The sequence below is a fragment of the Manihot esculenta genome, chromosome 12 (genome assembly GCF_001659605.2).
Source record: "Manihot esculenta cultivar AM560-2 chromosome 12, M.esculenta_v8, whole genome shotgun sequence".
Lineage (NCBI taxonomy): Eukaryota > Viridiplantae > Streptophyta > Magnoliopsida > Malpighiales > Euphorbiaceae > Manihot > Manihot esculenta.
In genome coordinates, this window is record NC_035172.2 from 973,903 (window position 1) to 1,114,757 (window position 140,855).

The 140,855-nt window shown below is 33.0% G+C and overlaps 15 protein-coding genes and 1 non-coding gene across 33 annotated transcripts; 7 read left to right on the forward strand and 9 right to left on the reverse strand.

Annotated features, from left to right (window-relative positions):
* The first annotated feature begins 11,330 nt into the window (after positions 1-11,330).
* Positions 11,331-19,486, forward strand: LOC110628679 (calmodulin-binding transcription activator 4). 3 transcript variants are annotated; one of them, XM_021775471.2, is made up of 14 exons: positions 11,331-11,459; positions 11,557-11,773; positions 11,956-12,081; positions 12,185-12,300; positions 12,921-13,009; positions 13,284-13,329; positions 13,747-14,239; positions 14,878-14,996; positions 15,224-15,311; positions 15,407-15,630; positions 16,409-17,088; positions 17,695-18,277; positions 18,481-18,783; positions 19,096-19,486. In XM_021775471.2, exons 2-14 carry the CDS (start codon positions 11,761-11,763, stop codon positions 19,174-19,176), a joined length of 2,961 nt encoding a protein of 986 aa, XP_021631163.1. In that variant the 5' UTR covers positions 11,331-11,459; positions 11,557-11,760; the 3' UTR covers positions 19,177-19,486. The 3 variants fall into 3 exon arrangements, with proteins under 3 accessions (XP_021631163.1, XP_043804636.1, XP_021631162.1); XM_043948701.1 differs by lacking the exons at positions 11,331-11,459; positions 19,096-19,486 and adding an exon at positions 18,880-19,079 and having other exon boundaries at positions 11,468-11,773; XM_021775470.2 differs by lacking the exon at positions 11,331-11,459 and having other exon boundaries at positions 11,470-11,773.
* An 875-nt stretch (positions 19,487-20,361) lies between these two features.
* LOC110628681 (nuclear transport factor 2B) lies at positions 20,362-22,127 on the reverse strand. The gene is made up of 2 exons (XM_021775473.2): positions 21,689-22,127; positions 20,362-20,708 (listed from the first exon to the last, which is right to left on the reverse strand). Exons 1-2 carry the CDS (start codon positions 21,983-21,985, stop codon positions 20,634-20,636), a joined length of 372 nt encoding a protein of 123 aa, XP_021631165.1. The 5' UTR covers positions 21,986-22,127; the 3' UTR covers positions 20,362-20,633.
* An 863-nt stretch (positions 22,128-22,990) lies between these two features.
* On the reverse strand, positions 22,991-23,072 carry TRNAS-UGA. The gene has a single exon. It is a non-coding gene; the product is annotated as a tRNA-Ser (tRNA).
* A 557-nt stretch (positions 23,073-23,629) lies between these two features.
* On the reverse strand, positions 23,630-31,161 carry LOC110628678 (histidine kinase 3). Of its 2 annotated transcripts, XM_021775469.2 has the most exons (11): positions 29,775-31,160; positions 29,091-29,372; positions 28,616-28,785; positions 28,077-28,289; positions 27,637-27,823; positions 27,505-27,556; positions 27,153-27,382; positions 26,823-26,921; positions 25,436-26,556; positions 24,318-24,670; positions 23,630-24,185 (listed from the first exon to the last, which is right to left on the reverse strand). In XM_021775469.2, the coding sequence occupies exons 1-10, from the start codon at positions 30,240-30,242 to the stop codon at positions 24,406-24,408; spliced, it is 3,087 nt and encodes a 1,028-aa protein (XP_021631161.1). In that variant the 5' UTR covers positions 30,243-31,160; the 3' UTR covers positions 23,630-24,185; positions 24,318-24,405. The 2 variants fall into 2 exon arrangements, with proteins under 2 accessions (XP_021631161.1, XP_043804635.1); XM_043948700.1 differs by lacking the exon at positions 29,091-29,372 and having other exon boundaries at positions 29,775-31,161.
* Positions 31,162-40,158: 8,997 nt separating this feature from the next.
* Positions 40,159-41,507, forward strand: LOC122721334 (stress-associated endoplasmic reticulum protein 2-like). Its single transcript, XM_043948619.1, has 3 exons — positions 40,159-40,320; positions 40,647-40,803; positions 41,338-41,507. Exons 1-3 carry the CDS (start codon positions 40,318-40,320, stop codon positions 41,382-41,384), a joined length of 207 nt encoding a protein of 68 aa, XP_043804554.1. The 5' UTR covers positions 40,159-40,317; the 3' UTR covers positions 41,385-41,507.
* An 18,004-nt stretch (positions 41,508-59,511) lies between these two features.
* LOC110628571 (F-box only protein 6) lies at positions 59,512-63,960 on the reverse strand. Of its 2 annotated transcripts, XM_021775310.2 has the most exons (3): positions 63,725-63,740; positions 63,164-63,242; positions 59,512-60,970 (listed from the first exon to the last, which is right to left on the reverse strand). In XM_021775310.2, exon 3 carries the CDS (start codon positions 60,952-60,954, stop codon positions 59,725-59,727), a length of 1,230 nt encoding a protein of 409 aa, XP_021631002.1. In that variant the 5' UTR covers positions 60,955-60,970; positions 63,164-63,242; positions 63,725-63,740; the 3' UTR covers positions 59,512-59,724. The 2 variants fall into 2 exon arrangements, with proteins under 2 accessions (XP_021631002.1, XP_021631001.1); XM_021775309.2 differs by lacking the exon at positions 63,164-63,242 and having other exon boundaries at positions 63,725-63,960.
* A 4,732-nt stretch (positions 63,961-68,692) lies between these two features.
* On the forward strand, positions 68,693-71,417 carry LOC110628924 (4-coumarate--CoA ligase-like 1). Its single transcript, XM_021775759.2, has 6 exons — positions 68,693-69,260; positions 69,343-69,924; positions 70,145-70,343; positions 70,433-70,578; positions 70,922-70,989; positions 71,079-71,417. The coding sequence occupies exons 1-6, from the start codon at positions 68,841-68,843 to the stop codon at positions 71,329-71,331; spliced, it is 1,668 nt and encodes a 555-aa protein (XP_021631451.1). The 5' UTR covers positions 68,693-68,840; the 3' UTR covers positions 71,332-71,417.
* A 5,275-nt stretch (positions 71,418-76,692) lies between these two features.
* Positions 76,693-82,235, forward strand: LOC110628311 (squamosa promoter-binding-like protein 2). 4 transcript variants are annotated; one of them, XR_006347882.1, is made up of 8 exons: positions 76,693-77,017; positions 77,640-77,764; positions 78,176-78,350; positions 78,545-79,294; positions 79,491-79,627; positions 80,058-80,327; positions 81,204-81,612; positions 81,989-82,235. XR_006347882.1 is itself a non-coding variant. In XM_043948550.1 (7 exons), exons 4-7 carry the CDS (start codon positions 78,579-78,581, stop codon positions 81,545-81,547), a joined length of 1,467 nt encoding a protein of 488 aa, XP_043804485.1. In that variant the 5' UTR covers positions 76,693-77,017; positions 77,640-77,764; positions 78,176-78,350; positions 78,545-78,578; the 3' UTR covers positions 81,548-81,930. The 4 variants fall into 4 exon arrangements, 1 of the variants encoding a protein (XP_043804485.1); XR_006347880.1 differs by having other exon boundaries at positions 76,695-77,017; positions 81,204-81,601; XM_043948550.1 differs by lacking the exon at positions 81,989-82,235 and having other exon boundaries at positions 81,204-81,930.
* Positions 82,236-85,677: 3,442 nt separating this feature from the next.
* On the reverse strand, positions 85,678-89,352 carry LOC110628560 (ranBP2-type zinc finger protein At1g67325). The gene is made up of 10 exons (XM_021775289.2): positions 89,193-89,352; positions 88,882-88,927; positions 88,501-88,616; positions 87,643-87,916; positions 87,430-87,500; positions 86,972-87,023; positions 86,773-86,882; positions 86,505-86,529; positions 86,282-86,433; positions 85,678-86,025 (listed from the first exon to the last, which is right to left on the reverse strand). The coding sequence occupies exons 1-10, from the start codon at positions 89,199-89,201 to the stop codon at positions 86,023-86,025; spliced, it is 858 nt and encodes a 285-aa protein (XP_021630981.1). The 5' UTR covers positions 89,202-89,352; the 3' UTR covers positions 85,678-86,022.
* Positions 89,353-92,325: 2,973 nt separating this feature from the next.
* Positions 92,326-97,284, forward strand: LOC110628107 (YTH domain-containing protein ECT4). Of its 6 annotated transcripts, none has more exons than XM_021774604.2 (8): positions 92,328-92,690; positions 93,047-93,133; positions 93,236-93,353; positions 94,025-94,101; positions 94,210-94,710; positions 94,867-95,394; positions 95,911-96,123; positions 96,736-97,284. In XM_021774604.2, the coding sequence occupies exons 2-8, from the start codon at positions 93,119-93,121 to the stop codon at positions 97,090-97,092; spliced, it is 1,809 nt and encodes a 602-aa protein (XP_021630296.1). In that variant the 5' UTR covers positions 92,328-92,690; positions 93,047-93,118; the 3' UTR covers positions 97,093-97,284. The 6 variants fall into 6 exon arrangements, with proteins under 6 accessions (XP_021630298.1, XP_021630296.1, XP_021630297.1 ...); XM_021774605.2 differs by having other exon boundaries at positions 93,061-93,133; XM_021774603.2 differs by having other exon boundaries at positions 92,328-92,681.
* Positions 97,285-97,520: 236 nt separating this feature from the next.
* LOC110628109 (non-specific lipid transfer protein GPI-anchored 1) lies at positions 97,521-98,537 on the reverse strand. Its single transcript, XM_021774607.2, has 2 exons — positions 98,064-98,537; positions 97,521-97,898 (listed from the first exon to the last, which is right to left on the reverse strand). Exons 1-2 carry the CDS (start codon positions 98,416-98,418, stop codon positions 97,681-97,683), a joined length of 573 nt encoding a protein of 190 aa, XP_021630299.1. The 5' UTR covers positions 98,419-98,537; the 3' UTR covers positions 97,521-97,680.
* Positions 98,538-101,534: 2,997 nt separating this feature from the next.
* LOC110627859 (probable methyltransferase At1g27930) lies at positions 101,535-103,075 on the forward strand. The gene has a single exon (XM_021774232.2). It carries the CDS (start codon positions 101,776-101,778, stop codon positions 102,637-102,639), a length of 864 nt encoding a protein of 287 aa, XP_021629924.1. The 5' UTR covers positions 101,535-101,775; the 3' UTR covers positions 102,640-103,075.
* Positions 103,076-104,945: 1,870 nt separating this feature from the next.
* Positions 104,946-109,707, reverse strand: LOC110628720. 5 transcript variants are annotated; one of them, XM_043949100.1, is made up of 4 exons: positions 109,508-109,707; positions 109,296-109,378; positions 106,266-106,358; positions 104,946-106,127 (listed from the first exon to the last, which is right to left on the reverse strand). In XM_043949100.1, the coding sequence occupies exons 3-4, from the start codon at positions 106,353-106,355 to the stop codon at positions 105,186-105,188; spliced, it is 1,032 nt and encodes a 343-aa protein (XP_043805035.1). In that variant the 5' UTR covers positions 106,356-106,358; positions 109,296-109,378; positions 109,508-109,707; the 3' UTR covers positions 104,946-105,185. The 5 variants fall into 5 exon arrangements, with proteins under 5 accessions (XP_043805035.1, XP_043805032.1, XP_043805033.1 ...); XM_043949097.1 differs by adding an exon at positions 106,463-106,633 and having other exon boundaries at positions 109,296-109,707; XM_043949098.1 differs by adding an exon at positions 106,447-106,633 and having other exon boundaries at positions 109,296-109,707.
* A 137-nt stretch (positions 109,708-109,844) lies between these two features.
* Positions 109,845-112,499, reverse strand: LOC110628721. 2 transcript variants are annotated; one of them, XM_021775515.2, is made up of 5 exons: positions 112,181-112,492; positions 111,987-112,090; positions 111,582-111,695; positions 110,469-110,552; positions 109,845-110,121 (listed from the first exon to the last, which is right to left on the reverse strand). In XM_021775515.2, exons 1-5 carry the CDS (start codon positions 112,473-112,475, stop codon positions 110,065-110,067), a joined length of 654 nt encoding a protein of 217 aa, XP_021631207.1. In that variant the 5' UTR covers positions 112,476-112,492; the 3' UTR covers positions 109,845-110,064. The 2 variants fall into 2 exon arrangements, with proteins under 2 accessions (XP_021631207.1, XP_021631208.1); XM_021775516.2 differs by lacking the exons at positions 109,845-110,121; positions 110,469-110,552 and adding an exon at positions 110,981-111,031 and having other exon boundaries at positions 112,181-112,499.
* A 5,566-nt stretch (positions 112,500-118,065) lies between these two features.
* LOC110628525 lies at positions 118,066-118,783 on the forward strand. Its single transcript, XM_021775225.2, has one exon. The coding sequence runs from the start codon at positions 118,284-118,286 to the stop codon at positions 118,575-118,577; it is 294 nt and encodes a 97-aa protein (XP_021630917.1). The 5' UTR covers positions 118,066-118,283; the 3' UTR covers positions 118,578-118,783.
* Positions 118,784-120,268: 1,485 nt separating this feature from the next.
* On the reverse strand, positions 120,269-121,772 carry LOC110627425 (chlorophyll a-b binding protein, chloroplastic). Its single transcript, XM_021773724.2, has 5 exons — positions 121,621-121,772; positions 121,288-121,470; positions 121,154-121,191; positions 120,547-121,061; positions 120,269-120,460 (listed from the first exon to the last, which is right to left on the reverse strand). Exons 1-5 carry the CDS (start codon positions 121,674-121,676, stop codon positions 120,443-120,445), a joined length of 810 nt encoding a protein of 269 aa, XP_021629416.1. The 5' UTR covers positions 121,677-121,772; the 3' UTR covers positions 120,269-120,442.
* Positions 121,773-140,855: the final 19,083 nt, after the last annotated feature.

Below are 140,855 nucleotides of genomic sequence, written 5' to 3' on the forward strand. Positions count from 1 at the left end.
GGTTTATGATTTGTGCTTTGTGCTGGTTTTTCATGATAGTTTGGGCAAATCAGCTCATAGGGAGTTACACTAACTTTTTATTTGCATGTATTTGTATTTTTATTTCCCTTGACCATAGAAAATTTAAGGATTCAGTTCAAGAGAAAAAACTCCCTAAGTGAAGGTAACATACTGTGAATGATTCAATTTAGGCTTAAAGGGGTGGCAAATCAATGGGGTCATGAGATAAGGAAGCTCTTTTAACCTTGTTATCTATGTTGAGTAGAGCAATTAGCTAAGACAAAATTCTGTGTGTGTGTGCAAGAAGTGTGAAAAAAAAAATAAATTCTGGTGTGTGCAAAAAGGGGTAAGAACAATGCAAAAAAGAAACAAAAAGAAACAAATAGAAAAAAAAAAGAAACAAAAAGAAACAAATAGAAAAAAAAAGATGATGGAATCAACGCAAATCAATGCAAAAATAACCTAACAATACCCCCACACCTATGACAAACATTGTCCTCAATGTGTAAGCATATATATAAAAAATTAAGAAGAAAAGGGAAAAAGACTTCCTGGCCTGTGGGTGATTTGGCCAGTGACTTGGGCAAATCACTGGTCAAATCACTGTCTGTCACGGTGCTGGGCAGAAAATAGTCTACCAACAGGTCCAGCAGGTGCTCCATGTGCTGCATCCTGTCTCTGATTCTGGTGAGATGAGCCTCCACCGAATGGTCTTGAGGTGCCTTTTATGTCCTCCAAGGTCCACCCAATTGCTTTTTTGTGCTTCTTTAACACATCAAGGAGCTTTTCTTCTTCCTCTTGGCTGAGCTGGTTGGAAATAATTACTGGAAGTGTATTTTCAGCCCCCAAGTAGGCATATTTGAGGTGGCTAGGCAAGGGTTTCAGATCTGGTGCTTTCTCTGTCTGCTGGTTTTCTGTCTGCTTGCTGTCTGATTTGCCCAGTGATTTGGGCAAATCACTGGTCAAATCACTTCCTGTTAAGTCTGTCTGCTCACTGATTTGGGCAGATTGTATGGGTGATTTGGGCAGATCGCTGGGCAAATCACCTGTAACCAGCTGTGAACAGTACTCCATCTGGTCTGCCTTGGTGTTGCTGTCCACTTCTTCTCTCCTGCAAAGACCTTCATAAAGTAAGTTTTCTTGACCAAAATCAAAAATTTCTTGACTTAAATCATCAATTATATCAAGGCCATAAACAGGAGAAACATCATTGGGGAATTTCATGGCATCATAAACATTAAATTTTATAATTTCCCCTTCAAACTCTATGGTCAATGTGCCATCATGCACATCAATTTTTGTTCTTTCTGTGCTCAAGAATGGTCTCCCAAGTAAGATATTAGAGGTGGTGTTGCTCTTATCTTCCTCCATGTCAATGACATAGAAATCAGCTGGGAAGACTAGTTGGTCCACTTGCACTAACACATCTTCAAGCACTCCTTTAGGGTAGACAATGGATTGGTCAGCCAATTGGATCATAATGCTGGTGCCCTTGAGCGTACCTGCATTCAACAAGTTAAAGATGGAAAGTGGTATAACATTGATTGATGCCCCAAGGTCACATATGGCCTTCTTAATCCCCACATTGCCTATTTTGCATGAAATGGCAAACATTCCTCTATCCTTACATTTGGTTGGAAGCTTCCTTTGAATGACAGCTGAGACACACTCCCCCACACTTACCTTTTCACGTTCAGCAAGTTTCCTTCGGTTGGTGCATAGTTCTTTGAGAAATTTAGCATACCTTGGTATTTGCTTGACAGCATCAAGTAGGGGAATGTTGATTTCCACCTTGCGAAATGTCTCAAGTATTTCTTTCTCCTCTTTTTCTTTTTGGGACCTTGCAAATCTCTTTGGAAAGGGAGGAGGTACCTTGAATTTCTCTGTTGGTTGCTGTTTCTGCCCTTGACTGAATTCTGCCTGATTTGTTGATTTGGGCAAATTGCCTGGTGATTTGAGCAAATTACTGCTGGGCAGCTCAGTCTGCCTAGCGATTGGGTCAGTGATTTGGGCAAATCGACTGCCCTGATCACTTTCTGGCAGATTTTTTTCAATGGCCTGTTTTTGCAATTTTTCAGCCCTACTGTCTTGCAACTCTTTTCCACTCCTCAATGTGATGGCACTAACATTTTGTCTTGGATTTATCTCAGTTTGGGAGGGTAGCTTCCCTTGAGACTCATATTTGCTCATTGAAGAGGCCATTTGACTCACTTGTTTCTCAAGACTTTGCACAGTATTTGCTAAATTTTTCACAATCTCTTCAAGAGGTGCATTGGGGTTCTGAGGTGCAGCTTGAGCTTGATTCCTTTGCTGGTAGCTTGGATATTGATTTCCCCTTGCATAGCTGAAATTTGGATGGTCCCTCCAACCTGGATTATATTGCAGATCTCTTTGGTAGTCATGGTAGTGGTCTGTCCTAGCATAGCCATAGCTCAGATTGTCTCCCCAACCTGTATTGTATGTGCCAAGGTAGGGATTATGTCTTGGCTGTCCATAGAATCCTTCAAATGCATGTGCTTGTTGAAGTTGTTGAACTTGTCGAGCTTGACCATAATTTCTCACAATAGAGGTTAGTTCAGAAATTTGAGAAGAGAGAAAAGACATACTTACCGTAGCCATGCTTGTAAGGTCTTGGCAGTGTGTTCAATTTTTGGATCGTAAAGAAGAGCTTCTTTACGATCAGCCCTGGTCACAAAAGGAAAATACGTTAGTTTAAATCAATTCCCCGGCAACGGCGCCAATTTTTGATAAGCGGTTGTCGAAGCCGTAAAAAATAAACCTATTAACAATCAACAATAAACTTGTAGATAGTGGCAATAGGGTCGAACCACAGGGAATTGACACCAATGATTTCCTAATAATGACTAGGTCAAGTAAATAACAAGTAATTAAAAGAGGGGGGTTTTGAGTTTGAATGGATTAACAGCTAATTAACAATAGAAAGCAAATAATTTAAAGATGAGTAAATCAATAAGAGAAAAACTTCTAGTTGAAGTATGGATCTATTTCAGATTGTTTAGAATTGATCATTGATTCTTTAATACTCCTATTTATCTCAATAAATTAGTTTAGGATGTGGAAGACGCTTCTCACAATCCAAATTCCTCCTTAGTTCTAGTTTGATTAGGAAACGTTCGCTAATCAAACAATAGTTAACAAGTTGCCAAGGAACGTCCTTGGGGCCTTTGACATCGAACAACTGTTAACTGCATTAAGACTTAGAGAAACCTAATTCTAACCTTGCCAACCGCGTGGTCGAGTTTAGATCATGCAACTTGATTAAATTTGTGTTCAAATAATATAAGCAATTACGGACTTAAATTATTCAAACAATTGTTACTCAAGCAATTAAAAGCAATAGGCCTAAATTGATTCTAAAAGCAAAGCAACAATTATAGAAAGATCAAATTGCATAAATATTGAAAATAAATAGAAGTTTAACAATGGAGATTTAAATCTCCCAATTCATCACAAATCTGAATTTTCCAACTTCAACTAGAAAGGAAAGTGTTTAGCCACTCATGGTGGACAAAATCACAAAAGAAAAAAAAAAGAAAGAAGAGATTGCTGCGTTTCTGGAGAGTTTCTAAAGCTGAGAGATGATCAGAAGATGCTCCTTGCTGGTTTGGAGGTTGCTCTTTTATAGCTGAAGAATTTCATCCTTCTAGGGTTTTGAAATCCCTTTTTAATTTGGCTTGTGATTCCTCTTTTGATGTTGAATTTAATTGCAACTGGAATTCCTTAAGTGAGAAACTCTTTCGTGGCTCTTGGAATTGTTTTGGTAGTGATTGAGTTGGATTTGGACTTCTGAAAACTCAAAATTCGGTTTCCTGAACAATTTCCCGCTCTGCTGTATTTTCTGCTGTCATTGTGATCGGGGCAGTGATTTGGGCAAATCACTGGTCCAATCACTTTCTGCAAGTCTGTGCTATCTCTGCTAGTGATCTGGGCAGTTTCTGCGAGTGATTTGGGCAAATCACTGGTCCAATCACTTTTGCTGTCATTTTCTGTACTTTTTCTCCAACTTTTCAATTTCTTCCTTTTCTACAAAACCATAACAAAAACACAATTTAAGCTAGAAAAATGTGTAAATAAATAGTAAATAATATATTAAAAACATGGTTAAATTATGCTTGATCAATTTTGATGTGCATACTCATTATAAATGTTTTAATTAACTTTATATTTTTATTTTTTGACACGACAAAGTGATATAGTTTTTCTTCCTTTTTCTCTTTTCAATTTATGAAAAAGAGGAAGAGAGGAGGAGAGAAAAATAAAAAGTAAAGAGAAGGAAATAACAGCGAAGAGACAAAATATAATATGAGGGAAGCATGATCGTGCTTTTCAATCTTTGTGGTCAGGCTTTTTTTTTTTTTTTTCCTTTGGTTGTTGAGGCTTCAAAGTGTTGTTTATTTGGGATGGGCTCCTTTGTCCTTGAGAGCATAATTAAAGAACTTCCAGTTTTTCTGCAATTGATACACACTATCATTTTTTATTAACACTCAATTTATAGATAATTATAGATTTGACTCAATCAATTTGTTGATGAGTCGGGAGTTAGAATTCTTATAAACTATAATTATATATAACTATGTTTGACTAATAAAAAAATTTCTATAGAAAAGAAATATACAACAGTTATTTGATCTATAGAAGGATTGCATTAGATATGGCTAACCAGACTGCTTATCGCTCCCCTACAAACTAATGGGAGGAACAACCTTCAGTTTGAATTTCAAATCTAAAAACTGATTCTTGGACAGTGGTTTGATTAGTATATCGACCAACTCATCTGTTGTTGAGATGTGAGAAACACAAAAGTTCTTCTTGTGAACTTGATCACAAACAAAGTGAAAGTCAAGTTCAAGATGTTTGGAATGGGCATGGAAGATAGGATTGGCTGCAAGATATATAGCTAAAACATTATCACACCAAAGGCGTGGAATGGAGGGAACTGGTTGCTTAAGTTCACGAAGAAGGCACTGTGACCAAGATACTTCGAATGCTGTTGTTGCCAATGCACAATATTCAGAATCAGTACTAGAGCGAGCAACAATTTGTTATTTTTTAGAACACCAAGAAATTAAATTGACTCCATGAAAGATAAACATAATCTGAAGTGCTTTTGCGATTGATTTGATCGCCTCCCCAATCTACATCAAAGAAAGCAAATAGAGATGGAAAATTATATGAACGTAGTAAAGACCATGATCAACTGTACCACGGAGATACCGAAGAATCCGTTTAACTGCCTGCCAATGATTTACAAATAACGAATGCATAAACTGTGATGTCTTATTTACCACCATTGTAATATGAGGATGTGTATTGAAGCATGCCCAACACTTCTCGATATAATTTGAGGTCTTTAAAATTGTGTGAAAAGTCCTTATACAATAGAGTTAAGGGAGAAGAAGGCGTGTTCACAGAAGTAGCTTCGTGCATATTGACACGGCTTAGAAGTTTCCATATGTATTTAGACTGTAAGAGATGAAGTCCTGTAGGTGAAGAGGAGACTTCGATACCCAAGAAATAACAGAGTGGGCTTAAGTCCTTGAAAGCTACTTCGTTGCTTAGTTGTCCAATGATATTGCTAAGAAGATTTAAATTTGTTCCTGTCAAAATTAAATCATCGACATATACCAAGCAATAAACAATATTCAATATTCAAACTAGAGGAGTAAATAAATAAGGAGCCATCAGCTTTTGACTCTTTGAAACTAATCTTTTGCAAGGCATTTGTAAGATAAAAATATCAAACACGAGGAGTCTGTTTTAACCCTTCAAAGCACATACAAAGTCAGGCTTGTTACGGTCAAAGAAGCCTTGAGGTTGTTCCATAAATACTGATTCTTCAAGAGTTTCATGCAAAAAAGCCTTGGATGCATCAAGTTGCCGAATAGGCCAGGCAAAATTCATTGAAATGGACAATAGTTGCATACTTAATAACTGGGCTAAAGGTTTCTATATAATCCACTCCTGGGCGTTGATAAAAACCTTTAGCGACTAATCTCGCTTTGTAACGATCAATGGATCTATCTTGTTTACTATTGATACAAAATATCCATTTGCACCCAATTACATTCGAGGCCTGTGATTGCGATACTAAATCCCAAGTACCATTGGCCATTAGTGTATCAATTTCTTCAGACATAGCTAGTCGCCAAATTGAATGTTTGACCGCTTCATGATACATGGATGTGGTAGGGAAAGTTGTTGTAGCTTGATAAGTTTTAGGCTTGAGACTTCCTGCTCTTGATCGGTAACCATTATGTATTGGTTGGGATGATTTGTTGGTTGGTGTATGTGAATGGATGTAGAAGCAGTAGGTGGTAAAGTTGGAATATTATAGTTCGATAGATGGTGGGTAGATGTGTAGTAGGGATATGGATAATAGAAGATGAGTTGGGAACAAAATGGCTAACTGTAGCGCTCGAAACATTTTGAGTGGGTTCACTTACAGTAGGTGAGAATGGTAGAATAATATGGCAATTCGTATTGTTGGGAACATAGGAGATTAGCATAACAAGTAACAAAATTGATGGTAAAAGTAGTGGTGAACCAAGGACAGAAGACTGATCATCACTTTCTTTGAATGGAAAAACTTGCTCATCGAACAAAATGTGATGTGAGAAGAATATTTTATTTGTAGACAAAGAGAAATATTTATAACCTTTATGTAAAAGACTATAACCAAGAAAAATGCACTTTGTGAAATGTGGTTCAAGCTTATTTTTTGTATATGGATGCAATTAAGGATAACAGCAACAACCGAAAACACGAAAGAAATTATATTACAGGTTACATTGAAAAAATCATTTGGTAAGGTGATTTGTGATTAAGGTTTAGAGTGAGAAGTCTATTTATTGTGTAAATAGTAGCAATAAATGCATGATCCCAAAATTTTGGGGATACCGATGCATGAAATAAGTAAGTTCAGCCAGTTTTGGTTATGTGACGGTGTTTTCTTTTCGCACATCCATTTTATTCAGGTGTGTATGGACAAGAACTTCTTTGTATAATTTCATATTCGACCAAATATTTTTTGTAGTGCTTTGTATTCCCCATCCCAGTCTGATTGGAATTGTTTAATGATTTTATCAAAAAAAATTTCAACAATAGCCCGAAACTTAACAAAACAAGTAAAGGCATCAGATTTTTTATGAATAAAATAGATCCAAGTGTACTTAGTTTAATGATAAAAAAAAAAAGAATACATAATATAAACAACCATAAGAAGAAGGAATGGGTGCAGGACCCCATAAATCATAACATATTAATCCTAATGGTTCTTTTGCAATAAAGGAAGAATAAGAAAAAGCCAGCTTGTATGATTTGCTGATACAACAGGTTTCACACAATGATTTGTTCTTATTATTAGAAGCAAATAAATTATTTAACAATAAAACTTTATTAACAGTTCTAGAACAGGTATGACCTAATTGAGTATGCCTAGTGGATAATAAGACTGAATTGCAAGATAGAGGAATAAGATAAAAAAACTAAGAATAAAAGTCATCTTTAACTCATCCCCTGTGGAGTAGCTGCTTTGTTCGAAAGTCTTTTATTAAAAAGAAATTTGAAAAAAATTCCAATGAGATATCATTAGAGATAGAAAATTGATGAACAGACAATAAATTGGTGCTAGAATTTAGAACATGCAAAATATTGTCTAATAAAAAATTATGAGAATTGAGAGAGATATGATTAGAACCAACATTAGAATAGTAAGCTTTTACCATTTGTGAGGGCTGCTTCATCAGTTTCAAAGTATTCCAAATGAATTCTCAGGTTTTTCAATTCAAATGTCAAATGATAAGTCGCTCCATTGTCCACAATCCAACGTTTATTTGCTGCAGTGAGTGATGAAATATAGTTGCTAACAAATTTGGAATTATAGTAGTTATATTTGGGGCTGGGACATTGGTTTGAGGTATGACCTTATCCTCCACAGTTAAACTTTAATATGTTGTGATACTATAGAGAACCCACAAATTTTCTATAATTGATGCACATAATATGATTTCTATTAATATTCAATTTATAGATAATTACAAATTTGACCCAATTAATTTCTTGATGAGTTAAAGTTAGAATCCCTATAAATTAGGATTATACACAACAATGTTTGAGTAATAAAAAATTTCTATGGAAAATAAAAATACAACAATAATTTGATCCATAAAAAAATTACACCAAATGCAGTTAACCAATATGCTTATCAATAATGAGCTAAATATTGATAATAGTGTCGTTGCTTCAACTTCAGCATATACTCAAGTGAGATGTATAGTTTTTTTCTTGTTGTAATAGATTTGGAGTTATTATTGACAAAGTCCTTTCGGAGGAGATACTAGGCTCCTTGTCCAGACTATGGTTTTCTATTGTTGGAGGTGATGGTTTTCTATTGCTGTCCCATAACTACCGTAGACTAAAAATGCGACTCTTTAATGGTTGAACCTTAATTGTCTTACCGGTGCTTATGAGTCTTCTGAAAGTCGTTGTCGTCTTTGTTTTATTTGATGTTTGGACTTCCTATTCCCGGTCAATTGGTTCAAAAGTTACTTTTAGATTTCCAAAACTCTTCATGGGCTTGGGTTGGATGTGTTGCTTTGGGCTCCTTACTTTATGGATTGTGTTTTTAATTTATCTTGTATATTATCCTTGATGGCTTTATTATGAAGTTTGGTAGGTTTTTTAATGCAATTTGTTTTACATCATAAAAAAATATAATTAGATATGGATGATGAGATGAGGATTAAGGATTCTTTTTTTAAAGAAAAAACATTTTCTACATTTTACATCATTTGAAACATTCAATAAAATCTGTTTTATTGATAAATATTTTCATAATTAAACAGAAAAATAATTTATTTTAAAATAAAATATTTTTTTACTTTCAGAAAATTAAATTATTTTTTAACCGTTAATATCTTTTTTAACTTTTCATATGTGAATTTTTATTATGATATTGACGACATAAGTCTAAAGTATTTTTTTATAAAATATAAACCTTTTATTAAAAGAAATATATATATAATTTAAAATATTTCTATTATTTTAATATTTGTGGTAACTAAAATTTACTAAATTTAATCTTAAAACGTTTAATAATTTTCAATTAATAAATATATAAAGATCAGGTTCAATAGAGATGATAAACAGATTCGTAGACTGTTGATGCAGAAACTTCGCATCGTACCTCCAACGTCGGGGAAGCATCAAATACAGCAGAACCCACGTGCTTTCAAATGGCATCCAATTTAATTTTTTATGTACTATTAATTAATTTCCTCACCCACCTTCTTCTTATTTTTCCTGTGTAATAATTGAGAGGCGATATATTTAATAAACAGTGACAAAACAAATCCTTACATAATCTAAAATAAATTTAAATTTTTTATTATTTTTAAATAAAGTATTGATATATTTTACTTATTATATTTTTTTTATATCAAAATTAATTTATTAACAGAAAAAGGACAAAGATTTAGAGAAAAACTCAGTTTTAAAAATACATATCAAATATTATATTAAAGAAAAATGATCTATTAACGTTCTAATCCACCCAAGAGCTGGAATATGAGGGAGTAGCTTCCATCATCGGTGAGCTGTTGTAGTGTCGGAGAACACTGCTAGGACTAAGAATCACATGGAGCACAAAGGAAAGACAATATTATCTGGTACATTATTACTCCATGCATTCCACGAAAACTGCTAAAAAACTCCAAAGTTGCACATACACCAACAAATCGACTTTCATTGATAGCCTTTGAAGACTAGACCAATCTACAAACAACTTTTATTAATGTTTCCAAAGTAATTAATATTTTCTATGCAAATAATTAAAAATATTACGTAGATATTAAAAAATTATTTGATTTTTTGAAATTTAAAACTCTAACTTTATTGAAGTATTACAAAAAAAACGATGTTTATATCTACAATAAATAAATAAAACACAATCCAAGACTCTTTTAATCTACAAACTAAATTTATCAAACGATATATTTATAACCTACTCAAGAAAAGAGATGGAAGGAAATTCATTTTTCATAAAGGAGAAATGGCTTCTCTCTTGCTTGGATGGATAAGAGACTATCAATAAACTGTAGTTACAAAAAGACAAAATTAATTCTCAAAAACTAGAAATAATATCTTAAAAAAATTAGAGATAAAAAAAGAAAAAGACCACAATGCCTAAATAGGATCCCATGTGTTCCTCCATTTTCTATAATATTGACATTTGAGGAACCCAAGAAAAAAAAAGACTTTTTATTAGCACGTGCTGTTTTTCATGTCTTTTAATATTTCAACCTAATCTTGCAAGTCAAATTCCACTGCCATAAAATTCTTTTTCTCTGTCACCTACTAACAAGATTTAAATTAAAATTACTATAATTTTAATCAAACTGTTTAGTGGTATATAAATTTATACGTACTTATTAATTGCTGGTGTGAATTTTAAAATATTAATCTATAAACACGCCTTTAAAAGACTTCAATTTAATGCTTATATCATATTATACACATAAATCGATTTTTTTAATTTTATTATCTATCTTTATTACAAAATAAAACTGATAGATTACAACTATTAAATTAAAATTAAAATTATTATAATTTTATTATATAAATTTATTCATGTGAAATTTTAAAAAATTAGTTTTTTAAAACTTAGATTAGAGATTTTAAAGACTTACAAGTCACAATTAACAAAGTACAAGCACTTTCAAATCAACTTAAACTATAAGTATTTGTTTAATTAGTCAATTCGATTTATCTCTTAGTGATTTGAGTTTATTTTTATTTTCATTTTTAAATATTAATTAATAAAAAAATTAAATTTAAAAAATAAACATAAAAATAAAAATAATACCTAAAAACAGATCAAATAGTTACAGGAAATAAATGAAGTTCATCATTTCGGACCAAAACCACTGGAGGCCAAAAATTACGTAGAACTAAACTCATAACTTCCTCCCCGTCCGCCGTTGATGTCGTTAAAAGACTTATCACAATAATACCCTCGAGCCCTTCTGCTTTCTGAACCTGGAGAAAATGTAATTTTTGCTTATTGTTTTCATCTTTATATTGGTTGGTCGCCATTTAAATTAGCCGTTGATTGCCTACTCCGTACCCAAATCTAACGGTGCACACTTCGAATTCAAGAAAACTGTCACACTGACATTGTTTAAATCAACCAAATGCAGGCCAGCCTTTACTTTGACCAGTACCACTACAGTCAATGTGACCGACACAGGGATATTTTAGTAATCTAACGTGCCCCATTCAAGCTTTTGAAGCACAGACCAATACTTTTATGCCACGTCATAACATCAACATATATCCATTGTTACTTTCAAGCAGCAGATATTAACCCATGATATTTCTCAGACTCGCCACTCGCCCACCCCCTTCTTCGTCCTCTGTCGGGTTTTTATGAAGTCCAAATCGTACGGTGTCGTAGTCAATAAAATTAATATAAACTTCCTCTCTCTTTATCTGACTTCTAATCCTTTTTTAATTCTCTTCAATTTTGATTCGGTACAGAATTACTCTGCTACCTCTCGTGTCGGATCATGCTTAGCTCCGGCCATGACCTCTATGGCGTCCGCCGGTAGCGGCTTCTCTTTGTTTCGTGCTTTATCATAGATTTGCCGATATTTGAAATGAACGAGTGCCTCCAGTTCTCGTATGAGTTCTAGCTGCAGTCTAATGAAGTGAAGTGATTTCTCTGCAACATCTTAATCAAATATGTCGCAATCAGGTAAGCACCTGAATTAAGCATGGATGTAAAGTTCCACCGCTGCTTTGTCCAATTTTTCTTTTAGAAATTTCGTTCAGATCTTTGAAGAGTTGACCTTATAGTGGTTTTTTACTCTGTACTTGATTTTTTTTTTTTTTGAAAAAAATTGAATTGCTATATAGCTGTTTTTTGTGCCTTTTCAGGGTATGATATCAATGTTCTGTTTCAAGAAGCTCAAGCACGATGGTTGAAACCTGCGGAAGTGCTCTATATATTGCAAAACCATGACAAGTACCAGCTCACTCAGGAGCCACCTCAAAAGCCAACTAGTAATTTCTTATTCTTTTCATATCTAATTGACACAATTCATTTTGATGGTTTTCTAGGTTAGTGAAATTATCTATTAGTCTTACTTACTGGGTTTTCCAACAGGTGGGTCTTTATTTCTTTTCAATAAAAGGGTCCTTCGTTTCTTTCGCAAAGATGGTCATAATTGGCGTAAAAAAAAGGATGGAAGAACTGTTGGGGAAGCACATGAACGACTCAAGGTTTGTAATTGATGCCTATGCAGTTATTCTTTATCCAATGAGAAGCCTAAAGCTTGAGATGATTGATAATATGATATATCTGCCCGTTCCCTGTTGCCTCAGTTGGTTTCATTTTGTTGATTGCTTCAGTTCTGGGAAATCACTTTATTCACCATATTATAGCATGTTGTGCAGAGTTGCTGTAGTTACTAAATTTATTTATAGTTTGATAATTTAAAAGTTGTAGCTACAGTCTGGTGGCATACTCATTTGATTAAGGTCAATTTATTTGTCTGAATAATATTCAAGATCCTTTTGCAATTTGTACTATTAGTAATTGGGAGATCAATTGATATATTGGTTTTGCAGTTATCTGCAGCTTGATGATGCAATTGCAAAGTGAACCAAATAGTTTAGAAAAACAAAGAAAAAGAAAACAGCCATAAATACTGTGTGTTGCATGGTTACATGGAAAATTCTCTGATTTAGCTTGAAACTACGAGATAAATGAGCTTATATTTGTTGATTTCTTGCACTAGGTTTAGTGGCTTTTCATGTGAAAAGTATTCTATTTCATGCATTTGGTGTGTGTTTTGGGGTTGATGGATTTTTATCTATTGACAATTGATTTGCATTAGTAGGTTGGAAATGTTGAGGCTTTAAATTGTTATTATGCACATGGAGAGCAAAACTCAAATTTTCAGAGACGTAGCTACTGGATGCTGGACTCGTGAGTATAACTATATTCATTGGTGTTCTTGATTTTCAACACCTTATAAGTTAGCTGACGTGCTATGATTTTAGGGAATTTCTTACTTATTTGATGAAATTCTGAGCAAGGTGGAAATTTAAGTGTATGCAGATAAAAAGGGGGGGGGGGGGGGAAGAGGCTATATTAAATTATCCACCCACTCCATTATAATAATTCTTACTTTGTGGCAAACAAGATAAATTGATGATAATGTCATGGGCTGTATTTGCTCATGCTTTGCTTTTCTTGGCAGGGCGTACGAGCATATTGTTCTTGTTCATTATAGAGAGATTGGTGAGGTACGTTTCTATTATCAGAAAGTGAAAAGCAATAACTCATGGTATTTTTTTTACCATAGTATACATCCTTCAACAGCTGCAGTGATAGCCTAAGGAGCCAGGATATGTTGACTTTACTGCATTGGCTATTGAACTCTGATCTAATTCTGTTACAAAGAAAAAAAAGTCCCTGAAATTTCGCCACCCATGCACAAACTTTCAGGATTTGAATCTACTGCCACCTTTGGATGAATTTCCTCACAACCTAGATTTTTTTGTTGGAGACATCATTCACTTCTACTCTGCCTTGCTTTTATATGATACCTTTTTCTTTCTAACAAAGAAATTTGATTCATTTCAACATTTGGTATATCACCTAATACTGCACAGGTTCATTTTCAAGTCAATGTGCTCACATGGTTACATTAATTCATACAGGGAAAGTCCACTCCTGGACCTGCTGCACAGTTATCACCAGGGTTTTCTTCCTCTTTCAGCCCAAGTCAAACATCTTATACTACTCAGAATCCAGATTCTACCTCTGCAATTACTGATAAATATGACCCATACCGGAATTCATCTAGTCCAAGTTCCATAGAAGTCAGTTCGGAGATGGTTACCAAGGAAAATGGATTAGACGCTACAACAGAATTTACTAGTTATAGAAAGGATGAGGTTAGTCAATATTTGAGAAGACTGGAGGAGCAGTTGAGTCTGACCGAGGACAGCATCAAAGAAATTGATCCATTATGCAGTGAGGAAAGAGCCACAGATAATACAGAACTTCTGGAATATGAAAAGCAAATCCCCAAGGAGGATAACTCTGCAAATTTGTTATTTAGACCAGAATATTTTGTGAATAATCAATCTTATGGTGGACATGCTGGAATGCAGCTGCAGACTAACAATCTTGTGCACCTTCAGGATGCAGGTTTGTGGTTAGGTCATGTATATGAGATTGAACTAGTTTAACTGGGTTCATTCTCAACCTGTTCTGCTAGTTTCTTAACTGCATGTGTTTATATTATATAATTTTATCATACCATGTTTAAACGGAAAAGGGAAACAATTTTAAATAAGCGACAAATCATTTTTTTTAATATATCTTATTGTTTTCTTATATTGGAAATGCAACCAAGTTTTTTAGGTATTCTAAGAATCTATTGATTATGGATTGAGAGGTTGTTCGCCTTCAAGGAAATTACTGCATAACTTGGAGTAAAATTGAGTCAAGCTACTACTATTTATGTTGTTTTCAAACATTAATGATCTATTTATTTTAACATGACCCTTGTGGGGTACATGGGGACTAATCAATCGGCAACCCTAAAACTTTGAGATCTTAGCTGGAAACAACAGAATTTTTTCGCCTAAAGTTTTGACTTTTGAGTAGTTCACTTGTTATTTATAGCTGGTAAAAGGTAGTGTTTGCAAGTACAACAGGCATATCAGGGATCTATTTGCTCATGTATTCGTTTTTATTAGATATTTTCTTTGTGCATATATAAATAAAATAAAACAAAATGGGAGGAAGCAAGAGAGAGTTACTAATGGCTTTGTTTTCTGTAGGTGATAGTGGCAAATATGATCAATCGTATCTAGACAAGTATGCAGATGGGAATAATGAATCTGTGTCTTGGAATGAAGTGTTGGACCCCAGTAAAGCTTCATCCGGTGCGGAGTACCAGGTGAAATATTTAAACACTATTTGCATTTATGATGGTTACATGGTTGTGATATGCCTTGTGGCATACTGTTCTATTATGAGTTAAATTCTTATATTCAAAATCAAGTTGTACATTTGGATTTGGAATACACCATGTAAATTATGTTGACCCTTGTACATTAATTCAAAATTCTGAGAGTGAATTTCCACATTTCTTTTATGATGGTGATTTAGTAATATCTACAACAGGAAAAGCCCCAGCCTTCTTTAAGGGGACCAGCTGAAGAGCATGAATATTCTGGTTGGCTAAATTTCAATGGAACTAATGCCAGAAATTGTACGATTTCTTCTGCTCTTTTTGATAATTGGCATTGTAACTTTCAGTATCCAGTGAACTCTTAATAAGCTTTGACAATCTTAATATATTGTCAGCTTCCCTATTGCTGCATCAAGAAGTTGAAAATTTTGAAATTCCTGCTTACGCTCCTGTTATTGGAAGTCATGAAACCAATCCAGACTACTATTCAATGCTATACGACCCAGGCCAGCTTGGAGTGCCAATTGAAGCAGATTCAAGTTTGACTGTTGCACAACAGCAGAAATTTATTATCTGGGAAATATCCCCAGACTGGGGTTTTACCTCTGAGGCTACAAAGGTAGGCTTCATCCAATTCCATTTACTCCATGCATTTTCCAAATTTTGCTCCATTCAATGAGAAAATGGTAATATTCCAATAATGGATTTATTGTGTGGTTTAAAGACTCTACAATAACTCATTGTGTAAGCATTTATTGGAAATGGGGATACTTTTGAAGTGTGCTTAATAGAGTTCTAATTGATAACACTACTACTTCTGCAGCTCTGTGATACTTTTCTTTTCCATCTATAGTTTTTTGGATTCAACAAAGTTAAAAGTTATGAGTAAATACAAATGGCCAAAAAGGATGCAATGGGGTATTCTTAAATAGTTGAATATAGCACTTTAGTTGGTAATCCTCCTGGCTGACTAAATGTACATTTAAGGTGGGAACTGCACCAGCATATATTGAATTGAAGTGCTATCAAACTCAGGGTCATTATTCAACTGCACCCTATTCTGTGATTGATCCAGCCAGAGAGTCAAGTCCACCTCATGATGTCTTTATATGTTTGAGAATTCAGCATACAAAGACAATATTGGCTTTATTTATAGATAGCATAAAACTGTCTGCTGAGGATAGTTCCTTAGTTTAACCGTGCTGAATAAGTTGCCTAATGAAGTTCCTATAAATAAACGTACTCGGTGCACTGGCCTATGGATTTTATCACTTAGATACCAGTATATTTCACTTCTTCAGGATTTTCTTAAAATAATATTCTTATGCATCTTTTGTTTAGTTGCGATTCCCTTTAGAAGGAAATTGCAAAGTTTGAAGCCTAGATTCTTGATGTAGGTAATTGTTGTTGGATCTTTTCTATGTGACCCATCACAATCAGCATGGACATGCATGTTCGGTGATACCGAGGTTCCAACTGAAATCATTCAAGAAGGTGTTCTCCGCTGTCAAGCACCTCCCCATCTTCCAGGAAAGGTCACTTTCTGCATTACTTCTGGCAATCGGGAGTCTTGCAGTGAGGTCAGAGAATTTGAGTATCGAGCTAAGAGTAGTTGTCCTCATTGCAGCTTATCCAAAACAGAAGTTGCTAAGAGTCCAGAAGAGTTGTTGTTACTTGTCAGATTTGTGCAGTTTCTTCTTTCTGATCCCTCTTTGCAGAAAGAAGACAGCATAGAAACAGGAATTCAGCTAATGAGAAAATTAAAAACTGGTGATGATTCATGGGGAAGTATCATTGAGGCTCTCTTAGTTGGTAATGGAACTTCAACAGGCACTGTTGATTGGCTTCTTCAACAGCTTCTAAAAGACAAATTGCAGCAGTGGCTTTCTTCCAAGTTTCAAGAAAGACAAGATCAACCTAGCTGTACCTTGTCCAAGAAAGAGCAGGGGATCATACACATGGTTGCGGGGTTGGGTTTTGAGTGGGCCTTGAGCCCAATTCTCAGTCATGGAGTCAGTATAGACTTCCGTGACATTAATGGATGGACTGCTCTTCATTGGGCTGCTCGTTTTGGAAGGTAAACTAAGCATCTAGTGTGTTTCCATAATTTTTCATTTGTTTATTTTGTAGTTCGTTAATGCTGTAATAGAAGAATAGGTTACAACCATCAAGGCAGGGTGAGAGCAACTATGCTTCTAGGTTTTGGTGCTGAACAAATGATTATCCACAGCTATTTTTGGGGTTGTATATATAAAAGAGAGGGTGAGAGAGAATGAACCAAAGAGCTTATTCTTCTGTCTTTCAATATGATTAATAAATTAAAGCAAAAAATGGTTATGATCAGCGGCTAAATTATGACATTGAATTAGAGAGATATGCAAGAACCTGAGTTATCTTTGCAATTGTTCTGGGCAATAGTTCTTCTTCCCTCTTTATGGGTTTCTACTTCAGGGGATTTTAAAGATGTGCCTTTAGCTGGTATCAGAGAAGTGAAGGGTGTTAATTCATTAAGTTTTCTTTCTCTGTCTCTCTTGTTTTGGGTATTTTTTCTGGTTTCTTTGAGGAAGATATCTTATCCTCTCATCTGTGTTTCTCACCTTGACTTGGAATTAATTAAATCTTACGCAAGATTTTTAGTAGATGCAACAGGTTTTTTGAGCAGTGTACGTGGTTTGTGTCGCAGGGAAAAAATGGTAGCAGCGCTTATAGCTTTGGGTGCATCAGCTGGGGCTGTCACAGATCCCACATCACAGGATCCAATAGGCAAAACTCCAGCATCTATTGCTGCTAACAGTGGTCACAAGGGTCTTGCAGGTTATCTGTCAGAGGTGGCACTCACGAGCCATCTTTCATCCCTTACAATAGAAGAAAGTGAGCTTTCTAAAGGATCTGCTGAGGTCGAAGCTGAGAGAACTGTAGATGCCATCTCAAAGGGGAGTTTTGCTGTCAGTGAAGATCAGGTTTCACTTAAAGATACTTTGGCTGCTGTTAGAAATGCAGCTCAAGCTGCTGCACGTATACAATCTGCTTTCAGAGCACATTCATTCAGAAAGCGGCAAGAGAGAGAAGCTGCTACCTCTGCTTATAGTATAGATGAGTATGGTGTCAATTCCAGTGATATACAAGGACTTTCAGCGATGTCAAAACTGGCATTTCGCAATGCACGTGATTACAATTCAGCTGCTTTATCTATTCAGAAGAAATATAGAGGATGGAAAGGTCGCAAGGATTTTCTAGCATTTCGACAGAAAGTTGTGAAGATACAGGTACTATATTTGTCCATTGTAACTGTCTGCTTTCTATATAATTGTAAAAGGTTCAAAATGTGTTAAAATGGATTTGCTTCTAGCTTCACTATATATGCATTTAGACATAAACTATCATCTTTCATATCAATGAACCATTGACCAAACAACACATAATTTTGAGGGATAGAGTACACTGGATTAAACACTTATTGTTTCGTCAGGCGCATGTGAGAGGTTATCAAGTAAGGAAGCACTATAAGGTAATATGCTGGGCTGTTGGAATTCTGGATAAGGTTGTGCTGAGGTGGAGACGTAAAGGAGCTGGTTTGCGAGGTTTCCGGAATGAGGCAGAGCCTAATGACAATGATGATGAAAGCGAAGATGAAGATATTCTCAAGGTATTCCGCAAACAAAAAGTTGATGTTGCTATCGGTGAGTCTGTCTCGCGTGTGCTGTCAATGGTTGATTCTCCGGAGGCACGCCTGCAATATCATCGGATGCTTGAACGTTATCGCCAAGCTAAAGTAAGTAGATCAAAAATTTTATTGACATTGATTAATTTGAGAAATGTACTGCGATCTTATCAAAGCCCCTTCTCTGAGCTGATGTTGGTTCTGCAGTTTATGGAAGTAACAAGAAGCCATATCATTAAATTACTTGCTACACTTTTTATCTGCCAAATACCAAGTAGCTCCATCTAGTTATGACAATTATCATGGGAGAGAATCTGGCTCCCTGAATGATTATGGAAAATGATATGATTTACCTTTTCTAGATGTTGTGGATCAGTTTTGAATGATCAGTGGGAGTAATGAGTTATTAAACTATTCTGACAGGCTGAACTAGGCGAAACGAGTGAAGCAGCAGCAACTTCTCTTGCTGACATGGAAAATGATGATATGTACCATTTCCAGTAGGAGCAGCTTCTAACTAGCTAACTTAATTTTATTCCCTTGACCAATCTTAACTTGGCTGGTAGTGGGTTCTGGATTCAGTTTGTTTATAATGGCCTGCATTCAAAGTTAGTTGTATGTGATTAGGAATGATTTGCACATATTCCCATATCAGTGTTGTAGTTACTGCTTGTAGTTGTATAAATTGTTGGGTTTACTGCTTCTAGTCAATGCACCGTTTTGTGCAAGGATATTTTCAGTCAAGTCTGTAGTTTGGTCTACAATATGTCTTGCTTCTTGCATATTAGTTCGAAAAGATATTTTTATGCTTCAAGTGACCTTTGATAAGAGAGTGATAGAGAGGCAGAGACGAATAGTGATGTTATATTCCCTTTTAGTCTATTGAGTTTATCATTAGTTTTAGTCGCTCATTATGTTATAGATTTACAATGGAGAAAATTATTATTATTATTGTTACTATCTTCCAAGGCAGAAAGCAACTTGTTGCAAATGATTAGACATCAATATACATCTAAAACTGTATTTTAAATAAGAAAAAAGAAGCAATGGTCATATAATTAAAATACAAAAGGATTAAAAGAGAACTTTGGGGTTTTCAAATTTGTGCATTAGATATTTATTTGATACTGGTGAGTTCCGTTAACCCCTTCGGAAAAAATAAGTTTTTATTAGTCCTACTTGGTGTAGATCCAATAGCAGACAGAAAACTTGAGCTTTTCTGCAGTAGTTAAATTTTAAAAATAAATAAATTTACGTTTCAGCAATTCCATGGCTACACATGAAAAATACTGAACAGCAAATAATTATCCTTGAACTAGATATCTGAAATTATAAAGTAACCTAACCATATACTACTAAAAAAGATTTGATAGTTTTTAAGAAATTTAAGCCATGTTCTGCAATATATTCACTTTCCAATCATGCATTTAGGCTTCCTTATCGGTCAGTGCAAGTAGCAAGATGATATGCAACGCTAAACAAAACATAGTTGCTGCATTCATTAGAAATTTGCATTCAATTTCTTATGAAACAAGACTTAAAAATACAACCATGACCCTCGCAAGATTCATGAATGACACACGGAATGGGGGGGAGAGGGAACTACACTCCCTAACCAACAATGGTAGCCTATCGAGTCTTGATCATACACCGCCCAATATCAATACAACAACTAGCAAGATGCAAATCTTCCTGAAATGACAAATACAATAAACTTTTGAAACTTTAATCAATAATAAAGTTGTGAAACTTTGAACACTCGATTTTTAAACTAAATAGTCCAGGAGCATCTTTTACCAATCCAACCAAATGAAACATCTCTGAATTTTCAAGACAACAAGGTGGCACAATGCAACATTGAACATAACCAACCAAAAATCACAATAAACTGTCTAAAACCAGACTGGGTTGAGCAAAGGGACATTCGAACCACAAAGACTTTTGAGTGGTTGATCTTCTCTTCATGCATAGTTCAACCGGAAAATGTCATTCAACACATAAAAGCTCCCTTGTGGTGTTGGAATCAAATGGAACATCTGAGAAGCATGACAATGAAATTGTTAGGAAAATAATCACCTCGTTTAAAGTCCCAGAAAAGCAGATGAATAATAACTATTTATAAAAATAAATAGAAGGTTAAAAAAATATAAATGCCAGAGAAGTCCCAGCAAAGCAGACTAGTTTCTAGATAAATGGTAAAATATTAAAACATTGATCATGCAAAATCACCATTAAAACCCAATCATCTTTTCAAAAAAGTAGATTTAATACTATTAAACCATAATATTTCTCGCAATACAGGACATTTCATCATTTAAACATGATGCAATTCTTTTGGTTTATTTTATCAAAATCATTGATTCATTTCATTTTCACTTTTACAACAGTTGCATTGCGCAGCAACATGGAATGCCAGAAACAATCTTTTGTACTGCCAAACAAATTTCAAGCAACATTTGAGAACAAAAATCCTTCCGTAAAAGTTATCCTTACCGTTCCAGGAAACACAGCAAATGCATCAAACGGCGTTACAGAATTACTTAATTAAGGTTGCATTGGTAAATTTATGTCATCTTTAACTGATGCCGCAAGCTTGGACTCGAGTAAAATGCATACCAGATTCTGAAAGATTTTATTTCACCAACAATTAATTAAACTCTATAAATTACCAAACTTTATCAGAGTACTGAGAACTGCCAAGATCCAATATCCTAGATCTATTAAAAGAGAAAAAAAAAAAAAAGAGCTATTTGAGCGAACACAACGTTATTTCAATAGAAATATTAAAAGGACATAAAGACACCAAATTCACAAATTCAAATTCAACTTCAACGAGATCCATATTTCCACATCCAAAACCCTCCACGAGCAGGCATCAATAAGCAATCATGATTCTATGATCGATTAAAAACAGATCAATCCAAAACACAACTCGAATCCTCAAAAACCCTACAAACTCCACCAACATCAAATCAAATAAAATCCAATACATATATCTATTTATTAATCTCTCTACCTGACTAAACTTGAGGGCATGTTGTTCACCAGTGAGCTGAAGGTTACCAGAAACAAAGACAAGCATACCACCGGCAGGGCCTGATGGCTGGCAGTCGACGGTGGTGATGCTGTGCTGGCACTGCTGGAAAGGAAGGCTAATGAGCTTGGAGACGATATTTTGGGAGCCCTGGATCTTCTGACCCTCGAAGGTGAGCATGGATCCCTCCTGATAGAGGTTAGCTAATCCGGCCCGGTTCGCATCGAAAGTGGTATAGTAGTGCTCAACAAATGCCTTAGCCACGGAGTCTGGTTCCATCTAGAATTCGGATTCTGAGAATTTGATTTTGCCCTTTTAATCCCTCGTTTGGCTGCTCTCCCTTGGCTTCGCCGCTTGCAAGTTACGCTACCTTGGCGTAGAGAGAGTGAGAGCAGAGAGAGAGAGAGAGAGAGAGAGAGAGGAGGAGATGGCAGGCTTCTTATTTATATGATCCAACGGTCAGGATTCAATGTTGAAAAATATTGCAACGGGTTAGGTTTTGCTGACTAGGTTTAATGCATAATTTATGTATTTCCTACCTTTTTTTATTATTATTTTTGAAATTTATAACCCGGCCAACAAATATCACAATACACTCAATTTGGAGACTTTAGATATAAAACCACTACAAATAGAGTTGGAAGGCTCAAACATTATAAATATATTGCATATTTTTTTTAAAAAAAAATTAAAAATAACAAAAATGCTTTAATAAAAAAACATTCAAACATCACCTCTACGATTTCAAGAAGACTTTATAAGCACAAGCATCTTTTCCCACCAAACTAAGAGAAAATCTTGGAATAAAGACTATTAGAGTAGATCTACCATGACAATAGCCAAAGTGGATCTTTATTATTGTTCACTATAACAGGCTTGGATATAATAAAATTCAGATTTTAAAACTTGCAAGAAAACAAAGCACCAAAAACGACACAAGTAGAAAATTAAAAAATTTCTTATCGAAACTCTTTATTATTATAAGACTAAAAAAAAGTTAGAGGAGTTTTTCTCCATTTGAGAAAATAGAAAAAGAACGATAAACATGATAGACAATAAACTTAAAATAAAAAAAAAAAAGATCTCATAGAAAATTCTTCCTTTAATCAAATAAAGAGAATAATTTGTTTTGCTCTGTCTAATGTTATTCTAAGAAGTGAGTGATGAACATTTTCCCTTTTGTATTTTTAATAAATTTCTACATTTAAGTTATTTAAAACGAAGCTGCCTAATTAAATAGATGAATTTGATTTTTATCAAAAATAAGAAAGGGTTATTAAAAATCGTCGACAGCAGGGTTCGAACCTGCGCGGGCGAAACCCAACAGATTTCAAGTCTGTCTCCTTAACCACTCGGACATATCGACTTGTTGTTTGTCTTTTGCCTTTAAAAAATATTGATATTATTAAATATAGATTTCAGGATAAGGCTTTTCATTTCTGTTCTTTTGGCACCTGAGTTGTATCAAAATGAATAGATTGATATGACCGGCTCTTAAAACTCGATATTAATTTTAGTGATTTCAATTGATAAAATTAAAATACAAGGTTTAAATCATTTTGACATATATATTAAGCGAATTTATTTTCAAAGGAATTTTAGTAATTTTTTAAGTAATTAATGAAAATTTGCTTCATTTAAACAGAGTCAAAATACTGTAAATAAATTATTGAGTTCTCAAAGTTAAGGAATATATATATCAATTCGACACAACTCAAGGGTAAAATAGTAATTTGCTCTAAAATTTTCCATACTTTGATTGTATAAACTCTTGAATATAAGATAAGCGTGAAGTTCAAACTTCTTTTCCGAAAAAGTAGAAGCATCAACAAGCACTTCTATTGACAGCTTTCAGTTCAAAGAAAGTAGCATATGGTGGATAAAATTAGCCTGTATCCAATGCAAAGCGTGCATATAATGTTCTAACCAGAGAAAAACCATGAGATGGGATTACTGAGATTTGATACACTGTCACTCTCTATTGCATCAATTCTTGGTACAAAATGATGAAGAAATGAGATATTATGATTACATCAATATCTTATTAATTCTACAATATTAATACGCATGATGTGTTCTCTTCCTCTGCCAAGAAGCTTGTCTTCCCTCTTTTCACCTGAATCTACCACCTACGCTACAAATGGATAATCCTCGAAGAAAGAAATTTTTGGAGCATCATGAATTTATTTCTGCAAGGACAAGATGATGATATTCCATTGCTTCTATGATACACTCAAATGTCAGGATTCCTCCATCCATTCGAAACAGGTATATATTATCGAATTCGATATCCTATCCTAAAAGCTTTGCGTCTGCACAAGTCTCACACAACCAATCCTAACTGACAGCTAGCAAATGAGATCAACTTTACTAGGAAACATGAACCAGCTTCACCGTGTGGTTCTCGAAACAATCAATGAAACTCGAGAGCTATCCATCATGGCTTTTATATACACTCAGCAATAAAACAAATGTGTTCCTGGGGAAATGTCAAGAACCAAGTAATCAATGAGCAACACGTCCCAGGAACAGGTGCAAGTGTAACTACTAGAAACATTATTTGAGCAAAGACTAAGATGTAACTACTAGTTTAGGTTAGTCGAATACTTACTCTTGGGAGAAAAACTTAACCAATTCAAGTAAACACGTCCCAGGAACCGTGGGCGCTCACATCATGTGAATTTCAATATAAGCCTCCTCTATAAGATCACATTGGAAGTTGACTGAAAAAATCGTGAAACCTCCCTGTATAGTTGTTCAGCTTCAAAAGGTTTAGAAACATATCCATCCATTCCACACTTTAGGCATTCCTCATGTGTAGCTTGAATTACATCTGCAGTCATTGCTAAGATGGGAACTTTCCAATTTGGAAAATTTTCATAGGCTTCAGCTGATGCATCTCCATTCTGAATAGAATTGTTGAAATTGTCTTCTTTATCCCGAATTTTCCTTGTAGCTTCAAAACTGAAGGGAAGGACATTATATAGGTTTAAAACTAGTTCCGAAATAATTGACAAGTAAACTAAGCATAATCAATGGAGGTACGTATCCAGCTGGGAAGTATTATACTTATTTGTCTATTTCTTTTTTCTTATGGAAAAGCAGTTTACTGAGTGTGATACAAAACGTACAAACAATGCCCTTGTTCACATATATCAAAGATTAAGAACATAATAATGACGTATGTATAGGGGTCACAATTTTAGATATTATCCACAAACATGACACAAAAATAGAGGCTTACGCATATTCATGTTCATGCTGAGCAGCTTGATTCATTAACCCATTTTGACTTTAAAATTTTTAGTTAAGATACTGATAGCTAAATATTGAAATATCAAATGTTTGTTTGATGTTAGGTTCCATGCTTTCATATAATATTAAATTTATGCAAATTTAAAATTGATGTGTAAATTTAGCGTAATATGTTAAATTATGTCAAAATATTTTAAATGGGTTAGGTTAAAGTTAAATCATGTTAAATAGGTTGGGTCACGTCCAATTAATCCAACAGGATTTAATATTAATTGTGCCATGCCGTGTCCCGTATAATAAAATGGTTATGTCACGTTTAGATCCTTAACTAGATTCATTTACCGTTTCTGGTTCTTGTTCACCCTTATTCTGCTAGTCATGTCACAACCCACCAACTGAAACCCCCTACATATATCTCTAACACTGACAAAAATAAGGCAGAATAAAATGACCAGAAAAACATGTTGCACATACCCATCCATTTCCGGCATCTGGATATCCATGAAGCAAGCATCAAACTGGTGGGGTGGAGTAAGCAATGTGATTGCCTTTTCTCCACTCTCTGCACAGACCACATCAGCTCCGTACTTTTTCAAAGCACCAGAAGCTACTTTGAGGTTTACAGCATTGTCATCTACAATAAGAATTTTTCTCCCAAGAAGAAGGTTGGAGAGATCCCCGTTGCGTGGATTCCCCTTGTTCCCAACACCCATTGCTCGTTGCAATGATGCAGCCAGCATACTTGCCCTAAGGGGCTTCATGATGGCACTAGGAGTATAAACACCAGAAGTTGCAGCGTCCGATTTGGAAGAACTGATAGAATTAGCCAGAAGGAATAGTTTTGGAGAAACACCATGATCAATTTTCCTTGTATTATTGATGAATAGAGCTGAAACACTTGAATCCCTATCCCAAACTTCCCGTTCAATAAGAACCATGTTGACAACAGCATTCCCGTTGCTTATGCTACAGAAAGCTTGATTTAAATCAGAAACCACTTCAACATGAATTCCAAGCCGCTGAATATGATATCTTGAAACCTTGGCCCTTTCAGGCCTTGGATCCACAACTAATGCTGTCATGCCTTGAAATTCTGAAAAGATAGCGTTAGACTGGTTGCTGAATTTGCGACTCTTGTAGTCATGAGAACTGGAGCAGCCATTGCCAAAAACAGCAGTAAATGTAAAGGTCGTCCCGATCTTGGGTATGCTTACAAACCCAATTTCCCCATTCATGAGGCCAACCAAACATTTGCTTATACTTAGGCCAATCCCTGTGCCTCCATATTTTCGGGAAGTGGATGGGCCAACCTGCATAAAAGGAGTGAAAATGCGAGATTGGGCTTCAAGAGGGATCCCTTCTCCTGTATCCTCAACAGAAACAATTAGATTGACAAGGTCAGGAGAGGATGCCAAAAGAGTACGACTAGACCCATCCTGACTGAAAGTCCTAAATCCTGCCCAGCTGCGGCGTCTATCTGCAATGGGAAAACCACTCAAGGTATTCCTTGATGATGATTCTGTCTCCACATCTATGAAGTCAATCACCTCCTCCACAAGATGGACGGTGACAAAGATGTGCCCTTGATGCGTGAACTGTGGAAAAAAAAAAAAAACAAGCCTAAGACCATAGGAATGTGCAGAACAAACTCCAAAGCTAAGAATTGAAAGTTGAAATTTTATCACTAATCAAATGGCAAAAGTAAAGATCAAATATGCTAGCATGACTGCATGACATAAAATGTTTTCTCCTAAATCTCTATAGTGGAGGTAGACGTAATGCAAGTTTTGCAGCAGTCAGCACCCAATTTATTTTATAAGTTAATCATAGAGGATCAATCCAGAATTAGCTAGATACTTACTTTTATTGAGTTTCCCATGAGATTGGTTATGATTTGCCGGAACCTCCCTGGATCACCAATTAGCATTTCAGGAACATTATCAGAGATGTAAACAGCCAACTGTGCTTCCCACCAATTTGATCATGCCAATATTAAAATTTAGATATTAGATACTGAAATGAAGGTATAGGAGAAAATATATTTGGAGGAGAGGGAGAGTGGGATGAAAAGAAAAGAACATAATGCTAAGAGGACAAACTATTACACACTGCATATGTAGAGCCTCTGATAAAATGGTTACCATAAGCAAAATATAAATCGAATAGTTTCACCAGTTAAAAGATATGTCACCTCTATTCCTTTTCCTTGAGACTTGTCAGAAAAGAGCGGTAGTACGTCATCTAAAATTGCCCGTAGATTGAACCGCACATCCTCAAGCTCAAGCTTACCTGATTCAATTTTTGCTTGATCTAAAACCTCATTGATTAATGAGACAAGAGCTTTTCCACTGGCTTGTGCAATTCCGACATAATCTTGTTGAGTTACATCTAGATCCGTATCCATAAGCATATGTAACATTCCTGGAGAAAATTTAACAGATTTACATTATCATGGCTCAATGAACTTTACTGCTACTTATTCTTGGCATATGCCAGACGACACACATGATTTTTGAAGAGTAAAGAACAATTTTACAACTCACCCAGAACACCATTCATTGGGGTTCTGATCTCATGAGAAACTGTAGCAAGAAACTGTAGGAAGTTGAAAATTGGATTAGGCTTTCATGCTACCTACACAAAATCCTACCAAGTAAATTAAAAACATTAAATACCTGAGATTTTGCTATATCAGCTGCCTCAGCTAGTTTTTTAAGCTCCATCATTTCATGATAATCGTCTTCAACTTTGGCAATCCGATTTACAGTTGCATGGAAAATATGCCCAATAAGCAATGCTATCACAAGGACCCCAAACGAAGTTGTTATTGCTAACCATTGCCATGGTGGCTTTTGTTTGAATCTGCATTAAGTAAAAACCTAATTTATGCCCCAATTTCACATAATATTCAAGTTAAAACCTTGTATTTAGCGCATCCCAGATAGAACATTTTTCTGTATCTTTGATATGCAACACCCAATGCTGCATGGAAATTTGGACTAGCCATATGAATTACTTGATTTTCATTGTATCTTGTTGAGGTATAGCCATTACAGTAAACCAGAGAGGAATTTGAACTCAGAAAATTGAATGAAAGAGAGAGTTTGTGTATTACTTGCAATGCATCTCATGCATTCTATGGGGATCTCCAAAATTAAGAGAGCTAACATGTTGCAATTCGTCATCTGATACATTTGAGCCATACATGCTGATGGGGTGAGATTGATTAGTAGTGTCATACACATCCACTAGGATAGTTTGTTTACTTGCAAGCTGTTGCAGTAGCTTTTCAACAAGCGATTCAATATCAAAGACTCCTCCAAGATACCTGCTTGACAGTTGCAGGAACACTGTAAGAGCTCCTCCTTAAATAATTGTTATACAAAATCTACTTTCCAGTTTTTTCATCAAAGCATCACTTGAAGTATATCTTGACACCACAACAAGAAAAAATCATTTTACTTGTTCTCATGGCTCTATATTAATATTAATTTTTCTTCCCAATGGGACTAGTTATAGGATTTTAAAGCATTGCTGTTCCTACTAGTTTCTGAGTTTGCATTTCTAAGGCAGGAAGGAACACCTACATAGCCTGTATTCAAAACCATATAAAGTTTTTTCCTATTAAATTTACAATTGATGGCAAAATCATACCCATCAGTCGCTTTAATCCTCTCATTTGGAGTTGCATTTGAGGGGATATCTCCCTTGTAAACAGCAAATGTCAATATAACTCCAAGGCGGTTAGTTTTCAGCAACCTAAAAGGAGCAGTTAGAACCCCTGTTCCTGATTCTCTAGCACGCAACACATTTTCACGGTCTTCCTGCAGAAATAGATATAAGCAGAATAAGATCAATGCCAACTACTCTACTCTCTCAGATAAACAATGCAACTTTCAAAATGAAAGAAATGAGCATTCCAACTTATGAAGCAGTGAACAAAATCTTTTAGCACTTTAGTCTAAATTATTAAGCTCTTATAAAAAAGGAATGTGAGATTATCACCGCAATATTGGATTTAAATTGCACTGCCCCATGTAGTAACTGATAGTACAAATTTCAGTCAAATCTACAAGTGCAGCTTAGGTATTGAACACAAGAAACATCCAGAACAAACAAAGGAGCTTACTTTTCCAGACAGCATATCAAGAGAAACCACATGTGAAATGGTATCCTGTGCAAAGATGACAGGGGCATATTCTTCTTGGATTGGGGATGGCTCCAATAATTCTGGGGTATAGTCATCTTTATGAACTGGATTTTGTTCCAGGGTATCCATCCTCTTAATTGTCCAGCCTTGTTGTTTCTCAAATTGTTCCCTTTCAGAGTGGAGCACCCTTACAGCATATGCCACACCACTTGTGAGGGGCCTCTCAAAAGCAGTTCTTTCTGTATACCTTGCAAAAGTCCTCTATAAATTCTGAAAGTTAGTTTGTGTTTTTGACTTGACAATAGTGATCATATACAAAAGAACCCAGATCTGCTTCTGACTAAGCTTTAATTCCAAAATGGAAACCACAAGCAAATTCTGCATATTTAAGATTTTGAACTAATTTCCTGTTTAAGTAAAACCTGGAAGAAACTGAATTTTCCACTGGAATTATAGAATTGCAGGCAGGTGCATGATTAATTACCTTATCTAATTGAATGAGCTAATGGATCAAGTCTAGTTTGCAAATTAAAATACAGACATAAAGTTCACATTCCAGAGAAGAAAAATACAAAATAGTCTGGCAAGTAAGGATTGCATATGGAAAATTATTATTCTAGCGGACTTAGAAACCAGCTAAGATATGAAAGGAGATCTAGTAACCTGATCAATAGCAGAAGGGTTCTTGCCATGGTGAAAGGTTGAGATCAAAATGGACATAGCCTGCACATGGTTCATGCTCACATTAAACTGATCCTGTAGCATCCTGGCCCTCTCATCACACATGCTTGCAAGGGTCTCTTTCCTTTTCTCCGCCGCTTGTGAGCTCATGTACCATAAGATCCATAAAGAGACCATGATCCAGCCAATTACCCATGCCACCAAGAGCCTTCTCCACCATGTTTTTCTAACTCTCTTTGACCCAATATACTGGTAGTAGTGATGATGCATTTTGCAACTATTCGCTTCCCAGAACATGAGCCACATCTTGCCACCATCACCGAGCAAACCAGTCTTGGTCTCATCATTGACGAACCAGTTCATGGAAATTACTGACAAAATCCAGCAACATAACATCCAAAGTAGATTCACCACCTTTAAACCAAACCCAAATACATGGAGCAAACTCATCCAAATCAGTTGCCAAGGCAAGCTACCAAGAAACAGTTCCAAGCTGAAGCGGCTCTTACTGTTAATTCCAGGTAGAAAACATGGGAAAAGGGGCAGTGTGGTGGGAGAGAGAAAGAGAGAGAGAGAGCCGCTACCAAATCTACAGAAGCTGTCTCGCAAAACCCAAAGTGAAGAATAGTAATAGTACAAACTTAGAAGTTTAACACCAAAGAGGCACAAGGAATAAGGAGGAACAAGGTCCACCAAACTCAAAATCCACTATAAACAAGTGGAATCGAAAAGGAGAAGTGGGTATGAGAGAAGATGCTATCTTATCCACTAACAGGAGCTACAAATTCAGATTGAGCACAAGAAACAACCCAAAGATGAAGATAAGAAATTCACACACACCCACAAGAAAGAATCAAAGAATCCATAGATTCCAAGTTTCTAATTCTAAACATAAGTCTGCTTTTATCCTGTTAGCCACCACCACCACCACCAACACCAACCAAAACCCAGAACACGAAATGGACCAACGAAGATTCGAAATGCAGTTATTAAATCAGAAATCTCTGACAGGACAAATCTAGTCTATAAGCCCACGAATTCCCAAAATTAAACAGCAACAACAACAAAATCATGTGAATGTGTTAACATCTGACATCTCTAGTGTGTGTATGATGTATATCAGCAACCTCTCAAAAATCTAGTTTATGCAACAAGAGTAGTAACCCATAAAGAATCATCAAGGTCGATAGAAGATTAAGTAACAGCAGCAGCAGCAGCAGCAGCAGTAGAAAAAGAAGCTAACAAGATTGGATTCATGAACACACTCACAAAGAGAGAATCTGAGGAAAGGGAGATGAGAAGAGTATCGTTGTAGAAATGTCTTCTAGCGTAGGCCATTATCTCTATCCATACCATCCGCCCAAAGCAAAAATAAATAAAATAAAATCTAATAGCATGCTTAAATGCAATTACAATTAATTCAATTCTTTTTATTTTAATTAAAACAAACTACATTTTTCTCATCTTGAATTTATATAAAAAAACAACCGATATTTATATTTTAGAAAAAAATTATTATTTCATTAATTAATTTATTAATTTAAAAATATATATATTAAAATATCTCTCATATTTAAAGATTTTTTATTAATTTTAATAATTAAATACTATAAACAAAATTTAACGAAAAATTCTTAATTTTTAAAATCTCAATCTATTAACAAAATAATTCTCGTACTAAAATTCTTTATTAGATTATAATAATTCTGTAGCAATTTTATTTTATATAATAGTTTAATTTATTTAATTTTAATTATTTATAATAATTTAATTAATTTAATTTAAATTAATTTCATCACTTTATTATAAATTTAATATGATAATTATTTTATTATTAACAAATTTAAAAACTAAATTTTTTATCAGTAAAAATAAAAAAATTAAATTATAAATTTTAAAAAATTTTATTGACTAATTTAAAAAGCAATGGCTTTTTGACAAGGAACTAATTATGAGTTGATTTAGTCACGGGTGCAGTTTTTAACAAATTAGTTTGATTTAAATAAGTTAAATTTAAATTCATTATAATCGATATTAAACGGATCAAAATTAATTCATTTGAGTTCAAATTAAATTTCTTTTTAAAAATAAGTTAAATTTTCGACCTAATCTCAATTTATCATAAATTAAATTATCAAAATAATTTACACTAAATTGCTGCAATAAAATTAACCAAACTGATTGCAAATCGAATAAAATTAAAAAGAATAAATAAATATATTAATAGATTTAAAATTGAATTAAAGGGGTTTGCAGTTTTTTTTCTAACACCCAAAGAAAATTGCATTAGAAAGTCAAAATAACATTTGACAATTGGCCTCTATTTATTTGTATAAATATTTACATTTGAAAAATATTTTTCCAATAAAATATATAATTTAATTTTTATTACTTTAAATTTTTTATCAATAAAATTTTATATTGATATTTCTAAATATTTAAAATATATAAAATATTTTTAAAAAATATTTAACCATCTAAATTTATATATTAAATAATACTTATCAAATAGAGTAGTTAAACGTGGTTGAAGTTATTTTTCTTTTGTAAAATAAGTTTGTATAGTTTTTGAGATTCTTTAATTGATTTTAATTAAAGACTCAATTACTTTACTTATTTGTTTTATGAATGTAGATATTTTTTTAGCATTAATTAAATTTAATTTTTTTATTAATTTTAAATATTATATTTATTATTAATTTAATAACCCTGATTTTCAATTAATTGATGTATTATTTAAATTTATTTATCGATAGAATAATAGAATTATTGATATAATAATTAAATTTTATTTATATAAATTTTACTGTTTTTTAAACTATTGAGAATATTAATTTGCAGATAAAAAAAAAAATCACACATTGGCAACGTGGTAATGGGTGAGAAAAGTGGAGCAAAGGTATTGAGAGCACTTTAACCAAGGGTTGTCACTATGTGATTAGGCCATCACCACCCACTCCATTTTGGTGTCCTACGAGGGAACCCTCTCGGACAGCGACATGCCGAGTCAGCAGAACCGTTCTCTGACTGGACCAAGCCCACTGCACAATGCTTTGTATTGCTACGTGTCAGATGCGGGTTTGGGGATAGAATTCTAGCTATCTTCCTGTGGCGCCCAAAATGGGTCCCTATCTCATATTGGTTGACTAGCTAAAAAAAAAAAAAATCCCTATCTTTTTATATAATTTTAATTATTAAAATTTACACCACCTAATAATTATTTTTTTAATTAATTGCATAGATTATAATTTATAATAATATTATATATCTTAAATGATTAACAAAAATACAATAATAATATAATAAGATTTATTATTAATTTATAATTTAGTGGCCTTCTGCCCAATATTCTCATTCTCTAGCCCTGCATGCACTTTACTTTATTTTACAATATGTTTTACATGGAGTGTGTAAAAGTTCTTTAAAGTAAAATTAAAATAAAGGAATAAGATATAATATATTATAATTTTTATTTATTTTATTATTTCAATTGATTAAAAAGTGAATTTTTAAAATTTTAAAACCTTTTTTATATATTTTTTAAATAAATTTATTACTTTAAAATTCCATAACCTAACATTCAAAACTTTTTTTCAAACACTATTTTTCGTTGATATAATTTATTTTGGAAAAAAATTTTAAATTAATTTTTATAAAATAATATAAAGTTTATTTTTTTTTAAATAAAAATTTTATGAGTAAAAAATAAATTCTTTTATTTAAAAAAGTCAAAAAATAAATAAATTATATTAAATTTTTGTGAAATTTTTTACTATATGATGGGATTTTCTATCATGTCAAGGTTGTAAGAAGAGTGAATTTATTTTCCTTTTTTTTTTATTGTTATGAATATATTGTAGGCCTTCTTGACTAGATGGGGCTAGCTAGTCTTATAATTATGGATTTTCTTTGATTAATTTCCTTTTGTATAAAAATAAGGGATTTCTATTATAAAATTAAACACGTAAATAATTTTAAATCAAAATTAAATCAATTTGAGTACATCAAAATCAGTAAAAATCACTTTGGTTAAATATAAATTTAAATTAAATTAGAATTAATCGATTCAATTTTAAATCTGATTTTTTCTATAAAAAAATAAATCTATTTTCTAAACAAAATTCAATATTTAAATTTGACAAATTAAATTCAATTTCCATTTCTTAAATTTTAAACTGAAGTCATTAGTCTTGATTTAAAATGGGCCCGATGGGCAATTTCATAAGAATTTTTTTTTCACCCAATTATTTTTTAATATTGATAAAATAATATTAATTTTAAAAAGAGAAAATTACTATTTTGTCCACTGAAAACTCTCTTCTTCTTCTTTTTTTAAAAAATTTTCATTTATCTTAAATATTATTTTTCATGATGTCATCACATATTATAACACGTTTTCCTTGTTCCATGCGTGAAAACGACGAAGTTGATTTTTTTTTCCCCTTGGATTTTATTGCCTAATAAATTAAACACTCCATTAATATTGTTGAGGGAATAAAATATTTTTTTTTAAAAAGTTCCATTAGAAAATAGAAAAAGGCCAAAAGGTTTTTCAAAATTTTATTAATGAAGTTATATTTAGAAAAAAAAACGTATAAATTATTTTTATTTATGTTGCCTTTACTTATGTGACCGAGCTGAGAAAATTCATATGACAGAGTTTTCTCCAACTTAAAAAGAAATACCAAATTACTAATTTACCCATATCAAAATGGAAAATACATATAAAGGAGGGGACAATTATTAAAAAAATACGCGACGGTGAAGCAAATGCCATCTGTCACCAAGGAAATTAACTTCTTTGAAAGTCTACGACAAAGGTACACAGTTTCTTTTGTACTACTTTAGTTTCGATATTTATGATATGTATGTATGGTACATAACTACATATAATAAATGTTACCCACTTTAATTTCCAACCTAAATGTATCTTGTTATCATTTATTGTGAACAAAACTTTTTAAATTAAATTATTTTTTAATTTTATGGAGACAATATATATATATTTGAAATTGAAATTTTTATAGTATAAAATAAAATGTATTGGAGATATTTGTAATTATATAAAAAATATAAATTTTAAATAAATAAAATTTAATTTAATTATATATTACTTAAATCTATGTAAATAAGATTCAATGAGATTAAATATTCTTAAAAGTATTTAATTACCGATAAGTGATGGTTTGTTACTCTTGTTAAGGAGAAAAATAATTAAAAAAAAAAAAAACAAAAACTTGTTATTTTAAATTATTTAGGCTAGTGAAGGTAGGGCATTGAGTTTTAATTTAAAATTATATTAATAATAATAAAAATAATACTTAGGTCACTACCCTCAGCCTAAAACAAAGCAAGCGTCAGAGATTACGACAGTGCACCCACCACCAACGTGCAGTAATGCAGCAGCCCTGATGGGATGATTCCGTCAACAAAGCAGAATAAAACCTTCTTCATAGCCTTTTTCTTTTCCTTGTCTTTTTTAATTAATATAAATTACAATAAAAAATAATATTGCTTAAGATTGTATCAAGTTTTGGGGAAATTACTTGTGAATCAAAATGCCAGACTATTTTGTACACAGTTGATCATTTGAGTATCAATTCTTTTAAATGGTAAACTATTTAGTTCATTTGTTTATTTATATCATTGATTTGGTTTAAAGATTAAAGCAGTTGGAAAGTTTAATCTAGGGTTTAGGGTTTAAATATTAAATTAGTGGACATATTTGTAGCAGTAGAACATTTTCCATGGTGGCCCAAAGTGTCCATTGACTTGCCTATTAGTACATTTTCCAACTCAACAGCTAGCAGAAGCAGCTAATAGCCACCGACTAGGGACTATCCGGAGAATAATTTCTTTGAGCTTTAATTAAGAGAAAAGAAGATAGAATTAGGAAAAGGGGAAAAAAAAGAATAAGAAAAAGAAAAAGGGCACAACTTTAGTTTAACCACAGAATTAAACAAAGAATACGTAATTATTATAATTAAACATGCTCCATCAAATCAAAATTGGGATTAGTTGATAATCCTACTTTTCTTGGTGATTCACAGCTCAATAGCAACACCAATCATAAGACTCAGCTTATATTTCTATTCTAATAATAACGTTAAAAGGAAAAGGGCCTTAAAAGTATCATTATATGGGCTTGTTTGCAATTGAAATATAAAAATAGATACACATTTTAGATGCTTTGAAAACAAAATTATGCTGTTAAAACAATTAAATTTAAGTTTAAATCAATGTTTATTACTTTCTAAATAATGTATTTAAAAATGAAATATTGTTAATAGCAGTTCTAACCACAATGCTAACCAAAGACACAGAAACTGGAAAGACAAAATGATACTTTGCATTTGGTCGGCAGATGTCCTTGATTACACGGAACAATGACCACAGAGATAAAGAGTGGCTTAAATGGCCAACTCAATTGTGCACCGACGTTTTCAACACCAGATAGGGACTGGACAACTGAACTGCTAGAGCCATAAACCACTCTAATTCCCCACGGACATTCCAAGTAAAACAGGACTTTCACTGTGAGCTCTACAGAAAGTTCTATTTATCAGAAACAATTTCCCTGCCTCTGCGGCTCTGCCCAATATCAAGTGTATTTCTATTTCTAAGTTCAAAGTACAAACACCTCAAAATGCTGATGCAAGATGATATAGTATCAAAACTAGATAATACAGCAAGCAATCCACTAAAACTTGTGAAAAGAGATGGACTTTAAATAACTAGATTAAAGAGAGAAATAGAGAATTGAAAACTACGTGGCATTTGTGAGAAATAGAGAGATGAAAGAAAGAAAGAAAGAAAGAAAGAAAGAAAGAAACTTTTTATCCTTTAACATGTGTCACAGTTGAGAATTGACTTGGTACATGGATGGCAAACAAAGCATTCCAAGCAATTTGTGAATCCCCCAATGGATGATAAAAGAATCCCATCAACAGACCTTTTTGAAATGTATGCAATGTAAATGGGTCCGCCAACCTGGTCACAATCTGCTGGCCAGGCAAATGGCTGTTTCAATCATTGTTGGTTCAGTATAGGAAAAAAGTAAAAGGGAATAACAACACTTGAGAAACAAAAACATCGGCCTCCAATATCATAATCCTAACATGCATCATCCTCACTTGGAACAATACCCACCAAGCCAATCTCCAAAATCCAACGTTGGATAGTTAAACAAGTGGTCAAGTTCATAGACGAGGATAATGTCTAAGTGGAAATCTGCCTGACTGGTGGGTCCTAGTTCTTTTCTTTCTGTTGGTAAAAACAGAAGATGCAATTTCCCATCTCCCATCTCCCAAAATTGACCACAGGATCATACATACGTCCGCAGTAAAAACCCTCAACTACCAAAAAGCCTGTTTTCCCTTGAAAAAAAAAATTGAAAGAAAAAATGTAATGGTTGTTGTGCTGCAAATAGGACAAATTGAATTTGAAAATTGAAATTTTATTGAGGGACCACAGTTGGCACAAACTGGCTCCAGGTGTTCAGGTTGAAGAACCACAAATTCATTCACTTTCCCCTAACTTCTTTTCTGTTAAAAATTATTTGTATAAAAGCAAAAACTAAATACAAGATCCTAAAAGTTACGGCAAGCAACTATGATAAATTATAAAGGAAATATTAAACTTTGTTACTGCATAGTTCCCTCATCATTTTTGAAATATATATATACACACCCTGTACAACATTGGCTCCGCAGTTGATAGAAAAACCGAGCTTCAATGATGCTTCTAGAGCTTGGTTATGGACTATACAAGGACAAGAATCAAGCAGTTCTAAGGATCTTATATTTAAGGAAGAATTGAGGGCGAATTGAACAATACTAATCCAGGATTTCGAAAATTCCTGAAAATCTCTAAACCACAGGCCACTCTTTTTCCTTTTGAAAAAATTTTAACTGAAAAGAGATGGGAAAATCAAGCTTAGATCAAGTATATATCTCAGTGAGATTTTCCAAAAATTAAAATGCAACTCGTTATAAAAAATTTTAAAGCAGAAGGGACCAAAAAGCCACCATGAAAGGGAACTAAAAGCCTCAATTGAAAACAGAAACATATTATCAGTGAATTGCACAACCACTTGGAAAAAAAATTGCTCAAGAAAACCCAAAAAATATGAGAAAAGCATTGTTCCATACCACCTCTGTAGACCCATTGCCTGATGTCGTACAGAGATATTGGTGCATAACAGTGCTCTGAGCTGAAAATTTACATCCATTAGGGATTGTGACAGATGAAATGGCGTCAAACAAAGTGGGGAAAAAAAAAAAAAAAGGAAAACTAAGGCAGTATTTTAAAATAAAAATAAAAATAAAAGTTAAGATAACATCATAAGCGGCATTTTGCAAACAAATAATCACCTTAAAGACTATCTCCATCACATTAAGCAAAACTACACACAAAAAATTATTCCTAAAAATTTACATGAAAACCTTGAAGCATAAGTCCTCAGTTTTCACATTCTTGTTTTGTTTGGAGTTGAAATTGAATTGAACAAACAGGATTCCCATTTCCCACATCCATAAGCTACCCTCTTTTTCATCCAGAAGTACCAAACTCATGGAAAACGACTAATTGGTTGATGTCAACATCTAATGAACCTGAAGCACAGACATGATATAACAATCTGGACGCTTGGGTGATCATAAAAGCAGCTTATCCAAGCAAATAGGTCCAGCAGTGGGCCTATTACATTTGCTAATGGGAATGCAATTTTTTTTTTTTTTATCACTTTTATGCACTCTAAGAGAATTTCAGATTCCTTTCTTAAAAGGCAAAGCATTATCCCAACTTTTTGCTTCCACTATCAATGATCGTCCTTCCCAGTTCACGTTGAAGAATGAAGATCCGAGATAAGCAATAGTTCTAATCCAAATAAGAAAAAACAAAATGTTGATGGAAACCTGAACAGAACTGTGAAATGTGGTTGCGACAGAGAAATAGAAATCGAACGATTCCATGAATAGATCATTGTTGCGTCGGACAGAGTGAAGAGAAGCCGATTGGCGTTTGGAGGAGGAGTATTGACCTTATGGGCTTCATAGTCCAGAAGCCATGAACAGATAAGACAACCAGATGTTGGGTTTCAGGCCCAAGTTCGATATAGACCCGACCCAAAATAAGAGAAGGAAAGGAAACAGTGAACTGTGAGTTTTCAACTTTTTTTATTATTATTTTTAGATTTTTTTTACCGTTGATATCAAGAATTTTTTCCAATAATTTCTTTATTTATAAGGGAGCAATTAAATTCTTTTTAATTTGCCAAATTTTCATTTAAAAAAAATTAAAATCTTGCATAACTTTTTAAAAATTCATATAATTTATTTTTCAAAATAAATTATAGCAGACGGTTAATAATATTTTTTTGTTTCAAAGACTTATTATTATTTTTAAAATAAAATTTAATGAGAAAATAATTTATTAAATGAAAAAGAAAAAGAAAATTATTTTTATGAAACAGATAAAAATATGAAATTGATTTGAGAATGTCTTTATAAATAAATAAATTATATAACTTTGTGAAATAATTTGGCATGAACTATTTTTATTTTAGTTTTTATGCATAAAAAATATAACCGTAATTACCTTATATGCTGAACAAGCAAACACGATATCCGCATGAAAAGGGTAAATGTACAAACACGGCATGGCTATCCCTTGAAATTCATTTTTAATTCATGGCCGCGGAAATTTGACGCTTTCATCAGTTTTATCTATTCAACGCGAAAATTGTGCGCATAAAAAATAATACATTATATATTTTTAGAAAAATTATTTTTTAAAACATGTAAACTATATCTCATATAAATCATTAAATAATTTATATAAACATATATATTATCTATATATATATATATATATATATACAGGTCATTATAATTTATAATTATGTTTACAAAAATTAAAAAATAATAAAATTTACAAAATTTTTAGAATTCTTGGAAAATAATTTTATATGAAATAATAATTTAATAAATTTTAAATAACTAGAGAAATATAATCTAAATATAAGAAAAAAAAAAGAAATCGGACGTAAATCCTAAAATCTATTTTTAGGAAAAAGATAAAAATAGAGTTTTCTTTTTTTTGGTCTAAAGATAAAAAAAAAAAAAAGAAAGAGCAGAATTAGCGCACACGAGACCTTGCCTGCATAAGGGACAGGTGTCATAAGGAGACGACTCCTCAACAGCTCCACATCGACACCTAAAATGACCTGTCGAGTCCACGTGTACGTAGACATCCAATTACGATACGACGCGTGTTCTATTTGCGTGGTATAGCCAATTATATTGAAGGATTTGACACTACCCACGGGCGTCCTGTCTATCAAAGATTTTTTTTTTTATTCACCTTATTTAATATAAAAGGAAAATAAGAGAAGAGGTTGATTTAATCTTCAAATAATCGGATACAGATCGGGACGCGGGAGAGGAGAAGGAAGGAGATCATCTCTAATCTCTCGTTAAGCTCTCTCGCTCCAACCTTTTTCCGGCTATCAGATCACCCTGTAACCATGGTAAATTTCGCTGATTTGCTTCTTAATGTTTCATTTCCATTTGGTTTGAGCTTCATTCTGCTTGTTTAGCTTCTGCCAATCGATTAAACGTGAAATTCCGATACTGATGATAAATCCATTTGGTCTTTTCTTTTTTTTTTTTTAATTTCAATTTCTTATTTTTCGTTTGTAGTGTAATTCTAGCTGGAAATTTTAATCTGAATCATGGATTAGGGGGTTAACGTGCGTTTAGGGATTATATTGAAAGGGTTCTTCTATTTTGTTGAGATTGATTGTGGTTGACGATTTTTTATTGTATTAAATTGTATGGATTGTTGTTTGTTTAGACTACATCAAGGCGCCTTGCAGATAGGAAAGTTGAGAGGTTCGAGAAGAACATTACTAAGAGAGGAGCTGTTCCTGAAACAACTACTAAAAAGGGAAATGACTATCCTGTTGGGCCTGTTCTGCTTGGATTCTTCATCTTTGTTGTCATTGGATCATGTAAGTCTCATTAAAATTAATGTCTTCATCATTTATTTATGTTTCCACTGGTTTGTTTTATATATACACACAATCGGATTCCAAATCTCTCTGGTGTCTTATCTCAAGCTTAGACTAGAGTTGATTGTGGTTAGAACTAAGAGGAGAATAACTAGCATTTTAAATCTTTTGATATAATTCTGAAGTAATATAAATAATTGCTAATGTTGACCTTATTCATATTATGTAGGACATATCCTATTCAAAGATTGAAAAATAATCCTAACTAATAAACTCTCAATGGACAATAATCCTAGATAAAGAACAAATCCTAAATGGAGAAAAGAAAACTAAATAAATTCAGAACTGAATAGGACATTAGATGCTCTTGCATTACGTTGGATTTAATATTCCTGTAGTTTATCTGCGTTGACATGTGGGTCCTTAAAGATTACCATTGGAAATCACATGTATAGAAAATGCTAGTTGGTTTATTGTAAGACTACATCTCTTTGTTCTTACTAAACTTGTTGGTTTTTTTGTTGTTTGTAACAGCTCTATTCCAGATAATCAGGACAGCAACAAGCGGGGGCATGGCTTAAATGTAGACGGAGAGATGGAAGATGACGTTAGCTTATAGTTGAAACATGGGAAATAGTTGATGACTTGTTATTCATGTTGAGAACTCTGTTATCTTAATAAAGATGCCCCTAATTTTTTTTTTTTTTCAGAAAGGATATGGAACAAAATGATATTTTTTCAGTATCTGATGAATGCCGTCTTGAAATCGCTTTATTAAACGTTATTTCTAAAAGAATCTTGGACGGCAACAAAATTGTACCGAAATATATTATGCTAGGGTTTTCTTGCGTTGAGAAAGTTCTAACCCTAGCAGTAATGAGGAAGTTTTGAAAGAGCAAAAGGTGATGAATTCTAAAGTACATGTACTTGAAGGCGGCATCATTTCTGGTAATTTAGTGCAATCCAGCTGAGAGGAGGCTGTGTTGCATATGCCTGTGTAGTTCAAATTGCTCACTTTTCAGGGAAAAAATGTCAACTCAACTTCATATAATTTTAGCATTTTTTTTAAATTTAAAATTTTTTAATAGTCATTTACGATAAAATAATGCCTTAGTATAACTCGTGGAGGAGTAAGCTGCAAATGGCCTTAGCATGCTAAAGGCCATATGGGAATGCGTATTGCCTGCAAATCAGTTTGTTAACCTTCTCTCATTCAGCTTGTTAGTCTTCCCTCTATCTCTCTCTCGATTTAATATCGAAAAAAATCTCTTTCCTCTCGTTTTAATATTGAAAAAAATCTCGGGCACGATAGTTTGAATAGAAATCAATTTAAATTGAATATTAATTAAATTTTTATTTTTTCTCCTTATTTTTAATATTTTAAATTTTAATTAAAATATTTAAATTTTGATTATGATATAATCTTTTTATATTATTAAAAAGAAAAAATTACTTTTTAGTCCCTGAGGTTTAACATAATTAACACTTTTGTCTCTCTATTTTGACGATCCAACACTTAAGTCCCTCATTTTCTTTTCCGTTCAAATTCATAGTTCTTCTGTCTAAAATAGCCGTTTGGGACATGTTAATTGACAAAATTGGCCCTCAATAAAAGTCCCTTTATTTCAAAATCACAAAACCCAAACTCAATGCTTATTCACCGTAGATTCTTCTTCTTCTTCTTTTTCATACTATTTCTCCAACACTCTATCTATTCAAAATTATACGAAACCAAAACTCAATACCTCTTAATTGTAGATTCTTCTTCTTCCCACTTCTTCTTTCTCATAATAGGATGCTTTGGTTCTTGATTGGATCAGCTGTTGAGTTTTGGGCTCATGATATTAATGTTTTTAGGGATTTCAAATGCGGGAGAGGACAAGAAATTCTGGGGGAGGATCTTATGGTGGCTCATGCTTATGCTATTGAGTATGTCAAGGGTTTTTAAGTCGGAATTGGAAGATCGGTGGTGGTGGTGGTGCTGATCGGGGAAGTGGTGGTGGATTTGGAGAGAGAAGGGTGTTGAGAGAAGTTCACAATGGTCTCTTGTTGCAAACATTTTACTGCTTATGATTTGGAGAAATGAGGCCATTTCAGTAAATATCCCTTCAATGCTGTGGTAAACATCCATTCTCTCATAATCTTTTAGTCCACTTCATAATTTTTAGGAAATTTATGAGAAAATCAATAAAGTTAAAAAGAAATTGAGAAGACATGAGGGAGAAGAAAGATTGAAAAGAGAGAGAGAGAGAGAAAAAAAAAAAAAGAGAATCAACAATAGGTAAAAGGAAATAGAGAAGATATGAAAGAGAAGGAAGTTGGAGGGATTTCACGTTGAGAGGGTTTTAACAAGTTCATTAAGGGCATTTTTGGAAAAAACTTCACCTCTCACCTTTGATTCTTTGACTAAACGACTATTTTGGACAGAAGCACTATGAATTTGGACAGAAGAGAAAGTGAGGGACTTAAGTGTTGGGTCGCTAAAATAGAGGAACAGAAGTGTTAATTACGTTAAATCTCAGAAACTAAAAAGTAATTTTTCCTATTAAAAATAATAATATACTATTATCACTAATCGATTTGATTCGATTTTTTTGATTTTTATCTAATTAAAATCGAATTGAACCGAACTAACTGACATCCTCAATATCATTCATTCATCTATCTCCGCAGAACGCTCCGACCTGCGCCTCCCAAGTTGACTTTTCTTAAGTACTCAAGTCCATGATTGTTCGCTTGCGCCTCGCCTACGGGCCTTATAGCATTGCTCCTATGCGATGCTCCTCGCCAATGGGCTCATGGCGCCTTGCTGCTGTGCGGGAATGCTGTACTTAAGAAGGTGCCTACGTGTCAAGAGCCTAACATTTTGGATGCTAAAATATAATTTTCTCAACATTGTCATTTCATGAAAGTAATGTTGGGGAAAATTAGTATAAATTAGTAGTAAGTAAAAGGTCGCGTCAATTTTTTATAATTTTATTTATTTATTTATTAAGGGATGTCATCTTAGACATATTGATATCTCCTCCTACTATAGTTATATTTATTTTTAAGGCTCTTTACGGGAGAGTGACTAATTAGCCACCAGTGAAGACTGGGCCCAGCTGGTTACCGTTGTTGAGTCTTTAGATTGTGTCTCCACTCCTTGCAGGCATTCTCCTTTATTTGCAAGTTGTGAGAGCGTTGTTGTTATAATTGTGAAATGACTATTTTACTTTTGGAATAAAATAAACAGCTTGTTCATTAAATTTTTGTGCTTATTTGCCCTGTTGGTGTGCTTGTATTGCTATAATTGTCTGATAATGATATTTTTACATGATATTTGTTGCTTTCCTTATTTTTACGAGAGTAGTCACTCCCCCTAAAGAGTCTTAAAAACAAAATGAAATGTGGTAGGAGCAGACATCAATATGTCTGAGATAACATCCCCCTAAATACATAAATAAAAAGGAATTACAACAAATTGTCTCAGCCCTTAACTTCCTACTAATTTATCCTAATATTTCTTCTCTAAAACTCCAATATTGAAAAATTATAGTTTTAGTCCCTGAAAACTCTAAGCCCTTAACAAATGTCACGGGCCCATATTTTGACACTCATTTGAGACTGTGCAGCACTTGATTTAAACGCCTTCAAGCCAAGTAAGTCTTAAGAATCACCTGACACACTGTGAATATAAACAACCTGATTAGTTAAGGTTATGTAAGTGAACCACGAAACCAACAGGCAACATTCAATAAGAAGCCTCACAATAGGTACAAGGGATAAGAACTGAACATGAGAATTCATGAGTAGGTTACGTATTTTATTCCAGGAGCAAAATAATAATTATACATTATCATCGACACAATCATTACAATAATTCTCACCTCCCTTGTAGACAAGGGGACAGTCTACTTGGAGTGAAGGTATCAGGAACTCCATAGGCCTATAGATCTAGGGACTTAACAAGTCTACGGTGGCCAGCTGGGCTCAGCCCTCACTGGTGGCCAACTAGTCACTTCCCTCTAAATAGCCTTAAAAATAAATAAAACTGTGGTAGGAGGAGATATCAATATATCTGAGGTGACATCCCTTAATAAATAAATAAAAAGAAATTACAAAGAACTGACACAACCTTTTACTTGCTACTATTTATACTAATTTCCCCCATCATTGCTTTCATTTATACTGATTTCCCCCATCATTGCTTTCAGGAAACAACAATATTGAGAAAATTATATTTTAGTACCCTAAAACGCTAAGCCCTTGACACGTAGGCACCTTCCTGAGAACAGCATCCCTGCACAGCAACAAGGCACCACAGGCCCGTTGACGAGGAGCGTAGAAGCAATGCCACAAGGTGCATAGGCTAGGCGCAAGCAAGCAGTTGTGAACTTGGGTACTTAAGAAAGGCTAGGGAGGTGCAGGTCGAGGTGCTCTGCGGAAATAGATGAATGAATGGTATTTGGAGAAGTTAGTTATTCCGATTCAATTCAGTTTTAATTAGATAAAAAAAAGAATTAAACCGATTAGTGATAATAGTATATTATTATTTTTAATAATATAAAGAGATTAGACTATAGTTACAGTTAAGATATTCAATTAAATTTTATAAGGGAAAATTACTTTGTAGTCCCTGAGGTTTAACGTAATTAACACTTCTGTCCCTCTATTTTGGCGACCCAACACTTAAGTCCCTCACTTTCTTTTCTGTCCAACTTCGTAGTCCTTCCGTCCAAAATAGCCGTTTGGGACACGTGAATTGACAAAATTAACCTTTTTCTTCTTCTTCTTCCTCCTTTTTCTGCAACTTCTTCTTCTTCTTCTTCTTCTTTCTTCTTCTTCTTCTTCTTCTTCTTTCTTCTTCCTTCTTCTTCTTCTTCTTTCTTCTTCCTTCTTCTTCTTCTTCTTCTTCTTCTTCTTCTTCCTACTCTTTCTACAGCAGCTTCTTCTTCTTCTTCTTCTTCTTCTTCTTCTTCCTACTCTTTCTGCAGCAGCTTCTTCTTCTTCTTCTTCTTTCTTCTTCTTCTTCTTCTTCTTCTTCTTCTTCTTCTTCTTCAACTGGAGAGAGAAAGCATGAAAGAGAAAAAAAAAAGGAATTTCACATTAAGAGAAGGGTATTTCTGGAAAAAATTATCACCTCTCACTTTTGACTCTTTGACCAAACGGTTTAAATGGACGGAAGGACTACGAATTTGGACGGAAGAGAAAGTGAGGGACTTAAGTGTTGGGTCGCCAAAATAGAGGGACAGAAGTGTTAATTACGTTAAACCTCAGGGACTAAAAAGTAAATTTCCCATTTTATAATACTAAAAATAATGTGTAAAAAATATAAAAAAAAATCATTAAAAAGTCCAACCAAATAAAACTAAATCGAATAAGATCAATTCAATTCAAATCGGTTTCTGTCCAAACTACCACACCCAACATTTTTTTTCGACGTCAAATCGAGCCATCGTAGGCCTATGGAGTTTCTAATTTGTACCTTCACTCCTTGTAGACCGTCCCTCTGTCTATAAAAGAGGTGAAAATTATTGTAACGATTGTGTCGATAATAATGTATAATTACTATTTTGCTCTTGGAATAAAATAAGTAGTATGTTCATAAATTCTCATGTTCAGTTCTTAAGTCTTGTGCCTATTGTGAGGCTTCTAATTGAATGCTGCTTATTGGCTTTGTGGTTCACTTACATAACATTGACTAATCAGGTTATTCATATTCACAAAGTGTCGAATGATTCTTAAAGCTGGCTTGGCTTGAAAAGGAAGAGTTCGATTTATAGACTTTAAAGAAGGTAGAAAACGGGTGCTAAAAGAGGAAGAATGGTGTTATATGATGACAATCAAAGATTGAGTTTTCTATCTAACCAAAGTGAACCGAGAAGGAAAATGTAATACCCGGCTAGACTCCGGTATCGGAATTCCTACCGTCCGGTGGAATCCCGGATGTCGGAAACCTCTAGAAGGGTAAAAGTATGTTTTTACGATATGTTTTCATGTTTTTAATAATTTTAAGTATGTTTTTAAATGAGCTTTTTCATGAAAAGTCTTTGGAGGAAAACCCAGGTTCGGCCGCCGAAAGTCAGGTTCGGCCGCCGAAAGTCAAGTTCGGCCGCCGAACATGCATGCGTTTTGGAGGCACGTTAGGCCCCCGAAAGCATGAGTGAGGGAAGTCCATGTTCGGCCGCCGAAAGTCAAGTTCGGCCGCCGAACATGGCATGCATGCGGAGGCACATTCGGCCCCCGAACGTGGCCTGGCCAGCCACCTATAAAAGGGTCCCTTAGGTCCGCACGGGCGAGCTTTTTCTCCCCCGTTGTCGGCCAAGGTGAGTCTCCGCCACCTCTCCCTCGATCTTGAGTGCTTTCCTTAGATCTTCCATGGTTTTCACGGGTTTTAACTTCTGTTTTGAAGATCTGTGAGTAAAGAGCAAGTTTTGGGTACTTGGAGGTTCAAAGAGCTCAATCTCTCCATCTCCAAGCTAGGATCGCCTTTCCTCTCGTTTCTTCAAGAGGTAAGCTCGGATCCACCCTTGTTATGTGTGTTTGAAACAAGCATTAAGTTGTTTTATGGGTAGAGATGCATGTTTAAGCTTGTTGATGAGTTTATGGGTTTTGATGTTTTGATGAACAATGTATGTTGATTTGTGTTGTCCTTGTGTGTTGTAGTTGGGGTTTAAGTTAGTTTGAGGCCCCTAGGAACTATTGTATGTATTTTTGCATGTTTTGGTTGAGTTTATGCATGATTTGAGAGTTGGGAGGCAAATGTGCATGGAGGAGCCAAAGTTTCGGCCCTTTGGCAGAAACCAGGTTCGGCAGCCGAAGGAGCTTTCGGCCGCCGAACATGGCTGGTGAGGCAGGCCTTTCGGCTGCCGAAGGTGCCGCCGAACATGCATGAGTTTCGTCTCTGTCTGGGAGTTTCGGCCGCCGAAGGTGCCGCCGAACCTGCCTGACTTTCGGCTCTGGAGGGACTTTCGGCCGCCGAACCTGCCGCCGAAAGTGCCCTGTTCAGCCATTTCTTGCATGTTTTTATGTGATATTTTCATGATGTTATAGGGGGTTTTTGGGGAGTATATTAGAGTTATGTTTATGAATGTTTGGTCCCTCATTGGAGTCCACCTGTGTAGGTTCGGACCCGAGGAACCGAGGACCCCAGCAGTGAGCCAGCTGCTACAGAGTTTGTCAGAGCTAGCCAGAGGTGAGTGGAATAAACCTTAAGTTTTAAAATAAATGAAACATGAAATTTGAGCATGATCCATGCATCATGAATGCCATGAGATATAGTAGGTTGTTTGCATTAGTATTTCACGAATATGTTGCATTGCATTTATGATGTTGATGTGGATTGGTCATTGGATGATCCTTAGTCCTCATATGATATGATGATGCTACGGCATGAGATATGGTATGGAAGTCCAGGTTGTACCCATTCTACGTCCCTGGCACGATGTAAGAGGAAGTCCAGGTTGTACCCATTCTACGTCCCTGGCACAGTTGGACTGTATGATATGTTATGTTAAGGGAAAGACCGGTTGTACCCATTCTACGTCCCGGCACAGTTGGACTATGTAGAGGACTATTGGTGACAATACCATCCGAGATGTGATTTGTTGTGATGTGTTGCATTACATAATGGCATGAAATTTTTAATATATGTTTTCTCTATTCTGCTCACTGGGCTTTGTAGCTCACCCCTCTCCCCTAACCCCAGATGTGCAGGTACAGGGTAGACCAGGAGGTTAGCCAGAGATATGAAGTGTTTATGTAATAGTTAGTTGTGGACATGACAGTTGTATTATGATGTAATGTAAGAGATTTCAGTATATTATAGCCATGTTATGTGTAATGATATTGAGGATTAGATATTGTGCTTGACATTATGTATTGAGGTATCCCTTTTATTATATGATCAAAATGTTTTATAATGTTATGGAAGCCAACTCATCTCATGATGTATTTGCCCTTTGAGGCATTGTTGAGGTCCCACAGAGGGATCCTAATTATGATTATGACTATGTACAGTATATGTTCAGGTTGAGTTGGATGTTTGAAAGAAAGGTTTTAAATTTTTATGTATTTTCATGATCATGTATGGGATTAAACAGGTTTCCAGGATGTATGTTTGGCTTGCTACGGGTCCCGGCGGCCTTATGTCGACCCGGATCCTAGCGCCGGTAGCGGTCCGATTTTCGGGTCGTTACAGAATGGTATCAGAGCCCTAGGTTCATAGGATCGGACCTAGAGTGTCGGGCTCATAGAGGTTATAGAAGGTCAAGCACAATAGGAAAGGTCATGTCCACTAGGATAGGATGTGGAGTCCTGTCTTACATGATGATGTGAAATGCCATGATTATATACATGTGCATTGATGCTATGATATGTTTATGTGATGAGGGTTCATGTGTGCCCACATGAACCATATGATGCTAATGCTTGCTTGATGTGTACTGTTTTTCAGAAAACAGGATGAGAGGAACTCGTCGGTCTGCGCGATTGACTGGAGTGCCACCTGAGGATGAAGGCACGAGCGCCCGTCCTCCTACATTGCCTAGGGCAATGTCTTGTAGAGCCAACAGGGAAAGAGTGTCAAGGGACCCTAGAAGGTCTTTTGATGCTAGCAGAAGGGGGACAGATAGAGGAGGAAGTTCTTCAGATGTGAGGGAGGTTATGGAAGAGGATCAGAGGAGGGATGGGAACCTGGATGTGAGCATGCAGGAAGAAGGGACAGGGGAGTCTCAGGGAGGCGTTCAGGCCTCGGGGTATGGTTTTCCACCCCATTATCCACCCTTCCCACAGGGTTCAGGGTATCCGATGGGAGGTACATCGGATTACTCCAGCTTTAACCCCTACCCTACCTACATGCCTTATCCACCTTTCTATCCACCCTATACACAGTACCCAGGTTATCCACCCTCACCCTTCTATCCAAACCCAGCAAACCCCACCTCGGGGAATGCTGCACCTCCACCTCCACCACCTACAGAACCAGCAGCCCCAGTTACTCAACCTCCTAGACCTAGCTCAGTCGATGGGAGCAAGGTAAAGATGACAGATTACCTCAAACTAGATGCTCCCAAATACAAGTCAGGGGATGACCCCTTTGAGTATCTGAGAGTAGTGAAGACAATAACTGATGAGCTAGGGGCAAGTGACAGCAGGGCCATTCAGATGGCAGGGTTCACTTAAAGTGCAAGAAGGCACGGGAATGGTTCAAGTGTTATGTGGACCCGAGACTAGACGGTATGACATGGGAGGAATTTGCGAATGAGTTCGCTGGATGTGCTTTTCCAGACAGTTCTAGGGAACTGAAGATGATTGAGTTTGAGCGACTGAGACAGACAGAAGACATGGGTGTAGAGGAGTTCACGGATAAATTCTTGGAGCTATTGCCTTTTTCAGGGCAAGCTCTAGATTCAGATACGAAGAAGGCCAAGAAATATGTTATGAAGCTGCATTCCAGGTACTCCTCGTTGGTTCAGTCAGCTGAGAGAGAAAGTTTCCACACTGTGGTGGATATGGCTCGAAGAATGGAGGCAAGTGCTATAGTTGAGGGGTCAGTGAGGCAGTCAGTGACCCAGTCTTCAGGGGTTAAGACCCCAAGCAGAGGAGGACCAGGTTTCTCTTCTCAGAGCTCAGGAAAGAAGAGGTGGGATAACACCACCAGGAAGCCGAAGAAGAATAAGTTTTGGAACAAGTTGAAATCCGGTCTGGGATTTGGCGGTGGCTCGAGCTCAGGCTCAGATGGTACAGAATGCCAGAGATGTGGAAGACCACACAGGGGAGTGTGTCGAGCTGGGACTAACACATGTTTCAGATGTGGACAGGAGGGACACATGGCTCGGGATTGTCCTAGAGCGCCTTTCATGGGCCAGCCCCAGCAGACAGCTTCTGGCAGTGTGGCACAGCCAGCAGTTCCAGCCACGACTCAGGGCAGTGGCAGAGGTAGAGGGAGAGGGGCAGCCTCTTCTTCTGGTTCCCGAGGTGAAGGTCCATCAGCTCCAGCCAGGATCTTCACCATGACTCAGCAGGAGGCTAACACATCCAACACCGTGGTGTCAGGTAATCTCGTCATTGGGTGTTCTGATGTGTATGCATTAATGGACCCAGGTGCATCTCATTCATTTATTGCTCCGAGAGCCGTTGAGAGGTTGGGTTTGATAGTCTCTGGGTTAGAGTGTCCCCTATGGGTCAGTGGACCCAAGTGTGACCCGTCGGTGGCAGTGTCAGTCTGTCAGTACAGTCCAGTTTTTGTTGAGGGAAGATGCCTCTCTGCCGACCTTGTGGTTCTAGATTTGACAGACTTTGACGTCATTCTAGGGATGGATTGGCTATCTACCCATGGTGCTACCTTGGACTGCAGGGACAAGGTAGTCAGGTTCAGAGATCAGAACGGGTCAGAGGTCGTCTTCAGAGGAGACAAGAGGGGCACGCCTAGAGGTTTGATATCAGCTCTTCAGGCTCGTAGGTTGCTTAGGAAGGGATGTCAGGGGTACTTAGCTCATGTGAGAGAACTAGACAGTCAGGTCAGGGAGCCGGCCTCGGTGCCAGTTGTCAGAGAGTTTCAGGATGTCTTTCCTGATGAGTTTCCAGGATTACCACCTGCTAGGGAGATAGAGTTCGAGATAGAGTTGGTGCCTGGAACTAGACCGATCTCTATCCCTCCCTACAGGATGGCCCCAGCCGAGTTAAAGGAGTTGAAGGAACAGTTGCAAGAGCTGGTAGAAAAGGGTTTCATCCGACAGAGTACCTCACCTTGGGGTGCTCCGGTCTTGTTTGTGAGGAAGAAGGATGGATCCCTTAGGCTTTGTATCGACTACAGACAGTTGAACAAAGTCACTACCAAGAATAGGTACCCTTTGCCAAGGATCGATGATCTATTCGACCAGTTAGCAGGAGCAGGTTGTTTCTCTAAGATAGATCTGAGATCGGGGTACCATCAGCTAAGGATAAGGGATGAAGATGTGCCAAAGACGGCTTTCAGGACCAGATATGGGCATTTTGAGTTCCTTGTGATGCCGTTCGGGTTAACTAACGCCCCTGCAGCATTCATGGATCTCATGAACAGAGTGTTTAGCCAATACCTGGATCACTTTGTTATTGTCTTCATAGATGATATCTTAGTGTATTCTAGGAACGCAGAGGAGCATGCCCATCATCTGAGGTTGGTTCTGCAGACTTTGAGGGAACATGGCTTGTATGCCAAGTTCTCTAAATGTGAGTTCTGGCTGAGGAGCATTTCGTTCTTGGGGCATGTAGTGTCAGAGAATGGTATTGAGGTAGATCCCAAGAAGACAGAAACTGTAGCTAACTGGCCTAGACCCACTTCAGTGACAGAGATCAGGAGTTTCTTGGGTTTGGCAGGTTACTACAGGAGGTTCGTTCAGGACTTCTCAAAGATAGCGGCTCCTCTGACCAGACTAACCAGGAAGAATCAGAAGTTTCTGTGGACCGACCAGTGCGAAGAGAGTTTTGAAGAGCTTAAGAAGAGGTTGACTTCAGCACCAGTGTTAGCTCTGCCATCTAGTGGAGAGGACTTTACAGTCTTTTGTGATGCGTCCCGTGTGGGACTGGGTTGTGTACTGATGCAGAATGAGAGGGTGATCGCTTATGCTTCTAGGCAGCTGAAGAAGCATGAGTTGAATTACCCCACACATGACCTAGAGATGGCAGCAGTAATCTTTGCACTCAAGATGTGGAGGCACTACCTCTATGGGGTAAAATGTGAGATCTTTACAGATCATAAGAGCCTGCAGTACATCTTGAGTCAAAGAGATTTGAATTTGAGACAGAGAAGATGGGTAGAACTGCTGAGTGACTACGATTGTAAAATTCAGTACCATCCGGGTAAGGCGAATGTTGTGGCAGACGCCTTAAGCCGGAAGTCACTAGGCAGTTTATCCCACGTATCGGCAGAAAGGAGGCCAGTGGTGAAGGAGTTCTACAAGCTCATTGAGGAAGGTCTACAGTTGGAGTTATCTGGTACAGGTGCCTTGGTTGCTCAGATGAAAGTGGCACCAGTGTTTCTGGAGCAGGTGGCTCAGAAACAGCATGAGGACCCAGAGTTAGTAAAGATTGCCAGGACTGTCCAGTCGGGCAAAGACAGCGAGTTCAGATTCGACAATAAGGGGATCCTCCGCTATGGGAGTCGATTATGTGTACCAGATGACATTGGGCTAAAAGGAGACATTATGAGAGAGGCTCATAATGCAAGATACAGCATTCACCCCGGAGCCACCAAGATGTATCAAGATCTAAAGAAGGTTTATTGGTGGCCAGCTATGAAGAAAGAAGTGGCACAGTTTGTGTCAGCCTGCGAAGTGTGTCAGAGGGTGAAGCTGGAACATCAGAAGCCGGCTGGAATGCTTAACCCACTACCTATTCCAGAATGGAAATGGGAGAATATAGCTATGGACTTCGTAGTGGGGTTACCGGCGGCGTCCAATAGAGTGGACTCCATATGGGTGATTGTGGACAGACTCACCAAATCTGCTCACTTCATTCCTGTCAGGAGTGGCTACTCTGTGGACAAGTTGGCACAGGTGTATGTGGACGAGATCGTCAGACTGCATGGGGTTCCTGTGTCGATAGTGTCAGATAGAGGGCCCCAGTTCACCTCCAGGTTTTGGCGGAGTCTGCAGAATGCCATGGGTACTAGGTTGGATTTCAGTACTGCCTTCCACCCCCAGACTGATGGACAGTCAGAAAGGACCATCCAGACTATCGAGGATATGCTCAGAATGTGTGTGCTGGACTTTGGCGGTTCTTGGAGGCAGCATCTACCTTTGGTGGAGTTTGCCTACAATAACAGCCATCATGCTAGCATCGGGATGGCTCCATACGAAGCTTTGTACGGAAGGAAGTGCAGATCACCTGTTTGCTGGGAGGAAGTTGGAGAAAAGGCCTTGGCAGGGCCTGAGCTAGTAGAGATTACCAGCAGGGTCGTACCCATAATTAGAGAGAGAATCAAGACTGCTGCCAGCAGACAGAAGAGTTATGCAGACGTCCGCAGGAGACAGTTAGAGTTTCAGGAGGGGGATCTGGTATTGCTTAAGGTGTCTCCAATGAAGGGAGTGGTTCGCTTCGGGAAGAAAGGTAAGCTGGCTCCACGGTACATCGGACCCTTTGAAGTCCTGCAAAGGATTGGGAATGTATCGTACAAGCTGGATTTACCTGCTTCAATGGAAAGAATCCATCCGGTTTTCCATGTTTCTATGTTGAGGAAGTTTGTGTCGGATCCGAGTAAGGTTCTTAGTGAGCCTGATGTGGAGGTCCAAGAGGATCTCACCTATGTTGAACAGCCAGTACGGATCATAGACACCCAGATCAGAAAGCTAAGAAACAAGGAAATCCCGATGGTGAAAGTCCTATGGAACCACCACAATATGGAAGAGTGCACTTGGGAGACACGGGAGTCCATGCTCCAGCAATATCCCCATCTCTTTTAAGGTTAGATCCCTATGTGTTTATGTGCCTTGTATGTATGTTATGTTCTTTGCCTTGCTATGTGTGCTAGTTGAGGTACATTCGGGGACGAATGTTCTTAAGGGGGGGAGAATGTAATACCCGGCTAGACTCCGGTATCGGAATTCCTACCGTCCGGTGGAATCCCGGATGTCGGAAACCTCTAGAAGAGTAAAAGTATGTTTTTACGATATGTTTTCATGTTTTTAATAATTTTAAGTATGTTTTTAAATGAGCTTTTTCATGAAAAGTCTTTGGAGGAAAACCCAGGTTCGGCCGCCGAAAGTCAAGTTCGGCCGCCGAACATGCATGCGTTTTGGAGGCACGTTAGGCCCCCGAAAGCATGAGTGAGGGAAGTCCATGTTCGGCCGCCGAAAGTCAAGTTCGGCCGCCGAACATGGCATGCATGCGGAGGCACATTCGGCCCCCGAACGTGGCCTGGCCAGCCACCTATAAAAGGGTCCCTTAGGTCCGCACGGGCGAGCTTTTTCTCCCCCGTTGTCGGCCAAGGTGAGTCTCCGCCACCTCTCCCTCGATCTTGAGTGCTTTCCTTAGATCTTCCATGGTTTTCACGGGTTTTAACTTCTGTTTTGAAGATCTGTGAGTAAAGAGCAAGTTTTGGGTACTTGGAGGTTCAAAGAGCTCAATCTCTCCATCTCCAAGCTAGGATCGCCTTTCCTCTCGTTTCTTCAAGAGGTAAGCTCGGATCCACCCTTGTTATGTGTGTTTGAAACAAGCATTAAGTTGTTTTATGGGTAGAGATGCATGTTTAAGCTTGTTGATGAGTTTATGGGTTTTGATGTTTTGATGAACAATGTATGTTGATTTGTGTTGTCCTTGTGTGTTGTAGTTGGGGTTTAAGTTAGTTTGAGGCCCCTAGGAACTATTGTATGTATTTTTGCATGTTTTGGTTGAGTTTATGCATGATTTGAGAGTTGGGAGGCAAATGTGCATGGAGGAGCCAAAGTTTCGGCCCTTTGGCAGAAACCAGGTTCGGCAGCCGAAGGAGCTTTCGGCCGCCGAACATGGCTGGTGAGGCAGGCCTTTCGGCTGCCGAAGGTGCCGCCGAACATGCATGAGTTTCGTCTCTGTCTGGGAGTTTCGGCCGCCGAAGGTGCCGCCGAACCTGCCTGACTTTCGGCTCTGGAGGGACTTTCGGCCGCCGAACCTGCCGCCGAAAGTGCCCTGTTCAGCCATTTCTTGCATGTTTTTATGTGATATTTTCATGATGTTATAGGGGGTTTTTGGGGAGTATATTAGAGTTATGTTTATGAATGTTTGGTCCCTCATTGGAGTCCACCTGTGTAGGTTCGGACCCGAGGAACCGAGGACCCCAGCAGTGAGCCAGCTGCTACAGAGTTTGTCAGAGCTAGCCAGAGGTGAGTGGAATAAACCTTAAGTTTTAAAATAAATGAAACATGAAATTTGAGCATGATCCATGCATCATGAATGCCATGAGATATAGTAGGTTGTTTGCATTAGTATTTCACGAATATGTTGCATTGCATTTATGATGTTGATGTGGATTGGTCATTGGATGATCCTTAGTCCTCATATGATATGATGATGCTACGGCATGAGATATGGTATGGAAGTCCAGGTTGTACCCATTCTACGTCCCTGGCACGATGTAAGAGGAAGTCCAGGTTGTACCCATTCTACGTCCCTGGCACAGTTGGACTGTATGATATGTTATGTTAAGGGAAAGACCGGTTGTACCCATTCTACGTCCCGGCACAGTTGGACTATGTAGAGGACTATTGGTGACAATACCATCCGAGATGTGATTTGTTGTGATGTGTTGCATTACATAATGGCATGAAATTTTTAATATATGTTTTCTCTATTCTGCTCACTGGGCTTTGTAGCTCACCCCTCTCCCCTAACCCCAGATGTGCAGGTACAGGGTAGACCAGGAGGTTAGCCAGAGATATGAAGTGTTTATGTAATAGTTAGTTGTGGACATGACAGTTGTATTATGATGTAATGTAAGAGATTTCAGTATATTATAGCCATGTTATGTGTAATGATATTGAGGATTAGATATTGTGCTTGACATTATGTATTGAGGTATCCCTTTTATTATATGATCAAAATGTTTTATAATGTTATGGAAGCCAACTCATCTCATGATGTATTTGCCCTTTGAGGCATTGTTGAGGTCCCACAGAGGGATCCTAATTATAATTATGACTATGTACAGTATATGTTCAGGTTGAGTTGGATGTTTGAAAGAAAGGTTTTAAATTTTTATGTATTTTCATGATCATGTATGGGATTAAACAGGTTTCCAGGATGTATGTTTGGCTTGCTACGGGTCCCGGCGGCCTTATGTCGACCCGGATCCTAGCGCCGGTAGCGGTCCGATTTTCGGGTCGTTACAGAAAACGAGTGCGAAGTCTCAGAAGTGGGATTGGTATAAGTATCTCTTGAATTTTTTGTAATGTTATTTAAGACTAATTGGTATAAGTTTCACCAATGATGAAAATCAATAAAGAAGAGGAACAAGTGGAAATGCTAGGAAGAGATAACAAACAAACAACAATTACAGGAGTGATAGTGTAACATGGGCATGATAGTTGCATCAAATGTTATTGGGAGTGATAGCTTTGCGAAAGCAAATAGCTCACTCATGCTAGAACAGGAGGAGGAAGGAAGATGATGGAAAACTAACCAAAGTGAGGATCACTAAACCGATCAAGAAGAGTATGTGGTGCTCAAGGTAATAATTAGAGATTGAAATTCTCAGTGATAATCTAGAACCAAAGAAGGGTAACGAGAGGGAATCCTCTCGCATCAAATGGGTATAATGTTTCATGAGTTTCTTGATATATTTCTTTATATTTTTTTATTTATTTTCTAAGATATTTTATATATTGTTGAGTCGGGTTTCTCATGTGATGGACTCAACGAGCTTGTGCTAATAAGATATTATTGTGAACATGCACTGTATAGCTTCCTTGAGAAGTAATTGGAGAATAATGTGTATTATGAAAAGACAAATTAATCTTACTCGGGTGGCTTAGCAGCAAAAAGATCTCATGACGAAACAAAATTTTTTTTTTTCTTCGTGTTATAGGAAGTAAATATGTTAATATATGAAGTAAATATTGATAGATGGGTCAGTTGCTTAATTATAGGGATTGTATAATTATAGGCTTGATTTTCCTTCCTGTTTAGATACTGTCTCTCATGTATAAATAGGTTGTAATCTCTACCGTGAAACAACAATAAAATATTATATTTCTACATGGTATCATAGCTTTGTTCATTTGGGTTAATCCATAAAGGGTAACATTTGGAGACTTAGGGGTCTGTTCATTTGGGTTACCAATAAAGGGTAACATTTGGAGATTTTAGGGCTCTGTTCATTTGGGTTACCCATAGAGAGTAACATTTGGAAACTTAGGACTCTGTTCATTTGGATTACCAATAAAGGTAACATTTGGAGATTTAGGGTTCTGTTAATTTGAGTTACCCATAAAGGGTAACATTTGGAGATTTAGAACTTTGTTTATTTGGGTTACCCATAAAGGGTAACATTTGGAGACTTAGGGTTCTGTTTATTGGGCACTGTTCATCGGGTACTGTTCATCAGTTACTATTCGCGGATTCGAAATTCTATTCATAGTGAGGTGATTAGTCTTATTAATCACTCTAAACTTGTTAAAGAATTAATGGAGTATTTGAAATTTCTATATTCTGGCAAAGAGAATATTTCTCGTATTTATGATGTGTGTAGGGCGTTTTACCGAGCTGAGAAAATGTGGTCTCCTGTTCTAGTGCTAAACCTAAATGTCGAGTCATGGCAAAAACCGTTTGTGAAATTTTGTGGGTATGTCAACTATTGGAAGAAGTTGGGTTCACAAATTCGGTGTCTGCTAAGTTATATGGGACTCGAGTTCATTATATATGTAACAAGTTGGGCATAATTAACATTTATGCTCCAACTTGAGGGGGAATGTTATAGGTTATAGGAAGTAAATATGTTAATATAGGAAGTAAATATTGATAGATAGGTTAGTTGCTTAATTATAGGGATCGTATAATTATAGGGATCGTATAATTATAGGGATCGTATAATTATTGGGATCGTATAATTATAGGCTTGATTTTCCTTCATGTTTAGATATTGTCTCTCATGTATAAATAGGTTGTAATCTCTATCGTGAAACAACAACAAAAAATTATATTTCTACACTTCAGAAATGGGTCAATATGGAGGAGGACCAAGATGTGTTGAGAAGTACATATTGCTTGAGGCAAGTTGACGTTGAGAGTTGCGGGAGAGCAACATAATAAAGGGGATATCTTCTAATAATTTCTTAGAGTTGAATCATGATGATGTTATTAATTGTTTCATATATAGTCAGTTTTACTAGTTGTTTTGAGCACATTTTTATTACTCATAAGGTTCTTAAGAAAATGTCCTTTATTAGTCACCTTATATTGTGAGTCTTTTTTGTAGGCATTTGGATTAACTACATTCCTAAGTAGAGAAAGTGAAGTAAAATGTGGAGAATGTCAGAGTTTACGAAGGAAAGAACCATGAGACTTACAAAAGAGAGAGAGTAATGAGTGAGTTTTTTTTAAAATGGAAATAACACTTTCATAGGAGAATTCATCAAGATTTATTATAAGAGGAATATAGTAGCAATGTATCGAGGAAACAGGCAAAAGGTTGTACATCGCTTCATGGTTAAGCTCTATTGGCGCACCTATTGAGTTATATTGTACTGTATTCTAGATGACTTATTTTATTATCTAGTATTTAAGTCTAACTTGATTACTAATAACTTTTCATACGAGACTATTACAATCAATCACGATATCGTAGGATATAAGTATATGCAGGTTGATATATGTAATGCATTGGGTCATTTGAGTCAGAGCAGGGTCCGCACTTCACGAGACGAGTGAAAGAGAAGAGGACTAGTTCAGCGCCATATGCTCCGAGGATAACATATTTTCTCCTAGCTTCAGAGCTCCAAAGCAAAGAGTCAGAGATATGCATTTTGCCATGCTGAGAATATACAGATAAACCTGGCTGTAAGACTCCAAAATGCAAACAAAATTTCATCATCTCAAATACAAGCATCTCTTCTCTTGTACTCTTCTAGCAGCCTAACAAAGAATACACTTGTAAGGGTAGCTTCCAACTTCATCTGATGTCATCTCTCAAGTAAATCGAAAGCGGGAGGTGCACTTAATAGCTACCCTCTCCTTGCAACAGACTGAATTACTATAAACCAGCTATCTGAGCAGCAATTTAAAACGTAGTCTTTTCCCATTCAAAGTTATTTTTCAACATGTTTGTACAATCATCCCACTGATTATCTGCTTCATTAAAATAACAAAGAAAATTGGGCTGGAGAAAAAAGGTAGCAATAGTTTGCAGCCAGGTGACTGGCCATAAGACCAGTACTGCGAGTATCCTGCCCTGATATGCAGATGCTTCTAAAATGCACAAAGACAAACATATCAAGCTGTAGCAGTTAGGCATGGGTGGAAGGCAGTGCCACAGGCGATCCACTGCCGCTTTTTCCCACGTGGCACCAGACAACCAGGAACCTTAAGCCATTCCCTGCTCTTCACATTATATGTAACTAGACGATTCATTTGTCTTGATCTCAATGACAACATGAGCAGACCTTTGTTGCCCAAGCAAGTCATTCTAACGTGCTTCCCATAAAATTCCAAGCACCATATGTTTGGCATTCTGTCAACCTCCTTCCACAAGAGAGTCATCTTTTGCAGCTCCCATATGCACACACATGTAGCTGCGTTCTTTGTCAACAATCCCACGAGCATGATTTGGCCATCACACTCTGCCAGTGTGTGGTCACTCAGATGAAATGGGGCTGGTATAATAAATTGCTTCCACACCCCAGAAATCATATCGTAGGACACTATACCTTCAGGGTCTGAACGCATGAAATAGACAGTGCCATCAATGGAAACTGCTTGTGACCGGAAGTTCAGTGATAGTGGTAACTTAATATTAGAAGGCATGCTTCCCGGTCGAGTCCAAGAGTTCTTCACTGAGTCATAAACCTCATATTCCCCATCACAGCAAACCCATAGAATCCTGTAGCCCTCACTTGTTGCATTTCCATTTAAAGTCATCCCCACAGCAATACGAGACCAGACCTTAACTGACCTGGCTGGCAACTCTTTGAAAGATCGAGTCAGAGGGTTGCAAACGTAGAAGTTTCTGTGACCAATATCAATAAAGCACACCAGACCCCCTGCTGAAGCAACAGGCAAGACAATCATTTTAGTGGGTAGAGAAGAAATTGAGGGGTGATGCCATTTCTTCAAGGAAGGATCATACATGGCTCCAGAATTAACATTTTCATGAGTTATAGTGTAAAACCAGGGATTAGCTTGTGGAACTTGGTTACAATGCTGAGAAAAGCTCTGAGAGTCCAGCAAAGAATTCCATTTTCGACAAACTGTGCGGAAACGAAAAAATGTATCAATGGGAAGTCTAGCAATGACAGCTTCAATAAGGTCTTCCGGAAATTCTTTCCAAATTCCTTGTTCCATAATCTCAGTTGTACCAGTATTTCCAAGTAACTTTCCTCGGTTCTGCTCCTTTCTAGATTTCTTGGAAGGTGGAGGGATGGAAGGCTCCAACAGCTTGAAGCTTCCAGATTTTCCAGCAGCCATCACAAGATCACAGTAATCATCTGCAGAACCATCATTCATATCAAGGACGCACCATCTGTTAAAAAGAAAAAGAACTAAGAAATTTATATTCCTAAAATGAAGAACATATTCAATTAATGCATTTGACCATAATAATTTGGTAAAATCATTTTTCATTGCAAAAGACAAGCCCACAGATTCAGAATCATATGATATCATGCTTGAGCAAGTTTTAAATTCCCAGTAACAAGAATAGTGGTCCCAGCAAAGTTTGCAGCAGCCCACAAATTACATGGTAAAGAAAGCCTACAACTTTTGTAAAAAAATGAAAATATCCAATTCTACATGTGCAAAATAAAAGAGATAATAGTACCAACAAATGCAGCCATATTTACAGTAAGAATTGATTCTTAAACTGAAACAAACACTACACCAAGAAAGTTTTCTGCACTTTCACTGATCCATGCAAACCACATAATAAAGGAAAAGCGAAAAGATAGAAGTACAAAACAGATATCTAAGTCTATATATGGATATCATACAAAATCTAGACAAATATAAACTAATGAAGCACCAGTTTGGTCATACCCAATGGACAGAAGCTGTTCAAAATTGAAATACATAATTCTACTTATGCTTTTAATTTGTTTAGGACCAGGCACAATCCCTCTTTTTCTTTAGACTAGCATTTTCTGTTTTTCAAATGTATGTTGACCATTTTTTTTAAGTAGGAAACATAATTGCATACATGCATATCAATTAGCCAAGACCAAGTTATTGCAAACCATTAAAAGAAAAACTTTAAATGTAAAATATTTTTTTGTGATAACACTGGCAGGAGATATGAGATGTTAATACCAGAACCTAAATTCATATCAGATTAAGGCAACTTTTGGTATGATGGACTTTGGATCAGGGAATTGGAAAAATCCATCATTTTGTAATAAAAGAACCACAATAAGAATCCATGAGTTTGGAAAATTCACCATTATACGAAATCCCCAATGAAAGAGAGAAAGGATTCCCATCTAGAAGGTGCAACATTATGAATGACCTCCTCTTAAAGAATGAGACCATAATCCTTAAAATTCCAAAATATCCATCAATGCCATGGATTTGGATATGACAAAAAGAGATTATCAACCATCTTTCCATAATCACCACAAGAAAGAGTGCATGATGAATTCAATGGATAAATTTGTGAGAGTCTAAAAACAATGATAATTCAAAACATTTCTGACAATCTTCATTTTTTAATAAAAATTTCAAGATTATAAATTCACATCTGCAAGAATATTGTATGGAACTTGTAGCTTACCAAAGCACTAAGTTACCCAAGTAAAACAAGTTTTAGCTGACTTCAAAAATAGCTCCTCCCTAAGACCCTAACAACCTTGACAAAAACAGTACCATTCTCTAAAAAGTGTTAGCCCAAGCACAATTATCATGTTGCAGCATTCATAGTAGTCTGACCCCGATTGGAAGACATGGCTGCATAAAGCAACGATTATTTCTACAAAAATAAAGAAATGAAATTAATCATGAGTTTCTTCAAGAAGACATCACTGTTTTTGCAACATGCTGTAGTAGCTTGAAATAATTGCAAAGAAGAAAAGGCAGGAAATAGGATTGACCCCTAATAAAGTTCAAAGTTGTTAAACTTGTAATAATGACAAATCCCCAAAAATAACTTCAGAATAGACCCCTGATCATCATATTTATCAAGAATGATAAATGCCACAACCAACTGAGGCCAAGCCAAAGTAACTGTAACTAGGGGGAAGCATCAATATGCAATACCCACACTTCAAATCCTATTTCATCAGCTCTAGTTTCTTCAATAATTCATGGCCACATGAATCCTAGGATATATGTCTCCTACAAACAACATATTGAATTCTGTTTCTTTGTGTTTTACCCTTTGGGATGCAATGATACCCATTTTGTGTATGACTTTCTAAAGCTTAAAAACTAGCAAAAATATTTGAAACAAAAGGTCCAATGTCTGTAACTTACAATAGCATGATGCTATAGAACAGTATACTGTATACATAACCATAAGCACAAAGTAGGCTATCTATAAAGCAAAAAAGAAATAATCAACAGTATTCAAGATGATTACTATGACATTTTAAAAGATCAGCATCAAGCAATATATTCAAAAACCTTGCCTAAGAGGAGGCGGAGGAAACATGAACCAGAGAATGAAATTCAATTAAATCAACATGAATACACAAAAGAAAAAACGGATAAGACATTCTAAACTAACCAATTTGATAATGCAACTAAATAAAGCTGACACGGTTCTTAAGACCATCAAATATGCTGAAGTCTGAAACTCGAATTTCCTTGCAGAATAAAAAGAAAAGTGAAGGAAACATATTGTTAATTGCCAAGAAATGACAATGTTATAATCTCGCAGAACATCCCATGAAGTGAAAAAGTCAATTTTTGAAAGAAAAAAAAAAGTAATATAAAAAAGGAAGAAGGATAAGTAGAAGAAGAACTATACGCACTGAAGTTGCATTGCGTGACAGAACACGGCAAGGCAAGTCATAAAAGTCACCTAACTTACCAAACTCAAAAGCACAATTAGATAAAATCACCTAAATTATAATCAACAAAGTAACAGCAAAACAAAAGAGAAACACATTAAAACATGATGACTAGTAACAACATCAGAAAACCTAAAACCAGAAAATGAAGCTAAAGAGAGGCAGAAACAAGCAAATTCAAGCTCCGGTCACCAAACAGTAAGTATAGCGAAACAGGAGATAATCGAGAAATGAAAGAGATCTAATCAGAGAGAGAGGAAGGGGGGAAAGCAAACCTGTGGTGGTTGTCGTGGTGGTGGAGTTCGAAAAACGGCTGGTGATGGAGGTGGAGAGGAGGAGGAGGAGAGCCGTGGAGATTCAAGAGGTGTTGAAGCTGACCGATAAGCTGCCTAAGCATGGCCAGCTCTTCCATGCTCCGGAATCAGGCGGAGAGTGAGCAACAGAGTCAGTGAAGCCACTTTGTACTCCTCTAGGAACGAGAACACACACACACGCTAAAAAGAACCCACCAATCCAATCAAACCTCCAAGGCCAGAGAGCCCCAAGTCCCTTCCCTCTGCATTTCTTACCCAATGGTAGTTTGCCACGTTGGATAGCGACCCCACACAATAGAAATTTATAATTGTTCTCTCCCGCACGCAGCTCTTTATTTATTTTACTTTGCGTTCCTTTTAGCCCCTTTTATTTTCTCTTTTTTAAGTTTATTGCGTTCGGTTACTTTGTCATTTCACCATTTTCTTTTTTTTTTTAACTGCTTTTTTTGATGTAAAATTATTCTTTTCCATCAAAAAATGTCGTATCAAAATTTTAAAAAAAAACATATATAAACAATATTTACCACTAAAGGATGATTTATAATTTTAAAATATAATAATTAAAAATACAAACTTAAGAAAAAAATACTTTATGCAAAATAATATTTTTTTAAAAGTAGTTTTTAACTTTATGACTCAATGCAAACGGACTTTAGAATGGATGAGTAACAAAATCAATTAAAGAAAATAAATGGCATTTGATGAATTTTAAAATTCTATCAGTTTAAAAATAAAAACGATTTCGATAAATAATTTATAAAAAAAAAACAGAATGACAAATGAAAATTGTTATTCTCCTGATAAAATACAAAACATAAAATAAAAATAAAGGTTTTAAAATTGCTGAAATTTAAATATTTATTAAATCCATATATTATAATTCCCTATAATTTTTTTATAATTAAGTTTGTTTTTGTTGATAATAAAATATACGATTATAATAAATTATTTTGATGATGATATAAATATTTTATTAAAAATAATTATATGAAATTAGTTCGTTACTATTTTATTTTAAAAATAAATTTTTAGAGTTTAGTTAAATAATTCATGACTATAAATATATGATGTAATATAAATTTTGGATTTTATTCAAAATTAGAAGACAAGCTAATATTGATATTCACTTATTAAAAGCAATCTCTTATGCTAATTTTGCATTATGATTTTTTATTTATAATTTTTATAATCACATTTATTAAAATTTAACAGCATAAATTGTATTTTATTTAATAATTACGTTTTATTTAATTTATTTAATCTTATTTTAACGATAATTTAACGGAAATTTGAATTAAAAGATTAAATTTAGCAATTGTTTTTTTTTTAATCATTTTATAGTTAAGGGTAAATTTTCGTTTATATTTATTTGACCAGACATCCACGTGTGTATGAAAGCAGGCTTATTATGGTCAAGATGACCAAAACCCAACGACTAGCTTTTTTGAACCGTTTTTTTCTTTTATCTTTCCATTATCAACGGTCCAGATTTATTCTCTGCTTCCTCATTCCTCGTTCCACGCACACCGCATGATTGTCCTCTCACTTTTTTCCAATTTTATCATCATTTTGTTAGAATTACGGAAGCACATACTCGATGGCCCTTTAAATGAAATGTCCTCTTTGCCCTTCCACGCGATTTCACTGTTATTATTAATTATTATCTTATATTTTATTTTGACTAAATATTAAAATTTATATTCAATTAATTAACTGATATATAATTTTAAGGAGTGAATGAAATTAAATTAAGGCTATTAAATTTATTCTCACATACTAACTACATTAATTTTTTTAATTAAACTATTTTATATTTCAAAAAATAAATGAAAAAAATTATACATCATTATAAAAATAATTTTATATTTTAAAACTTATCAATAAATATTTATTTTCATCTTCTAAATATTTTTAATTTTCAAATAGAATTATCTCATTATTATTACAAGTTTAATATTTAAATTTAATAATTAACTTGATTCTTATGATTTTATATAAATTTAATTATATTATCTCAAAATTTTTGAAATTATTTTTTTTATATTTTTTGCTGAATTATAAATTAAAAATAAAATTTTAGTGTACTGATCTTAAAAATTAAAATTTTAAAATAATCTATTTAATCATGAGATAGCAAAATAATATATAACACAGTTTAAATTTTATTATTCTATCGTATTTTTTTAATATGAACATATTTTTATATAAAGTTTTATTTAAATAATTTATTTTTCTAATTTGTATTCGATAAAAAAAATACTCTATACTCCTCAAAATATAATATTATTTCACTTCTTGATTTTAGTAATATAAATAATTTTATCCATAAATTATTTTTGCTTTTGGTTATTTCAGGAATTTGATAATTATGGACGGAACTCATAATAATTTCTGCAGAACAATAATGATGCCCAATTTCTTCTTTCTTTTTGATTTTTTTAATAAAATGATGATAATGATGCCAACTTGAATATGTTGAATTCATCATAACAGAAAAAGGAATAAAAGTGTTAATGGGTCAATTAAATTGACCAAACAATAGTCTTTTTTCTTTTTAAATCGTTTTAAACATAATGAATATGTATCCATATTATTAATATTTTTTATATTATTATTATTATTTTTTTCTTACAAATGACACGATGATTTTAATTAAAGAGATTAAGAGATTTAAAAAAAATAAATTGAAATTAATCCATTTTCTGCGTAATTAAAAATATTAAAAAATAATTAATGAGTTTAGCTTATTAATATTAAAATTATCTTTAAAATTATGAGATTTTAAATTTAAATTTCTGCCAAAATTGATTATTAGTTTTTTTTTTTTTTTTTTATAAGTGATGAATATCACAATACACAGATTGCTTTGCTTTGGTTTGGTTTTGCTTCAACGCACCTTTGTTTTCCTACTTGTTAGGTTAAGTAGTCTCTTTTCATCCAACTATGCCATAATCATTGATATCAAAAATAAAATTAACAATTTTTAATAAAGAGATTTTTCTTCTCTTTTTCTGTAATACAATTATTTAATATTTTATTATGTATTTTTTTATATAATAATTTTAATTAAAAACATATAGATATTTAATAAATTCTTATTAAATACGAATCATTTTGATATAATCATATAAAATAATTAGTTTCATATAGAATTAAAATTTTATATAATTGATTTTTACCTAATTTGAAATTGTTGTGTATAATATTTTCAAAATATTTTTTATTTAAAATCCATTTAAAATTTATAAAACATATATAAATATAAAATAATTAATTTGAAAATTTTTTAAAGAAATAAATGAAGAAACTTAAACAATTAAATCAAAATTAATTGAATCGAATCCAAGTAAATTGAAATAAACGGAACTTTTTGACCTAATTGTGAAATTTTTTTTTCTTTATACCGGCAACGTCCATGTAAAAGGAGTAGACAGTCACAGTAGAGCAGCATTTGGTGAAGTTAAAGATAACGAAGATGGGCAGAGGCGTAGAGGATAAAGTTAAGGTAACAGCAAAGTCTCCCTAACTCCATGCATCATTTGATCCCAGCTTTTATTTTTAAAAAAATCATATTACTTTTTTACAGTAATTTTATAAAAATATAATTAAACCTCGAAATTATAATAAAAATTAATCTTTTTAAATTTTATATGATGTAATTATTTAATCGTTTATAGATTCAACGTGAAAAATGCAATTTATATTTATAATTATTTAAACAATTCAATTTGAGTGATTTAAAACACTTTAAAATTTTCTTATAGTTTTAAGATAGATTATGTTATTTTTTTTATTTAATGAATCGTTTTTCTCAAAATTAGTAATATATATATATAGTTGAAAATAAATAATTACAATAATTTATTTTTTTTAAAAAAAAATTAAAAGTTAATTTATTTATACAGCGTTTTAAATAATTAGATTTCTCAAAAATTTTTTTAAAAAGGAGATCATTAAACCGAGAGGTGGGATGAAGTGGGTAATCATTTCACTTTCTAGGGAAGACGAGCTTTGATTTTTTTTTTTTTATATATATTCAGTTTGGGTGGGTATATGCATGATGACTCATGATGGTGATGATCATCATGGATTCCCTTCTTTTACGTGTGCATCTCCTTTCTTGCTTCCTCGCCTTGGCAATCATTACTGGGCCTCCCCATGGTTGGGTTCTGGCCTGAAATCAATTATTTATTTACATTTTGGGAAACAGTTAATTGAAATTCCAATTTAGTAGTCTGGTTAATTGAAATTATAATTGTATATAAAGTTGAATTTAAAATAATTCTAATTTTAAATTCAATTCAGAGTCAAAATATTTAATTATTATTATTTTTTAAAAATGATCGAATTGAACTGCAACATTATGTAAAACTACCGATTTTAGTATGATTCAATTCAAAAAATAATTAAAAAAAAAGCTTGAGTTTTAAATTCAAAATTATCTAATTTCAGATGAGTTCAAATCTCAACATGGCTATGGCTGGTTCTAACTTCTAAAGGAATTGAGTGCCTTAACATTTTTTGTGAAGCTGTTAGCCTATTTCTACATCAGTGGTTCTAATGGGCCAAGGATCGCTAGCATGCCCTCAAGCAAATACAAGCCCATCCCTTTTTTGGCAAATGTGATGTACCCTTTTGAGGTCATAACTTGTACTCTTCATTGAAATCATGAATTTTGTAATAATTTAGTTTTATTAATTTTAAAAAAATATTTTTTTTCTTAAAAGAAATTTATTTTTTTAAAAATTACATTTATGTACATTCAATCAATAATATTTTAAATTATTTATTATTTATTTATTGATCGAGTATATTACATCCAGTATATTTCATTCAACTGCACATAAAAATTTCACTTTTTAACTACTTAATTGAACTTTACTTAAATTGGTCCAAATCTAACATGACTCAACAAATTCCTACCAACTAAGCTCCATGGCGCAAGCTTACTCCTCACTTGTAAAACTATCTTATTTCATGCAAGAAACATGATCATAAACTTTCTACATTTGTATTTTCTCCTTTAAAGCACAACTCAATCCTATCCTTTTTCTCTGTCTCTTACAACTCTACTACCATGGCAACTCCTGTGCCATTTTCTGAACCCAAAGAGCATATTTTCCGAAGCAGGTATCCTGCAGTCCCGGTGCCAGAAAATGTCACAATACCAGATTTTGTATTACAGGATGCTGAATTATATGCAGACAAGGTAGCATTTGTGGAAGCTTTAACTGGAAAGGCCTACACTTATGGTGAAGTGGTTAGAGAAACCAGGAGGTTTGCTAAGGCCTTGAGGTCCATTGGCCTTAAGAAAGGACAAGTAGTGATTGTTGTACTCCCAAATGTTGCTGAATATGGCATTGTAGCACTGGGAATAATGGCTGCTGGTGGAGTTTATTCTGGTGCCAATCCTGCAGCACATGAATCTGAAATTAAGAAGCAGGTTCAGGCTGCCAATGCCAAGCTTATTGTAACCAATGATCTTAGCTATGGGAAGGTGATAAAATCTATCTTGTAACATCAATAAATGGGCTCTTTTCAATGTTGTAAACTGAATTATGGTTTTCCATATTCTGCAGGTGAGTAGTCTAGAGCTTCCGGTGATTCTGACAGGCGAAACGCGCATTGGAAGTGCAATGAATTGGCATGAACTGCTTGATTCGGCTGACCGAGCAACTGACAAATATGTCTGTGAAGATGTACATCAGAGTGACCTATGTGCACTTCCATTCTCATCAGGCACCACTGGGATCTCAAAAGGTGTAATGTTAACTCATAGAAACCTGGTAGCTAACCTGTGCTCAAGTCTCTTCAGTGTTGGACCTGAAATGCTTGGTCAGGTTACTACTCTGGGGCTAATTCCATTCTTTCACATCTATGGCATCACTGGAATATGTTTTGCAACTCTTAGGAACAAGGGAAAAGTGGTAGTGATGAGTAGATTTGAACTCAGGACATTTCTTAATGCACTGATCTCACAGGAGGTCACATTTGCACCAATTGTGCCTCCAATTATTTTGGCCTTAGTTAAGAACCCCATTGTAGAGGAATTTGATCTCAGCAAGCTCAAACTCAGAGCAATTATGACTGCAGCTGCTCCACTTGCTCCTGAGCTACTCACAGCTTTTGAAAAGAAGTTCCCTGGAGTCCAAGTTCAGGAGGTATTAGAAACGGGTAAATTCTTACGTAGACCGGGTCTACATGGGCTCGTGGTATAAACACATAAAGTTTTGTATCTACCTACTGTGTTTTTACACTGCAGATCCATGTGTACTCGGTCTATGTAAGCATTTTTCTTAGAAACCAATTTATGATTTCATTCTTACATCAGTGGAAGATTCAAAATTGAATGTGTTGCTAATAACTATTGTTATTCGTAAGGCATATGGACTGACTGAGCACAGCTGCATCACACTGACCCATGGAGATCCTGATAAAGAACATGGAATTGCAAAGAAGAACTCAGTAGGATTCATTCTTCCAAACTTGGAAGTAAAGTTCATAGATCCTGAAACTGGTGGATCTCTCCCCAAGAACACTCCTGGTGAAATTTGTGTAAGAAGCCAATGTGTAATGCAAGGTGAAAAAAAGAAAAAAAACAATGCCAGTTATTAGTAATGAATTTTAATGATTTAGAAATTTGAGTTCCATCACAATAATCTATTACAGGCTACTATGACAATAAGGAGGAGACAGCCAGGGCTATTGACCAAGATGGGTGGCTACACACTGGTGATAGTGGATACATTGATGATGATGGAGATATTTTCATTGTGGATCGAATCAAAGAACTAATCAAGTACAAAGGTTTTCAAGTAAGACGAACATGTTATTGTTACTCTTTTTTCCTTTTTTTTTTTTTTTTTAGCATTTTTCATGACTAAATAAAAAAATTCTTATTATTAATTTCGATTGGGACTTCAACTCAAAACCTCAATTTAGAGAAGGCTGATTAACATACAAGAAAACGTCAATATCTACCACTTTTTTAGATGGGTGAAGAATTATAAAACTAAAAAGTCTTTATTTATTTGATTAGTTGAATCAACAATATACTAACAAACCAACAAAATTTAAGCGTTTATATATATAAACACATTTATTTTAGACAACTTTCTAGTTGAATTAGCTAACTGATAACAACAATTTGCTTCAAAGGTGGCCCCTGCAGAGATAGAAGCTATCCTTCTCGCTCATCCCTCTGTTGAAGATGCAGCTGTCGTACCGTAAGTATTAACTACTAATTCAGTTTTTTTTTTTTTTGGGGGGCCGAGAAAGATTATAAACTACTGATGTTATTTTTATGGGATTGCAGGCTGCCAGATGAAGAGGCTGGGGAGATTCCAGCAGCTTGTGTGGTGAAAAACAAAGAAGCCAAAGAAAACGAAGAAGATATAATAAAGTATGTGGCTTCTAACGTTGCCCATTATAAGAAAGTACGAGTTGTACAGTTTGTGGAGAGTATCCCTAAATCACCTTCTGGAAAAATAATGAGGAGACTTATCAAAGAAAAGATGATTGAGAAGCTGCAGCACAATCCAAAGCCTCTGCCTCCCAATTCACACTAGTTTTAATTAATCCCCTTGGGACATTAATAATGATGTTTGTGAACTTCTGTTTCAGTTATAATCATAATCCTTTTCCCTTTTTCTTACTCTTACAATGGATTTTATATAAATAAAAGAAAAATATAAAAAAAATTATGTAATTTCAATTCTTTTTATTTTAAAATTTATATTTTAATTACTGTTAAGATAACCTCTCGTAACATTCTACTGTTAATAAATAACAATAATAAAATATAATTATAAATTAAAAATTGAATTAATATTTTTATAAAAAAAAATTTAAAAAGATATTTGATCGTTTCTAAGATATTTAGAAAACATCACTATTTACTAATCACACGGTACAATGAATTATTATTGGATGCAGATTAAATTAAAGATTTTAAAATAAAAATAATGAAATTATATGATATTTTTTTAAAGTAAAATTTATATCAAAATAAATTTAATATGGATTGGATTATTTTTTATATTAATATTTATTCAAAATTAATTAAATTATTTATATTTATATATTAATATTAAATTTAAAATTTATATTTCATTTAATAATAATTTTTAAATAGTATTTAATTAAATGCTATTACAATAATTAATATTATTCAATCGATCTTAATAGTTGCTAACTAGTCATTCTATAAACTCGAGGCTTTTTTCTTTTTTTTTTTTTTTTTTTTCACTTTTAGCGGAAAAGACAACAATGCGTTGTTGTGTCTCTGTTGGACTTGGTTGATGGAGTATAACGTTTGGACTTTTGTCGATTGAGAGAACCCTTTAATAAGTTAATGTGTGAGTGAGTCAGTGTGTCCATTTTGGATTCTTGGGACATATAAAAATAATATACTTTTTATACATAAAAATTTGAAAATAATATTACTTTAATTATATTTTATTTCTTATAAAAATGAGAAAATATAATCCAACTTAATAAAAAAATCATCTTAAATATATTTAGAATCTATTTGATATTGAATATAGAGATTGAGAAAATAATTTTTTTTAAATATTTTTATAATTAAATTATATCAAAATTAATTTTAAATAATATTTTCAGAAAAGTGTTTTTTCTGATTATCCTCCATCTACTATAGCTTCTAAAGGGCCCACAAACTGGGGTACATTATGTGCTACCACTAAATTGACATTTGGTAGTGGTCCAGTGATTTAGCATTTTTTTTATATATATATAATTTGACTCCATTAAAATTTAAATTTGAAAAAAAAGGTTTTAATATTAATAAAAAATAAGCACAAAGTCCTTTGCTAACTTGTATTAGTAGACTGAACAAAGAGAAACAAAAGTACAGCGTTGGTCTCCTTGTCATCCTTCCAATAATTTAGGGTAGAGTACCTATCCTAATATGAAATTCTTATTGTTAAAAGGTTTTAGATTCTCTCTTATGCCTTTTTCACTATCTCTTCCATTTAATAGAGAAAAAATATATATTTTCAGCACAATTAAGAGCCTCTCCTTCTACAAGGGGAGGAGATTCATGAAGCTGTAGTAAGTAAAAGTGGGCATGAGATTTTATATTTTATGTTTGTTAGGATTTTATAAGACGAGAGAGTCTTATTAAAATTATAATGGTTATATTAATTATATTTATTGAGAAATAAATTACAGCACTGATTGTTTTATTAAATATATTATTAATTTTTTTCATAATGTGCATGTTCTTAAAAATCTACTAATGCTTTAAGACAATGGTTTATACATAATTGCTATGGATATAAGGCTATTAATTGAAGTTATGAACTTCTTATGTTGTTATAAAAAAAAAAAAAATCATAATACTTTTAACTTGTACTCTACATTGATGTGTGTTTTAATTGAAAAAAAAATTGAATTATTAAAGTAAAATTTGAATTATTATTTTTTTTTTACTGTGATCCATTAAATAAATATCAAAAGATGATATGATTTAAATGGATTATATAAATACGTGAACTAAATTTTTAAATTTTAATTTATATTTATATTTCAAAATTTTATTTCATAAAAAATGTAAACGTTTATATTAATTTATATTTATATTTTAAATTTAAAATTTTAAATAATAAAATTATTTTTTTTAATTTATTACATTTTAAATTGAATTCAAAAATAGTAATTATAAATTATAATACAGTCCTTAAAATTTTATATTAATAAATATATAATTTTTTAATTTAAATTTTATATTAAAAGTACATTTATTTCATATTTATTATATATAATATTACCAATAAATTTTTCACTGCATAAAATATCATATATAAATATTATATATTAAAATATTTTATTGAAAGTTTATATTCACCATTATAAATTATTATATGTGTATTTATTTTTAATCTATGAAAAATTATATTTTATATTAATAATATAAAATAAAATAAAATATTATATATTTTGGTAAGTAAAACCATTCCTTTATAATTTTTATAAAATTTTAAATACGTTAACCACATCTTTTATAAATTATTTCAAATATTTAATATTTTTATTTTATTTATTTATATAATAAATAAACATATATATTAATTTATTAGTGAATTTAATAAAAAATTGTATTTCATATTAATAATATTAAATAAAATAAAATATTATATATTTTATTCTATAATCTTTTATATTTTAAATGTTTAAATTTATATAATAGGTGTATAAAAATGAAAATAAATAATAAATAATAAAATTAATAAAAGTAGCATTATTAAAATAAAAAAATCTTTTAATGATTATTTTATTAGTCAAATAAAATTTTAGAGATTATATTATATTTTTAATAATTTTTCATATCCAATTCAGGTTTTTTAATTATAATTGAGATAAAATTAAAAAAAATAATTTTATTATTTAAAATTTAAAATTTAAAATATAAATATCTTTTAATTTTGTATTTAATAATTTTTTTTTGAAATAATCTTGCATAATATATGGATTAAAAATATTTTAATTAAAATTAATTAAGATAAATAATTAAAATTAAATTAAATATGAAAGAATTAATTTTATTTTATTTTTTGAAATGAGAATTGAGTTGAGAAATAAAATTTAATACCCACCAAATTAAGCATGTAAGTGTAATAATTAATTTTATTATTAAAAATTTTGAAAGTAAAATATAAATAAAAAAAGTAAATGTTTAATTTTTTATTAAAAAAATATAAAAAATTATGGTTCATGTTTGAATATTTTTATTTTTATTGCTGAGTGCGATCACATCATAGGTTGATTTAATATGGTATTTATTAATTTCCACCTTTTCTTGGTATTTATTGTTGGTTTCTGCATGGAAAATATTTTTTTAAAATATAATTTATATATATATTTTTAAATTAAATTTATTAATAATTATTTCTTATTTATGAGAAAATTAAATTATTTTTAAAAAATTAATTTTTAAGTGAAAATTATTTTTTATACTTTAAAAATTTTATTAATACCATAATATATAAATTTATTAATATATTTTATTTTTTAAAGTATAATACTTAATAGAAAATAAGTTATTTTATTTGATATTATTTTTTAAACATAAGTTATTTTATACAAATAGATCTAATTCTAGAAGGATTTTATAAAAATCAATACCTTATATTTTAATTTAAAATTCAATTTAGTAACTACTAAATCAACTATTATAAATATTTATTTATTTTTAAACTTATGAAATACTTTTCTTGTCCATTTAAACAATAATTTTGTCTTTCTTAATAATATATTTTTCAACTATTAAACTTCATTTATCCTATTGAAAAAGCACTTTGTTTTAATTCGACAGTGAAATTTTTTTTTTTTTGCAGAAAATAAAATTTTAATATATGAAAATTTTAAAAAATTGAGAGATATAAAATATTTTATTGAATAAAGAAAATTTAAATCATTTATAAATAAAATAATATTTTCTTTTCAAAATAAGAAATTATTTTCTGAATTTAATTTGACAATGTTATTACCATTATTATATATAAATTTAATAATATTTTTTATTTTCTAACATTTCAATCCACGAAATGAAAAATAAAATATATTTTATATAATATACCTTCAATAAATAAATAAAGTTTAATTTATTATATCTTTTATTCCATAATTTTTATTTATATTTTTTAATTATTTTAAAATTATTATTTATTTTTTTATTATAGCTATTTATAAACTGACTATAATAATCTTATTTCATTTTAATTTATTTTTAGAAAATTTTTTAAAATATCTTTCAATATTTAATAAAATTTAATATATTTAATATGAATATAATTAAAAAATTAATAAAAAAATTATACTGAAGAGGTATATATTTTATAATGAAAATTTTAATTATTTAAAAAATAAATAAAAATATTTCACTTAGTTTTTTTTTTTATAATTATGGATCTGGGTGAGGTCATCTCATAAGCCCCACCATGTTTGTCTTTGTTAAAAAACTACCTTTGTTTTTTCATAGTGAATAAATTTATAGAAAATTTTCTTTTATCAAAAAAATTTATAGAAATTTAAAATCATGATGACTGTGCTTCCAATAGTCAAACTTGTACCACAGTTTCAATTCCCATAAGTAATAATTGAATATAATTTCACAGCTCAATTATTCTTTTTCTTTTTCAAAATTTCCTGATTTTTATTGATATTGCATTATTAATCGATGGATGACTCCATTTTTGTGTATTTTAATAAAAAATTAATTAATTTATATATTTATTTCAATTAAAATGTGAATTCAAAACTTTTCTAGTTTTAAAAATAATATAATATCAATTAGTTAAAAATTTCAATAATAACACTAATGAAAGAGTATTAAAAATTAATTTAAATTAAAATTGATATATTAATCACAATAATATAAAATTGATAAAATCATTTTTTGATAAATAATCCAATTTAATTCTATTTTATTTCTAAAACAACTTTTCATCAATTATTATTTTTCTAAATAAATAATTAAAAATATTTTTAAGAGAGATATAATTAAAAAAATTACATATTAAATAGGGGAATAACAATTATGAAAAAAGAAGTAATATCTTATAATAAATGTATTTAATAATTTATTTTTCTCAACATTAATTTTCACTAAATAATACTCAATAGACTATTAGCATTAATAAGATTAAAATTTTTTATACTAAATAATATATATTAAAATTTTTTTAAAACTACTAATAAAATATTAGTTGAGATTTGTTTTTCATACGTGTAACAGAAAATAGAGGTGATCTTTTCTTGGATTTTGCAACGAATATTCAAAAAACACTTAACACAACATCCAATCAACCCATGCGGAAACCCAAAAACCAAGAAAATTCTTTTTTTTTTTTTTAAATTTATTTTTAAATACCTTCTTCTTCTTGTTCTTGCTGTGTTAACCAACACATATGCGGTCAACGTAAAGGCTGAGTCGAGTCGAGAGTGTACTATTGGATTCGAATCAACTCAGTTCAGAGCATACATAACTTACCCCTCCTTTCTTCTCCCATTCATTCTGCACCACTGACAATGATTAAGCTTTTTAAACCGTCCAAAAAAAGCCAACTCGGACCTGTACCTCCATTTCGCTTTCTCTTCTCTTTATCTCCTCCCTGACCCATTTCCCATTATCGAACAAATAGTAAAAATCATAGAAAAAAAAAATCCTCTTTATCAGATTCCATCTTCCTCGTCCACCTAACTAATCCCCTTCGCTGCTCTTTTAGCTGATAGGTAGGTTTTTCATCCTTTTTTTTTTTTTTTTCATTTTTTACTGTTCAGTTTGTAATTATGATGACGGATGGATAGATGAGGCAGAAGGAGCTTTTCTTTTTTCTTTTTTTTTGTTGCTAAATTTGGTGAAACTTCTGGGTTTTTGCAGCTGAGATTGAAACACCATTTTCTCTGTAGTTCCATTAAGTAGAAATGTTAAAATGCTTGGTTTCTCTCTGGACTTGGGGAAAGATGCTCTTCTTTTTCTTTCCTTTCTCATCTTCGTTTCCGTTCCCATCTAATTTTCCTCGGGAAAGTGGGAGCTGAAAAAACTGTGTCGTTTCATATCCAAAGATTTTTACTTCCAGGAAAATCCATAAATGGTAGGGGACCTAGAGCTGTAACAGTAGTTTTTTTTTCCTTTCAATTTTTCCCCGTACATGGGTGAAAAACTAGCAAGTGAGAACTGGGTTTGTTGTCTTATATTGGTAGATTTGAGTCAGCCTGTTGATTGGCCATTGATTTTTTTTTTTTCCCTTATCAAATTTTTAGAAGGTGGTTGTTGGAGAAAGGGATTAATTATTGATCTATTTTGGGTTTTTTCTTTTTTCTTTTTAAAAATTTTTTGTTTTCCTTGGAACAGATTAATTGATGAATGGATGTGAGTCATATTCAGGGCCCTACTTCTCTGATTTAGCCCGAACACATTCAATGTGAATTATTGCACTTGAAGGTTTCCTAGTACGGATCACACTTTGATGGTAAAAGGTGAAACATTTCCTCCACTCGCAGTTAGTTCTTGGTTCTTATAACTGGTGGGTGTGTGAAGAGAGAGAGCGAGAGAGATTATTGTTGTCTAAGTTTCATAAATAACGGTAAAAATTCTTGTAAGAAATGGACCACAGCTACAAAGTAGAAGTGTTGCAGATAAATGGGGAACAGTTTTACTCTGATTAAAAGGAGAGATTTGCTTTTTTATGATATATGAATGGTGGAGAGTTTGTTAGGTAGCGAGTTATGAGAGGAAGGGGAAGCTTTTGTATAAATATATTTAGGTTCTGGGAATCTGCAAGAACACGCGTCAATATTACTGGATTGAAAAATTTGGGATTTTAATTGGTTTTTGGTTTGATGTATCTGTTAAAAGTAGATTGAGATGGAGATTCTTGTTTGGTACAGAGTTTGCTGGGTTCGAAAGCGAGTTTCTTTCTGAAGCTGCTGATTTCTGTCTATTAGAAGTTCTGTCTGGTGCTCCGGTTGAATTCTTGGAGTTTCTGAGTTTGGTGGAATCAACAGATCGGATTCGGTTCTTTGAAGAGGGGTAAATCTTGGCTCTTCTAACTCAGTTAAACAGGTATGGTTGACCCCATCTGATTCAGGTGAAATTTACAGTTAAAGCTACTTTTTCTGGGGTTTTGGGTCTTAAACTGGATGCAATACTTTGTATTTGTCTAGAGTTATTCTGTTTGATTTTTCCATGATTAATTTTGCAGTTCTAATCCTGCTTTCTTGATAAGTTATAACCGTAGCTTGCCTAATTTTTTGCAGGATCCGGCATCTGGTTGCTTGGTGAAGTTATTCTATGAGTTCCTTCTCACTGATGGAGTGGAATACAAAACCCCCAATACAGTGGGACTGGGAAAACCTTATAATGTTTAATGCAACAACTGAACATCCAAAGAAGTTGAGATTAACAGAGTGGGAGACTGATGGGGAGAGAGGAATTGATTCTGGGTCTTTATACTCTTCTGCAAGTGGTGGCTCTGGCTCTGGCTCTGGTTCTGGTTCTGGTTCTGATTTGGGACTTGCTTCTTTATCAAAGAGCTCAAAGTCAGCTTCCATAAATTCTTCATCAATTGGGGAAGTGAAAACATCCAAATTTACTTTGGAGGCCTCTGAAGCTATTCCAGAAGATTCCAACAATAAGAAAGTCCTTGCAAAGGCAAAGCAAACTGGTATTTCTTCTACCCTTGAGGCTTCAGTAGGCTCAGGTGAGCCTCTGCTAGGCTTAAAGCTAGGTAAACGGACATACTTTGAAGATGTTTGTGCAGGGAGCAATGCTAAGACTTCACCATTTTCTGTGACTCCTAGTCCTGGAACTTCTGTTTCTCCTGCAAAGAGATCCAAATCCAGTGGTCAGGCTTCACCAGCCCCGCGCTGTCAAGTAGAAGGCTGTAACCTTGACCTCTCATCAGCTAAAGATTATCACCGGAAACATAGAGTCTGTGAAAGTCATTCAAAATCCCCAAAGGTCACCGTAGCTGGTGTGGAACGCAGGTTTTGCCAGCAGTGTAGCAGGTAAGGCTTCTAATAGAATTAGTAAATGGTTGAAGTTAGTGTAAATGACTGCTTGTTCTTTCCCTGTCCAGTAATGATGGTTATCTTGTGTGGGAATTGTGAATTATAGGCATAGCTTTCCCTCATTTTACTAGTAATAATTTCTCACATTTGATCATTTGGGACGATGATGGTTTCTTGGTTATTGGCATCAAAGGTTCCATGGTCTGTCAGAGTTTGATGAAAAGAAGAGAAGCTGCCGCAGGCGTCTATCTGATCACAATGCAAGGCGTCGAAAGCCACAGCCTGAATCAGTACAATTGACTCCTGCAAGGCTGTCTTCATCATTATATGGTACTGCTTTTGAATTCAAAGTTTTAAGATTTTTTGCTCTCCATTTAGATCCATATATCGACATGGACCTGTATTGTAGTAAGTTTCTTGAATTCTTACATACTCTGAAATGAAGCTCTGTGAATTCTTACATAATAATTAGATCTCTGTTTTACTGGTTTCTAGTATGGATAGAATCTTTTGTTATTGTGATTAGTACTTGCAACTAATATAATTAGTTGCAAAAATTTTACCGGAAGGTGCAAAATTCTTGGTCTGAAACACTGGAACCTCATTAGGAATGAAGTTAACCATGGCAATACTAGCATACCAAGATTGTTACTCGTCTTAAGCAAAAGGCTGACAATGATATGCTGAAGATAACATTGATATAGCACCAAACCATTTGTGCAACTTGATGTGATGGCTTAACCTGCATTTGCCTGTGCAGATGAGAGGCAACAAATGAGTCTTGTTTGGAACAGGGCCCCACTTGTTTATTCCAGGCCTGATGCAAATTTGACATGGGAAGGCACATCCAGCTCTAAGTTCACAATAACAAAAGAGTATGTACCAAAGGCTGCAAAAGGTGGAGGTATTGATGGGCAGCTGCATTTGCCTGGTAATGATCTGACAACTTCCATTCCTATGCATCCTCATCATTCCAAGTGCTTGTTGCCATCCAAGTCCAAGGTTGCCACAGCTGAGGTTCTCAACCAAGGTTTGTTCTTTGCTTTAGGAAGTAAGCTTTATACCATTAAAGTTTTTTACTGTTCATCATGTGTTTTAAGTTATGAGACAGACCTTTATGAGTTAGTGCTTAGCAAGACTTTCCACATGACATCTACGGCCCGTTATGTGCTGGTAACCACTATTTAAGGAAGTGAATGCCTAAAGATTCTACAAGAGTTTGTTCTCTGTTGAAAGACCCAAACACAATGACAACTGTTTTTATTTGATTCACCACCTTAAGTCTATACAATTATAAACTGATGAAAGCATACCCTATGGTTAACTCCGTTTGTCTGCTCAAAGTACCAGAAGGTGGTTCAACATGTTGCATAAACAGTAGTTTTATGAGCTTGAGGTTTCTAAAACCATTTTTTTGTCTGGCAGAAAAGATAATGCTACACAAGTTCAGAATTTTAGACCAACATGGACTTATAGCCTACATGATAATGTCATAAGTTCTTGGATTGTGAATTGAGAGTAGAACTGAAGTACCGTGAATCTGTTTATGGATGACAAGAAGCAGTGAAGGATTTTACCATATGTCAAGACTCAAGACTAAAAGAAAATTAGAGGAGATGGTGGAATTCATAGTAAAGTCTGGAATTTTGGAGTGAAATTTTGGAAAGTGTTAACTGTTCAATACCTGGCACTAAAATAGACTACATAAGCGATTGCATTTACACAATTAAAATCTAACTGAAGTATGAGTTTGAAATTTGAAGACTTTAGGCTTTATGAAAGAGAATCAATGATTGTGAAGAGCATAGTGATAGGAATTTTGTGATTGGCCTTTCCTTTTCGTCTTCAGTGTTGCTTGTCTTTGTAAATTGATGTTACAGGATTACTTGATAACTGCACTTTGCAGGTTTAGAAGAATCAATTCTCTCACCTAATGTGGATGCAACACAGGATCTTCATCGTGCTCTCTCTCTTCTGTCAACTAATTCATGGGGTTCATGTGAGCAAAAATCCATTTCACATGAGCAGCCTGCACATACAAGTCAAGCAGGCATGCCTCAATCCCTGCTGCATAATGTGTCCCAAGGCATGCCACTTGCCTCTTCTGATTATTGGAGGGCTGAACAACAGTCCACCGACTCTCGAGTTCATTCCTTGACCACACACAATCATAACAGCAATTACTTTCAAGAGCTCCAGCAGTTAAGAACCCCATATGATAGTGACTTCTTCTCTAGTCAGTTGAACTGACTGCTTGAAATTCAACGATCATTTTCAACATCATAAGTTCATTTGTCAAGGAAGGTTTGTATCTGGTTCATCATCTACCTTAGATCAGATAATATTTTCTTGGCTTCATGCTTCACAATTTTAACGTAAAGTATTTGATGACTGCTTTCAAAAAGTGGGCTGCAATTGTGGAGGGAGAAGGGTATAGATTTTTTGGTTATTACATTGTTAATGACGGCAAATAATTCATATAGTTGATCCCAGCTAGTTTGGAATGAAGGCCGAGTTGTTTATGTAGTATTGGCAATAGTTCTTTGTGACACTAGAGTGACAGATTCTTAGTTTCTTAAATAATACCATGTTTCAGAATTAGTAAGAATCAGATAAATCATTTAACGAGCAAACCATGATGAAATTTTGTGCTCATGTAATGTTCTGAGAAGTGTTTGTTGTTTTCTCCAGGATCTGGGCTGTCATGACTTGTGCTGTCTGATTGCAGATCATGGTGATAAAAAATTCCAAGATGTTGTTATTCTCCTAAGTTATCATTGAGACTATGCAATTGTAAACTTGCCACTGATTGCATGTCATTGTAACTGGTAGTGGTAGGACATTCATTACTCCACGATGTGTTTTAGAACAGATGAGGATTGAAATTTCTGACTGTCTCTCATTTCTGCTAATGAATGCACATTGGTTGTCATAAAAAGCACACAAACATAACAAAAAATGCATTAAATAATTTTAAAACATTACTTAAGATGATATCAATAAATTGAGATCTTAATGATAAGAATTAAGCTTCATTGAACCTTCCTCTGTAATTGAGGTTAGGGATTTCATTTTCTAAATTAAAAGATTTATAACGTTAGGGATTTTGAGGATCATGATTTCATTTTTGAAATAATTTCTTCGTGTTTAGAACGTACAAATTCAATACTTAAAAAAATATTTTTAAAGAAATAGAATAGTAAGTTATTGTGTAAAAAATTCATTTGAGAAATGAAAATGAAAAAGAATGTTAATATGAGTTAGTATTGTAAGCATGCTCATTAACTATTAATTTTCTTTTATATGTAATTAAACATAACTGAGACTAGGCGAGAGAGAGAGAGAGGGGGGTGGGTGTGCTTGAGTCCGTGCATGCCACCAACAAGAGCCAATCGAGAGAAGGGATTGGAGTCGGCTTGTGGCATACAGGGAACCAGGCACAACCCTTAATTCACCTTTTTCTCTTTTTTTCTGGCACCGGCAGGCCTTTTGTATTTGCAAACAAAATTATACAAGTGAAGAGGAGGAGACTTAAGAGAAATAGAGAAGACGCATGGAGTAGACAATGGATAGGTAATGGCTCTGTTTATATAGGAGTTTTGAGATTTTCTTACCATATTCGCTCCATCTCTATTAAATCCATTAGTTATCCTATAATTTATTTCTCAGATATCATTTTCCATTAAGAGCGAAATATGAGCATTTGATGTCTTTAATCAGATTAGTCATATTTTTATTTTTCGAGGGAAAAAGAATTAAACCGGAGATTTCTAATTAAAGGTAAAATATGGCTGAATAATGTCTTTAAACACTAAATTAAATTAAATTAGATTTTATTATTTGGTTAAAATAAAATAAATTTGTTAAAATTATAGCTGTTGATATACCTTCCTAATTAAAATAGGCCGAAGATATATGCCATTTTAAGAAAATGTTTACTGCCCTTATTTGACATTCTGTCTTGTATTGATGCGAAAACATATATCATATTTTTCGATATAATTTTATTGCGTTCTTTTCAAAAGAGAATTAAGTATAATTTTTTGAAGGGCTAAATAATTAAAAAAAACCAAAATTTTAACTATTTTTTCTTCGATTGTAGCCAAAGTTCCCTATCAATTTTAATTTAATTATAAAGTTTTCTATTAATCATCAAACTTAAAGCTGGGGTTGTTGACATATAGGCTGATATTGGAGATAATATTATTATTTTATATATTGTTTTTAATATGACAAAAGATATAGTAATAAAAATATCTAAGATTTTCAATTTTCACTTTTAAAAAGTATGTTTTAATTATAGCCTACTAATCAATTCTAATTAAAATAGTCAAATAAATATTCTATTTCAAATATGATAAAATTAAATAATAAAAATAAAAATCTCCTTTTCCCATATAATTTCTTTGATGCATTTATGAAAATAGATAAAACTATAATTTTTAAAATTAAAAATTCATAAAAAAACTTCCCCACAGTTTTAACCCATACACATAATTAAAAACCAATATTCGAATGGATGTATATTATTTGGTGACAATAGGTGGAGGAAGAAGGAAACAGAAGGGATAGTGGAAGATAAGAGGAGATATCTCTTCTCTCCATTCGCCATCATAATTTTAATGAATGATATTCATAAATGCACTTTAAAAAAGTAAAATTAATATTAGATATTACTGTTTTAAAATTCAAAATATTTTAGTTAACTTGCTATAATTATAAAAAATTTTAAATTGATAAAAATTTTATAAAAAATCGAATAATTTTATTATTACGCTTTACACCTTATCAATGATGTACATAGAATAATAATACTGATTTCTATATCAATTTTTGTCTCATCCACGCACAATTTTTAATTTTAATTAATTAAAACCAAAACTTTAAAATTAAATTAAAATTGAAAGAAACTTGACTGCACTAAAATTTTGACTTTTTTTAACTATTTGGTTTTCTAAAATTAATTTTCGTATTCTTCAAGGAAATAAAATTTTCAAGAATTTCTATGGCAATATAAAATAAATTTTAAGGTAATTGACAGATAATAAAAATTTCCAATACATCAACAATTGTCATAAATAGAATCAGACTCGACATGTCGTTTTTGGCAATTCTCCCCTATGGAGTTGTGGGGTCTCAAATCTCAATAGTAACAGTAAACCTACGCTAATCAATTCTTATCTCCAATATTCGTTTTTTAACTTTCAAGTTGCCTTTTATATATATTTTTTATAAAAAACAAAAAAAAAAACATAGAAGTGGTGGTCGTTTAGATTATGCCATCCTATCTTCAGTTGTCATTTGAGTTTCAAAGTGCAAACCTACTTCTGAATTTTTAATCACAAAATAAATTACTCGATACCCCTACTAAATTTGTAATCAAATGCATGATTCTGAATAGCACCACGACTTCCTTTCATTCTTACTCCACATCTCCTACTAATGGTCAGAGGGGTCCTGTTATTGCATTGCCTTGCACCGAGCAGAAACAAATAGTGAGCACCCCCAAAACTAAAAGAAACACAACAAATCTCACCCTTCAACCCGACTATTAATGGGGTTGTTTTATCTTCACCTCAACCATCATGCGCATTGCATTGGAAATCTCAATCCTTTTAATCCTGCTTCAAACCCAGACAACACTTGTAATTTGAAGCAATATCAGGCTGGAAAGGCACCAGCCTCAAATGTAATTCAACGTCACCAAGATACTGCCTGCTAGGATTACTGGGTCCTATATATGTTTCAGTTTAAGCAGTATTTGAATTTCCTGACAAGCTCTGGTACTCATATTAGATATTAAAACAAATAAAGAACTAACACTTTTGTCTACCTTCAGACGGATTAAGGTTGAGACGTTTCAACTAAACTGTATTGCTTTGAATAATTATTTAGAGAATAATTTTGTAGTTCAATAAAAAATCCTACTGGTCTTCCTAAACTCCAGATTTAAGTGATAGTTTACTACTCGAATGAATACTAAAAGGAAAAGCTGGGGATAGGTGAATCCTCACAGGCTAATTGCAAGATGAAACTTGATGGACATTACTAAGCAACAAACAAGGAATTGTGGAATTCAAACGGTAACACTGACATGTGAAGAAAACAGGGCTTGCAAAGAAGTGATTGCAAATTATCACATCCATGAACCTTGCAAAGCGTGTGATAAGCAAACTATCAAAGCTCTCAGAAGCAGTTCGACTGGGTATTGAAAATTTTTTACAGTCTAGACCACCTAACTTTCACACGTCACAACACCATAATACAGGCCACCATGTGAGAAGACATAATTAAGTTTTGAACTTGGGATCCCATTAGCTTCCAATAGAAGCATCTACTGAATAGTGATACTCAATGGCATAGAGACGACAATCCAAACGAACATGAAAAATGCTGCCTGCAGTATTCTAAGTTCATGGTAGCATACCCACTAGAATAGATGAGTAGATGCCAAAAATTACAAAAGCCTAACTAACAGTAAACCAAAACCAACCTGCAGAATGTTTGCCAGAACAAGCTGGCAGACACATGATGCATAAAAATATCCATAAAGACCATAAATATCATCTCAAGTAATACAACAACTTGACAGACATCATGAGAAGGTAGAGTAACTTGACAACCGCTGCAACATGAGGACGACACTACTGACTTTCAGACACCCATATTGAGCAATGCTGGACGACAACCCTGGACCTTCTCAAACCTCAGACATGTCCTAGTACTCACTGGAACAGTAGACAAGTGCAAATCAATTGTTGCATAGTGGAAATATAATTGACAATTAAAAAGGTAAATATATCTACAGAATAACAGAGATGGGACCAAGGGCAAGGATAAGAGAGAAAGAAGGGGGGAGGATTTTTTCCTTATTAGAAACATCTTATTAATGCTTATTGAGTTTGTGAATACATGTGTAATTGATAAACGCAACAGTATCAACCAGCAAACAGAAATACAAGCAAGATGAATCACACAACAAACCTGATCATTCTCATCTTCCGCTGGTGAAGGGGACTTCTTTGATTGATCGGGTTTCTCAGCCCCACAATTCTGTCTATTGCACTTGGTCCTGAACGGATAGTTTATGTTGTTACATTTCTCGCACTTCCAGCTTCCATCAGGCATTTTTTGTTCTGAAAAGCAAGGCATAAATATCAGACTCAGACTACAAAGTTCACCTTCTTCAGAATTTAGGAAGACTTACTGGAATTTTTCTCTGACTTTGCAGCCTGCAATTGCAAGAGGATGTTATCAGAAACCAAACAAATTACCATCACTAAACAAAATAACAAGCTAAACCAAGAAAGATGTTAATGGCAAAATAAATTTCTATTCAGTATTTCAGTTCCCAAAGAATATAATGTTAGCCACAAAAAGGCAATTATATGATGAAGGGGGGAAAACGAAGAAGCACAAATCCTCTGAGTTGATTCTAATATAAATATATAATAAAGTAAAAAAGCAGAACAAACCTGGGATCCTGGCTTTGGAGTATTGCACTTCCTCATGTTACAAACAGTTCTGAAAGAGAAGTTGATATTCCCACATTTTGGACAGGTCCAGTCATTATCCCGTGTTGCATCTACATGGACATGAAATGAAGAAAAATCAAAGTGCGAGCACATAGACATTCTCAAAGTAGCTGCTCACATACATACTGAAATGACGAACCTGCACCCTTTTTCAGAGATTTATCGTCTGGAAAGAAGCCTGGCCTAGGCCCCTGATCAAAGCAAGTACCTCTATAAACTCAGCATCATATAAAAAATGATTGAAAAATGTCAGAAGTGTGCGTGTGAGTTGTTTTGTGGATGGAAGGGGGGGGTCTTCCTTCAGAATCTTTCTTGAATCATAGTGAAGACATAAATTTGCATGTGTATGATTTTGCATTTCTAAAAAATCGATGGCTAGGTGCACAGCAATACAAATTCAGACCAAGAGAAGTTAATGTTGTTCAAAAAAAAAAACATTTAATGTTCTTATCAACTAAGCATCCACTCATACATACATAATTCACCACAGAGGCACAGATGCAAGTTTAAATACCATGTTAAAAAAAATTATATTAAACCCCATCATTTGTAATCGAAATCTAAATGCCAATGTTGGAAAAAGTAACACATACATACCATGGCAGCAGGGCCCATTGGCATACCCAATCCATACCGGTCCATCAAGGGTGGTATGCCATACATCCCACCTGACAGAAAACAGGAAAAGTTACCCAACCAATGGAACCCTAAAGGGCCAGTTCTGCATTCATGCCTTGTAAAAAAAAAGGTTCTTGTCCAATAGTAAAAGGTTAAACATGTGACCAATAAGTTGGTGAAATAGGTATTTACCACTCCCCATCATAGATCCACCAGAATAAGGAGGTGGTCCAGACATATGCAGTGGCCTATAAGGACTGCCAGCAGAAAGGCGGCTGCTGTAATTATAATGATAAGCTGATCCCCCAGGAAATGCAACATCATATGGAGGAATAGAAGATCCATTGAAAAGGGATGAACCATATGGAGGCACACCCATATACATTGAAGAAGGTGCACCAGAACCTACATAAGGAGCTGAAGATGAGTAATTCTGCGGGGGTTGCATTGGCTTGGCAGCAGATTTCTGGAAGAGGAAAAACAAATACACAATTCAGAAAATAATTTTTAAGGTCAATAATATTTTTAGAGGATAAAGGGTAAATGAGCCAAAAACAAATACAGACAAAATGAGTGACAGCTACAAAGGGCAATGAGTTCAGCAATATATTCTTTATAATGATAATGATTGGTCAATCATATGCGAAAATGACATGCTAGTAAAGAAATAGTACAGCAATAGAAACAGTGGGAAGCTAAAGAAATATGCCATTATAATGAATAAGCAAGGACTAATCCTGTTGCAAACCAATCCCTACAGAAATTATGTCACAACTATCTTGTCTGATTCTTAAAATTGCATGATACAGATGAACCTCATTTCAATTACAAAAGCAATTAAATAGATGTATACATTAGAACTTTATGCATCCAACCTTAAATTGAAATCCAAGTAACTGTAAAAGAGCAGATAACACAACGCAGTATGCATACTATCAATGAGTTGTAGAGACAAACACCATAATTCTAGATAAAATCAGACAAATTCTCTTTTTTTTTTTAAAAAAAAAAAAAAAAAAAAAAAAAAAGAAACTCCAAAAAGTAACTTACTGAGTTATGATCTGCTGGCCTGGGCTGGGTGCAGTTACGCATATTGCAAGTTGTCCTGAATGAAAAATTGACATTGCCACAACTTGGACATGTCCAATCATCTTCCCTGCGACTACCTACAAATCATAAAAATTTGATCAAACGTGATAGGATCCCAGCATTCTAGCTAATCAATCTACCAATAATTATTTGATCTTTCCTCAGTCCAATATACCAGGCTAGCCCCTCTTCCATCCCATAAATCCCCCATTCCCAAACCCAGTAATTAAAACCTCAGACCCCAAATTGAAATCCCAGATCCTATACTCTAGGGACATCAGCCCATGATTCTATTCCAAGTATAGGGAAAAAACCAGCGTCTAACAGAAGCAAAGAACATACCATCAGTTCTAGCCCGCTTGGCTGCAGAGGAATTTCTGTTATCGATCTGAATAGAGAAAAAATAAATAAATAAATAACTACACTAATTCATCAATTACCTAATTGACAATAAATCCGAAATTATAAAACTTATAGATCTACCTTCATTTGCATCCGTGATGTCAAAAAGTTAAACAAAAAAGAATAATTTTTGTTTGATCTATAATAAAAAATGATAAAAATATAAGAAAAATCGTTGGGTCTTCTAGGGTTCTACAAAAAAAATAAAATAAAATAAAAGCAATAAATAAGAGGATCAGAAGAATGAGTACCTGAGACATGGCGTTTGAGAGAGACTGAGAAGAAAGCAAATTAGGCCTCTGCGTTAGATTGGGAGGCTCAAAGACTCTGTTCTAGCCCTACTATCCAAGGGAGGAGCGACGGGCTGAAGAGGAAACTACGGGTCGATTCCGCGTGGGTAAATAATTGGGTTACTCTCATCATGTCCCCATGGTTTATTTACCATTTCATCCCTAGAGTTTTGACAATTACATTAATGAGTCCTCATAGTTTTTTATTTTACCTAGTCCCTCGATCCATTTATGAGCTTCTTACCATTATTCAATTTTATAAACCCACCAAACGATGAATCAGAATCAATTATAAATAGAAAAAAAAATTTTGTTTCAGCAGGAATTTCGTGGACTAAAATTAAAATTAGCAAGATTTAACTAAGAAAAACATTATATATTAATAAAATAAAATAGAAATAAATTCAATTAAATTTCTATATTTTACCTAAAAACAAATAAGTTAAATTCAAATTTGGTATGGGCAAATAAGTATTAACATAACATAATATTATTTTTAATAATAAAATATTATTTTTTAATAAATTAAAATATAAAAATTAGTATTTTAAACCAAATAAAATTTTACAAAATATATTGATAAAATAAATAATTTTAAAAAATACAAAAAAAGAAATTCTATTATATAAAAATATTTTTATATTTAAAAATAATAATTTATTATTAAAAAGTAGTATTATATTAAATAAAAAATTATTTAGCTGTTAAGTAAAATTATAAAGATTTAATTGATAAAAAATTAAATTAATTTTAATTTTAAATAAAAATAAAAGGATTTAATTAAATTTATATCAAATTTAAATATTTATTATTTTATTATTATTAAAACACGCTGAATAAGTCAAATTTAAATATTTTCTAAAAAACTTATTTTTTATATTTTAAATGTTTAAAAATACTCATAAAAATTAATTAATAAAAAATATTTTTATAATTAAAAAATTAAATTATTTTCTTAATTTTAAGAGTCTTAATTACATCATTGTATAAAAATTTAGTAATATTATTTATTTTTAAATCACAACTAAAAGAGAAAAATTTTCTTAAAAAATATTTTATAAATATAAATTAATTTCAGTAAAATCACGAAGCATAAATTTATGATTACTTTTTACCACAAATAGGGAAAAAAAATAAAAAAGAGTTAAATCAGGACATTCAAGTTCAACAATATGCCTACGCCATTAGGTCGTCTGCATTCAATTTAAGATTTTATTTTGAATTAATATATTCAATTTAATATGACAATAAACTCAATTCGTCACATCAATAAATTTAAAAAAAAAAGAAGAAAATTATCAATCATGTAATATATTTTTCATTTTTTTATTATTAAAAATTAATATTTTAATATGATATAATCTATTTAATCTTTAATATAAAATTATGTGTTTATTTAATTTAAAAAGTGAAAATAAATTTATTTACTTTGGATTTGAATTTATTTTCATTAATAAATATTAATTTTAAATTATAATATGATAGCTTCACAACAATTATTAAAAAATAAGAAATAATTTAAATTTAAAAAGTAATTGTTAATAAACTATAATTTAATAATATTGTAATCATTTTATAATTTTTAAATATTAGTCTAGTAAAAATTATTTAATGTAAAAATATTGATATAATTAAAATAGTTGAAGGGTGAAGTAAAATTGATTAATGAAGTTTTAAATTTTATTTAAATAAGGGAAAAGTACTGCAGTTATTATAAAATGGACCATCTAAGACAAGAGTTTAGCAATTATTTATATTTAAATTCATATATGTACTATAACTATTTTAATTAAAATTTTTTATATAAATAACATAATGATATAAAATGAATATACCTAATTTTATTCTGAATATTATTAGAATGTCAATATAATTCATTTTAAATTTTTTAAAATTGTGCACTCATGGTAAATTGTATCTTGATAAATTTAAGATTACCTCATTTAAAAAAAACTTTTTAACATTATTTTAAAAAATTATTACTTTAACTAAAAATAATAAAAAAATATGGCAATTGGACTTTTATTTTTAGTTAAATAAAGTTTTAAAAATTTAATCTAAAAATCAAGACATTAAACTTCTAGATTTTTAGATTAAATAAAGAATTAACAAAATTTGGTTGAAAACTTTTTTTCAAATTAAGTTAAAATTTCTCAATTACTTAAGGAAATTAAATTAATATTGAGATTCTGTTTATTTATGAAAAATAATTTATATTTAAAAAAAATATTATTTAATTTTAATTTAAATAAAATACATTAATAAATTTATATATTAAAATTTTAATAAGATTCTTAAAATTAAAAAATGATTTTTTTAATTTTGAAATTTTTTAATATTTTATTTGATCATGAAATATTTTTTCATTGATTATATTTTCTAAATATATCAAATATTAGAAAATGTGAACCTACATCTACAATTTTCATAGAAAATAATTTTTATCAAATATGTGAAAAATATATTATTTAAATATTAATATATTTATATATAACAACATATTAATTACATTTTTAAAGTGTATAAAAATAGTTTAATTTTTTTAGTAAAATATTTTTTATTAAACATTAAAAAATGGAGCTTAAATTACAATGAAATTTAGCATTTATTATCATTATAAATACCATCATAATTAAGATTTAGGAGTATTTAATTCAAATAAAAAGAATTGACCGAATTAAATTAATTTAAAATTTTAGTTTAATTTTTTATTTATTTCGGTTTAATTTAATTTTTAATTTTAAAAATTTTAATTAATTTAATTTAATTTAATTTTAATAAAAAATTAAAAATATCAAATTAAACCGATTAGTGATAATAATATATTATTTTTAATAATATATAGAGATTAAATTATATTAAAATTAAAATATTTCAATTAAATTTTAAATATTAAAAATTTAAATTGATTAAATTAAATTAAATTCAATCAAATAAAATTAATTTAATTTTTAATTCAAATTAATTTATTTCAATTTTGATAAATATTCAAATTTTAATTTTAAATTTATTATTTCCATTGGATTTTGATCCGATCCGATCGAATAACCCCTGATCATAATTCGGCGTCCTAGATCATGCTTATTTTTATAACCCAGAAGGAAAGTCTCAACTTTAATCCCACGATAAGTGTGCAGAGGAAAGCACTGTATCGGCGAGCAGGTGGACAAGTAACGTTGAGCCAACTGGGCTGCCAAGGGTGAAGTTGCGGTTTACGCATGCCATCTGCGGCTGTGCTTCTCATCACTCCCAATGTCTGCCTCAAAACGGCGACCACCATAATATTCTTCTTCCAATCTCTATCCACTCTGCACTCTTAACTTCTCCTTCCTTATCCTCTTTCCCCTTCACTTGCCACAACGCTCTCTCGTAGGCCTCATCTTCTTTCGTCTTCTTTTCTCGCATGTCTGCTGCCGCCTAAAGCGCCTCGTGATCGCTTAACCTTTACTGGTATACAAGGTTTTAATTCCTTCTTTAAACAAGATTACAACAAAAAGAAAAATATATATGTTTATAGTGTCGCTTTTGTTCTGCAATTTTTTTTCATTACTTTATTCCAGTAAGTGTTGGTTAATTCAGAAGTGTCATTTTTATTGCTGAAAATGGATCGATTTCAGACGATTATCATTAAGGAATTGTATTTTGGATTTAATTGAAATTTGTTGTTTTTTGAGCTTTGGTTATATATTGATATCCATGATCAAGGGAAAAAAATGGGGACAAAAGAAAGATTATGGAAATTCTGCACTAATCCATTCGTGTACAACGTGCTTTAACTTGCGGGATTTGTAATCTATGTTTTTCTGTATTTTGAGATGTTAATTTGTAGATACTGCTGGAGCTTCTAGCATTTTTATTATCTATACAGGAAATCCGCTGGTCCAGACATGTCGAAGGATCAGGTACCTGCTAATCTTTCTATATATAATTTTCTATTCTTTTTTCTTTTTTGTTTATGAGATAATTGGGTTGGCGTAACAAGTCTTTTCGAAATCTATTGCTAGCCTGCCGTAGATGAAAACGGGGTTGATTCTTTGCGGGCTGCTACTACTGTTGGTTCTTTGAGGGTTGATGCTTCACCCTATGCTTGTTCCTCTCAGACACAGTCAGTCTACCATGGAGGTTAGTTAGTAAAAGAGTTGAAGAAATTCTTGTTTGCCTGTTAGCATGTAGAAAATATTTCTGCCATTAGATGGGTGAAAAATGTAAAGTTATATAGCTGTCTACTGTCTATTTAATATTAGATGAATATGGTGGGCTTTGTCCTTTTATGTTGTAATTTATGCTCATATATATATAAAAATAAAGAACTTAAAAATTTTGCTCGTCCATTTGGCATGAGTTTTGACTCATCAAAAACTTACTTTCATTATCTCAATTAGATTTTTAACCTAATTAATGACTATATAAAAGCATTATTGTATCAGGTATAAACAACTTAGCAAGTTTGGAATAGCAACTTCCATAGTATTTTTTCTTGTCGTTTTCTTTTTTAGTGATTTTTCATTTTTTACTAAATCTTCATTCACTTGCATGTATGTGCTCCTCAGGATCTTATGATAATTCCCTCTCCCTTTTAAATGTCAGCATGTGTTTCCAAGTGAATGATTTAGTGTTAAGAATTTTATTTGTTGAACAATTAATTGAGGAGTCGTATACTGATGGAGCTGTCTGGGATTATGCTCACTGAGATGATATGGGATATCCTTGGAAGACTAGGATCATGTAAATTTTAAGTACATAGAAATGGCCTTGTTTATATTTCAAAATTTTTCATCTCGGTTTCTTGTCAGGTAATGGAAATATGCTAGGCACATGGGGTGAATGTCTCCCAGATGTTAATGCTGAAGGCTTGGAAATTGGTTCTTATGTAAGAATATTCCTTTGCCTTCACTTTTCCATTACCTGTTATGTTCCCATATCTGAGTTCTTCTAAGTTCTACTCTGATGTATTTGTTTCTATTCCATATCGTATAAGGGTATCTACAATGATCCTTCATCAAACCCATTTCGTGGCCTTGGGTACACTCCTCAAATGCCACAAAGGCCATTTGCCTCAATCACAATGACAACCCCTCCTGGCAATTGTCGTGGCCAGCTGTACAATGGCCAAGATTTACCAAATTCAGAAACACCTTTCTACCAACAATTCATGACAGCAAACACTGCTTCACAAACCCCAGTTTCTTCTGCTATGTTGCCAGTTACCATTAATCCCCAAGAAGATGGCAACAGATTTGGGCCTCAACCAGGTTATCAGCCTGCAAAGGGATCTGTTTTAAGAGAAAGTAATTTTTCAGGAGATTCCAGAGGCTTTAAGTTTTTGCAGCAAGGATATGATGGGTTTGAAAGCAGTGGGTTGTGGTCAGATTGGTCAAAACCTGGGAATGCGATGGGTTCTCTGCTGCATTTGTCATCACCAACAGCTGTTCCAAAACCAATAATTTCACTAGGTTTTTCTGCAAATCATTTTGGAGTGGTTAGTCTTCTAATCCATGAACAGATTTTCACTTTCAATGTTCACTATTTTTTATTAAATGGAAAAGTAGCATTCTTATGAGATATATGAAGCCTATTTATTAATTTTGTCAAGTTCTAGTTTGTCATCTAACAGATAACAGTAAAATTTATTCAGGTTTCACAAAGAAAAGAATCATTGTTTGGGTTTGGCTCTCGTTTAGGCCCCAGTTATAAAATCTATCCTCAAGGTCAAACTAATGGAAACTCTAGCTCTCATATTTCCTCTTCTATGTTTGGAATGAATGGTCAGATCTGGTCCACACCTCATGAAGCTAGACAGGGGAGAAGGTGCAATGACCTTTCATGCAGTTGTAATGTTGCACTTGATACATTAGGCGAGCGAAATAGAGGACCTAGAGCATTTAAGCCAAGAAGTAAGACAGCACCAAATGGGTCTGTGATTGATAATCACAGGAATGCAGTTTCTGATTTTTGTAAAGAGTCTTACAATGGCCTGGATTTTTTCACTGAATACAAGGATGCCAAGTTCTTTGTTATAAAATCTTACAGTGAAGATAATGTTCATAAGAGCATAAAGTATGGTGTCTGGGCGAGTACCCTGAACGGCAACAAGAAATTAGATGGTGCTTATCATGAGGCAAAGGAGAGACATGGGACAAGTCCAGTTTTTCTGTTGTTTTCGGTAATTTATCCAATCTCAATGTTCTGATGTTTTTATGATCAGATGTATCCATAATTCATCCATTTGGGAATAATTGAATAAGCTGCTAGGAATATTGAAAGTTGAAACAAATTTGTAGGAAATGTAGTACAAGAAAGGCCACATCAGCAGATATTTTAATGGAAAAAAAACAAGGGGAATATGATCCCTTTCTTGTTAGGCAGGTCAATGATGTAACTACATGCCTCCTTAGTTTAGTGCATCTTGGTTTTTACAGTTTGTCCTCATGGTTTGTTGGTGGCCTTAAAGACATCTGCGGCCAACTAGTTTCTTTGTTTTGTTTTGTTCTCTCGCTCTCTTTCTGATTCTTTATTTGGCCACTCCCAGAATATATTTATCAAGTTGAGTTTTCTAGCCAACTAACACTTGCACTCTTGCACTGCCTGGCTTGTTTTATCTGAAGGGTAATGTGCCATAAAGCAAAACATTGAATTACCATTTTTTTTCTTCATTTCATATTGCACAATTCATATACAGGTGAATGCTAGTGCTCAGTTTTGTGGAGTGGCTGAGATGGTTGGACCTGTGGACTTTGACAAGAGTGTAGATTACTGGCAACAGGATAAGTGGTCTGGACAGTTTCCTGTCAAGTGGCACATTATTAAAGATGTTCCTAACAGTCAATTTCGTCATATTGTGCTTGAAAATAATGACAACAAGCCAGTCACTAACAGTAGAGATACTCAAGAGGTAGGACTTGATTTGATTTCGTTAACTTTCTCCAATTTTTTTGTTGATAATTTGTATGAATATGGATTTTTGCTTGCATGAGGCACTTTACCAATTTGCTGTCAGCTGGCTGTAGTGGTTATTATCTAATGCCTGTGATTTAGTTGCTAGATGTGTCAAGCCACACGTTGGACTTTGTAGTGGTTATCATCCTCTACGACTTTCAAGATAACTCCCTGTGCTATTCAGCAAGCAAGGCTATTCCTTTGCCTGTTAATGGCTTCCCTTTATAACTCATCTTGAACAGAGTTGATTACTTACCCTTTTCTGGAACAAATTAAATGTAACAGTTCCATGTCTAATTTTCATTGCTCCTTCCACACTTTGACTAAATGACTAATTTGTGGATTGTGGATGCATTGATCTTTACTGCATATATTTTGTTGATTGACTGTGTTAAATGATGAATGCATGCAAAATGTAACTGCTTAGTTATGTGAGATCTTGTGTTCCTTGGTTCTTGAAAGTGAAGCCTGCATTGGGCACAATCTTTTCTTTTAGGCCAGCATCATCTATTGTGAGTTGTATTACATTTCTTACTGAAGTTATTTTATGCTGTGTGAAATATTTCAGGTGGAACTGGAACATGGTGTTGAAATGTTAAAGATATTGAAGAACTATGAAAGCCATTCATCCATCCTAGATGATTTTCATTTTTATGAAGAGAGGCAAAAAGCAATGCAGGCAAGGAAGTCAAGACAGCATCAGCAAGCTATTCCGGCGCCTACTTCAGTGGTTGGAGATGGTGAACAAAATTCTATTTCAATATCTAACGACTTCATGAAGAAAATTTCCAAGAGCTTCGCTGAATCTCTTTCTCTGAAAGAGACCGAAACAAAGTTTTCTATTCCACATCTGCCTCAGGGGTCCATGGGAATTCAACATGGAAAAAGAAGTCGACAGAAACAGCACATCCAAGCTAATCGGTAGGAAATTTCTTTTAGGTGTCTTTGACAGGGAAGTTTGAACTTGATAATACTCGCATTCTCCTTTTGTATTTCCATTTATTTGATTATATTTGTATTTTAATTTACATGGAAATTATCTGGATTCTTTGATAAAATTGATGACGTTGGCATATTGTATATATACATATGGTTTTTAAGTTCTGTCGTGGAACTTAATGTTCCATCACTATCATATCTGGCGAGGCATTAAGATTGGAGGAAAATGATGCAGAATAGAACAAGATATGTCTATGATCAAAAGCAGTTGATTTGTAATTTTACTCTTGGTTCATGCTTGGGTAAATTATTATATACTTGGAGTTGATGTGTAGAATTGTATACTTGCTCTCTATTCTGTTATGCATACTAAGCTTTGAGATAAATGGCCTAGGACACCGCATGCACATGTGATATAGAAGATGCAAAGGTTAAGATTACAATAAAATGCATTGAAACACAAATGAAATACGAGGAAAGTGTTCGAAGAAAAAATATAAAACGTAAAGAGAACAGAACAAAGCTTTCACTTTTCGCCGTTCCCAAATGATGGCCTTTCATGCATTCTCCTATTTTAGAACGTAATCATAGATTGATCGGTGGAGTAAGTGTAGATAAAAATGGCCATAGCAATCGCCAAAGGACCAAAGAGGTGATCAGGTCCGTGCGTGGTTATTATGGAGGCGTCTGATTGCTCCGTTGCTGATGCTCCGGTAGGGGTAGTAGTGGGAGCTGTTGTAGTATTTGTGAAAATGGCGGCATCCGGGGAGCTAGGAGAGAGACCAAGAAGCTCTGCGATTTCATTATAAACAAAGAAATTACTTCATAATAATGAAATATATTCTGTGGAAACTGGGAAACCATTGGTTTACATACATATTCGTCGAGTGAATTTTTTTTATCCTTTTAAAAGTATTGATTACTACATGCAACAGAGGGAGAGAGGAGAGTACTCACTGGGGCAAAAGCTAACGCTGGCATTTCGGAGCTGACAAGCGGAAGGTAGCTGAAGCAACCTGTTCTGTTGGATACCCAAGCTCTTGATCTGCGCACTACCACTATTGGTCTGTTGTATGATAAAACACAAGCATTTTGGGTTACTGTCCTTTAAATCCTTCACTTCATCGCAACAATCTTTTGTAGGTATATTCGCTTTTCCTGTTGCATATGTCAGGCAAGGCATCACCTTCTGAAACCCATTGTTACACTCTTCATTTACACCACCACCAGCCCCATCCACAACTCTAAAAAAACTAAAACCCGAAAGAAAGATCAAGAAAACACTAAACAGACAAAAAGAGTGGCTACCCATTTCCTTATATTGATCGTCCCAGCTATTTTTTCCGCTCAAAAATTTCAGGAGTAGAGAGGAAGGAAAGCTTTCCTATGTATCACGACAATGGCTGGCTTCACAAGAAGTTGACACTTTTAACACTAGAACAACGGCAGCCTATGTAAGGGAAGGGCCCACCATCGTTTAGATCAACGGTTGAGATGAAGGTAATAAGGAAAACAAGGCTTTAAATGAGTTAGGTGGCCAAGAGGCATGGTGGTTGAGGGTTTTGGCAGTGGAGATAAATGAGGTTTTGGATTTAATGAGGTTGAGAAGTTGGCAATGAGGAAGGCACGTGTATTGAATACCATCCATGTGGCACAGTTTGTGATGCTCTCGTTGTGCGTCTCTTATTGGACGGCTAGGATTTTGATTCACAGCTCTTGTCTTGACTCTTTGAGTGTGAATTTGACCATGCAAATTAATTTGTATTAAATTGCCCAAATGGGCCTCCATAACCTTACAGACATGAGATCAAGTTTACAGTTTAATGAACAAAGAAGTCCAACCAGAAAAAATCCAGTCCAAACTCAAAAAAAAAAACACATCCTAATCTCAAGAGAGCTATCTGCACAACATACACCGCTAACTCCCACCTTCATCGAGACAATCATTGCACACACTGGTTGAGCCGACACTCCTCCAAACCCATACAAACTGGCAACAAAGACTAAGCAACAATACCAGAGTACCGTGAAGTGTGGCTCGCGAAACTCAGATAAACATATCAAGCCGAGAAAATGACCAGAACAAGCCAAAACTCAGGTTTCCAAATGAAAATACTGTCCACCAAATAGACAAACTCCAACTAGGGATCTCTGAATTTAGAGTGCCAGAACCATTGAAAAAGGGGTTAATCTTTTTTTTTTTTTTTCCCTTTCTTTCTGTTATTGTGAAAGTTGATATTGAAACATTTATCATTTTCCCTAAATAATTCTTTGTTTCTTTCACATTGTTGCAGTATTAGACAATCTACTTCAAAAAAAGCAAAGACGACTTTCACACGTTTTAAGAGAATAATCATTATCTAATGATGCTACTGGGTTCTTGGGGCAAGTCTCCCGTCCTTGTGATATAGTTGTCTCTGTATGTACAATTCCAAACCCGCTAATCGCGGGGAATCTCCATCCTATTACGGTTGATGAACACTTGTAATAATAATTTCGATTTTGGCTCACAACTACATTTTCTGTTAGAGATTAAAACACATCTCAAGTCAACGATAATCCCTGCAAACCCCATCTACCGAAAAGTCTACTTCTGTGGGCCAACTATATATGGGCGGAATTAATAATTTCATGTAGCGTAAAAATTTGATAGTTATCTAATAAAAAAAATTCAATTGACAAGGATGAAACTTTCCTTTTTTGTTAATTAGGATTAATTCTTAAAGTTAGTTTTATTTTAAATTTACCAGATTAATACATGGGCGTATGTAAACATGGCATGGCCCGATTTCGATCTGATTTTAGTTTAAAACTGATGGTTGAATTTATTTTTTTGAATTGAATCAAAATCAATTCGATTCCAATTTAATTCAAGATCTAAATCAAACCGTAGCCATATCCAGGAGTATGCCTATATATTCTTTTAAGTATCAATGGGCGTGCATGTGGGGCAAAACTCTGAAAACTTTTATATATATGCCTAGGTTAGGTATTCCCTTTTGGGGAAATTGCTTAACATTTATAGTTATGATTTATGACCCTCACAGCTGAATCAAGCCAATGCATGAGTAAAAATAATACTAAGGTCCGTCTCATAATATTTATCGCTTAATATTTATTTATTTAAGTTAATAAAATTAATTTTTATAAAAAAATAATTAATATTAATAATTCATCTAAAATATTTTTTAGATAATCATATCTTTTTATATATTGATATTAAATAATTTAAAAATTAATAAGTATATATATATATAAACAATAAAAAGTTATTTTATTTTAAAATTTAAAAAATAATAGATAATTTGAAATAAACAAGTTTTATAAAATCACAATTATTATTAGACAAAAATATTATTAGTTCTTTTAATTATTTTATTTATTTTTATTTTTTAGCTTGTGAGAAAATGCACTCTTTTCCACTTGCAGGTTGCAGCATTTCATTGGTCCAGTCTATGTGTGGGGCCACGAGATTAGCTGGGTAAATATTTTTTTCAAACTTTATTTAGTTCAAATTTATTTCTTTCTCATGAATTATTTTTCCTCATTACAAAAAAAAAAAAATCATTAATTTTTTAAGAAATTAAAAAAAATATTAACCAAATAAAAATAACTTTTAAATTTTTAAGAAACTTTAAATTCTCTAATTAAATTATCTCTAATCAAATCAAAGCAATTCGGATTGTTGAAGCTTTTTTCCACCCTTGTAAAAAACAAAATTTTAATAAAAAGTACTATTTAGTCTCTGACTTATATTTGAATGTCTATTTAAATTCTTAAACTTTTTAAATGAATAAATACATTTCTAAAGTGATTTAAATAAGTATAAATAAATTTAAAAAAAAAATTAAAATCAATTTAAAGATTCGACCGTGATCTCGTGAAGAATAAATTATTAACAGGCATTTTGTGGCCAGAAATTAAGTAATATGTTAAGTTATTATAATGTTTTAAAATTGAAAATTTAAAAAAATTAGGATGTGGATGTTGAATGAAAGTCCATTAATTGAAGCTTAGATATAGAACCATCTTCTTTAATGTTGAGTTTGATTTGGAAGAGTTCGTTCGAGAATAAATACAATACGAAAGAATACTAATTTTGAATATAGGAAATTTTTGTGTGAATTTTCTTGCTGAATGATTTTATTAATTTTCTTTATGGTTATGAAAATTGAGATAAAATATTGATTTTAGGGGTGTGGTTATTTTAAATGGTTGAATTCAAAAGTTTAAACAAATAATGTAATTAGTGAACTGTTGATTCAAAATAAAAATCTCGAAAATGAGCTAATCTATTATTCATAAAATTATGATCAAAAATCATAATTTTATGATCATTACGTGTCTCGAATAAAGTCATTCGTTATCAAAAATCATCTTTCTATTAAAAAAAACAAAAAGATTCCAACGACAGACAAGTTTGCACGGAATCTGGTGTTGCCAATCCTATACTAGTCGTGGGCATTTATGTCCATTAAAATAATAATAATCATTTAATAATAACCCACTTCCCTTCCATGCGCCACTGCAACCCTAGCACCCTCTCCTCATCTCTCTCTCTCTCTCTCTCTCTCTCTCTCTATATATATATATATGTGCACAACGGTCCAAACTCCAGACCATTGTTCTTTTATTTGCTTTGGAAAAAAAAAATTAAAAAATCTAAGATATGAAGAATGGGCAGTATCTCACAGAGAAATCGTGGCTCCTGTGCGTGGCAATCGCCGGTTTACTAATCGGCGGGCTTATCCTATCCAGCTTCATGCGCTCTGGCGACACGACCTTTCTCTGCTCCTTGGCCAGCTCCAAAGCTCGTGCGACGGCGGAGTACGCAGCCACGCCAATCCAGCTCCAAGCCATTGTCCATTACGCCACCTCACGGATTGTCCCACAGCAGTCTCTGGCTGAAATCTCCGTCACCTTCGACGTACTCAAGGCTCTCGCTCCCTGCAACTTCCTCGTCTTCGGTCTCGGCCATGATTCTCTCATGTGGACATCGCTCAATCCACGTGGCACTACCATATTCCTCGAAGAAGATCCCAAGTGGGTCCAGACCGTCCTCAAAGACGCCCCTACACTCCAGGCTCACACCGTGCAGTACCGGACGCAACTCCAGGAGGCACACCAGCTTCTCTCCACCTACCGGAGCGAACCGTACTGTTCACCAACTAAAGCATATTTACGCGGCAACTATAATTGCAAGCTAGCATTGACTGGATTACCGGACGCGGTGTACGACAAAGAGTGGGATTTGATCATGATCGACGCTCCACGGGGATACTTCGCGGAAGCGCCGGGGAGGATGGCCGCAATATTTTCTGCGGCAGTGATGGCGAGAGCAAGGAAAGGATCCGGTGTAACGCATGTGTTTCTGCACGACATAGACAGGAAGGTGGAGAAGGTTTACGCCGAGGAGTTTTTGTGCAGAAAACATCTGGTAAAGGCCGTTGCTAGGCTATGGCATTTCGAAATACCACCTGCAGCAAACGTAACACAGGGAGGAGGGGCCACCGGCGGCGAGTGGTTTTGCTAGAAAGAGCCCCGAGCGACGAATGTGCCACTAATATAGGAAGTTTTTGAAGTTTGAAAATTTAGAGATTTGAAAAGAAGAGACGAATGAGGAGCGTCAAATTTTTGCGAGGCAAAAAGATTTTATCGCCGTAGTATGTGACTTTAGCTTATGTTTTGGTGTGAAGTGCGGCAGTAGCCTGTGGGTTGCTGTCCTTTCCAGGCAACAGTATCTACAATAGGAGAGGCACCTGGCTTGGCTGGGTCCTTGTCTTTATTTTGCACATGTGTTTCCCGTTGTATGTGGACACGTGTCCGTCGCCTGCTCCTGCGTTTAAACTGATGCAAAAACTGGTTGGTTTACTTTAGACACGGAACGAAAAAGGTGGGTTTACTGCTTTGTCCTCTACATTTTATAACTCGTATTAATTAATTCATAATTTTTAATTATTATTTTTTCCTTTTGTTTGATTTCTGATTTTTGAATTACAAATAAAATGCAGCTATCAAGCGAATATTTATAATAAATATTCAAACGAAAATAAAAATTTGATATTTAATCATGAGCTTTTAAATAGAGTTTAGCTACAATATCAATAAAAAATTAATCTGTGAGAAATATAATAAAAAATAATTTTTTATTAACTTTTTAATTATATTCATTTTAAACAAATTAAATTCTATTAAATATTAAAAAATATTTTGAATAATTATTCTAAAAAATAATTAATAAATATAAAATTAAATAAAATTATAATCATCAATTTATATATTATTATATTATAGAAAAATAACAATAATTTTGTAATAATTGAAAATAAAAAGACGATAAAAAATTATCAAACCGAATATTATTGATCAATATTCTTATTTTTGTTGTTAGATCATAGAATTTCATATTTTCTTGTGAATCACAAAATAAAGTCTTAGATATACATTGAAAATAAAATAATTATAGAAATTAATTAGTATGATTCTTTAAAATATAAGAATTAATTTAAAAATGATTAAATAATAATTTTATTAAACATTACAAAAAATTTAAATAAAATTAAATAAAATTATTTAATAATGGATAAATCAAATTAAAAAAAAAGTAATATAAATTTTTGAAATATATAAATGTTTTGATAATAATGAGAAATATCAAAGTAAATTATGATTTTTTTTTTCTCTACTTTTATTTGGGAAATGAATAAGTGGGACCGCAGAGGTTGCTAGTTAGTCAATTGCATTAATTTTTAAGTACGCTCAAGTGTTTGATTGAGATCAGGTGGGTTGGATTGGGCCATTGCGTTTGAAATTGCAAAAGTTTGTCCCAAGTCCAAGCCATAGAAGAGGAGGTGGGGAATGTGCATTATTTAAGTTTTGAAGGGTCTTTTATTACTTGCCACTCCTTAGTCGATTGGTAACGGTACTGAGAAATCACCCGAGTAATTTCAAATTCAACTCTTCACCTTTTATTTCTGTAAATTTTGTATGATAAAAAAAATATTTATCATTTCAATCTTTTTTTTTTTTTTAAATTTCATCAGGTTCAGGTCTTCTAGTTCTGTGCAGTCTCTTCATAATTCAGATTTAAAATAGGCACGTCCTCCCATCCATCCCTTCTAAAGGACCCACAACCATTTCCATTGCCATTCATCTTCCACCTCAACTACTTTTTGAATGGAGTGGAGAGAGAATTTTTGCAAATAATATAAAGATTTTAGAGTTTTCTCCAACAATCAATTTGGTAAGTTTAAAAGGTGAAGTTCTTTTTTTAAAGAAATTCCACTATTTTTCATATTTTCTTTGCTTTTTGAGGTTTTCTTTTTAAGGTTCAGTCTCTGATTTCTGCTGCATTGTTGGTCTTTTTTTACTACTTAAGATAAGAGAAAACCTCTTTACCTTTCTTAGCTCTTACTTCCCTTCCTATCGCCTACATGAGTTATAAGTAATCTGTTTAGGGACGATTTTTTTTTTCTTTTTTACAGCTTAACTAATTGATCATTTTTTTAAATTCCTCTGTACGTTTTACTTTTGCTAGATTTAAGTGTTCGTTTCCACCAAACTTGTCTATCTTGTACATATTATGGCCTGGCAACTATTTTTAAAAGTATTTAATGTTTTTTACCTATTCAAAGTATGGGTATTTAAAAATTATAAGAGTAAATCATGAAAAGTTGCAATCACTATTAAAACAGCTAACAGTTATTAGCTTAATTAGTATTACCGAACATAGCTTACTAATCACTTTTGTTGCTTAAAAAAAGTATGATCATGAATTAATATTATATAATAATTTTTCACGTATTAAAAAAAAAATGAAAATATCGTTTGATCTATTCAAAAAAAAAAAAAATTCACACCACTTGGCATTGAAATGCAGTTGGGAGTTGAGAAAAATAATATCAAAATAAAGGAAATTTATTTTTGTTAATTGAAAAGAAATATATTTCATTTATTTATTTATTTAAGATCAACTTTCAAATTTTACAATTTTATGAGGAGAAAAGGCAAATACAAGAGTATAATAAAGCGAATATCTCATCTATAAATCCATATAACCAGCAAGTTACCTCTTAAGATCTAGGCAGAAGCAGCCGAGGTATCAAATGAAATTTTCCTGACCAAGAGGCAGGTGATTTTTGAAGGCTGACCATGTGTATTATCAAGTGTACACAGCACAAAATCTGGCCTGTGGAGTGCAAGGGCCAGCCGATCCTCCCCAAAAACCAAGCCTGTAGCATCAAGAAGAACGTGCCAAGAATTTCTGTGTGCCTCTGAAATCCAATGCATAGAGTATCTAGTCTCATTCACAATAACTGGATATGAGAAAAGCCCCTTTGGTGTATACTTACACTTCCTTCTAAAGTATTGGCTAAGCTGTGACCCTTTGATCCTCAAGTCCAACCAAGTTTCTGGCATTGGAACCACTTTTGATTCTTTATGAGTTGCAAATTCCCTTATGGTGTCAACTTCTTCACCCAGAATGGTCATGTAGTAGTTTCCCTTAAAGAAAGGGTAGCTCTCTCCAATCATCACCATAGCTTCCCTATAACTTGGCATGAAAATAACCAAGTAGTCATCTTCATTGAGGCCAGTGTGTTTCAGTGCTCGATTCTGAGCTTGGATTTCTGGGATTGATATGAAATTCCCTTGAAATGAAGTTTTCTTTGAAAGGATATCTACAAGTCTTGATGCTTCCAGTTGAGTTTTGTCAAGATCAGATAGGCTACGAGTGTATGAAGGAGAAGACGACTCTTTGGAGGCAAGACTCTTGGGGGAATTGTTTCGCTTTTCATCACGAGTAGATTCTGATGATTCTTCGTTTATAGAAAGATAGGTAAGATCAATTTTGTCTCCCTCTTCCACAATTCCATTGCAATATTGAGGATACTTGGCGAAAACATACTGCCTAACGTACTCCATTTCACTAGGAGTTATTGGTCCTGACCATCTCAGGTCAAGGCCTCTGAGTGTTGATATGGCTTCAGCTATTAAGTGAGCTGGAATTACCCTGTGTGCTTTCTGTTATTATCAAGGCAAAAATTGAATCAGTTCAAACAAAAAACACCATAATTATATCTGTAACCTACTAACTCAAGTGGAGAACTTATCAAAACAAAAAAAAGAAGAAAATGAGCAGAAGAATTGGATAAGACATGCCTTGATGACCATGCTGCTTGGCCTGCTATTCTGGATTGGTGAATTACTGGATATGGAAGCTTGGGGTTCTTCCAGTCTAACTTCCGCCATATCCTGGAGATTTTTACAAATCACAAAACCCACATATCAGGAATACATGAAAATACCAGATGGGCTAAGAAAAAGAAGTCTTGAAAATTACTAGGAAAAGAGAATACTTTAGATTCCCCATTTATGATAATTTGTTCCGGATTACTCAGCATGATCTTTTGCTTCTTTCTTGAAGGTCTTAAGTCTTAACAGACCAGGAAAGACTCAATTAAAGAGCAGTTGCAAAGAAAAAGGCGGAAGAGCAAAGCCACAGAGGTAGATGTGAAGACCAGCCAATACTATATAAACAAGTTTTGTAGCAGAAGTGGATCAAAATAGGGGTAGTTACAAATTAAAGGAATCAGGACAAGAAGAGAAACACTAACTAATGACGACAGCATTTTCCAGCAACATGGAGATATGAAACAGTGGATTAATAATGCAATACAGATTTAAAAATATGCTTTGCCAATAATTTTTTGTACGAAATTTTAATTAATATATACCTATAATTATTCATTTGATAATTGGGTTAGTCTAATGATTAAGAACTTGCAGTCAAACCCTGCAATTTCTTCTAATAATAATAATAATAATAATAGATTTGGAGTATTTGCCTACCTCTATCAATCTGAGTTGCAGAAACTGATATAAAGGTAGAAAATGGCATCAACTTGCTTATTATTATTAATCAAGGATGCTAAGTCATCCACAGTAATACAAAACTAAAAAGTGATGGCGACTGGCAGAGAATTTGAGGACGTTGGAGCTTCTACTTTCTAGAGATATGTTCAAGATCCATTTTGGGTGGTGGGAGACACAAGGCAGGTAATGGGAATGGGGAAGACTATGAATCTTTTTGGACTGAAAGAGATTGGTCATGGACTGTCTAGTACCAATTTGAAAATTGGTAGTATTGGATTATAAAATTGTTAGCAACTTGGAGGCTTTAGAATCTATTAGAAGTTGAATTGTTCAGCTGAGCTAGAGTTCCTTGGCCTAGCCGACGCCATCCTTGTCATTTATGTATGTGGATTTTTCTTTTTCTTTTTGGCAAAATACTCCCCCTTCATTTTAATTGTATTCTTGTCATTCCCATGTATAGAGGGTACTCGGGGGATATGTATGCTAAGCTAATAAGTAATACTACTAGGTGATAGACAACAATGATGTCTCGAAATCCGAAGACTCAAACTTCTGCGATCCTAAGTTCATATCTCATAATCTTAAAAAAAGATATATTAGCTAATGATACAATTTACAAAACCCAGTTATAAGATTAGAAAGGTTAGAGTAATAAGGCCTGAATTTCAATAGAAATTAATGGTTCAAAAAAAAAGTTATGCAATAAAAAATATATAAAATAACAGAAACAAAGAATATCTCTATTATATAAGGCATATTCTAGGCCCCAACGAATATAATAAAATATGGCTAAATTTTTTATTAAAAAAAGGGAATAGCATAAAGAATAAATTATTAAGAAAAGTTAAAATGTAGAATACAGACGCAAATATGTAACTAATGCTATGAAGAATACAAAGAGGATGGTATCTTTAATGAGTCATCAGCATTCACGATTTTTTAAAATAAATTTCTACTCAATTAAATTTTTTGGGTTTCTTTTATTATAAAACAAACTTGTAAATGTCAAGCCACCAAAAGCAAGTGGAATAACTTTGAACCCTTAATTCTGTGAATTTTTAAAATTTTGTTCCATAACTGTGATAAATACAACCATTTGGGTTTATGTAATCGGCTATTATCCCGTTTAGGAGCAGGGAAGGAAAAAACAGAAATTTAAACACACTTCATTGAATTGGAAAAATTGATGGTTTCTCGACTACTAATTCATGACTGATTATCCTAAAACCTAATTTGGTATTACCGTTTAAATTACTACCGTAGAAAAAGCATTAGGTTAAATTCTAAGATATTGAATTTATTTCACAATTTAAAAAAATATATATTTTTTATATATTATAACGTTGGAACTATTTAGTTAATAAAAATATTTTCTTATTTAAAAAAAATTAAACTATTTTTAAAGAAAATAATTTCTTTTAAAAAGAAGGATGAAGAAAAGAAAAATATATGCTCATTCATCATGTCAGAGGATGGGTAAAAGGTTTCTTTTTTTTTTTTTTCAAGTGTATCCATTCTCATGACTTATATAGTTACCTTCTTTCTTTACCCTAATCCAAAACAAAATCATTTTTTAAACTTTAAAAGTACAATTAAATTTTATATACATAAATTAATTATCATTCTTTATTTTTTAATACTATAATTAAAAAATGAAAATAAGTTTTTACTTGTAAAATATTTTTCACATAATTTTTGCAAGATAATAGAGCCTTAAATTTAATTATAAAAATTAAAAATAATTAAACTAGTCTTTTCAAAAGCAAATTTCAACCGACCAGACTCTATGACAGCTTCTTTCCCATAAAAGTTAAAATGATTAAAATGAAAGAATTCGAGCTCTTTCTCTGGCCTCTCAAATCTTTAGGGGCAAAGCCATGCGCAAATGAGCAGCATGGCCTCATCTGGCAACTCTTTAACTGCTTCATAGCTAGGTGAAATTAACAACTGCCGACAAACCAACAAAACTAGCTAGTAGCTGCACAATGTCATGCATTTGGAATTTAGTTTAAACAGCATCTCAGAAGCATTTTTCAACCACTACTCTCTCCTATTCCTCCAGTCAACATCATATAATGACTTCTGACCGCAATTTATCATCTCAATCTAAATAATGATTTAGGAAGTCACCAAAAATGCATGAGATCATGATAATGCTTACTTTGACTAATGCGAATAGACAATACAAACTTGCAGAATCAATGAGAAATACAATTATAAGAACGCTTATCACTAATATAATATCCCTGTTCCCTGCTAGGGGATGTTCGAGCTGATAATCAAATAATGTAATTAATATGGATAGAGAAAATTAACCTGAACTAGGTGACACAAAGCTTGGCCTCCTGTTTTTCTTTCTTAGGACCGGGGAAGCAAGGATAAAATCCGACCCCACCGTCCTACAAGGCAGAATGGGTGTACTAACGCTGTAATTGATGGTTCAGAAAGCAGCTCCGTTGAAATAGGAACAAAAGGGATGCAGCTAAATTGGGTAGAAGATTTTATGTTGCTTATAGCAGTATACCTACCAGCCATTTGGGGTTGAGGCGGAGAGCAAAAATAACTTGGCCCCGTCAGGGTAGGTAAGTTATTTCTCTTCAAGTGAAAAAAAGTGGCTCTCTTGACTTCCAAGAAGTTGAAGTAAAATGCAAACCAACCAAACTAAATTAATTAACATCTTGAGAACTTGAAATTCATGAGTTGAGTTAAACTCTACCAAACAACACCTAACAAAGTCCTCATTTCAACACATTCAGAACACTGCAAAAGTTAAATGACGAAATTAATTCATTTCACCTGCCTCATATAGTGCTTATGCATAACCAATTCATCTATTGCTAACACAAAATAATAGACAATGAATGCATAAATTTGCAGCCTATTTTTCACTATCGAATCACTGTAATATACATCTTGAGCAGCAATGGAACAGACCGTAATGAATCATGATTTCTTCACCGGGAACATAAGGGTTAATCAAAGACCACAACTGAGAGACAGTCAAGAAAATTTAGGGAGAGAGATAACTACAGGGCCCCACATGATTAGCACTATAACTAACAAAAAGTTCAATAAGAAATTCATACTACAAAAAGTACTTCATTCGATCATCTCTCCTCATGGCATTGTATACAGCTTGGACCTGGAACGCCAAAAAAAAAGGTTCAGATTGACTAATTTTCTTTATTTAAGACCATATCAAAGCAAGAAATATATGGCATGTTGTTTACTAATAGAGAACAATGTCTTCCTTGTATTTTGTTTGACCCTAGAAATGGATCACAAAATTCCCTTCTCTTTGTTACCTTCCCCTTAAGTTGGGAGGAGGCATTAAAAATCTTGAGCGTCCATGTACAACCTCCTTCATTTTATTTACTGGGTTTCCACGACAAAGCAACAAATCATACTGCACTGAAACTTGTTCATTCATGCATGCAAGTATTTGTGTGTGTGTGTGTGTGTGAGAGAGAGAGAGAGAGAGAGAGAGACCTGCTCACTGGAAACAACTTGAACTGGACCAATGTTGACGGATACATACTTGCCCCTTGATGATACTTTCTGCTTCACATGACCCTGACAAAAGTTTTTTTTTTTCCCCAATTACATATGTGTTCCCAACTGAAATTATTGTAGGCAGCTAATTTCAACTTGTCATCACATTTTCACCAGTCCAAGAAAAAGTAGCAAAATATGTGCATGCAATAATCAAAATCACATTTGCCTATCTATGATCACCAATTCTATTTATTTGAGATAGCAAGAAGTTCTAGAACAATAAAAGATTTGAACAAATCAGCAATAAAATACAAAACTTCACAATTCCTGACTCTTCAATCACTTAAAATAAATAAAATCATTGCACTTAAGTTTAAAAGTAATAACAAAAGTCGCTCTTTAATAAGAACCACAATTTTCACTATATAAGAGACTAAAAGTCAGAATTTAAAACAAATTCTACAGATCGCATTGTTTTCACTATATAATAATTCACTATTATTACCTTAAGTTGATTGAGATCACATAGTTTCCACTATCTCTTGAGTCTTTACTCTCTACAGCAATGTGTAGCATGCATTAATGTAATGAACCAGACAGGATTTAACATTTCACAATGTAGTGACTTGCAATGAATGATCAACCAAGAGTTGCAATGAGTTAAACTGTTCAGGTGAGTCAGCAATCATAACCTAAGTAAATAATCATCCAATGCACAACATTTTCCGATTTAATCTGGCATGGATAAAGAATGTAACTATGAAATACTTCAATTTCTGGCACGTTCGACAGTTCTACTACATTATGCATTAAAGTGCATCTTTACAAAAATACAACTCAGTAGGTAAGGTGTTAGCTGACAATTGTTCATTCTTGTTATACTCTTCCTCTCTGTTATATTGCATTAGTCTGTCTTGGAACGATTGCCACTTGTTTAACATGAATGATAAATAACCAGCAATACCTTAAACTGACAATCTGTCAAAGAAATCTATCCAATTTATGATAAGGAACACAAAAAAACACATGCAGTAACATGACATGCCACCTCAATTTTTTCCGTCTTTAAATCCATTTGCATTGACACGGGAAAAAAAGGATATGCACCTCAGGAATTGGTTGCTGAATTACAGATTCAACAGCAACAACCATAGCTTGCACAAAATCATCACCTCCAGTTCCAATCGCTGTAAACCCTCTAACTGTTGGGTATGAGTTTACCTGGATAGTGAAAGATAAGATTTAAGGTCAAGACACTATTCCCAACCTAATAAAACCACAAGTAAAAATCATTATAGAACCAGACTTCACACTTTTTAAAGAAACAAGAAGCATTACAAGCTGTTTTAACTGTTTATTACATACCCAAAAATTTAATTATAATTAATCTATCATCTAAAATGCAGCCTGAATCCACTAGCAACATGGAGAATACTGTCCAGATTTTATAAAAGCGCGAGAGGTAACAAACAAGAGCAAAGCGGGAGTCAGGGAAAAACAATAAATTGATACCTTCTGATCCAAAGCCAGCCATTCGTTAGCGGAATCATCCGTTACTGTACCTCCAATGACCATATTTGTGGTCTGCCCAACCCTCCCTTCCGTCTTAGACACCTCTGGAACCGAATACAAGCAAATTATCCATCAAAACAATCACGAAGAAAAAACATAATCAACAATTTGAAAAGAAATGCTGAACTAGAAACCTGAAATAGCTTTGAGAACAGCTTCTTGGGGAGGCCCTTGGTCCTGCTCATCCTCGGAAGCTTGAGAGGTATTATCACCACTAGAAGCAGAGCAATTGAGGAGGCCTGGTCTCGCTAAGTGAAAATCGCGAGCCCTAATGCGTCTTCTACAAAATCCGCAGCTCGACTTACGGCTTGGAAATCCAGAGGCGGGGGTTCTCGACGGAAGCGAATAGAGAGCTCGATTTTGGTGGTGCAGAGGTCTCCATGGCTCTGTTATGAACACAGAGCAACGCATAAGGGTCCTGCAAGCCATTTCTGGTTTTCTTCCATTTTTGCGAACATTTTATACCGCTTTTGGCTTCGGCTATCCGATTAGCGAGATTTTTTTTGGCTCCATCATCTGTGACGTGGCAGTTTTTAATTTCTCTGAATGCAAGTAACAAATGCAGGAGAATTGCACTCACATATTTAGTTATACATCAGCGTAAATTTGAGTAAATCGAGAGGTGTTGATTCAGATTAAGTTTGAAAGATTTTAAATTCTACTCGTTTTTCCGATGTCCAATCCTTTTGTAACTCTAAATTAAAAAAAAATGCAGGAAAATTTGTGTTGTAGCTGATTTCATCTAGGACACTCCACCAAAATCACAAATCAATAATTAATACTCCAATAATTTTGGAAAAATAGACTGATTAATTTTCAATCAGTTTCGAAAATAAATTATTTTTCTTTTTTATATAGTAATTCATTTATTAATTTTTTAATACATGTTAAAAATAAAATTTATTAGTTTTAAAAATGATATAACAATATACATTGGAGACTGTTTAATAATGTAGAAATTACTTTTTAAATTATTATATCTTGATTTAAATTTTAATAAGAGTTAAGAAAATAACATTAAAAATCACAAAAATCAAGAGATAAATTATTTCATAAACATGTTTTTTTATAACACTTATAGTTAAATACCAAAAATGTCAATAGGACCATTTAGTAATCTTTTCACATGAACTGGGATGCATCTGTAATTAGATTTATGTGTATGTAATTAGTATGCTGGTGGCCCACAAATCAAATCCATACAATAAATTTTACCATACAATCATTTGTATTTAATTTTTTTACAACCAATAAACTATACGATGGTCCATATAATCAAATATTTATCGTTGTATGTAATAATTTTTCATATAATTAGAGGCATTACAAGCTCTCAGAATTGCCATCTACTTTGCGGTTTTCAGATATTACTTGCGTTTATTCATTGAATCTGATTGATTGGTGTTGATCAAATCTATTCTCTCAGATTCTTCCTCTGCGAGGGATGCTGCTGCCATTGTTCATGATGTGAATACGTTGCTGGTTGATTATCCTCAGATATCTGTCAACTTAATTTGTTCCCAGGTCTGCAGATTCAGCAGCAGACAATATGGATAAAGGATTGGTTTGCTCCCGGGAAAATCCTGGGAGGATTGCTTATGCCTGCTGAAGGAAGGGAATGCTTTCATGGTAAACTTTTAACTTTCAAGTTGTGAAATTTCTGATGCTGAAGACTAAAAATACAAGAAATTTATAATAAATATATTCATCGTCTTGTGTATGACAAGTAATTTGAGCATTTTGATCCTATGTTTTCCAAATTGCTAAACTTTTAGTTAGTGTCCAAATGAAAAGCCCTCTCCATAGTAAAGATTAGGACAGAGTGATGGAAAATTGATGAAGTTGTTGAAGGAACAAAGACTAATGAGTATGGCAATAGAAGTATCTGATTTCTTTTCAGTTGAAGGCCAAAGGCAAAACAATAAAAGTGAGACAATGGGAAAAGTCCCGATTGCTGTTTAAGTGAATGAAGATTAACTATTTGTTTGGAATAAATCATTTGTAATAAAAATAATTTAATTCAATTGTTATAAATGAACTTTATTTATTTGAAAATATTTTTTTAGAAAAGGAAAAGAATTGAATTTTTTATTTTAAATTTAAAAATTATTTAAATTAAACTCCTATAAGTTTCTTAATTCCATAAGTTATCATATAAGTCAAACAAGAGAGTAGGATTGAGTGTTTTTTTGGGTTTAAAATTTAGTTTTAATTTTAGAAAATTTAGTTTTAATTTTAGAAAATTTAATTATAATTAAAAACTAATCAAATTAATCCGCTTACTCTCCTTTTGGTATATAATTGATTTTATAATAAAAAAATTTAAATACTTTTTTATAAAATTTTACATGAATATATTTTTTTAAATAATAAAATTAAATATATAAAAATTAAATTAATGAAATTTTTAATTTTAAATAAAATAATAAAAAATTAAATCCTTATGAAATTTTTTACTCCAGTCTTGATTTACATTGAAACTGATTATTTATTAAATGTAATAGATTTTGAATTAGAATGAGACCAGAGCCCGGCATCCTTTGAATGGTGTAATTGACTTGGTAAGCGACAAGCTCTGAAAGTAGTGGAGGAATGGTCAAAAGCATTTTCTTAACATGAGCTTCTCTAGGAGTCTTCAACAAGTGGAAGCATCTGCGTTCTGCGGCGGCTTCCACCAAACGGACTAATTCTTTTAGGCCACGTGTATATAAAATTTTCTCTTCTTCTTGTGCTCAGCTTGGTCAGTCACAAACTAAGTCATTGTTTGATTAGGAGTAATTTAATTAGATAATTTGAAATATTTAAAAAATATTAAAATTATATTTATTCAATTAATATTTTTTTTATTTTTTTTTTAAATCAGGGTTTTTTTTAATAGAGGATGAATAACTTACTTCAATTAAGCAAATTAAATTATTTTTTAAAAAACCCATTTTTTAAAAATAAAATATTTAATAAAGTATTAACTTATATATTAATTTAAAAATAAGTAATAAATTGTTGGGTAGAATTACTTTAGAATCATTTTTTAAAATAATTTAATTATTTAATTAAAAGATACTCAACAGTAACTTAAGTCAATGAAGAGATGTGTTGAAGGAGCCAAGCCCACGTCATTTTGATGTCCTTCCATTTTTTTAGTTTTTAAATATTTACAATATATTATAATTTATTTTTAAAAGTAAATGCAATATATATTTAATTAATTTACATAAGAACACTATATATCAACATTTTTAAATATTTTTATTTTCTTACATTAAGAGATACTTGATGAATTATTAAAATATTCTCATGCAAGTTATACTAAAGTCCCATTTATGTTACAAAATAATATTTTCCAAAACATTATTCAAAATAATATAAGAAATATTTGTTCTGTTAAAAATAAATTAAATTTATTTTTTAAATAGATATTCATCGACTATATTTTGAAAATCTTTCTAATACTCTTTATTTTTAACACTATAACTAAATGGTAGAAAATAAATTACATCATTAAAATTTTGTATGAAGGATATTTTTATTAGTAATAGTGTAATATGAAATTATTTTTCTTTACTTAACATTATTATGCTTACTATTTTCTCTATATATTATTCATAAAACATATCTAATCCGATTGGTAAACCTTTTGATTTATAGTGCGATTTCTACATATCTTTACTTCTTGTATCGATGATCTCCACTATGTAATATATTTAGAAAATATGAAATAGGTATATATCAAGTTTTTCTTGATATTGTCACTATTGCTCTTATCATTTCACTTAATTACTCGTATTTGTGTCAAAGTAATATTTTTATTGATTTTTCTGTGTCTGAATCTTCTCCACTTTCTAATAACAGATTCTCTTCTCTTAGTAGAATATTTAAAATTCAATGTGATGTTACTTGAAATGATCAATTTTTCTTTTCAATAATTATTGTGCAACTTATAAATAATAATGGCTTATTTATGTATGGTTCGACCAAATAGATAAGATATTTACCGGCTATTGCAGATGATACTAAAATTTATTGAAAGGATTGAAATTAACAGTATCGGTCTTTTATCACTTGTTTATAAAGTAAATTCTACTCTTCTAATTAATATTATTCAACATCGATTTTTATTCCTACCAAAGAAAAATTCGAACATTATTATTTTCTATTTTAACGGTTATTTCGTATTTTCAGTTTTATTATATTTATTGGGAGACTAATCTCTACAGATACATTTAACTAAACTTTATTTAAAAACCATCCAATTGGTTGCTTTAATCATTTTATTTACTTAAATAATTACTGTAATAGTACTTTGTAATACAATTTCACACATATTGATCAAGTATAAATTAGCCACATTTTTATTATTTTTATTATTGTTTATTTACACAATTTTTAGCTTAATTTATGGTTTTTACTTTGTTTTTACAGAAAAGAAAGAAATTAAAAAACTAAAAAAAAAATGCAGAAAATGACAGAAAAGTGATTGGGTCAGTGATTTGCCCAAATCACTGCCCAAATCAAACAGAAACAGAAAGCTGAAAACTGGACTGATTCACAGGAAGCGATCGGGGCAGCGATCTGCCCAAATCACCGCCCCGATCACACTGACAGCAGAAATTGACAGCAGAAGCGGAAAAAGAGCAGAAAATCCAAATTCAAAGAAAAGAAGTCCAAATCCACTTCAAACACCACAAGATCAGTTCCAAGAGCCACGCCCTTCACTTAGAGAGTTCCATTCTCAATCAAATACAAAATCCAAAGAGAAATCAAAGACTACAAAGAAGACCAAATCAAATTGAGATTTCAAAACCCTAATCAAATTGGAATTGGGATTCTCCAGCTATATAAGGGCAGCATCCAAACCAGCAAAGGGGCATCTCATCTTCAGCAATTCTGCAGAAAAATACAGCAACTTGTCTCCTTCTTTTTCTTCTTCTTTCTTTTGTGATTTTTGTCCACCATGAGTGGCTAATTTCCATATTTTCTAGTTGAAGTTGGAAAATTCAGAATTGTGATGAATTGGGAGATTTAAATCTCCATTGTTAAACTTCTATTTATTTCCAATATTTATGCAATTTGATCTTTCTATAATTGTTGCTTTGCTTTTAGAATCAATAAGGGCCCATTGCTTTTAAATTGCTTGAGTAATAAATTGTTTGAATGATTTAAGTCCGTAATTGCTTATATTATTTGAACACAAATATAATCAGGTTGCATGATTTAGACTTGACCACGCGGTTGGCAAGGATAGAATTAGGTTTTTCTAAGTCTTAATGCAGTTAAATAGTTGTTCGATACTAAAAGCCTCAAGGACGTTCCTTGACAACTTGTTAACTACTATTAAATTAGCGAACATTTCCTAATCAAACTAAAACTAAGGAGGAATTTGGATTGTGAGAAGCGTCTTCCACATCCATGCTTCAACTAGAAGTTTTTCCCATTGAAAATTCTTATCTTTTAAATTATTGCTGTATTTTGCTATTTAATTTTAATTCATAAAATCAAACCCTCATCTTTTATTCACTTGTTATTTATTTGATCAAGTTATTATTAGAAAAATCCGTAATGTCAATTCTCTATGGTTCGATCCTATTGTCACTATCTACAAGTTAATTGTTGATTGTTTAATAGGTTTATTTTTAACGGTTTCGACAACCGCTATCATATATATGTATATTAAAATATTTTTAAAATTAAAAATAATAATTTTAATTAGTAAATATTTTATTATTTATAATATTAAAATAATTATTAATAAATATTTTTATAAATATATTGAGAATATATAAATTTTTTATAATATTAATGGTTAAATTGATGGATAGTTTAATTAATAAATTTTTAAAATATAAATATATTTTAATACAGTTTTTAAAATTAAAAATATTAAAAAATTATTTTTTCTATATTATTATGAAGACTAAATTATAATTTGCATTGTGAAAAGAAAGGGCGGATCTACGAATTGCGGGAGAAAGAAGAAAGAAAGGAAAGCAAATAAGCAAAGCAACGCCCACCAAAACATCTTCGCTATCCTCCAAAACGCCACTCAAAGCCACCGTCCGCCAGACACTCACGCGTCTACGTGTACAATTCTATTACCACTTTATTTTTTATTTTCATATAAATGTTTTCAGAAAAAGACCAAACACTAATTTAACCTCCCAAAGAAAAAATCTCTCTTCTCCTCTTTCACCTGCCCTGAGCTTCTCCTCCTCTTTCTCTCTCTCTCTGATCCGACTGAAAATGGGGCCAATTGTCTTGACTCAGCTCGCCACGGGCCTTAGCGTGCTGGCCGGAGCTGTCCTCGTCAAATCGGTGATGGACCAGAAGCCCATGGCTGGCCCGTTTCAGCGTTGTCCAACTTGCAACGGCACAGGTAGAGTCACTTGCCTCTGTTCTCGCTGGTCAGATGGAGATGTGGGTTGTCGGACTTGTGCCGGCTCCGGTCGCATGGCGTGTAGTAGTTGCGGTGGTTCCGGTACCGGTCGACCACTTCCGGTTCGAATAACTGCTCAGCCGACGAACCGCCCGTCGTAACCGGTTTGTGCTTAGAGATTTATGTAGCTCCCGTTTCTTTCTTATATTTTATGTAATTTTTTGTTCCAAATTACAAAATTAAATTCTGTAATATAAAAATTGAAGATAGTGGAAAGAAAGAGATGGGAGATTTTAGTAGGTTGTAACTTGTAATGTAATTGCCTACTGAGGTTTTTATAAAATCGATAAGTTTATAATTTATTTAATTTCTTGATGGTTGATGGATTATGGTTTCTAATTTCTTTGTTTATCTTTTTTGGTGCTGATTCTGTTCTCACTTTCTATTTGCTGAAATTTGAATGAATATTAGTAAAATGAGCATAAAATCTCTTAAGAAAGTGTTCGAAATTTCACCAACTCTATATTGATAACAATAATGGAACATTTAGCTCAGTGGTTACTGAATTTGAAGACGGTGAAGTCTCGAAGCTAAATCAACTGAAAAAACTGAAATTAATAGCCTTTGCCTAAGCCTATTAGTGATGCTATGGTGTGAAAATTTTAGATAATTTGGAGTCTTTATTGGTGCTAGGCTGAATTTAGACCTGGGTTTGCTTATCTTGTCTATCCTGAGGTTTCATTTTTGCTTGCATGCTAATTTTCAGATTTTAGCAAGAATTTCAAATCTGTGAAGTGTTAGCATCTTCAAATTACATTTTATTGCTGTATAGAGGCTAGTTAAAGCTCAAACTTGCAAGATCTTTCTCTCAAGTGCTATAATAATTTTTTTTTAAAAAATGCTAAAGTAGATATTCAAACTTGCAAGAACATTATGTTGGATAGAGTACTGTAGTGTTTAAAAATACATAAAATGCTTGGATTGGGCATATCTGCTTAATAAAATGGTATAGTGGTGAGGAGTGTATTTGAGCCTATTATTCTATGCATGTTGATTTATGCATGGTAGCTGGCTCCCAAACGGATGCTTAAGTGACCTCTTACGTGAGAATCACTTTCTGGTTGAAAGATATCAGGGAAGGGTAAAAAAGAAACCCTACAATATTCGTAGGTGGAACAGTACTGAAAGAGGAGTTTCATCTTTTTTTCCTCTTTCCAGCTATATCTCAGCATTTGAAAACTTTTAAGTATTCTGATATGCTGGCCAACTAGGCTAGAAAGTAGATTACAATGGGATTAAAGAATGATTAAGTGCAGCCAAAGAAGTTTCTTCCTTTTTTCAGGTTTGTGTATTAATTAATTACATGGGAGAAAAATGACAATGAAGATATGCTCATTCATTTTTTCTATTTGCCATTAACGAAGAAGGCTTTTGTTTGATATGCAAAGATTATGTATGCATTTTTTGCCTTTTTTTACTCTATTTATTGGAGGAAGTGCACAAGGTCAAGGATGTTTCTCCTCTTTCATGATTGCAGAATATAAAATTTATTGGAAATTTCTAATCTTTACTCTTCTGGTTTCGAATGGTTTCTTTTTGGACATTTATTTTTTCTACTAGCAAGTAGCAAAGCAATCCTTTCCTTTCTCCACAAATAGTGCTATAACATGTATTGCACCTGTGGTGGATCCACTATATTTTCTGTTACTCATCCATAAAGATTTATTGAGGAAGGATAGGTGAAGTTGCACCGCTTAATTAATTGATCTCTAGGGATTGGATGGTAAAAATCTTTGTTAGTGCCACTTTAGTTAAATAGTTTAATCAAGACTCATAATGCTTCTGTGGGCAGTTCTTGTCACCAGCTAAAATATATTCATGGGCATCTGAGTTAAAATTTTTGTACACTGCACAAGCATTCCATGAGAGAGCCATCATAAACATAGGCATTACAAATTCTAATGAGTCGAAGGTTTTTCTTTCCACAGTACAGATCTTTCAAGCCTTGGCACTCCCTTCGGGTTCTTCACTTGGGTGTGAAAGCCTGAAACACATTGATAAAAATGGTTAGATCCAATAAAACTAAGCTGTCACTTGTAATGTGAGAGAGAGCAGAAGGGATCTACTTACAGCAAAAATGGTGGCATGACCAGGATCAGCAAGATGAGCAAAGAGGTTGTCAATGGGGCCAGTTCCTGTGTAAATGTGTTGGAACCAAGCACCCATCACAGCCAACATGGCCAATCTCCCATTCTTGATCTCCTTTGTCCTCAATTCCTTGATCTTTTCAGGGGAACCAGATCCCCATCCAAGAGGATCAAACCATAGCCCACCTGGGTAACCAACATCAGTCCCGGTGAGCTTGTTGTTGGGGAAGATGGGGTCTGTGTTGACACACCCTGGCTTGAGAATATCTGCCCATCTCCTCCCCTCGGCCCAGCCGATGAAGATGAGCTCAATAATGAACAGGGTTGTTGTGTCAGTGAAGTATTCCAGTTTTCCAGCATCGTACCATGATGGGGTGTTTAGGATGCCAATCTTGGTTAGGAATTCTGGAATGAAAATACCAGCAGCACCCAACATTGCCCATCTGCAATGCACAAGCTCTGCCTGTACATTCCATCTCAGGGTTTCAGGATCAGAACCTATTCAACACATGAGCATTTCACTGTAAAACAAGCTCCTTCATTTAGATTAGCCAAGTGAACATAGGTAAAGATTCTAGCTTTTAACTTACCAAGACCCAAGGGATCAAAGCCAAAGTCTCCTGGGAGGCTGAATTTGAAACATCCAATTAAGAATTAAATTAGAAGCATATCATTTAAGCCCTAAAATGTATATGGAAACAGAGAAAAGCTCAAAGAACTAAACCTTCCGTCGAGCCATGGTGGAGGGGTGCTGCCTGGGAACCAGAGGGGTCTATCTGGCTCAGCTGCAACACATACTGTAACCGATCGTGAAGCAACCGGCGATGTGTGGTTTCTCAGTCTCAATTTCTTTCCATTAAGAAAAGAAGCCTTTGTTGCTCCTACTATGGATCCAGTCTTCTGGGAACTGCATCAATCAAAATTCACTATCCATAATTTACTTGTACTTCTCAATTTTTTTTATTACCAGTAATTATTTATTACTATACAACCCATCAACCTTAGGTAATAGCATCATAATTACAGTTGCTGATATGGGTATTGAGAGAGAACTTGCCTGGGCGAGGAGATAGCAACAGCTGCAATGGCAGAAGAAGCACAAACAGAAGCCATATTTGTCCAATTCTTTCTTGAATGAGTTTGTGCTGTATTGGAATGAGTATGGAGGGTGATATGGACACAAATTTGTTATTGTATGGAGGGGCTTATCTTAAAGGATAGGGGAATGAATATGTGATTGGCTAATGGGTTGCCATGTGGCATACAGATCTAATATCAAGCCCTTACATATCCACGTCCTTTGCCTAGTTGGAATAATCCCAAATTGGTGGCTCAAATTCCCTGCCTCCAGGTTCACGAATCTAAATATGGATTGCAAATGGGGCCAACAGGTGAGCCGAAATCACCTCGTTATATGAGCACTAATTTTCGATCATTAATTATGTATAGATGGAGTGAGTAATATAATTAATATATTTATTTTTACGTAAAATCAATAATAAAAATTAAAAAATTAATATTCCTATGAAAACATGTTTCCTCTGATCTCCGATCTCCCATGGAGATGATAGAAAAGCTTTTTACTTTCATAGGACAAGAGACATTAATGGGAGCAGATTTTAACTGGGCTTTACGCATTAGGGCTAAAGCCTTACCCAATTTCAAAGGCATGCCCTTATAGGCCTTTTCTTCATGTTTGTCAAATGAGGGCCTAGTTGTAAAAGAAAGGGCTTCAAATCTCAAGTTTGAACCTCAATGGATTTACATAAATAATAAAAAAATTCAAATATCAATTATTATTTTCTCCAACGTTAAAAAAATAATTGCAATCCCTCTGTTTAAAATGTTTATGTTAGAAGAAAACTTAGAAATAAAACATATAAAAGGTTGCAGAAAAGCAAAACTCCCAGACCCACAAAAAAAGTGAGGGGTTTTTGTTTGGTAGAAAAGAGTGCAAAGTTCCAATTCAGGGTGCTGCCACAACTTGGTTCTTATCCTCATCTCCCACCCCAAATCATAGCTCTCCCATCTGTATCATTTCCAAGAAGATAAAAATTGGGTCCACTATCACACACTACATTATCCTTTTTTGTCCCAACTTGTCCTCTCAAATCCCTAATCCAAAATTTTAATCTATTAAAAATTTTAAATTGTTTAATTTTAGACTAAATTAGGATTGTCTAAAAGATAGGACAGGTGCATATTTCCAATAATGAAAAATAATTTTTATTCGCAAAGCTGAAAATGATTTCACAGAGCTATAATGAATCTTTCCTGAGATGTAAAGATAACAAATTAATTAATCCCACTATGTAGTATAATTAACAAATCAAAATAATTAACCATTTACCCCACAGTTAAAAAAAATAAAAATAAAAACAAACACACAGACAAGAAGATCTAAATGCTGTGCTTTTTTCTTGCAACTTGAACGGTAAGTTCTCTCTTTCTCTGGACAACACCACCAACCAAGACAAATCTGGAGCTTTTAAGGAAGCAATTGTTAGTTAAAAGAAGCTTATTACACATTTAATTATAATTAACAAATGTTTTGATGTCTACCAACAATTTCAAAGCATGTTTGATAAGATTTAGCAAAATCCTTTAGGCCTAACATTGCATTATTCTTCTATTTTCTTTCTTACTTAGGAGTTGTCTTTGTCTTGAATTTCTTTTCTCTGCTTTATCCATGCATGCATGTGCTAGCTATTAGTACTTGTAATTATGTCTTAAAAGAATTATGTACAAGCAAAAACCATTCTTCTAATAATGTTGCCTATCTCAGAAATCTATACATCGTACGATAAAATATTCTCTTTTTTTTTCTGATAAATATGAGAGACTCAAATCTCTGAATTTGGAAAAAGCAACCTGATCTATTATAGTGGAAGACTCAAATTTAAGCAGTGGAATAAATAGAATAGAAGCAATTATGGAGTTATTGTAGAAGAGGTGAATGTCATCCTTGTAGGGTTGCGGAGGGTAGAAGCGAAGAGGGCAGTCATGGGCATGATTGATTTTAACAACAATAATGAACATATCTCTCTCTTTTCTGAAAGTAGTAAATTATTATTTCTTATAATTACTATCATAACTTTCCCTAACTCTCTAAAACTTATGATTATGTTGTCGGATGTTCCTTTGCCTCACTTGGCCCCTTTCTTTTATCACTTGATATATTTTTATTATTTGAAACTCAGTTGATCAACGAAAGGAAAAAGATGTTATGGGAGAGTAAGGCTTCTTACTATTTTGACAAACAATTGGGATTTGAAATAACCCTAAGGGAACATCACCATCACCTAATAGTAAGCATTTTTTATGCTAACTATTGTGAGGGGAGGATTCTGAAAACCCTAGGAATGAAGATGGCATCTCCAACACAACAGAGGTGGTGACTGGTGACCATTGCTTTAATGGAATTCATTTCTTTAAGTGGGCTGATGTAAGTATCAGATCAGTGGTGGCAAACTATTTGCATTACTACTCTTTGTAGGTCAACTACAAGTGGTGGTCATGAATAAATAAATAAAAAAAAAGGACCATATAATGAATTAACCCATCAAACCCATGAGAATAATATGAATGGTCTATATATTTTAATATATATTTTAATGTTTAATGCTGATCCACGCGCACTCACAGATGTAATCTAAACATAGTCTAATGATAAGTGTATATGATTAAATCTGAGAGAAATTTAGGTCATATTCCTCCAATCTCCGATTTCCATTTAAAAAAAAAAATCTGACCGATATAATATTTAATATCATATTTAGAAAGTTCAGTGTTCATTAATATACTATTTGCATTAACATGAATAAAATATGTAAATTAATAAGTTTAAATTCAATATAATTATATTAAATTAGTTACAATTTAATTATATTTAAATTTTATAAAAAATTAATTTAAATTTATTAAATTTAGATTTAATGATGAGAAGTGTTTGATCATTATGATGAACATGAAATGTTTCTGTTTGATAATCATGTGTTTATGTCTTGAAAAGAAATAAGTATGTTGTTGACAGCCAGAAAATAACACAACCACAAGGGACCATATACTATTAGTAGCAATCAAATTTCAAATAATTAACATTTGGCAAAAATCAAATACAACTCTTTCTTGTAGGTTAAGCAGCCAACTAGCCCATCTTTCTTTCTTTTTTTTTTTTTTTAAAGGCTAGTTAAATTAAAATTTCATGAATCCCCAAAAGTTTTAAATTTTTTTTTTTGGGAATTGACATTCATAAACCTTATCTGCAAGATGTGATGTATCTGCACATAAGCCAAGTCATTTTCACTTTTTTGAATTTGATAAATTCATGACGAAACTCCTGTAATTAATTGAGCTCATGTTAAATATTGCCCAATTTAACATCATAAAATTTTATAGATTTGACCTGTGCTTTAATTGAGTTAGCATTGACCCTCTTTTCACCTAATTTCATAATTATTATTAGTTTGTGATCAAAATTGCTCTTTTTTTTCCTCCTCAGGTGACAAATAAAACAATTTAATTTGAGGTTTTTTTTTAAAAAAAAAAAAAAAAACTTATAATAAGCAGGAAGCAACAATGACTTGTTTGAACATACATCATGATTTAGTAGCTAATTACTAATATTATTATAGGTTGTTATCAGCCTATGAACAATAATCATGATGATGAATACCATACATGATATTGATAGGATAGCCCTAATTAATCTAATTATGGACTTATCATGCAAACCTAGGCAATGTAATATCATATTCATACTATCTAATTACATTAACTAAAATTAAAACAAGTTGACTAACTGAAAATTTTGATTTTACAAACTATATGAACGATTTAATTTCAGTGGTTTGATTGAATTAATAAATTTTTAAAAATTTAAAAATAGTAATTTTTTCACAATTTAATAATAAAATAAATATATTTTAGTGAAAGAGAAAGAGCTACGAGGGAGGTTAAAGAGTAGACACCGACTAAACATCACAAATTTAGTTTAAAAATGGGATGGGATGCAATTACTTGCTAAATCAAACCTAATCCAACAATTTGATTTTCTTCACAAGAAAATCAACTTGTCGGTCTTTTGGACGGCCGGATTCCGTCATCATGTGTCCCGTCGCAGTCAACCCCTTATAAATTATAAGTAATTGTGAATTTTTTTTAATTAATTTATTTGTCAACCAAGGAAAATATATATACATAAAATAATATATTGGAAAGTTAGATCAAATAGAGCTCTCAACCATGACGTCTTAAGTAGTTGCCCTTCAAGATACATGCATATGGAACTATCCCAAAGGCCGTAATATATATAGCCGTATATTTATTTTTATTCCTGTTTTTTTAATTCATACACTCATTCTTATATAATAATTACAATTATTATTAGATAAATTTATTATTTAATTTTTATAATATAAAAAAATTTAAAATTAATATATCATAAGAAATACCAACAACTATTTCAAATATAATATTTAAAAATATGATTTATAAAATTAAAATATTTACGAATTTATTAGCTAAATAACGATTGGAGCATATAATCTAACCAGTCATTTACTTTTATATGACAGTTAATTGTTAAAATTTATAAATGAGTTAACGAATAGATTTTTTAAAAATTATTGATATTTTATTAAATTATTTAAGATTAAAAAAATAATTAATAAGTTTCTGATATACCATAACAACTAAATAATTTATTATTGTTGTTATTATTATTATTTTATGTGCTCTTAGGTTGGCAAAGTGTGTTGTTTATGGGTAAATGACGTGGGTTCAGACAAAAAATAAAATGACGTGGATTCAAGCCAGAAAGGCAATATTTTGTAATGGGAAACAAGGAGGGACACTTTGAATTGTAATTGAGTTTGAAGTAATTCATTTCTAGAAGAAGTTAAATCACTTGAAAATTAAAAATCAAGAATAAAATTCACAAGTTTTTGGATTCTATATATCATTGTCAATTTCCTAAATTCTTGCATTCTCAAGGAAAAAAAAATGAATTCCTAACTCGTATTTGCAATTTGACGAATCTAATTAACATTACAAAGAAAAAAGTTGAAAAATATAGATACCTAGGATCGTAGAAGAGAAAATTAAATTAAAAAAATGAAAAAAAAATAAATTTTACTTTCTTGTAGTGTATTATTTTTACTAATGAATTTAAGAATTACATATTGATTTGTTAAATTCAATTACAGTAAGTTGCATAAAAATAATATATTTTTTAAATATTCAATAAAATTATATTTAATTAGTGTGACAAATATAATATTAAATATAAAATCTCCTAGTTTCGTATAAATAATGTCATATATATGCCAATTGAATAGTGCCAAAGTTTCACTTACCACAAAAGATAGCTATGCTGTTTCAGAATCACAAGGCAGTATGCAATCTTCACGAATTCACTTTGTTTTTGTTTTCTTTTCGTTTTTTTTTTTAATTATTTTTTAAAAAATTCCCATGTGAAGAGCAATTCTCTTTTGGAATTTCAATAATAGTAGCTAGGCATAGTTAGAACACCCTTTAAGTTACGCCAATTAATCATCCAAAAATATTATTTATAAATATTAAATTAATAATTTAATGTAGTTCTTTTAATCACATCTTAAGCAAATTAATTCTTCACTAATGATGTGGATACCCTATCATTTTCATGATCATCACTATCAGAAAATTTTGCATTAATTTTAACTAAAAAATATTTTATATAAATTTCTCCAAAAATTTTATATTTTAAATATTATTATTAAAATTATTATTAAAAAATATTTTGTTTAACTTATCAGTTGAAAATATGAAAACATTAAAGTTATATTCGATACTTATTAATGACCGGCGGATTTTCTACACATGAGTTAAGTCTAGACTTTAAAAGAGAATGCAAGCTCAAGACTCATCAATCATTTTTTAAAGCAAACCAACTCCATATGTGCGCTTAGGCCCGTAACGAAAAGCAGATTGGACAGGCTACACGTGCAAGCCTATTTAAAGAAAACTTAGTTCGATGAAGTGACAAGAAATAGGGGAGCAGGTTCAGTCACTTTACAATTTTGTACACATGCACGCCAAAAATATTAAATGGTTGCCGCGTGAAGAGAGATTCTAACACATTCGTATATATGAATGTGTCATCAAAACGTCACTAAAAGACAAAAGAAAAATGGATAAAAAAAAAATATATCTTTTTCAATAACTAAACTTATATAATCACTGTAAATCTTATTTTTTAAATAATTTTCTAAATATCAAAATATCATCACTCACATACAGATATTATAATTTATTAATTATAATATGTTTTTATGATGCTATTAAAATATAAGTGGAAAAATATAAAAAATATTATTTAATTAAAATGTAAAAAAATTATTAATTAGTAATTTAATTTTTAAAAATATATTTAAATATTTTTAATATTTTAAAAAGTTTAATAATTAATTTTTATATTAATTTTAATTATTAAATATTTTATTTGTAATCCTTCTAATTTAGAAAATTTTATTTGTAGATTTTTCATATTTATAAAAAATTTATTATATAGAATATTTTGAATTTTTTATAGTATTTAATAATTATAATTAATTAATAAATTTTTAAAATATTAAAAATATTTTAATATATATTTTAAAATTGATGATTAATCCATGAATTTTTTTATAATATAAAATAATTTTTTTAAATTTTTTTTTAAAAAATAAAACATAGAAAGGGGAAATGGGCGACAAGAAAAGATAAGCCTAAAACATTGACTTTGACCATATGCCCGACGGCTGTAGAAAGGTAAATTTTCTATTTATTAAAAAAAAAAAACGGCCTAGAAAAACTGCTTTTAGGTAAATTTGGTTATAGTATTTTGTAAAGTAATGTGATTTACTTTTAAGAAAATAATGAGACAGAGAATGTTAGATAGCTTAAAATTCACTCAAGCATTACCCCAGCTCGTGTGCACGCTCTCTAGGATTTTACACGACTCCCTATGAGGGAAAAAACCAACTTAAACCTGAATTACGGTTCAATTTCCGGTTTGAATCAGTGGTTTTGCTTTAAGATTTATTGACATCAAAATTAATTCTTCAGATTTTTTTTATTCTTATCTCTATTTCATCATTATTGAACTGTTGAAATTTAAATTTTTATTTAAAATAATAAAAAAAATAATTTAAATTGAAACTAAACAATTGATTTCAATAACTAATTCAAACCGATTTTAATCTCTTTCAATTTTTATTTTACTCTGATTTTAGTTTGACTCCAATCCGTTTATTATTCAGTTTTTAATGATATTAAGGCTCCATTTAATAATATTAACTATTTAAATAACTAATAATTATTTAATAGTGCTTAATTAAAAATAAAAATAATTATTATTCATAATTTAGTTTAACCAAAAATTTAAAAAAAAATTTATAATTTATTCTCTTAATGATAAATATTTTTAAATCGCATTATTATGTGATATATTTTAATTTTAAATGATATGAACAATATTAGTTATTTTATTAATTATTAATTATTTTTGTAATTAGTTTTAATTAGATAAATATATTAAAAATTATTGTGGAATATATCTAAATTTTAATTACATTAATTTTGATTTAAATTTAAATTTAAATTATCAGAATAGTTTAAATTTAATGGTAAAATTATAAAAAAGTAAAGGAAATTTTTGATATTGAAAGTGATTGATTAAAATTCATTTAACATAGATTTGGTTGATTTTGATAATAATTAATAGTTTTAAAAAAGAGAGATGGCAAATGCGTTAAGCAACATCCTGATTTGGGTCTTCTTTAATCCAATTTAGGGTTCGTTACGCTAAATTCTCACAAATCCCAATTAACTCTCTCTAATTAATTTCTCTCCTTTATAAGGAATGATCAAACAGAATGATCTTTTTTTACGCTACCTTCAGCTGCCATAACACCGTCACTTTCCCTCTTCTAATTAATCATTTTCTTTTTAACTTTTCATCACATGTGGTAACTGCTCTTTCACGTTCTTATGCTTATATCCACCGTTATCTAACGTTTATCCAAGCTGATCCCTTTTTATTCAACCCATAACTTGAGATAATCATGAATAAGATATTTCGGAAAAATAATTAATTTCGTTCATTTTTAAATTTATTATAAATTTCTTTAATATTAATTTAGTTATAGATTTTTAATCTATTAATTTTATATATTTAATCAATTATATATATTTTTTTTCCTTTTATCTTCTCTTAAGGATGACTTGGATGGGTTAGAATCCATTCGATTAAAATAACGTGTTCTCTAATCTCTACCACACGAATCCACTCAAGAGATTTATATATATTCCACCAGCCACTCCTCATCTCACCTTATCTCTTTTAATTTCCTGCTATTTTCATCCAACTCTGAAAGTGAATTTTCCTCTTATTTATAATAATAATAATAAGTAAAATGATATTTTCATTTTTTTTCACTAATTAAGAGTAATATTTTCATTTCATAATAGATTTTATCACATTCTATTAATGGGATGATCCTAAGAAAATTTTGACATGATTTTGTTACTTGTTTTTGTGGAAGCTTGAATCTCACTTACCATGCACGTAAAGGCAAACAAGTACTTGTCCCAAAACTGGGAGGCAAAAAGCAAACCACTTGTTGCTTGCACGGCCAATTGATCAGTGAGACCTCAAGAGGTGAACTTAATCCCTCAAATGCCAAGAAAACTCCTACCAATACCATTCATTTCTCAGAGTCAGAGGATGTTTCTGTCCAGAAAAAAAAAAAAAAAGTTAAAAACTAGTAAAGATTATAACTTTTTTACACTCTGAATGAATAGTCACGTAAGTGTCAGACAGACAACATGAATCAAAAGCAAAGGACAAAATGTTAAATTAGTGTCTCAGTCACAGGTGGTCGAAGAGGCGGAGGAGGTGGAGGAGGAGGATTCATGAGGTGGCGTGTTCTTCTTCAAAACCTCTCTCTCTCTCTCTCTGTGAATAGTTGAATCCTGAAAAAGAAAGAAAAAGCAAGCTTCACATGATGTATTAGACTGGTCAAACGTCTGTCAATTTTTTTTTTTTCGTTTTTTCACTTTCTGTGGAGCAGCCAGTGATCATCATATCATATGCTATCAATTTTAGATCTTGTAAAGTTTAAACCAACGGCTCATCTTTTACTGCATATGACAGACTAGATTTATTTTCTTTGCCAATTAACTCCCCCTCATAATTTTCTGTGTATGCATTATTTGTTGACATGACTGGAATCCAAGAAAATTTCTTAATTCGGATATTTACACGTTCAATCATTTTCAAATATTGCAAATGATCCAAATTATGATTAAATCAAACATGATTATGACTCAGGCAACTGCTGAAGGCATGACTCCATCATCTTGCTCACAGACACTAAAGACTTATCAAAATCCAACTATTATAGAAATTTAATTATGTGAATAATTAAATATTTAATAATAGAAATTTAAATACGATTCCAGTAATCATATAAATAGACAAAAGGGAAAATTGAAGCAGAGATCCGTAGAAAATACGATGACATACATTGTGGGGGCAAATATGCCATGCACAATCCATTGGAAGAAGACCATAACATCTGACTGCTGTACAAAATAGTCATCCACTTTGCACTTTTCACTGTTTTTATCTACTTTGTTTTCTTCATGGATTCTACTTTCATTTTAATATTATTATTAAGGGAAATTACTTTTTAATTATTAATTTGTGTTAAAATTACTATATGTTCTTTTATTTTAAAAATTAAATAAATTAAAAAAAAAATAGATATGATGGTGTGGACATCTTGAATAAAAGCTCTAATAATCCATGTCACTTGAAAAAAATTACTATAAGAGGGATGAGAGTAATTAAAAAATATTTGATCATATTATTAATTATTGCCCGTTTACTATGGTGAAGAAAATATTATATAATATTGATATTCAGTTTTTTACTTTTCCACTCTACCAAGTAAAACCGAAGCATAAATATTAATACATACGAGAATGGCTTGGAGAATACTCGAGCAGTGGAGGGGGGGCATCACGTGAGGAAGCATGTGCCCAGACACAGCCAGCCCTTTTCCAGTTCTCACTCACACTCACATCAGTTACGAGGGAGGGTTCTGGTCTAACCAATGACTAATGCGTTAAGCAACATCCTCTGTATTGTCTCCTGAAAATTCTGTGTCTAACTGAGATCCATCAGATTCTATATTTATTTTTATTTTTTGATTACCGATCTTTTCAACTTATTCAAGTTAAAAATCCCTCCAAATCCCAACGTGTTTGGTTTAAATAATTAAGGAATATGAGATTGACTTCATTCTACGTTATGGGTTTAGCTACTTAGCCTCATACATTAATTTTTACGTTAAAATCAAATGCTCTCCTTCCAACTGTGATGGCCGCTTTGCTTTAAAAATCAACTCATTTTCTTTAACTCTCCGATTCATTAATCTTCTCTAACACAAAAACCCAGATTTTTATTTTCTCATTATTTCAATTTCTCTATACTTTAAACTAAAGCCATCTATTCAAATTTTAAAAATTAACCAGACCAAACCCACACCACAAAAACTAAACACGACTACCTAATACAACTGCTTGTGTGTACGACCACTCACCCTTAGCTTGCACCTAATCCTCCACCAGCTTCCCAAGCTTGGTGTTGGAATTGCAATTTATAAATGGCAAAAAATTTAGGAACGTGTGAGTTTATGGATCACCAAATGGGGATTGTGTTGATGATTGCTGAAAATGTCCTATGCATGTCTAGTTTACATCACATGCATCCTTTTTAAGATTGTGGATGGAAATAAAAGGTCTTTACCCAATTGATTTTAAAATTTTTTAAAACTTTAATATTTAGTCTCTATTGTAAAATTCATTGATTTTTTTATTTTAAAAAATACAATAAAATATTTTTAAAATTTAAAAAAAATTATTAATTAGTCATTTTGATAAATTTAGTTGTTAAGTATTTATATTATTTGCTACTTGTAGTGTTGAATACAGGTTTTAAATTTTTTTATAATATTTAATGATTAAAATTAATAAAAATATTAATTAATAATTTTTATTAATTTAATAAATATTTTAATATATTTTTTAAAATTAATGACTAATTAATGCTTTGCTATACCACAATAAATGTGGAGTAGATGCTACCATGTGTTGTCATTAGTTCTTATGTTTTATCTTATGTTTTTTAGGGGCTGAAACGACCTTGTCTCATTACATTGAAAAATAACTGGCGAAACCACCCATTTGCTTGCTATGATCTTCATTTGCCAAAGCTTAAAAATCAAAATGACTGTTGTATTAATCGTAATTATCACGAAAAAGTAATTAATCAAATGAATGATTATTGTACGGAAAGTATAAATTTGTGAATAAAAAGAATTATAGCTTTAATTATTTAATTATTTGAATTATTACCATGTCAACAAGGAAGCATAAAAATTTGAGGAGATGCATCACTTGTAATCCACGAAAGGAGCAAGGAGAATCGAAGTAAAATCACGCGAGCCAAGGAGGCGGAACATAGGGTCAGGGTCAGGGTCGAGTCACGAGCAGGGCAAAGAGCACGAGCCGTCGTCGTAATGCGGCTCCGTGTCGGCTCCAAACAAAAGCCAAGTACAAGAAAACAAACACGCGACAAAGTCTGGCTTACCGTGCCGTCAAATTTGTTGACCACTAAACGAAACGGCGACGCCTACTGATAATTCGCTTCATTTTTTTTTAAAATACATGCACACTTTTAAATTTTACTATATGATTAATTTCGTGAGGGGTAATGGAGGGAAATGGTAGCGTGCCTGTGATTATGCCACGTATCAAATCCTGAAAGGAACCGTGCACCGCTTGTAGGAAACAACGTAGTTGTCCGTAAACGTCCCAACAAAAGATGGGTTACTTGTGCAAAACAGATACTGTCCGATTTTAGCAAACTCAACACACAGGAGAGGAGAGGTTGCCTTTTCCTTCCACACTCCATCCATCTCTATAGGCTCCCCGGAGTTGCATAGGAGCCCACCCCTTTCATCATTTATAGCATTTCTCATTCAAGGCGGCGATAAATTTTTATACATATATAATAAATAAGTGAAAATTATTATAAGTTAATAAACATAAATAAAAAAAAAGAAAAATTCTCAACCACTTGATTTTTTCTGCTTTCTTTTCTATATTTTGTATTTTTTATTTATTTTATAAATATTTTTTTTAATAAAATATGCTTTCACCTTAATCCCTAACAACGACAATTGTAAAGATGTAGGCGTGGGAATGGAGGTGAAAGGGGAAGGGTGGAAGCTACCTTGCGAGCGGCAAGTGTTGTGTTGGTGCACAAATAGAAACAATAATGGTACTAGTTTAGGAGTTGTGGTGGGATCCGCCTCTCATGTCGGTGTCTAACCTTACTAAATATATTCAAATTATTTTAAAATTATTATTAAAAAAGAGGTGAGATGATATTATAAATTAAATATTATTTCTTTAAGAGAAAAGAAAAAAGAGGGAAGGCTAAATTTGAAAGAAACCTAATAGGCTATGGATCACACAAATGAATCTATCGTACAACTTTTCCACATGATAAGGATCATAGGAAGCCTTACCTTCCTTAATCTTCAGCCAGCACCTGTAAAGTAGAGAACAAATAACGTGCCACGTGGGTTTACACTTGACATGTACTCCAACAACCATGCAAGAGTAAAAATTAAATCACCCAATTAAACTATAAAATAATAAAAATTCCCAAATATGATTTTTTAAAAAATACAATTGTGAAATAAAATTGAATAGAAAATTAATTTAATAATTAATTTTTTTTCTTTTTCTTTCCTAACTTGTAACGCCAATAAACTCATAATAGTTAGAGAAATGGATCACGTGAAGGTGGTGTGGTGTGTTGCTTTTTCCCTCTTGCATGTAATCATTCATAATTTTACTTATCTATTTTATTAAATTTCTACCTACTTAACGTGTGACGTTAATTGAGATTTTTTGTTTTCTCTTGCCTTGTTTCTCAAACCTGCTCACACTCACGCACCTCTTCTAATCATCACGAGAATCTGTTTTACAGTACATAATTCCAAATATTTGAAAAATATTTTTTAAAAAAAGGAGAAAAATAAAATTTCTATCTTTATCTTCAACGTGGAGAAATGAAGCCACTTAACACAGCTCTCTACCTCTGAATTCAAATCCAAAAATTACATCTTTTTTTATCTTAGCCGAACGAGGATGAATGGCCTTTAACTAGCTACTCATCCACCACGTGTCGTTTGACTAGAAGCCTAATCCAAACCCACGAAATATCTCTCATATATATCTACAAACCCTAGAGAAATCCATGTCAACCTCGCAACAATAAGCAATCGGCGAGGATAGACGGAAAAGTTAGTATTCATATAAATATTAATTTTTTTACTATTAATTATATATAAAAATAAATAAAAGTAGATATTTATTTTAAATTTATGTATTTTTAATTAAAATTAATGATAAAAAAAGCTGATATGGATATATGCTTTTCTTAAATTTTTTTATATAAATATGTGACTTATAATATTTATAATTTAAAATTTATTTACTCAAATCAAAAAAATTAATTAATAACTTTAATTTAAATTTTATTTATTTATTTAAATTATTCTTTAAATAATTATATTTTTTCATATATTACTATTAAAAAGTATACAGAAAAAATAAAAATTAATATTATTTTAAAATTTTTAAAATTACAAATAATTTGAGATAACAAATTATTTAAAACGATAATATTATGAAAAAGAAGTAATATTGAATTAATTTTTAAAAACTAACTTTCTAACACTGTTTATAGTCTCACTCTAATTAAAAGTATTATGTCAATTATAAAGGGAGAGAGGGGAAAATAAAATAAATATATATGGATGAGAGAATTGTTGAGAAATGATCAAACCCCATTACCATAATCGATCCCATCAATAGACAAGAAATTAGAACACAATCAAGAGACAAATCTTGTCTTAATATATAATTAATTAATTAAATCTAGAAGATTGAAGAAAGAGCATGATGTATTTGAAAATAAAAAAACTTTTATACAATTAACAATAAAGAATATATTAATTATTTCATGTCAAATCACATTTATTTTATTTAATTATATCGCCACAATAATTATCTAAATTTATTTTCTTTAATAGTTCTATTTGTATTCAATGAATACTTAAATTAGAAACTTCAAAAATTCTAAAGATAGCATATAGGCGGAATTAAAGGGATTCGTACGTATTAAAAGAATTATTAAATATTTAACAGCCCTTATTAATAATTTTATTTATTCATATATACTGAGAGAGAAAGCTTAGTGGTAAAATAAATATAATTACAATAGATATATTTTACTTTTTACTTAAATTATTTATTTTAATTTACTAATTAAAACTTTTGTTTTTTTATTACTAAAATAATATAAAATAATCAAAATTCTCTTGATAATCAAGTACGGAGTAACCCTTCGGGCTTACCGCTTGCACAAGTAATCGCGAAATTTGGGTACAAAATTTTGCCAAAGTGAATCGGCTACGTTGATTGCCGGGGCCGGATTCAGATTGGCGAGGAGGACACGGGTCCCACCTTCATGGCAAAAAAACAATAAACAAACAATAAGGGGTCCCACCTTGTCCGAAATATTTGCTTATCCACTTACGCTTGTTTGGGATTTTTTTTTTTAAATATATAAATGAATGGAAAATCACGAGTGAATATGAAGAATATTTTTCACTTTTCATTTTTCTCATCTTATTCATACAAAAGGAATAAATGAAATAAAAATAAAAAATTATTTCATTTACAATTTAAGAAAAATAGATAAATTTCGTAAATTCTTTATTTGTTTTAAAAAATAATCCTTTTTCTTAATTTTCTTCTCCTCTCTAACATATTTTTTTATTTTATTTTTCTTTATTGTCCACGTATCCAACAATGCTTAGAAATGGTGAGACGGGTGGGTCCAACATGCATGACACGTGTCATGCGTGGTCGACATCGCTCCTTGAGATCCACGTCATTCCCTAGCTTATCCAGAGCTTTCAGGCTTTGAAGTTGAAGTAAAGGAGCTGTGATACTCTCTCAGCCTCTAACTCACCACCAATAACTATCGTTTCTCTTTTTTCTTGAATAATCCACGCTTGTGGCCGAAAGGATCACAACTTTGAAAAAGCTATTGATTTCCAGTTACGTTACCCAATTTTTTATTAGTTTTCTGTAAAAAATTTCAAGTAAATTTCTGAGATTAAATATTATGAATAGTTAATATTATACATGAGAACAATTACCACATTTGAAATGAAATTAAGGTTTACATAATTTATTTTACCAAAAATAAAATTAATGAATGTGCAATTTATTCTAAAAAAATGTGTGTGGGGGCTTCAACTTCACAGGGAGGTAATTTTGTGGAAGGTTTGGAATAAAATAAAGAAGAAAATTGAGAGCTAAAATTTTGTTTTTATACTAAAATCCACGTCACGGTTGATTGACGGGAATTGTTAATTTGACGGCGACGTGACAGCACGCAGGCGTCTTTACTTTCCTTACGCGACAATAACAAAATCCGCGAGAATAATTTAATGGGAAAATATACATTGACTTGCTAAAATAAATTATTTTGTCGATATAATATTTTACAACTCTAAGAGTATAAAATAAAAATAATATAATTATGAAAAGCAACTAATTAACTATGATTTAAAATAAAATAACCAACAAAATTGAGCCTTTAAATTATATATTTTTTGGAGAATTTTATTTAGCTAAATTTTTTCTATGCTAAAATAAGGGAGAATTTTTTTTTTTTTTAAGAGGAGAGGCTAGGAATGATTTTTTCATAAATTATATTATTGGGACTCTAGTATTTTTTTTTAAGTAGGTATTATATTAAAGTCTAGACTTTTAGAATAAATATATAAGAATTTTGTATTCCATATAAAAATTAAAAATTTTATAAAAATTTAATTTCATTTATTTTTTTTGTAATTATTTTAATTATAATAAAAATTTTGATCTTTTAACAAAAAATAATAATATATGGAGATAAAATGATTTTCTTAATTTTTTTTAAAAAAATTATTTGTGATAAATGAATGATAAATGTTTTTTTCTTACTTGACAGACAGAAAAATGGAGAATTAATCCCGTGAAGTTTCTGTTAAAAGTGTACGTAAACATTTAAACGTAGTTGTTATTAAGCGACATGATATTTATTTTATTAATATTATTGTGTCTTTTAATTTTTTTTTTATGAATAGTTTAATTTGATTGATGCTTGGGGAAGAGTATAATAAATGGTTCCACTTTAAATTTTAAATTTGATTTTTTTACTGATTTAGTTTAATTTAATAATTTTTTTTTTCTAATTACGGACTATAAGTTAAAAGGGGTGCAGCAGTCTGGTAGAATTTGATTTAAAAGGATCGCTATCGGAAGAAGCTGGAATCCATATGAAACTGGGTATTGCTGAAGCAGATAATTAAACAACGGTTCTTGCCTAGCGATCATGCTCAGATTTTGTATAATCGGTATCATGACTGTGTATAAGGGAATCGAAGGGTGGATGAACATACCGTTGAGTTTTTGAGGTTGCAGGCGATGTGTGAAAACTGTGAAAATGAACCCTAACAGGTTGCTCATTATTAGAGGGGCCTGAATCACGAAATTCGTTGTATGATGGAGTAGCTGCGATTTTCACCTTGGCAGACGCTATTGAGATGACAAAAAGGGTAGAAGAGCGTGTTGATTGGCAATCACGACAGCAGTACAGCCGAAATTTCAATTATAAAAATTCTTGTTCGACAGAGATGCAGCAGTATAGAGGCAATCACAGCGGACAGCCTTCTAAGGTTGAAAATTGTGACAATCCTCAGAAGATTATGAAAGAAAAGAGAGAGGATAAAGGAAAGGCAGTCACCACTATAGCAGACAAAGGAGGCAGAACCAATCCTTATTAAAAGCTAACGGGAGACATATGTTACCGCTGCAGGCAACTTGGTTATCGATCAAATAATTATCCAGAACTTAGAGGAGTTAACACTGATCGCCGACAGGTTAATGTAGTTGAGCAGTTGGCTGAAACTGACGAGGAAGTGAATGACGATGACGGATCTATTGTTGGTTCTGAAGATGGAGAGGTCACCAATGTGGTGAAGAAAATCTTATACTCAACAAAACAGGAGGATTGTAACAGCCCGGAAACCGGTACCCCTCTATAGCGGCTCCGACCTGCTCGGCGCTAGGATTCAGATCGGCTTAAGGCCGCCGGAACCCGTAGCAAGCCTCTAAACATCCTGAAACTCTAGGTATAATCCCATACATGATCAACATTTACTTGAAAACTTAAGCTTTGGTCTCATAAAAACCTTTAAACTTGTTTTCCTTACCTCAGCTTGACCTATGCAAACATAGAACCTCATACCAGATGGGTCATCAAGCTTGCTTTAAAACATATCCGCTTTGGGTCAAGGGATTGGAACCCTTTCTTCCCTCACGGGCCATTCAAAACTCATAACATTTAAAACATTTTCTCCAGATCATGCATAACAAAAAGGGATTAACCAACACTCTAGGCAAAGCACAATTCTACACATCTCATGCTATAACACATGGCATATCTATACTTTTCTTAACTTGGCTCTATCTCTTTATAACATTACTCTTTCTATTCTTTCATATCCCTTATATACATAAGGACCATACATCAAGTCCATCTATCATGTCCATAACTAAGCTATACAAGCAAACAAACATACATAGCATTACATAACATATCATCTCTTTACAACTTACATTACATAACTATCACTATCTCCATAAACATATACATACAAGCATCTCTTATACATAAACAAAACAAAACAAGCTAAGCTATTACAACCAAACATGGCAACCCATGCTTGAACATCTTCTATCTCCATAGCTTACTTTGACTGAACTCTGGCTTACTTACTCTGGCCCTGCAAAACTGGGGGTAAGGGAATGGGGTGAGCTACAAGAGCCCAGTGAGTAGAAACAGAGAAAAACATTTGCTTTAGTTCCTCCATTTTTAGGTATATTATTATCTATTTTATTGTTCCACCCTTTTTATGTATTTTATTATAAAGACATTATATTCAACTCAATTATTCTTCTTATATTTCATGCTTTCATGTATGCGCCATATCACAATTATATCACAACAAACATCTCACCCCCGCTTGAGTTCATGCTAGCAAATCTCTTCCTCTTGCGGGTGATTTTAGAGGGTTCACGTAACGTCCTTCCCCTCAGGGTTAGACATGACCCCAACATTCCCTCTGTCAAAACTTAGCCCCGAAGGAGCTCTCATGGGGCTTTCCTACATGTACTCGCCCGATTGACAAAGACTCATTGACAGACTTGCGGGCTATTGAGGTCGCCTTGGTCCACCCATCACATCATATACATAGCACATTATGCAATGCGTCACCTTCGTGAAACTAGTGCAATCATCCTATAACATATAAACATGGTGCATGGGCATGGTGAACTAGTGCAAACATCCTATTACATAACATGATGTATGAGTATGCTTTAGGCATTTGATTTTCTTAAAATAAAAGATTAAGTTTAGTTCTACTCACCTGAAGCCACTGCTCAACAAACTCAGGGTCAACTAGCACTGAAGCTAGACACCTCTCCTCAGGTCCAATCCTACACAGATGGACTCACATGAGGTACTAAACACATTCTAACATAGACATAAACATCTCCCCAAAAACCTCTCTAAACATCACTTAAACATGCATGGAAAACAGCCATGAAAAGGCTGGACAGGCACTTTCGGCGGCACCTTCGGCGGCCGAAAGTCTCCTCCAGAGACGAAACTCGGGTAGGTTCGGCGGCACCTTCGGCGGACGAACCTTCTCTCCAGAAACGAAAGTCAGGCACTTTCGGCGGCCGAACATTACCTTCGGCGGCCGAAAGTCTGCTTTCAAGCCAAAACTCAACTTTCGGGGGCAAGGTTAGGCGGCCAAACCATGCATCCATAGGCATGTTCGGCGGCCGAAACCACCTTCGGCGGCCGAACCTGAGTTCATCAGAACTCAGCCTTTGCACACCAGCCTCCAAAACCTTCCAAAACACCCCAAACCTCACATACTCTCTCCCAAGCATGCATACACACTCCCACAAGCAAAGAGAGCAAAGAAACTAGCTTAAACTCCTCAACACAACATCACATAACATACATTGGGCATAAAACCCACATAAACCCTTAACATGCAT

What these genes read in the sequence shown, in the direction of transcription:
- LOC110628525 (XM_021775225.2), top strand. Translation starts at nt 118,284, where the DNA reads ATGGGGCCAATTGTCTTGACTCAGCTCGCCACGGGCCTTAGCGTGCTG.
- LOC110628571 (XM_021775309.2), bottom strand. Translation starts at nt 63,861, where the DNA reads ATGGAAGAGCTGGCCATGCTTAGGCAGCTTATCGGTCAGCTTCAACAC. An exon ending in CACCACGACAACCACCACAG is followed by an intron (nt 60,971 to 63,724) that starts GTTTGCTTTCCC and finishes TCTTTTTAACAG; the next exon opens with ATGGTGCGTCCTTGATATGA.
- LOC110628107 (XM_021774604.2), top strand. An exon ending in CTGCAAATCATTTTGGAGTG is followed by an intron (nt 94,711 to 94,866) that starts GTTAGTCTTCTA and finishes AAATTTATTCAG; the next exon opens with GTTTCACAAAGAAAAGAATC. An exon ending in CAGTTTTTCTGTTGTTTTCG is followed by an intron (nt 95,395 to 95,910) that starts GTAATTTATCCA and finishes ATTCATATACAG; the next exon opens with GTGAATGCTAGTGCTCAGTT.
- LOC122721334 (XM_043948619.1), top strand. An exon ending in CTTTGTTGTCATTGGATCAT is followed by an intron (nt 40,804 to 41,337) that starts GTAAGTCTCATT and finishes TGTTTGTAACAG; the next exon opens with CTCTATTCCAGATAATCAGG.
- LOC110628560 (XM_021775289.2), bottom strand. An exon ending in CAATGGGCCCTGCTGCCATG is followed by an intron (nt 87,024 to 87,429) that starts GTATGTATGTGT and finishes TGCTTTGATCAG; the next exon opens with GGGCCTAGGCCAGGCTTCTT. An exon ending in ATCTCTGAAAAAGGGTGCAG is followed by an intron (nt 86,883 to 86,971) that starts GTTCGTCATTTC and finishes ATGTCCATGTAG; the next exon opens with ATGCAACACGGGATAATGAC.
- LOC110627425 (XM_021773724.2), bottom strand. Translation starts at nt 121,676, where the DNA reads ATGGCTTCTGTTTGTGCTTCTTCTGCCATTGCAGCTGTTGCTATCTCC. An exon ending in GTTGCTATCTCCTCGCCCAG is followed by an intron (nt 121,471 to 121,620) that starts GCAAGTTCTCTC and finishes TGATTGATGCAG; the next exon opens with TTCCCAGAAGACTGGATCCA. An exon ending in CTTTGATCCCTTGGGTCTTG is followed by an intron (nt 121,062 to 121,153) that starts GTAAGTTAAAAG and finishes TGTGTTGAATAG; the next exon opens with GTTCTGATCCTGAAACCCTG.
- LOC110628311 (XM_043948550.1), top strand. Translation starts at nt 78,579, where the DNA reads ATGAGTTCCTTCTCACTGATGGAGTGGAATACAAAACCCCCAATACAG. An exon ending in TTTTGCCAGCAGTGTAGCAG is followed by an intron (nt 79,295 to 79,490) that starts GTAAGGCTTCTA and finishes TTGGCATCAAAG; the next exon opens with GTTCCATGGTCTGTCAGAGT. An exon ending in AGCTGAGGTTCTCAACCAAG is followed by an intron (nt 80,328 to 81,203) that starts GTTTGTTCTTTG and finishes TGCACTTTGCAG; the next exon opens with GTTTAGAAGAATCAATTCTC.
- LOC110628720 (XM_043949097.1), bottom strand. Translation starts at nt 106,507, where the DNA reads ATGCTGAGTAATCCGGAACAAATTATCATAAATGGGGAATCTAAA. An exon ending in TCATAAATGGGGAATCTAAA is followed by an intron (nt 106,359 to 106,462) that starts GTATTCTCTTTT and finishes AAAAATCTCCAG; the next exon opens with GATATGGCGGAAGTTAGACT. An exon ending in CAAGCAGCATGGTCATCAAG is followed by an intron (nt 106,128 to 106,265) that starts GCATGTCTTATC and finishes TGATAATAACAG; the next exon opens with AAAGCACACAGGGTAATTCC.
- LOC110628721 (XM_021775515.2), bottom strand. Translation starts at nt 112,475, where the DNA reads ATGGCTTGCAGGACCCTTATGCGTTGCTCTGTGTTCATAACAGAGCCA. An exon ending in TTCAGCAACCAATTCCTGAG is followed by an intron (nt 110,553 to 111,581) that starts GTGCATATCCTT and finishes AACTTTTGTCAG; the next exon opens with GGTCATGTGAAGCAGAAAGT. An exon ending in AAGTTGTTTCCAGTGAGCAG is followed by an intron (nt 110,122 to 110,468) that starts GTCTCTCTCTCT and finishes TTGGCGTTCCAG; the next exon opens with GTCCAAGCTGTATACAATGC.
- LOC110628924 (XM_021775759.2), top strand. Translation starts at nt 68,841, where the DNA reads ATGGCAACTCCTGTGCCATTTTCTGAACCCAAAGAGCATATTTTCCGA. An exon ending in ATGATCTTAGCTATGGGAAG is followed by an intron (nt 69,261 to 69,342) that starts GTGATAAAATCT and finishes CATATTCTGCAG; the next exon opens with GTGAGTAGTCTAGAGCTTCC. An exon ending in AAGCCAATGTGTAATGCAAG is followed by an intron (nt 70,344 to 70,432) that starts GTGAAAAAAAGA and finishes AATCTATTACAG; the next exon opens with GCTACTATGACAATAAGGAG.
- LOC110628681 (XM_021775473.2), bottom strand. Translation starts at nt 21,985, where the DNA reads ATGGAACCAGACTCCGTGGCTAAGGCATTTGTTGAGCACTACTATACC. An exon ending in ATGCCCTCAAGTTTAGTCAG is followed by an intron (nt 20,709 to 21,688) that starts GTAGAGAGATTA and finishes CATGCTTCTCAG; the next exon opens with ATGTTCCATTTGATTCCAAC.
- LOC110628679 (XM_021775471.2), top strand. An exon ending in AAGCACATGAACGACTCAAG is followed by an intron (nt 12,301 to 12,920) that starts GTTTGTAATTGA and finishes TTGCATTAGTAG; the next exon opens with GTTGGAAATGTTGAGGCTTT. An exon ending in AGCTACTGGATGCTGGACTC is followed by an intron (nt 13,010 to 13,283) that starts GTGAGTATAACT and finishes TTTTCTTGGCAG; the next exon opens with GGCGTACGAGCATATTGTTC.
- LOC110628109 (XM_021774607.2), bottom strand. Translation starts at nt 98,418, where the DNA reads ATGGGTAGCCACTCTTTTTGTCTGTTTAGTGTTTTCTTGATCTTTCTT. An exon ending in CAGCGTTAGCTTTTGCCCCA is followed by an intron (nt 97,899 to 98,063) that starts GTGAGTACTCTC and finishes ATGAAATCGCAG; the next exon opens with AGCTTCTTGGTCTCTCTCCT.
- LOC110628678 (XM_021775469.2), bottom strand. Translation starts at nt 30,242, where the DNA reads ATGAGTTTGCTCCATGTATTTGGGTTTGGTTTAAAGGTGGTGAATCTA. An exon ending in CTCAAGGAAAAGGAATAGAG is followed by an intron (nt 26,922 to 27,152) that starts GTGACATATCTT and finishes TGGGAAGCACAG; the next exon opens with TTGGCTGTTTACATCTCTGA. An exon ending in TCATGGGAAACTCAATAAAA is followed by an intron (nt 26,557 to 26,822) that starts GTAAGTATCTAG and finishes TTTTTTCCACAG; the next exon opens with TTCACGCATCAAGGGCACAT.
- LOC110627859 (XM_021774232.2), top strand. Translation starts at nt 101,776, where the DNA reads ATGAAGAATGGGCAGTATCTCACAGAGAAATCGTGGCTCCTGTGCGTG.